At 43.7% G+C, this 115,852-nt stretch overlaps 1 protein-coding gene across 3 annotated transcripts; it reads left to right on the top strand.

Moving 5' to 3' along the window:
• The first annotated feature begins 32,051 nt into the window (after positions 1-32,051).
• Positions 32,052-106,603, top strand: TRIM8 (tripartite motif containing 8). Of its 3 annotated transcripts, none has more exons than XM_053306227.1 (7): positions 32,052-32,191; positions 34,902-35,580; positions 92,850-92,945; positions 94,420-94,653; positions 99,318-99,349; positions 101,965-102,080; positions 105,214-106,603. In XM_053306227.1, exons 2-7 carry the CDS (start codon positions 35,011-35,013, stop codon positions 105,819-105,821), a joined length of 1,656 nt encoding a protein of 551 aa, XP_053162202.1. In that variant the 5' UTR covers positions 32,052-32,191; positions 34,902-35,010; the 3' UTR covers positions 105,822-106,603. The 3 variants fall into 3 exon arrangements, with proteins under 3 accessions (XP_053162202.1, XP_053162203.1, XP_053162201.1); XM_053306228.1 differs by lacking the exon at positions 32,052-32,191 and adding an exon at positions 32,308-34,683 and having other exon boundaries at positions 34,993-35,580; XM_053306226.1 differs by lacking the exon at positions 32,052-32,191 and adding an exon at positions 32,309-34,683.
• The last annotated feature ends 9,249 nt before the right edge of the window (positions 106,604-115,852 follow it).

Below are 115,852 nucleotides of genomic sequence, written 5' to 3'. Positions count from 1 at the left end.
TAAGTGGAAAATCAGACATCACCAAGACCTGGCAATGGCTTAAGAATGGCAACTTGAAGAAAGAAACAGAGGGTTTAATACTGGCTGCGCAAGAACAAGCACTAAGAACAAATGCAATAAGAGCAAAAGTCGAAAAATGAACCACAAACAGCAAGTGCCGCCTTTGTAAAGAAGCAGATGAAACCATGGACCACCTAATCAGCTGTTGTAAAAAGATCGCACAGACTGACTACAAACAAAGGCCTGACAAGGTAGCAGGGATGATACACTGGAACACCTGCAAAAAATACAAGCTACCTGTGGCCAAAAATTGGTGGGACCATAAAACTGAAAAAGTGGTAGAAAATGAAAATGCAAAAATATTATGGGACTTCCGACTACAAACATACAAACATCTGCCACACGATACACCAGATATAACTGTAGTCAAGAAGAAAGAAAAGCAAGTTAAAATAATTGACATAGCAATACCAGGGGATAGCAGAATAGAAGAAAAAGAAAATAGAACAAATCACAAAATACAAAGATCTACAAATTGAAATTGAAAGGCTGTGGCAGAAAAAGACCAAAATAATCCCAGTGGTAATTGGCGCCCTAGGTGCAATTCCAAAACAACTTGAAGAGCACCTCAATACCATAGGGGCCACAGAAATCACCATCAGCCAATTACAAAAAGCAACTTTACTGGGAACAGCCTATATTCTGTGACGATATCTATAATAACAGCAACAACATTGATAATAAAATCCAGCCATCCCAGGTCCTTGTGAAGGACTCAATGTCTGTATAAAACAAACCAGTCAATAACACCTGTCTGACTGTGTAAACAACAACAATAATAATACTTCTGTTATTGTTCTATTTTAATTAATGTTTGTTCACTGCCTTGGTTGGAGCTCCCACTTGAACAGTGTGTATATATATCACATATTCAAGGCTCCATATTATATCCAATCCTTTTTAACATCTACATGAAACCGCTGGCAGAGCTCATCAGGAGGTTTGGTGCTGGGTGTTATCAATATGCTGATGACATCCAGATCTACTTCTCCATGCTGACCTCATTAGGAAATGGCATATCTTCCCTAAATGCCTGCCTGGGGGCAGTAATGGGCTGGATGAGAGATAACAAATTGAAGGCGAACCCAAATAAGATGGAGGTATTGACTGTGGGGGGCCAGGACCTGAGAGATGGTTTAGATCTGCCTGTTCTGGATGTGTTTACACTCCCCCTGAAAGATCAGGTATGTAGCTTGGGAGTGCTCATGGACTCAATGCTCTCCCTGGTTTCTCAGGTTGAGGCAGTGGCAAGGAGTGCTTTTTATCAGCTTCGGCTGATATGTCAGCTACATCCATTTCTAGAGGCAAGTGACCTTAGAACATTGGTACATATGTTGGTAACTTCCAGACTTGACTACTGTAACGCACTCTAAGTGGCATAGAGCATAGTCCTTTGTACATAGTCTGGAAACTACAATTGGTACAGAATGCGGCTGCCAGATTGGTCTCTGGGACAATATGAAGGGCCCACAAAACACCGGTTTTGAAAGAACTGCACTGGCTGCCAATATGTTTCTGGGTGAAATACGAAGTGCTAATTCTTACCTAAAAAGCCCTTAACAGCTTCGGTCCAGGCTAAGAGAGCGCCTCCTATGTCATAAACCTTGCCTCCTGTAACGATCATCTGGCGAGGTCTAGTTACGGATGCCACTGGCTCATTTGATGGCGACCCATGACCGGGCTTTCTCTGTGGGTGCCCCAGGGCTTTGGTATATGCTCCCTACTGAAATAAGAGCATCTCCTTCTCTGTTTGTTTTCAGAAAGAACCTCAAGACTCTCTTGTTTTTGCAGGCTTTTAACTAGAATTAATTTTTAATGATCTTAAGAACTTGTTTTAATAACTATTTTATTCTATTTTTCTTTATTGTCATGTATTTTAATCTGTGACTTGTAAATAGCTTAAATTTTGTACACCGCCTAGAGATGTACATATCAGGCAGTATAGAAATATGATAAATAAATAAATATGAATAAAAATATTTATAATGTTAAAAGCTTCTATACCACCCATAGGACCCAAAGTCGTTTACAAAAAAACCACCAGATTAAAACAATACAAATCCAGAATAAAAAGCAACAGTCAGAAAATAAAACCATAAGAATTCAGCAGCAAGCCAGAGTGCTAGGTGAGCTCTCTGAAGCTTGCTTTCCACAAGAAACCAGCTTCAGGTAGCTCACCCAGCACCACAGGGTTTTGTAAAAAGCCCAATTTGTATTACCGTATTTTACGGACTATAAGACGCTACGGACTATAAGACGCACCTTAATTTTAATCCAGTTTTTCAGAGTTTTAACATATTAAACTGTTAAAACACATAAGACGCACCTGAATTTTGGCGGATATTTTTTGAGGAAAAAAGTGAGTCTTATAGTCCATAAAATACGGTAAGTGACAAAATGAAGGGGCTTGTCTAACCAGAAAAGAGATTCAAAAGAACTAGTGACACCACTCAAAAGGCCCTGCATGGATGCTTGCTGAACATCACAGGCAGGCCAGGCACCTAAAGCAGGACCTCAGATTAGCTTGTGGGAGGAACACATATGGAAAAACATGGACCTTCAGGAACCAAGGTCCTAAGCTGTTTATAAATAAATATAAATAAAATATCCTTCTTATAAATGTGTTCAAAATCAAATGCATATAACCTTTTAAAAAGAAAGAGAAGGAAGCAGGCACTTTTCTTCATGAAGGGATATCTTTAGAACTCAGTATGTGGGAAACTGGGACACAGAAAGTGATTGCCCCCACAGGCTGAAGCTGATCAAATCCATCCTGGGACAAAAGGGTGCCTAGATCAGAAAGAAATTATTTACTAGCCTACAGATCAGTTTGGAACAGAATCCTAATGCAAACTTTCCTGAGGAAGTAGTTTGGTAGAGATTATAAATGCTTCTCCGAGAGAGGGCAGCATGCCTTCCTGTCTTAAGGAGGCAATTAGACTTCTTCTGAAGAAGCCTACATTGGATCGCTCAGAGTTAAGCAATTATAGGCCTACTCCAGCCTTCCATGACTGGGCAAGGTAACTGAGGATGTGGTAGCCTCCTGGCTCCAGACACTCTTGGAGGAAACTATCTAGACCCATTTCAAACTGGTTCTCAGTGGGGAATTGACAGAGGGAGTGTGACTCTATTGGTCCTTTTGGCTCTCTCGTTGGCTTTTGATACTATCAACCATAGTATCCTTCTGGACCGTCTGAGAGGATTGGGAGTGGTAGGAACTGCTTTGCAGTGGTTCCATTCCTACCTCTCAGGCAGATTCCAGATGGTGTTGCTTGGAGACTGTTCTTCAAAACATGAGCTTTTATAATGCCTGAGACTGCGACTTCTGTTGGTTTACCAATCACCCCACTGCCTAACAAAGTGTAGGGGAAGAATGGCAGTTCAGTTCCCAAATAACAAAGCAAAACCAGTTTGGTGAGAAAGCAGCAAAGCAAGAAGTTTTGAGACAGTTCTTTAGTACTGAAGAACTACAAGGATTTATTAAAGAAAAGGTTACAAACAAATGTGAATAAGCCTGTAGCTTAATTTCAGCTGTAGCTCATGACTGAAGAGAGAGACCAAAACAAACAGCCATCTCTGGAGAGACAAAATGAAGACTAACACTGGAAGAACAAAGGGGAGGAGTCCAGCACTTTTATCCGTGACCCTAACTCCCACCCAGTGGTCACTATGAGACATTATAGCTGAGAGCGGATGCTGCCAGGGTCCTAGTTCCAACACAAAGTCTCTAACTGAGCTGATGGACCTGGTTGCAGAGTTGGCATTGGAGTTGCCCAGGTTGTTTTTGGTGAGGGACTTCAATGTTCATTTTGGGACCAAGTTGTCAGGAGTGGCTCAGGAATTCATAGCAGCCTTGATGACTATGGCCCTATCCCAGTTGGTCTCTGGACCAATGCATTATGCTGGTTAGTGAGTCGCTCGATTTGGTCTTTTGCTGTGATCAGCATGGTGTTCCATAAGTAGGGAATCCTGTCATATCCTCATTTAATGGACAGACCACCATCTGGTTAAGGTAGGGTTTGCAATCACAACCCACTTCTGCAGGGGTGAAGGATGTATTAGGTTGGTCCACCCAAGAAGGTTATTGGATCCAATAGGATTCCAAGAAGCTTTGGAAGGGTTTAGAGTTGGCTCTGCTAGTGATTCTATCGATGCTCTGGTGCAAACATGGAATAGGGAACTCACTAGAGCAGTAGATAGAACAGCTCCTAAGTATCCTCTCCGACCTGCTTCAAAATCAGCCCTGTGGTATTCGGAAGAACTATGGGAGTTGAAGTGGCAAGGTAGACAACTAGAGCGCAAGTGGAGGAAGACTCAGCACGAATCTGATAGATCACAACGCAGAGCACATTTGAAGTTTTATGCTCTGGCGTTATGGTCAGCAAAGAAATGGTTATTTTTTGCCTGCATTTCTTCTGCAAATTCACATCCAGCGGAGTTGATTAGGGTTGTGACGGTACTAGTATATGCCCCCTCCTCCTTGAATTTGAACTTGGAGCCTTCAGTTACTCTCTGTGATGTCTTCAATGATTTTTTCACAGATAACATATCTCTTATTTGGGCTGAACTGGATTCCACAGTTACTAAGGAGTCTACTATGGAGGTGTCCAGCAACTCTCTTATAGGATTAGATTGGATCACTTTCCGTTTGTGACTCTTGAGGATGTGGACAAACTGCTTTGGACTGTATGACCTACAACCTGTTATTTTGATCCTTGCCCAACTTGTCTTATTTCATCTGGTAATCATATTATCAGAGAGGGTCTGGTAAATATGATAAATGCTTCTCTGACAGGGGTCAGAATAACCTCTTAAGGAGGCTGTTATTAGCCCTTATTTGAAGAAGAAGAAAAAACCAGCATTGGATCCCCCAGCTAGCTAATTACAGACCAATTTACAGTCTTCCATAGTTGGGCAAGGTGATTGAGTGGTTGGTGGCCTCTCAGCTCTAGGCAGTTTTGGATTATACAGATATCTAGACCCATTTCAAACTGGCTTTCAAGCAAGCTGTGGGGTTGAGACTGCCTTGGTCAGCCTGATGGATGATCTCCAATTGGCTATCAACAGAGGAGTGTGACTCTGCTGATCCTTTTGGATCTCTCTGCAGCTTTCAATACCATTGACCATGGTATCTTTCTGAGTCCCCTGAGGGAGGTGGGATTGGGAGGCACTGTCTTACAGTGGTTCCATTCCTACCTCTCTGATAGATTCCAGATAGTGCCGCTTGGAGACTGCTGCTCTGCAAAGTGAGAATTAAAGTATGGAGTTCCACAAGGCTCCATACTGTCTCCAATGCTCTTTAACATCTACAAAAACCCGCTGGGAGAGATCATCAGGAGGTTTAGCGCAGGCTGTTATCAACATGCTGATAAGACCCAGATCTATTTCTCCTTATCAACCTCATCAGGAAATGGCATAATAGGATGGATGAGGGATAACAAACCTAAGTTGAATCCAAATAAGACGGAAGCACTGACTTTGGGGGCTCTACCTGAGAGATGCTTTAGATCTGCCTATTCTGGATGGGGTGACACTCCCCCTGAAATATAAGTTATGTAGCTTGGAAGTGCTCCTGGATCTAAAACTCTCTCTGGTTTATCAGTTTGAGGCAGTGGCCAGGAGAATTTTTTAAATCAGCTTTGGGTCACCACCGAAGGGGCAACACCAAAGGGGGTTGCCCCTTTGGGGGGAGCCATTTTGGGGGACAGCAAGGGCGAGGGCCAGGCCTCTTGGCCCAGGTATTTTTTAATGTGGTGGGTATTTAAAAATAGGGCTTCTGTTTTAATTAGTCCTGGGTGAGGATCTTTTAGAATGTGTCTGGGCTTGCCTGGAGATGGGGATACAGGGGGCATGTCCACTGACTGTGGGGGTGGCCATCCCAGTGGTAGTGGGAAACTGAAGAAGTAACATTGGCAGGTCAATGGGCCATTACAGGGGAAGGGGACATAGAAATCTAATAGCTGTTTCCCCTTCCGGCTGTCCTGTCAGCTCTTTGACCTTGGGGAGAAGTGTCAACCACCCTTGGAACCTCATCTTGCTCCTCTGTAATGCCAGGTCAGTCCGGAACAAATCAGAAACCATCTATGATTTGATTCTGGATGAAGGTGCTGACCTGGTATGTATTACAGAGATCTGGTTGGGGGAGGCTGGGGGCCCAGTGTGGTCCCAGCTTCTCCCTCCAGGGTACTCTGTTGAGGAGCAGGTGAGGGACTGCAGGTGGGGAGGTGGAGTGGCTGTGGTCTATAAGAATAATATCTCCCTTACCAGGATCCCTGTTAGAGTGTCTGACCGTATCGAATGTGTGTACTTAAGTTTGGAGACCAGGGATAGACTGGGACTTCTGTTGGCGTACCAATCGCCCCGCTGCTCAACGGAGTCCCTAACTGAGCTGGTGGACTTGGTCTCAGGTTTGGTGTTGGAGTCTCCCAGGCTTGTGGTGCTGGGGGACTTCAATGTTCACTTCAGGACCAATTTGTCCAGGGCGGCTCAGGAGTTCATAGCGGCCATGACAACTGTGGGCCTATCTCAAGTGGTCTCTGGACCGACGCACATTGCAGGTCACACGCTTGATTTGGTCTTTCACTCTGATCAAGGTGGTATTCCGTGGGTGGGGACTCCTGTGATTTCCCCATTGTCATGGACAGATCACCATCTGGTTAAGGTTGGATTCACAGTCACACCCCACCTTCACAGGGGCGAGGGACCTATTAAGATGGTCCACCCGAGAAGGTTATTGGATCCTATAGGATTTCAAGAAGCCTTGAGGGATTTAGTGTTGGCTCTGCCGGCAATCCTGTTGATGCCCTGGTGGAGAATTGGAACAGCAAACTCACCAGGGCAGTAGACATGATTGCTCCTAAGCGTCCTCTCCAACCCACTTCAAAACTGGCCCCTTGGTATATGGAAGAACTACGGTGGCTGAAGCGGTGAGGTAGACAACTGGAGCACAGGGGGAGAAAGACTCGGCTTGAATCCGACAAATTGCAACATAGAGCTAATTTGAAGACTTATGCTCAGGCGATACGTGTGGCAAAGAAGCAATTCTTTTCTGCCCATATTGCATCTGCAAGTTCACGTCTGGCAGAGTTGTCCAGGGTTGTGAGAGGGCTAGTATGTGCCCCTCTTCCCTTGAATCAGAATCTGGAACCATCTACCACCCTCTGTGATGTGTTTAATGAATTCTTTGTGGACCAAATCTCTCTTATTTGGGCCGACATAGATTCCATCTCCACAATTACTTCAGTGTCTGATGTGGAGGTATCCAGCGACTCCTCTTATGTGGTTAGGTTGGATCAGTTCCAGTTTGTGACCCCTGAGGATGTGGACAAGCTGATTAGAACAGTGTGGCCCACCACTTGTTCTCTTGATCCTTGCCCGACATGGCTTAAGAACATAAGAACAGCCCTACTGGATCAGGCCCAAGGCCCATCTAGTCCAACATCTTGTTTCGCACAGTGGCCCACCAGATGTTGCTGGAAGCCACAGGCAGGAGTTGATGGCATGCCCTCTCTCCTGCTGTTACTCCCCCGCAACTGGTACCCAGAGGCACCCCACCCCCAAGGCTGGAGGTGGCCTACAGCCCTCCGACTAGTAGCCGTCAATAGACCTCTCTTCCATGAAGTTATCCAAATCCCTCTTAAAGCCATCCAGGTTGTTGGCTGTCACCACATCTCGTGGCAGAGAATTCCACAAGTTGATTATGCGTTGTGTGAAAAAGTACTTCCATTTGCTGGTCCTAGATTTCCTGGCAATCAGTTTCATGGGATGACCCCTGGTTCTAGTGTTATGGGAGAGGGAGAAGAATTTCTCTCTGTCCATTTTCTCCATACCATGCATGATTTTATAGACCTCTATCATGTCTCCCCGCAGTCGTCTTTTTTCTAAACTAAATAGCCCCAGGTGTTGTAGCCTAGCCTCATAAGAAAGGTGCTCTGGGCCCTTGATCATCTTGGTTGCCCTCTTCTGCACCTTTTCCAGTTCTACAATGTCCTTTTTTAGATGTGGTGACCAGAATTGTACACAGTACTCCAGGTGGGGCCGCACCATAGTTTTGTATAAGGGCATTATAATATTAGCAGTTTTATTTTCAATCCCCTTCCTAATGATCCCTAGCATGGAATTGGCCTTTTTTACAGCTGCCACACATTGAGTTAACACTTTCAACGAGCTGTCCAACATAACCCCAAGATCCTTCTCCTGCTCAGTCACCGACAGCTCAGATCCCATCAGCATATACTTGAAGTTGGGGTTCTTCGTCCCAATGTGCATCACTTTACACTTGCCAACATTGAACTGCATTTGCCATTTTGTTACCCACTCACCCAGTTTGGAGAGATCTTTTTGGAGCTCTTCACAATCAGTTATGGATTTCACTACCCAAAAGAGTTTGGTATCATCTGCAAATTTGGCCACCTTGCTGCTTACCCCTACTTCTAGATCATTTATTAATAAATTAAATGATACTATCCTCCTACCTCTCGGGCTTATACTATCTGGCAGGGGGGTTGTTGTAGAAGGCCTGGTAGAGATTATAAATGTGTCTCTGAGGGAAGGTAGGATGCCTCCTAGTCTTAAGGGGGCAATTATTAGACAGCTTCTGAAGAAGCCTACTTTGGATCCCTCAGAGCTGAGTAACTACAGGCCTGTCTCCAACCTTCTGTGGCTGGGCAAGGTAATTGAGAGGGTGGTGGCCTCCCAGCTCCAGACAGTCTTGGAGGAAACGGATTATCTAGACCCATTTCAAACTGGCTTCTGGGCTGGCTATGGGGTGGAGACTGCCTTGGTTGGCCTGATGGATGATCTCCAACTGGGAACTGACAGAGGAAGTGTGACTCTATTGGTCCCTTTGGACCTCTTGGCGGCTTTCGATACTATCGACCATAGTATCCTTCTGGAGCTTCTGAGGGGTTTAGGAGTAAGAGGCACTCCTCTGAAGTGGTTCCATTCCTACCTCTCGGGCAGGTTCCAGATGGTTTCCCTTGGAGACTGTTGTTCTTCAAAATATCAACTTTTATATGGTGTCCCTCAGAGCTCCGTATTGTCTCCAATGTTGTTTAACATCTACATGAAACTGCTGGGAGAGATCATCAGGAGATTTGGCGTAAGGTGCTATCAGTATGCTGATGATACACAAATCTTTTTCTCCATGTCAGCATCATCGGGAGAGGATATAACCTCCCTAAATGCCTGCCTGGAGTCGGTAATGGGCTGGATGAGGGATAACAAACTGAGACTGAATCCAGATAAGACGGAGGTACTCCTTGTGCGGGGTCGAAACTCAAGAGATGATCTTGATCTGTCTGTTCTAGATGGGGTCACACTTCCCCAGAAGGAACAGGTACACAGTCTAGGGGTGCTTCTGGATCCATGTCTCTCCCTGGTGTCCCAGGTTGAGGCAGTGGCCAGCGGTGCCTTCTATCAGCTTCGGCTGATACGCCAGCTGTGCCCGTTTATTGAGATGGATGACCTCTAAACAGTGGTATATCTGCTGGTAACCTCCAGATTGGATTACTGCAATGCGCTCTATGTGGGGCTGCCCTTGTACGTAGTCAGGAAACTACAGTTGGTCCAGAATGCAGCAGCCAGGCTGGTCTCTGCATCATCTAGGAGAGACCATATTACTCTTGTATTGAAGGAGTTATACTGGCTGCCGATATGTTTCCAGGCAAAATACAAGGTACTGGCTATTACCTATAAAGCCCTAAAATGTTTGGGCTCTGGGTATTTAAGAGAACGTCTTCTTCGCCATGAACCCCACTGCCAATTAAGATAATCAAGAGAGGTCCATCTGCATTTGCCACCAGCTCGTCTGGCAGCTTCTCAGGGATGGGCCTTCTCCGTTGCTGCCCCAAGGCTTTGGAATGTGCTCCCTAGTGAAATAAGAGCCTCCCATCTCTGAAAATTTTAAAAAAGTCTTTAAAGACACATCTGTTCACCCAGTCTTTTAACTGATATTGTTTTAATGTTGTTTTTAGAATATTATTTATTATTATTTTTTAATTGTTGTGAAAAAAATTCACAAAAAACAAGGAATATTTTTTCCTTGTTTTTGTTTTTAACTAATGTTTTAACTGTGTTTTTATCTTGTTGTAAACCGCCCAGGGATGTATGTTTTGGGTGGTATAAAAATATGCATGCATGTATGTATTTATGTATGTATGTATGTATAAATAAATAAATAAATAAATAAGTCAGTCAGCTACATCCATTTCTGGAAATAAATGACCTTAAAACAGTAATGCATTTGCTTGTAAACTCCAGGCTTGACTACTGTAATGCACTCTATGTGTGGCTGCCTTTGTACGTAGTCTGGAAACTACAACTGGTACAGAATGTGGCAGCCAGACTGGTTTCTGCAACAACCTGACGAGGCCATATAACACTGATTTGAATTGCACTGGCTGCTGCTATGTTTCCAAGCAAAATACAAAGTGCTGGTTATTACCTATAAAGCTCTTAATGGCTTGGGTCCAGGGTACATAAGAGCGTGCCTTCTTTGTCAGGAAGCCTGTCGCCTATTAAGATGATCTGGAGAGGTCTGGTTACAGTTGCCACTGGCTTGTTTGGTGGTGATTTGGGACCAGGTCTTCTTTGTGGCTGCCCTGAGGCTTTGGAATATTTTCCCTGTGAAAATAAGAGCATCTCCATCTCTGTTTGCTTTTAGGAAGATCCTCAAAACACACCTGTTTTCTCAGGCTTTTAACTGAAATGGATTTTAAACTGTTTTTATCTCATCACATTGTTTTAATTGTTTTTATTTTAATTCGCAACAGCTACCAATAAGTTTCCAGGAAAAATACAAAAATATACAAAAATACAAGGTGCTGGTTATAACCTATAAAGCCCTAAACAGCTTAGACCTAGGGTATTTAAGAGAACGTCTTCTTCACTAAAAGCCCCATCACCCATTGAAACCATCTGGAGAGGTTCGTCTGCAGTTGCCACCAGCTCATCTGGTGGCTACACAGGGACGGGACTTCTCTGTTGCTACCCCAAGACTCTGGAATATGCTCCCTGCTGAAACAGGAGCCTCCCCATCTCTGACAACTTTTTAAAATTCTTTAAAGACACATTTATTCACCCAAGCTTTTTAACTAGACATTTAGTTTTAAATTGTTTTAAGGTTTGAATTTCTGGTTTTATTGATTTATTTTGCTGTAGACTGCACTCAGACATAAATTTGGGGTGATGTACAAAGAACAGAATAGAATAGAATTGAATAGAATAGAATATATAATTAATAAAAGAGAAGATAAGTTGAACATTAGGATGGCTGGCTTCTTTTCTTTTGCTAGATTAAGGCTGTAATCCTTTGCACACTGATTGGGGAGTGAGCCCTAATGAACTCATTTGAATTTAATTCCAAGTAAACCTACATAGGACAGGGCTTTATATTAGCAGTTGAATAGTTGGGCTGGGTGAGGTCAGGAAACCCAGACTGGATGTTCCATAGTTGCATCACCTTTGCCTGTCCCATAGCAGCTATTACTTCAACTTTGCCTCAGTCAGCGAGTTGAATGTGAAGCCACATGCAGTACAGACTTACAGAAGGCAGCTAAGTCAAGAGCTTCACTCACACAACCTCAGGCTGGTTTGAACAGGGGAACTTCAGCGAAAGGATCCATCCAGGTTACTGTGTGTACTAGGAGAGGTGGATGAGTAGTCTGTGAAATAATTGAGACTTTCCCATGATACTAAATATCCACAGGTCCTGCATTCCTCCACAAACAATTTTGCATCCAGAGAGCTTTGCACTTCTCATCAGCATGTCAAGTAGTGGCACCATGTCAGTCTTGCTTGGGGTGTTTTTGTGGCAATTTGTTGGTGGGCAAAAGGCCTAGGCAGGGGCTGCAGCATGTGCCTCTTGCTTGCATACCACCCGATCAACAGGAGAGCAAACAGCAATGGGTAATGATTACCTGTACACTGTTTGTGCTTTGCTAAGAAACACGTTCCTACATGCATGGATTTGTTTTACAAAGTCTGTTTAGGCAGGCAGGCAGGCATGTGGGCTTTTTTTTTTTTTAAACACACAGGGCATATATATTCAAGAAATCCCCAGTTGGGATCATGACCTAGTTAAGCAATTTGTGAATTAGTAACTTGCTTGACTGCAGCAACAAAGCAGATAAGTTAACAATGTCCTTTGTCATCCTTTCCACTCCCCAGTTTTATTTAATATATTGTATCTTTGCAAGATGTAGAAGTGCAAGGCATTGTCATGTCGCTGGAATCTCAGGGATGACTCCAAGGGGTAGCACTCACTCCCCCAACATTATTTCCTGCTCCCCCATCTACCAGATTGGAACTTAACAGCAAAGTGTCAGACAATAAAGTCATTGTATATTATGGCTCTATTGCTTGAATTAGTTTTTTTAAAATGCATCTGTGTTTAAATGTATTTATTTATTTAACATATCTATAGTGCATCCAAAACTGATGGGAGATATACATACACACACACACACACACACACACATATATATATATATATATACAGGTGAAACTCGGAAAATTAGAATATCGTGCAAAAGTCCATTAATTTCAGTAATGCAAATTAAAAGGTGAAACTGATATATGAGACAGACGCATTACATGCAAAGCGAGATAAGTCAAGCCTTAATTTGTTATAATTGTGATGATCATGGCGTACAGCTCATGAAAACCCCAAATCCACAATCCCAGAAAATTAGAATATTACATGGAACCAATAAGACAAGGATTGAAGAATAGAACAATATCGGACCTCTGAAAAGTATACAGTGTACTGTGCTTGATTGGCCAGCAAACTCGCCTGACCTGACCCCATAGAGAATCTATGGGGCATTGCCAAGAGAAGGATGAGAGACATGAGACCAAACAATGCAGAATTGCTGAAGGCCGCTAATGAAGCATCCTGGTCTTCCATAATACCTCATCAGTGCCACAGGCTGATAGCATCCATGCCACGCCACATTGAGGCAGTAATTGCTGCAAAAGGGGCCCAAACCAAGTACTGAATACATATGCATGCTTATACTTTTCAGAGGTCCGATATTGTTCTATTCTACAATCCTTGTCTTCTTGGTTCCATGTAATATTCTAATTTTCTGGGATTGTGGATTTGGGGTTTTCATGAGCTGTATGCCATGATCATCACAATTATAACAAATTAAGGCTTGACTGATCTCGCTTTGCATGTAATGCGTCTGTCTCATATATCAGTTTCACCTTTTAATTTGCATTACTGATATTAATGGACTTTTGCACGATATTCTAATTTTCCGAGTTTCACCTGCAGCCAGTTAGGTAGGAGACTCCCTCAGCCTCCCACAGGAGTCGGGCCAACCCCTTAGCTTCCTCCATGGACAGGAATTGGACTGGGTGAGACCATGAGTTCAGTGGGGTTCAGGGTCATCTCCCCTGGAGGGTTTTCAGACAGCAGGCTTTACTGTGAGTTTACAGCAAGGCTTTACTGCGAGTTTGAAGTTGCCCCCCAAAACCGACACAAAAAGTGGATTTTTTACCCCAGATATAAATCGGGCATCCATTTTCTCTAAAGCATAATGAAAAACCCAAATTGTGTTTGAAGTGCTCCCTGATAGCGTGCAGGGATTTCATGGTAAATCTTGGCAATATGTGAATGCACTGAACTAAAAGCCGGGTGTGAAAACCCTCTTGCAGATTTGAGCTAATCTGGTATTGACCTCTCTCCCCACCCCAGTCTTTCCTGCTATGGGGTCTTGGACAGGAAGAGAAAGCTAGTTTGGAAAGCAGACTGGAAGTTTCGGTCTAATCCAAGAACACAGTATTTTCTAAGAAAAATCTGGCCCATTTTCTGAATAAGTTTGAAAATGTCAAGCAAGCTTTATTACTAAGGTAGATAAACTAACAATATTAATTACCACCTATCCTTTAAGTCAGCAGACACCAGGGAGGCAGTGGATGCTCTGAACCGGGGCTTGGAGGCTGTTCTGGACTGGATGGGGGCAAACAAGGTGAAACTTAATCCAGATAAGACAGGAGTGCTCTGGGTTGATAGAACTGATCATCTGAGTAATGAGGTCAATCTGGTCTTGGACGAGGTCACACTCCCTCTGAAAGACAAACTCTGCAGCTTGCGGGTGTTTCTGGACCCAACGCTGTCCTTGGAGGTGCAGGTGGCAGCAGTGTGCAGAAGTGCCTTTTACCAACTACGGCTGATATGCCAGCTGTGACCCACCTTGGAGAAGTCGGACCTGATCTCAGTCACTCATGCGTTGATAGCATCCAGATTGTACTACTGCAATGCACTCTACATGGGGCTGCCCTTGAAGACTCTTTGGAAGCTTCGGCTGGTCCAGAATGCTGCTGCAAGGATGCTTGTGGGTGCAAGTTGCTTTATGAGTATCATACCCATCCTGCGGCAGCTTAATTAGTCCACTTCTGGACTAAATTCAAGGTGCTGGTCTTGACCTTTAAAGCTCTACATGGCTTGGGGCCAGGATACCTGTCAGACTGCATTTCCCCATATGAGCCTGCCAGGGTCCTCTGCTCATCGTCTCATGGCCCTGCCACTAACAGATATCTGGTTGGCGAGGACTAGAGACCAGGCCTTTTTGGTTGTGGCCCCTCGGCTTTGGAACACCCTCCCTGAAGAGCTTCGCCAGTGTTTTTTTAAAAAAAACTAAAAACACATCTTTAAAGAGGCTTTTTAATGCTCATTTTTTGTTATATCTGGTAGGTTCTTTAGTTTTTTGTTTTTTATAACTCTCAATTTTTAGCTTTTAAAATAATACTGATTGTGGTTTGTAGCTTGACTTTTAACTTGTTTACTTAATTTGTTTAATTGTATTACTTATATTTCACATTGTATCTATTTTATTGTTGTGAGCCACCCCGAGCAGTAGTGTACTGGAGGGGCTGGTTATAAATATTTTATTATTATTATTTTTTAAAATTCATCTCTTAAGTATTTAATGTATAGGAAATCCTTGCTCCCTTAATAATGTTCTTTGCCACCCCTTTGCTCCCCCAAACTAGTTGTTGTAGAGTTACTCCTATGCTGGATTGTCCAAGATTCAAATGTTTATAAAATATTTATGATTTTTACAAAATCACAAAATGACTACATTTTGTTGACATCTATTATTTGCCCTTCCCTTCAGACTCCTTGAGCGTAATGTGGCATGGTCCTTTCTGCTCTGTGCACCCATGCAGTAATAGGCATCAAATGATATTAATGATACTGTTAGGGGTGCGGCTAGATAAGATGAGATTCTGCTTAACTGCATAGGGTTGGACTATGTAGCATTGGAAGGGTGCCATTCTATGACATCTGCACACACAACACAAACATTTCTATTGGCAGAGTTCAAGGCAACTTCTACCTTTAGAGTATTTCAGAAGGGTCTCTTAGCTACTTCTCCTTGTACAGACACTGTATGCTAAAAACAAAACACTGTACGCTAAAAACACTGTATGCTAAATCAGGGCTGGAAGACCTGCCCTGGCCCCATCACTCATCTCCTTGCAGGCGCTGGCCATGAATACGCCGGCATTCATCTGCCTCCTGATCACAGAAATATCCACAGTCACTGATATGGCATTCGTATCTTAGAATCAATGCTGGCTTATCTGAAAGTGGCACCTGTGAGAGGGTTTGTGCGGGACTTCTAGCTCTGTTTTAGATGCTATACTCGTGTACAGCATTGTTTTTATCATCTGAAGAGGGCAATAGAATCAGGAAGTAAGGTAAACAATCTGTCCTTCGTTTCTTCCTCACTCTGAGATCACTTCCTCTCAGGACAGACTCTGCTCCTCTTCAACTCTGGTTCATAAAAAGGTCATTGTGGAAGCTATTTCCTTTGCTGACAGCATCGGGTATACCAAATCCAGCAGATAGTCGCCACCACACTGCTATCTGCAGACAGATGTGGCAACCAGCTTCAGAAGAATGAGAGCTTCAAATAACAAGTCAGGATTCTTTGCTCCTAAGTCTGCACAGATTAGAGGTGTGCAAGGGGTGGGGGAATGCATTTACCCTTTTGTTTTCATTGATAGAAGTCCCTGGGTCGGCATTTATTTGTTGAAATTGCATTTGTATTGTCACAAAGCAAGTCAATATCATTAATTATCTTCTACTTATTTCAGTGGGAGAGGCAGCTGCACTTCTGTCCGTGCTGTTTTCCAGCCAAACCCCTTGAAAGTTGCAGGCATTCTAGAACCCCTTCAAGGGGTCACACAGTGAGGCTCTCCACATGAGCATACTCCACAGGAGTATTTTTGGAGGCTTGCTGCTGGGAGCCACACAGCTCCCGTTGTAGCACACGGCTGGGAGAAACCAGGCTAGGCCCCCTTAGCCCGATTCCTCCTGGTCGTGGGAATAGCCTCAATGTGTTGCAGCTCTGAAAAAGGCCAATTCCATGCTTGGAATAATTAGGAAAGGGATTGGAAATACAACTGCTAATATCATAATGCCCTTATAAAAATCTACAGTGCAGCCACCTTTGGAGTACTGTGTACAGTTCTAGTCACCATGCCTCAAAAAAGACCTTAAAGAACTGGATAATATGCAGAAGGAGGCAACCAAGATTATCAGGGGCCTAGAATACTTTCTTTATGAGGTAAAGCTACAACTCCTGGGGCTCTTTAGGGGGAAAAAGACAACTGAGACATGATAGAGGTCTATAAAATTATGCATCATGTGGAGAGAGAGGAATGTTTATCCCTCTCTCATAACATTAAAACCAGGGGTCATCCCATAAAACTGATTGCCAATACATTTTGGACTGACAAAAGGAAATACCTTTTCACACAACACATAATTATCCTATGGAATTCTCTGCCACAAGATGTGGTGACAGCCACCAGCCTGGATGGCTCTAAGAAAGGCTTAGATAATATTCATGGAGGACAAGTCTATAATGGCTACTAGTCTGAGGTCTTTAGGCGACCACCAACCTAAGAGGCAAGATGCCTCTAAATACCAGTTGCAGGGGAGCAACAGCAGGAGGGAGAGCATGCCCTCAGGTCTTGCCTGTGAGCTTCCCAGAGGCATCTGTTAGGCCACTGTGTGAAACAGGATGCTGGACTAGATAGGCCTTGGGCCTGATCCAGCTGGGCTGTTCTTATGTTCTTAACTAAAAAACTTCAGACAGATAGGGCATAGGGTTCCCATTTTAAAGGTCATTTAAAAGAGCATAAAGACACAGCCCAACTATTATCTAAACTAATGGTAAACAAAATCTATAGAAATGGTGGAAGGGCACTAAGGTGAACAGACTGGGATAGATTCATAGACAGCCACTGTTCTCACTTGTCTTAAAGTTTGTTTATATATCTGTGCTCTGCTGACAAATATTAATAGCATGCGTAAGGGTCAGTTGTTTGCAACTATCTCACAGGGATCCTATGAATAATGTGAGAGAGCAAGGAATATGTGGGCTCATAGATCAGTTGTTTGGAAAGTAGATTTCAAACAAATTAATCAAATGCCCTGCCCTGCTAGGAAAGGGGAGCCCCCCAAACACTCATGGCAGCTGCTGATTAGTAACAATATTGAAATGCAAAAAGTTAAAAGACTGGAGTATCACTGTGATGGTTCAGTTCTTTGGGCCACAGATTTCAAATTAACTGCTTCAGGGAAAGCCAAGGCAAGGTCCCCTGTCAAATGCAAGCCCCCAACATGCCAGGAAAGGAGAACTAATTAGGGGTGGTGTGTTTTGTGATTGGAGGTTTCTATATGTCAATGAGCCCTATCAAATTATTTGACACTTTGCCTGGAATGTTTCTGAGTCCAGATTGGAGAGTTTATGTTGTCAGTTCCCTCCCCTGTGCACTCTTTCTCTGATCTGGGCAGATCCCTCTCTAAACATTTTAGGAGTCCCCCTCCTGCTAAATTTCACCAACTCCCCTCAAAACCCAAGAACGCATATCTCCTTCCCAAAAGTGTCTTTTCTCTCCCTCACAACATTATATGAGGAATTGAGGAGTTTCCCCCTCATTTTACCCAATCCCCACTGCCAAACCTAAAAAAATTATCTCCCACGTAAAAAAATTAAGTGAGGAGTTGCTCCTCAAGCTTCCCTTCTGTCTGCACCCCGGCTCTTTCCCCCTAGCTGCTGCAAAAGCAATGCAAAACCAATAGAAATCAAGTCCTCCAACAGGACCAAGTCATTCATATTATGTTTGGTTCCTCACAATTGCAGAAGTTAACAAAGGGGTTTGATCCCTCACATTTTATTCATTATTTATTTTATTTTATTTATATACCGCCCTTCCAAAAATGGCTCAGGGCAGTTTCCTTTCTAATTTGTCTTGAACTGAATGCACAGTACTAGTAGTACAGATATACATTACTGTACTCCAGATAAAGGTATTCAGAGACACTGAACCTAAAAGACATCATCTATCTGATCAGCAAGCGAGCATAGAATCTCAGGATTTATTATTGACTGACCAATCATATTTCTCATCCTAGCTAGCACGCTCTTTCTGTTTAACTTTTGGCAAGTACATTGTTGCTGGTATGCTTGCTTTTGGCTGTTCCACACGTTGGAAAAAAACTTCCTGTTTATGAATTTAAAATATTCTGCTAAGGATCCTCAGAGTATTTCTTGACCATAGATCCTGGTCACATGAGCTCGTTTCAGAAGCTTGTCAGTTGAGCAAGGCAGTCCTGAATTGCTGGCAGTACATTTAAGCAGAATGTATGATATGTACATTTTCATTGTGTTCCTTCTGTCAAGGAACTCAAGTTGGTTGCCCCCATTTTATTCTCACAACAACCCTGTAAAGTAGGTTAAACTGAGAGTGACTGGCCCAAGGTCTCCCGGTGAGTTTTGTAACTATGGGGATCTGAATCTGGGTCTCCCATGTTCTAAGCTGACACTCCAACCACTACATCATGCTGGTTCTCAATGTCCAGACCCTGGGTTGAGATTGCTTAAAAAGTTGATATAGAATTCCTGGACAACTGGAAATCTTGGCTCAGAGCCTGCAGTGGTGGTTTGGTACCCAAGGAATGCTAGGTGCATGGCTCCCAAGCCCATCCTCTCCCTGACCACAAAGGAATCTGAGAACTCCAATGAAGAAATTGAGTTGGAGGCCCCCTGCTCCAGGATTCAGGGGATCCTGTATACACAGACCCCACCCCCCTCCACCATCTTGGCCTGTGGATGCTCCCCTGCCCTCTTCATTTAGTTCAGACTGGACAAGGCTGCAGTCACACCAGCTCAGTTGGCAATAGTCCAGTTATGCCACAGCCAGTATCAGCATAACAAGGTGCAGGTCCTTTAAGTTCTCCACCACTCCAGAGCAGGCAGGTGTGTGCGTGCGCTCCCCCTTCAGAAGGGTTCATTCTGTTGCTGATTGATGCAACATTGGTAGGTAAGTTCCTAGTATCTCTTAGGTTTGCCTTGTTCCCTTGTAGAACTGTCCCTCTGGCTTTTGACCTTGACTTACACTTGCTCCCTCATGGACCGGATTCTCTGGCTTTTGTAACCTCAGCTTATGCTTGCTCCCTTGGAGACCAGACTCTGATGTCAGCTAGTCAACCTTGGCTTGTGTTTGCTCCTTTGTAGACCTGTCTTTCTGGCTCCTGACCTCTGTTGACTGACCTTGGGTTGATCTAGCTTCTTTGGGGTATCCTTGCTGTCCCCCAGAAGACATGATAATATGGTTGTAGACCATCCTGAGTAGCCGCCAAACAAGTTGGCGGCACCTGCAGACGAACCTCTCCAGATGATCTGAACAGGTGGTGGGGCTCATTGCAAAGAAGATGTTCCCCATAGGCCTAAGCTGTTTAGGATTTTATAGGTAATAACCAGTACCTTGTATTTTGCCCAGAAATGTATTGGCAGCCAGTGTAGTTCTTTCAACACAGGAGGAATATGGTCTCTCCTAGATGACTCAGAGACCAACCTGGCTGCCTCATTCTGAACCAACTGCAGTTTCTGGACTACATACAAAGGCAACCCCACATAGAGCACATTACAGTAATCCAGCCTAAAGGTTACCAGCAGATATACCACTGTATAAAAATAATCTCCCAAGTTCCAACCCCGCACGATAAGTACCTCCGTCTTATCTGGATTGAGCCTCAGTTTGTTATCCCTCATCCAGCCCATTACTGCCTCCAGGCAGGCATTTAGGGAGGTTATGCCTTCTCCTGAGGATGCTGACATGGAAAAACAGATTTGGGTGTCATTGTCATACTGATAACACCCTGCACCAAATCTCCTGATGATCTCTCCCACCGGTTTCATGTGATGTTAAACAACATCGGAGTCAATATGGAGTCCTGAGGGACACCATAGGAAAGTTCAGATTTTGAAGAACAACAGTCTCCAAGAGACACCATCTGGAATCTGCCTGTGAAGTAGGAGTGGAACCACTGCAAAGCAGTGCTTCCCACCCTCAGTCCCCTCAGACGTTCCAGAAGGATACGATGGTCAGTAGTACTAAAAGCCACTGAGAGATCCAAAAAGACCAATAGAGTCACACTGCCTCTGTCAATTCCCAATTGGAGATCATCCATCAGGCTGACCAAGGCAGTCTCCACCCCATAGCCTGCCCGAAAGCCAGTTTGAAATGGGTCTAGATGATCAGTTTCCTCCAAGACTGCCTGGAGCTGGGAGGCTACTACCTTATAAATCACCTTGCCCTGCCATGGAAGATTGGAGACAGGCCTTTAATTGCTTAACTCTGAGGGATCCAAGGCAAGCTTCTTCAGAAGTGGTCTAATGATTGCCTCCTTAAGACAAGGAGGCACCCTTCCCTCCCTCAGAAAAGCATTTATTATCTCTACCAAGCCCTCTACAACAGCTTCCTTGCCAGCTTTTATAAGCCATGTCGGACAAGGATCAAGAGGGCAGGTGGTAGGCCGCACCATTCCAAGCAACATGTCCACATCCTCAAAGGTCACAAACTGAAACTGATCCAGGGTCATCACTTAAGGGGAGCTGCTGGACACCTCGGCATCAGATTCCGTAACAATTGTGGAGTTTGAATCTAAGTCAGCCCGAATACGAGAGATCCACAAAAAACTCATTTAAAAGGTCACAGCGAATAATTATTGGTTCCAAGTACTGATTCAAGGGGGAAGGGGTGCACATTAGCCCCTTCACAACCCTGAACAACTCTGCTGGACGTGAACTTGCAAACGCGATATGGGAGGAAAAGAATAACTTCTTTGTACTCACAGTTATGTTCTCACATACTTTTATTCAAACATTATGTTCACACACAGTAGTATACTTCCTATCTTTACCCTGTATTTGAAGGGATGTGTACACAGGTTTACTTTTAAAATGCATACCTGTACAGTTATTCATACACACATGTACATGTGTACAGACAGATATCTGGACATGTGTACAGATAACCGGACACACCTATAATATAGTATCTGAAAAGGTTGGTGCTACCGTTACCCACCTCCCAGCTCTTAAAGCAGGCTGCAGGCAAGAGCAGCAGGGAACAAAGGGAGGCATTAGGCACACAAAATGAAGGCAGAGACAACATGGCTTACTGAGAAACGTAAGGTGAGCACCACCCAATTTGCTGAGAAGAAGGTGTTTAGCAGGAGTCTCATTAACCTCATCAAAAGGGTTTTAGGATCTTGAGGATGAGGAAGACAAAAGCCCAGAACCAAGTCTAAAGTCAAGTACTATGGAAAATAAAATGTATGTCAAAGGAGGAAGCAGAATGGTGGTGGAGAGAGCAAGAAATTCTCAAGAGACTCCAGCAGGGAAGCCAATAGACAGTGATACCCACAGTCTGATATCTACACACAAACAGAGTACGGGAAATCCAGATTCAGATTAGACATTAGGAGGAATTTCCAAATGGTAAGAGCTGTTTGACAGTCGAACAGTTTGACTTGTGTAGTGGTGGGCTCTCCTTTGCTGGATGTTTTCAAGCAAAAGTTGGGCAGCCATCTATCAGGAATGCTGAAGCAGATTCCTGCCTTGAGCAGGGGGTTGGACTAGAAGGTCTCTAAGGTCCTTTCCAACTATTCTGGACCAGAATAATTCCTCACCACTTGGTTTTCATTTCTGGGTTATACTGAGATGCCAGAAGAAGAAACCCCCTAACCCCTCCTCCCCTCAAACCCACCCCAAAACAATAGGACTATGTTCTTTATATTGGTGGCGATTCCTGCTGTGGATGTTCCTATTTACCTCTGAATCTTTGTGGCTCTGTTATTTTATTTTGATTCACCCGGTTATATGAATTTGTGTACTTTGTACTTTAGTGCCTTGTTCTTGCCCCTAATGTCCTCTAGCCAGTAGCCTAGCCATCTTAATACGTTGCTGTTTTATCGTTGGTTTTAATCTCCTTTTTATTGTTCTAATGTTACTGTAAGTATTTAGAAAATCCTTATCTTCATTAACATAATATCTTTTAAAAAAACCATTTGGACCTGTGGGATCTCTGAAGGAATGTGGGAGGGTAGGAAGGTCTTATTGTCCCCGATGCCCTTTATGATTTTTGACTAAGTATAGTACTGATGAATTTTTAAGATTCCTATTTATTTGATACCAAAAATAATATGGCTTGTGTGTGATTCTCTAAGGGGTCCTAGATAACTGTTTCAAGTAAGGTAGGGGGTGCATTGCTTCAGATCAGCAGCTGCTTCTGAAAATGTCAGCCTTGGTTTTGTCACCTGTAAAACAGGAATGATGATTATCTGCCTTCAGGGTGTTCTAGGGTTTAATTTGCTGACATCAGCACAGTGCAGTTGGCTCTTTAGTTGGAAGATGTTATGGCAATGTACAGTATCATGTGATTATAAATCAAAAAGGAATTAACCCATCTACAAATCAATCCTCCCTACGTGGATTGTGAACCCCTTGGGCAAGGGTTTAACCTGCCAGTTTAACTCAACGTATGTATTTGCTGCATTTCAAATATTTACATATAAAAATCAAACAAACCTGGGTGGGGTGAAGAAGGCCTCACATATTTCTCTTGGATTGCACATAGCAAAATGTCCATGCTAGGGCTGTCCTACGTACATTGCCAGAATCAACTTGTAATCCTACATGTAACATTAGCACTACCTAAAATTTATATAGTATTTTTGCCCTAATTATCTTATTTATTTCACAAGGGCATTCTGAGGTAGGTCATTTTTATTTCTGTTTGCTATAGATGGAGAACCACTGGGTGACAGCTCCTCACTCATAGAGCACACAGAAGCCTTTAGTACTATTCAGACATTATGTTGTACAAGTGTCCAGATGTCTGTACATTCATTCATGTTTTTGTGTAAATGACTGTACCTGCATTCATTTTAAAAGTGAACCTGGGTACAGGCCCCTCAAATGCATGGTACAGATAGGAAGTATACTCCTGTACCTGCTGTGCTCAACGTAATATGTCAGTAACTGTACCTGTGTACAGATCTGTACCCGTGTGTGTACACACATATGAGTGTTGAATATAGCATCTCAATAGGGCTAGTGATATTGTAACTAGGCAGGGTTTTAAATCCAGGTTCCCCAATTCAAGTCCAGCAAACTTTCCATCAGATGCCACCTTCATCTCTCCCATGCATTTAATCAATTCAGAGCATTTCAAACAATGAGAATCTGAATTGCAGCTTAACTGGTACAGCATAGTGGTTAAAAGACTGAGCTGCATATCAGGATTACCCCAGTTCAAATCTTGTTTCTGTAATGAACTCAGTAAGGTGGTTTTAGGCAAGCCACACCCTCTCAGCCTCAGCTAATACTCACTTGCCTTACATAACTGTTGTAAGGTTTACACAGTGATAATACACACAAAGTGCACCCTCAAAAAAGGGATAATACACACAAAGTTGCACCCTCAAAAAAAGATCAGTATTATTATAATTCAGTTGGCTAAGATACCGGCGTAACTACACAATCCCAATTTTAGAATGGTATAGTTGTTTGTTACACTTAGGGGTCATTCACACGACCTACCAGGCGGGTGGGTGGGGATGGCTTCCCAAACCTTGCCTTCCCCCCATATGATCATTTGTTGCTTGGTGGGAGTGCACACATGCTCCCACACAATCATGCAGCACAGAGCAGTGTGGATCATTCTGAGACCGGGACTCATTGTCCCAGCCTCCGGGTATCCCACAGTGCACTGCAAACTGAGCACAGTGCACTGGGGAATCCCCGCAGGGTACAGGTGCTCGACTCTGTGTCAGTGCGAGCTATAAGCAGCTCACACTGACGCACAATCCTGGCAGCTGGGTTAAGAGTGCATTTGCGCCCTGAACCTTGGCTAACAGTTGGGCTGCAGCACTGGGTTTCGCACCACCATGATCTGCGTAGATCCCGGTGGTTCTCACAGGCAGCCAACAGCCTCTTAATGTAGCAATTGTATATTTATTTCAATGGCATATTTAATGAAGCTGGGTTGTTGGTCAGCTGAGAAAGAACAAGACAAACAGTGAAGTTTGAAGACAGCATTTGGAGTATGATATTGTTTTATTTATAAACATGATTAAAGGTTGGAATTCTATATACACTTACCTGGGAATAGGCATAACTGAACTCATGAGGACTTTCTTCTGAGTAAAGCACTGCACTGCATGTGTTTTGAACCTGCCTTTTCTTTGTCCAAGATCTATTAAAAACACTCCCTGGGATCACTACATTTGATCTCCAGAAACTCAGTTTAACAGAACGGAATTTTCATACAATGCCCTATTTCTTATACTTGCTTTGCAGTGTCAGTTTAGCACTGACTGGAGATCTGCTGCTAATCATGGTCAGGTAGCAGCCCACACAGGTTTTCTTTGGCTCAGCTTTTTAATTGTACTTCTCAGTCGAGATATAGATGCATCCCTTTATAATGTACCAGACAAGCTGAGCAATGAGAATTTAGAGACAGCCCATCCCCCATAGGCTCCTATTCTGAAGAGAGCCTGGCTTATTAAATATATATGCTCCAACTCTTTTAACCTTACTTTTAGGAATAACCTCCCCACCCCTTATTCACTCTTTCTCTCTCACACTCATTACCTTAAGGACCATGTTTCTTCCAGGTACTAAACACAAAGGATGCAACCTTACGCTGAAAAACTAAATGGGAGTTTTGTTCTTCTTTTTCTTTTTAACATTCCAACATGAATCTGAGCTTATGCATTTTTCTTGTGGTCAACCTATTTACGCACATTAGAAAAGCATATTACATCCTGCATTTTTTCCAGGATTTGGACTCATAACGCTCTCCCCCACCTCGTGGGAAAAGCTGCTGCTGATAAGAAGATTGGCAGGAAAGTCCTGATAACAGATATACTACTGTTCACTTCCAGAAGAGAGGGGAATTGCTCAGTCTTCAGAAATGGAGAAGAAAATAGGTGTGTAGTGATAGTCAGGTTTGAAGGAGGACTAGGCCTCAATTAAAGTAACTGCTTAGAAGGTGGGCCTCTGCAAATAAGGAAGAAAGCCTGGTAGAATCAAATCCCTGTGGCAAAGGGAGGGGCAGGGTTTACTGGACAACAGCCTGTAGAGAAGTAGGGGAGGGGCTTGTTCAGTATTCTCTCTAATGGTTTCCACCTGTGTGCAGAATGAAATTTGTTCTGGGCAGCAGTATTAAGGCAGTTTGTGCGCACATCCATTCAGAATGGGGCCTTCCTGATTCAACCTGAGCGAGATCTAAAATTAACTGCACAGACTTCAAAAAACATGTGAGCACATGCGCATGTCTTAGAGGGAACACTGTGTGTTTTCAGTTCTTCCTTGGAGGCCTCTGAAAGAGGTCTGATCAGTAGCTACTAACAGACTTGAGCTGGGAATCAGCTGGAAATTCCTTACCTGGAAGTAAGTAGGAAGGATAGGGAACTAACTAGACAGGGAATTTATTTTTAAGTTTTTGGATCTGACTGCACGTTTCTTGTAATTCCTGGGGAAGGATTTTACTTGAATGGAAACAGCTATTGTTGACACCTCTATAGTTTCCCTTATCATTGAATTATTAATAAATCCTAGTTGTTAAAGAATGTCACTCTTTATTGGGTCCTGCCTAGTCACACACTCTTGAAGGCCACTTTACTTTCCCAGAATATTCCCTTGGAAGGGTGAATCTGTTAGGGATGTGCATGAACTGGTTCGGAGGCCCTTTTCTGGACCACTGAACTGGTCCAGCAGTTCAGCGGCGGGTTTACTTTTAAGCAGGAGGGAGGGTGCTCTTACCCCCACTGCCATGTTTTCCCTGCTGGCACTGTGCTGAAAAATCTCTGGTGCTGAGTACAGAGTACCCTCTTGCTGCCCTGGTCAGCTTTAGACTGAAACTGTCCGGTGCACATGTGCAATGTCACTTCCGGTCTGACACTGACCAGGGTGGCAAGAGGGTATGTTGCCGCCCCAGCAATTCTTGGCACAGCGCCAGCAGGGGAAACAGGGTGGGGTTGTTCAAGAGCATCCTCCCTCCTGCTTAAAAGGTTTTTTTTTTAAAAAACCTGCCCGTCACCGAACCGGCCTTCTGCCGGTTTGTGCACATCCCTAGAATCTGCTCCTATTAAAAAGTGGATGATGGCAGCTTGTCTTGAATTCTTCACATCTAAAGGAGGAATGTTGTATCCCCACCCCTTGATCATTACATGGTGGCAGCGCAGTGGGGTTTTTGTTGGAGGGAAACAAGAACACTACGGTAACTCTGAGTGAATGAGAGTGGCAAGAAAGATCACCCCGCCCCAACTTCTCTTTTGGCCTTTCCCCTCAATTGTAAGGAAGAAAAAGAGGGAGTAAGATTTTGCAAACAGATCAAAGCAAGCACACAGTGTTTTATTTCTAGCTCTAGGGAAATGATGAACAATCAGTAGTCTAGGAATAAGGGTCAGCATGTATGCTCCTTAGAGGAGGACAGAAAATACAGAACACCACTCCCCTATAGTGAAGGACACCGAAACCAAAATGCTAACGTAAGGAGGAAATGGGGAGGAAGTCCAGCCAGGGCCATAGTGAGCTTCCCTGGGGCCTGGAGACAAAGAGCAGGAAGGGGCCCCCTATCACACGTGCACTCCTATCGCACATGCACCCTAGTGCTGCAAGCCACGCCCCCTGCATCCGACATCAGACGTAAGGGGGCAGGGCAACCTGCTTGCCTCTTCCTCCTCTCTGCCATAATGTTCAGAGATGGTAAATCCAAGGGTGCTTTAAAAAACAGCACTTCCATTTTGAAGGGAGGACATAAACACAGTCCTTACCAAGCCCTGCACAGTTGCCACTGGAGCTGCTGCTTTGTGTCCTCCAAACAGAAAGAGCCATACCAGCTTCTAGCAGCCCCCCTCCTTCCCTGCCACAGAAGAGAAAGGGAGAGGATGCGTGTGCATGTTCCCTGGGCTCTAATTGTTCAGCTCTAATGTGATAAATACTGGCAGGGCGGTGGGCAGCGGCGAGGCTGCCCCCCAGATCACTGGGAGGCCTCTGGTTGTGGACCCCTTGATCATCCAAGCCCAGGGACATCTGCCCTCCCTTGTCCAATTGACTCTACGCCTATGAGTCTAGCTTCAGCCACACAGTGACCCGGGAACCAGATCAAGACCAGATGAAAGCGCAGAGACAACCCCGCAAAATTTGCAATATTGGAAGTTCCAAGTGGATTCAAGAGAATAGAAATGGAACGCGAAAGAGAAAGACTAGCAGTGGAGCAGAGGAAAGCTGAATTAGCCCACGAGACTGATCATTCCCACAGCAGCACCAGTAGAAAAATGCAAGTTCCCTGAATATAGGGAAGGGAAGGGAAGGAGGCTGATGCATACCTGGAAATTTTTGAAAGAATGTGCATCAGTTACAAAACACCCGAGGTATGGTACATGTACTACCTGAGACTGCACCTCATGGGGTATTGCTGGTTGTGTCTGCTGAGATTAAAGTGAAGGAGATGGAGCACTATCAGCTGCCTGCAGGAAGTTCCATAACTTCCTGGGCTTTTGAGGGTTTGTTTGTTGTTATTCTGTCTCTCACAGCTACAATAAACCTACCATTCCAATTATAGCCTGGTCATTTCTGTGTCAGAGGGCAAACGGACAAAATCAGCAGGGGATCAAATACTTATTTCCCTCACTGTATAGTCCAAAGGGACTCAGGTGCTGATGTTCCTGTGGTGCACAAGGCCCTCTTTAAGGACCTCCCCTTGGCCAATGCACTTATAATATACATTGAAGGGAGCCATTCCTTCGTGAAGCTGCCTATCCAGATTGAGGACTGGAAGAACGAATGCGAGTTTGTAGTTTGAGATCATTGCCCTGTTGCGATGTTGATTGGCAATTACTTGGCCTTGCATGTCTGGGACACGTTCTGTCCTGGTGAGAAGGATCCTACACAAGAGGGATTGGAGCGCTGGGTGCAAGCCACCTACAGTCCACATCCAGACAGTTCATACCTATCTCATTAAAACAAAGCAACAAAGATTGTGGGGACAGTGAAATGGTTTAACGTAAGGAATGGCTATGGCTTCATCAACAGGAATGACACTGAGGAATATGTGTTTGTCCACTAGACTGCTATAAAGAAAAGGGATTTTGTATCCTCCCCCTGCCTCACTCCCAATCACTACATGGTGGCATTTATTTTTTCTTAAAAAAACAACCACACCGTAATGGGTAACTCCTAACATTATAAAAGCAAACAATTATAAAGGTACAGTAGAAAACATGTAAAAGTGGCCTTTGGCATCTAAGTGCTCTTGATTTATTATGTGTGTCTAGTTGCCAGAGGCCACGTACATCGGACTTTGACTGGTGTTGGCCCCTCACTCATCTACATTGTATTGGAGATTGAATTTTTTGCAATATATACAGTAGGCTTGCAGTGTCTATGCAAGAGAGAAGGAACATGTTTTTCTCACTTCCTATACTTCCAAAGGAAGTCTAGAGAAGGGAAGGAAGGAAAGGGAAATGCCTGATGTTCAACCTGATTTGAGAAAAGGCCAAGGAACAAGAGACAGCATTGCTGATACATGCTGGATAATTGAGAAAGCCAAAGAATACAAAAAAGAAGTCAATATGCTTTATTTACTGCTGAAAAGCCTTTGACTGCATTGACCATATCAAGTTGTAGAATATCCTTAGGAAAATGGGCATCCCAAAACATCTTATTGTTCCCATGAGAAACCTATACACAGGACAGGAAGCCACAGTCCAGATGGAACATGGTGAAACAGACTGGTTCCAGATCAGCAATGGAGTAAGAAAAGGCTGTATACTTATTTATTCAACTTATATGCTGAACATATAGCAAGAAAAGCTGGATTGGAAGAAGATGAGCGTGGTTTTCAAGTTGGAGGAAGAAACATCAATAACCTGTGCTATGCTGATGACACCACTCCGAGAATACGGATGATCTGCAAGCTCTAGTAATAAAAGTCAAGGAGCACAGTGGAAAAATGGGACTACGGCTAAATGTAAAGAAGACTAAACTAATGACAACGGGTGATGATGAAGACATTGAAGTGGTGGATAGTTTCTGCCTTTTAGGATCAACCATCAACAGTAAAGGATCTAGCAGTCAAGAAATACACCGCAGACTAGCACTTGGTAGGGTTGTAATGAAGGCCTTGGAAAGGATATTTAGATGCAGTGACATGTCTATACCTAGAAAGATTAGAATTGTTTGGACAGTGTTTTCCCCTTGACATTCTATGGATGCAAAAGCTGGACTTTGAAGAAGCAAGATAGAAAAAGTATTGATGCTTTTGGACTTTGGTGCTGGAGAAGACTTTTGAGGATACCATGGACAGCCAGGAAAACAAATGGATCATAGAACAAATCAATGCAAAATTTTCACTCGAGGCACAAATGACCAGGCTCAAACTATCATATTTCAGACACATTATGCAAAGACCCAGCTCCCTTGAGAAGTCCATAATGGTGGGGAAATTTGAAGGAAAGAGAAGAAGAGGATGACCAACAGCAAGGTGGATGAACTCAATTATGACAGCAATGAATGCATAAGTTGAAGACAATCCTGGAGAGAATTTATCTATGTGGTTGCTAAGAGTCGACACCAACTTGACGGCACTTAATCAATCCTTCCAATACACCACCAGAAGAGAAAACTAGAGGCAGAGGAAGCTCTTGTTCAAACATGATCTATGTGTCAGATTGTGGTCTTGTAATTAAGTTATTTGCAGCTTGTCAAAATCATGGCAGTAGTACTGAAATCCATCAGATGGTACACCCATTTGAATAATCTAGTCCAACAAGGAACCATTACATGGCAATAGAAAAAAATCACGGACAATGGCATTCGGAATACAGCTCTTAAACAGATGTAATTGGGAAGTATTCTTTTTAAATTCAGTATTTTACATTTCCAAAATAATATGAAATAGCCTTGAGATGTTTTTACACACTCATTGATGAAAAACTAGAGTAATTAGATATTTTTATTGTTCAGTTTTTATATCAGCTTTCATAAGTAATCCCAAGGCGATTTACAAAAGTTAAAATACAATAAGACTCTATAAAAATCATATTTAAAACATTAAAATCAGCTAAACAGTGCAAACCATAAAACACCAAATATCAGATGAGTTGTGAATGAAAATTGAAATTAAATTGAATTTCAGAATATTTTTGCAAGTTATCCAGAAAGGATTGCAGAGAGCTATGAGTTCCTCTCACAAGGACAATTTCTGTGTTTCCCCTGTGGCCAAATTAATGAGCTGTACCCACACTAGGAGCTGTACCCACACTAGGTGCTGTGAGGAAAATGCATGCTTTCCTTTTTGTATAAAAATGGGAAGGGTGAGAAGAGAATGTCACTTGCATATTACCACTGCTGGGTAATATGCAAAGTGGCCCTTAGAGTGCTTTTATCTAGAACAGCAAATGCTCCTCCTAATCGTGAAGTGTTCACATGCAACTCAGTCTACATGTATTCTGAAGATGTTTGAAACTAGTGTTGGAGTTCCATTAGGGAACTCCACAGCATACAAACAGCATAGAAGTTGAATCAAATTCAATAGAGGTCAGTGAAGTAGCAAGGGATTAGATACCATTTAAACAGGTCCAACTATTTTCTTGGCTTATTTTTATTTTGTTCTTCATCCCATGCAATGAATTGTTTTAAATATACATGTGTTTAAATTACCTAACACATACTTTGATATCTGTCAGATGAAAATAACTACACTTGTTTCCAATTGCATGACAGACTAGCTCTTATTCTGAAATTTGGAGATGGAAAACATTTTTCAAGAAAGCTGAAAAGGTGGCACGATAGAGGCTTTGTTTTTCAACATGTGTGTACTAATTTATTTCATCCCACTATGATTTCTGGTGAAGGAGTTTGGGAAGCATTACAAATATCTGCTAAATCTCTGAATAAATAGGATAGTGGGATGATTGTGCACACCATGGACAAAAACCAACACCCTCATCTCTTTAAAAACAGGTCTTCAGCCTGAGATATCTAGGAAAGAAGTTACTTCCATGAGGATTGGTACATTTAACTAGAGAGTTTTTCCAAGGTTTCATTTCAAAATATACATTTCCTTCCCATCTAGAAGACACAAACTTTAATTATTAAGTAAAACCAACTCTGTATTTATTACTGTGTTGTACATATCTTGGCCCAAGATATACACTTCAGAATGTCAACCACTCTACTGCCTTTGTAAAACTTGTAAGGCCTGCAATAACTAGCATGTAATGTAACAGGAGCAAAACAACCAGGGTGGTATATTCTACTATGTAAATAAGCACAATGGGAATGGATAGGACACCTGAATGAAACATACACCGAGGATGAGTAGTAAATACATGTAGCAGCCAGGACACTGGTACATTTCATGGCCTTGTAGAAGATGAAATTTTATAGCTACAACTTTGCTCACCTTGCTGGACTGTACCATGACTTATCATCTGCGAACATTCCCTTTTCAATGTAGCTGTTAAAGATATAGGATTTCTGCCCGCTGCTGTATTATTGGTCAACCTGGAACACGGGAAGGGCTGCCGGCATGCACCACACACACAGAAATACAGAATACATCGTGAGAAACAGGTACAGTGCTTATTAAATAGGTAGACTAACCAGGTTATTCCCCATCTCTTTGTGGGAGATGGTAACCCATTATGACTCATCCTATAGCATCTGGCAAATGTAGAACAGAGTGGAGGAGCTCAGCAATGGCCGGCTCCCTGCCAACGGAACCAGGGCGACGTTCCGCTCCAGAGTCAGTAAGTATCAATACCGACACCAAACCAGAGGCCTGAACCACCATCCCAGCTCCCCCTTCGGCAGGGGCGCCGTTGCCCTTTTAAGAGAGGCCGGACGCGTTGTGTTTAATGTATCAAATTGTGGCGGGTCACGTGAGGCCCTGGAGAAGGGGTTGAGCAGCACCGCGGCAGCCGCCGCCGAGAGCCGACCGAGCCAGGAAGCGAAGGACTGGCTGGCTGTGGCTGCGGCTAAGTTGGGCTGGGCGCAGTCCTGGCGGAGGGAGGGGGAACCGAATCAAGGCGAGGCCCGGCGCTGGGGCAGCGGCTCCCTCCGGATTGCACTCCGATTTTCCTGATTTATTTTTATTTTTTTGCTTGTCCTTGCTCCTTTTGAGGACTCCACATTTTACTCTTTCTCGCAGCCGATTGATTGATTGATTGGCTATTGATCGATTAAAGGGGCCTTGCCGCTCGGGAGACGCGAAGCCGGGATCAGATTGAGCCGCTGCTCCTTTAAGCCAAGCCGGTGTGGGGAGGAGGGGAAATCCTGCGATGCGCCCTTGATCTTTAGTCATCCTTCCGCCCTTGAGTTCCTTCATACCCCCCTTTCCATTCCCTCCTCCCCTTCACACCAACCCTAATTTGCGCTTTCACCACCCCCGGGAGAAGGAGAGGAAGAGGCAGCAGCATCGCTACCTATTCTCCCATAGGCACCCCCCCCCACTTCTTGATTGCCACCCCGTCGATCTATTCAAAGGACCCCATTTAATTTTTTTTATTGTGCTATTTTGCATCCCCACCCTTAGAAGCTGCATTATATTGCAAACCTTGTGGCTTATAATATTTTTAATCTGCTGCATGGGAATCTTTTCTTCCTAAATAGACAGAGCTTTCGGCTTAGCTTTCCCCCCACCCAACGCCTTGAATGGGGAAAAGATTTTTTAAAATCCGTTTAGGCTTTCTGTATCAGATTTTAATAATCCATAAATGGTCCTTCTTTTTATTTATCGCCTAGTTTACAGGATCCGGAACTCTCGTTTTCTTCCCGGCTTTCCTTACTGTGTGATAGTGTGGTGATAGGTAGCAGTCCCTCTTCCCCCTCCCCCCGCTTTAATTTTCGATTTGTCTTTCTCTTGGGTTGAAACTGTGGATCTGCTTTATGTTGTTGTTCCTTCTGCGTGTGGCAAAGGTGCAAGAGATCGCCTGATGCACTAGGCTGCTAATTAATTTTTGGTGGTGGTATTTGTGACGGAGAGAGAGCAATAGGGATAGCTGCTGAATATAGTTGTATCTTTTAAAAATAGATTTTTTTATTTAAAAGGGGGGGGAGACCCAAGATGGCTGGAGGTGGTTGTGAGGAGCATGTAGGATTTTTTTTGATCTGATGATAAAAGCTAAAAGGCACAGCAGCTGCGGCTGTATAAACTCAATTTAGAGCCCTCCCTTTCTCTCCCTTTTCTCCTCCCCCCCAACTGAAACATCAGGCACACACTTTGCAGGGTGGTGCCATCCACCAGCTCCCCCCTTTCCTTTTACAGATTTTTTCCTACTTTCACTCACACATAGACACAGACACACACACACACACTCACACTCCAATTAAAAAACCCCAGCTCAAAATGGCTGAGGACTAACAGAGTCCTCCTGGAATTGTACATTTCAGCAGTTCCCTTTAAGCGTGTTTGTGTGTGTGTCTGTCTTCTCTCCTCTCTCCCCCACCCCCTTTACAGGCTGGTTCCAAAAGGAGAAATAGCTTTCATGTCAAAAGGAAAACAGAGAAGCAAAGGGGAAGAAGCGGGGGCTGGGCTCTTCATTAGCAGTTGAGAAATTCCTTTTCAGTTTGATCAAGGCATACTTGTTTTCCTTCCAGCAAGAGCAACCCATCACTCTCCAAAAGACTGAGGATTTTGGAGAGGGGAGTATTGTTTCCATTTCAGTCTTATTAAAGTAAAAAAGAGAGTCAGATTTTGAGAAGGAGAAATCCCAGGGTGTTTGGGGAGCAGGTTGATTCTCTTGGTTGAATTTGTCTTCAGCGGATTCTACCCTCCAGAGTCTGTATATCTTTTTTTTTTACCCCTTCTCATTCCTATTTGTGAAAGGATGGGAGGTTCCTTTTGGCTCTGGGCTGGAATTTCATCCAAATGATTGACCAGTCTTCCTACTGAGATTGCACTGTCCCAAAGCCAAGGATTTCTTTTTCCAATTTTTGCACCATTCAGATACATTAGAAGCTAGTTCTGCAATTTTTATCTTTTTGTTTTTTAATCTTGCATTTGGATTTTATCTCCAGCTTCTTTGTGGTGAAAGACTTGAATTCTGAACTCTCTTATGGGAAGAAAAAGAATTTGGAAAGGGATTCTTGGGTTTAGTCAAGAGGAATAGAAAGTTCCTTCAAAATATCAAATGTTGGGTGAAGGCTTGTGATAAAAATACTGAACTGGCAGTTTTAGGAGATTTATATGGAATTTGGACTCCTTCCTTCTGGATTTTGTATGGATTTTTCCCAGTTCTCGGTAAGTTTTGATTTGCCTTTTAGAATCAAAAGTGAAACTTTGTAGGAGTTAAGATTCATAGCTTTTAAACCAGATACATCTGTGCTTTTCAGTTTTAGTATTGATTGATTTCATTGAAATGATTGGATTTGCTGCAGGGGTTTTTGGGTGGAGGATGTATTTGAAGTTTTAGGAGAGTTCTGCTTTTAATTCTTTTATTTATTTATTTATTTTACTAGCAACTTAGTGGCCTTTCTGTTGCAAAAGTGGAAACTCATCTGTGTCGGTAGACCAAAAACTGACTTTTAAAAGATAATTTTGTTTTATAAGAATTTGTCTTGGTGAGACATGGCTGAAAACTGGAAGAACTGTTTTGAAGAAGAGCTTATATGCCCCATCTGTCTGCATGTCTTTGTGGAACCTGTCCAGCTTCCTTGTAAGCACAATTTCTGTAGGGGATGCATAGGAGAGGCATGGGCCAAAGAGACCGGGCTTGTGCGTTGTCCTGAATGTAACCAGGCCTACAACCAGAAGCCCAACCTTGAGAAAAACTTAAAGCTGACCAACATTGTGGAGAAATTCAACTCTCTCAACCTGGAAAAGACCCCTTCAGTCTTGCACTGTGTCTTCTGCCGCCGCGGGCCGCCACTGCCTGCCCAGAAGATCTGTTTAAGATGTGAGGCACCATGCTGCCAGTCCCATGTTCAGACGCACCTGCAGCAGCCCTCTACAGCGCGTGGGCACCTCCTGGTGGAGGCAGATGACGTCAGGGCCTGGAGTTGCCCCCAGCACAATGCCTACCGACTGTACCACTGCGAGGCCGAGCAAGTTGCTGTCTGCCAGTTCTGTTGCTACTACAGTGGGGCACACCAAGGCCACTCGGTGTGTGATGTGGAGATTCGGCGCAATGAGATCAGGGTAAGTGTGGCACATTGCTTCTCTCCCCTTGCTTGCTTTTGACTGAAAAGTACTAGTTCACGTTTGGTGCTGTATAAAAGAAAATAAAAAAGTTAATTCCCTGCCCCAAGGAGCCTCCAATCTCTTCTCCATGAAAAGCTCTTTAAATAAGGCCTGCCTGTCCTGGTCATAGGCCAATGAGGAGCCAGTGGAACAATGCAAATAGCTTGTGGTGCAGAGATACCTGGCTTCTTACAGTTCTCCTGATTGTGCATTGACTGGATCAATATTGGCCCAGTATGTCTGTTTCTTTGCCTCTCTCGTTCTGCCAACTACAGTTTTAGCCTTAATGAGAGAGTTTGCCCCTTCTCAAATGTAACCTTTTAAAATATCAGCGAACTGAAGCATTTCATCCAGAGGTGACCTTTCCTTTCCCCCCCTTTAAGTCAGAGACCATTCTTCTATACAGTCTCTTATCTTTTGCAAAGCGTACACTAAATATCTCTCCATCATTGCCAGTAAGATTTTCTGCAGGCTGTTCGATACTGTCTTGCTCCACCCAATACCGGTGCTATGCTGACATCTTAGATGTGGTGAAAATGAGGAAGTAAACAAAAGCTGATATGATCTTTCCAGGCCTCATTAGAAATGCATCAAGGGAATGGACCCTCAGCTAAACAGGATGTGAAGGGGGAGGGGGGAGCTCTGTGTGGGGAGCTTCTTTTAATTTGAATGTGCCTATTCAAACAATAGTGTGTGAAGTGGGGGAAGGGATGTATGGTGGTGGTCTCTGAGTTGTTTGTCACCCTGTGCAAACAATAGGACCTTAAATCTTCTAACTGCTTTGCAAACAGTTAGGAGAATAGGAGGAAATCTGCTAAAGCTGCAAGTCATTTGTATATGGCAAGCAATAACTGCAGGGCTATTAGCAGGTATAAAAGGTTCCTGGTATTGAGTGGTTAGTGATGCATTCAGATTCTTCGTGATCCGTTTTGTTTTGTGTTTTTGGGTAGTATTGCTTAACAAAAAATAAAACTGCCATTTTGCTTTGGCTTTCCCTGGGAATCTTTCCTGAAGGCCCAACCCCTCTGCTGCTCTTCACACACGAATGGGGCAGAGGGGAAATCCAAAGGTTGAGTGCACTGAAATCTGGTTTCAGGCAGCTTTGCTCCCAGGGGTTGGGAGCAAGGCCTTGATTACAATGCAGCCCTGCTATTGTAAAGCTTGTCAGTGTCAAATCAGTCTTCCTCCCTCCCTTCCCCATCCTTTCTGGCCAAGCCATTTGAACTCGCCCCTCTCCTGATGGCTTGGCTTCATGCTATGGAGGGAGGGGTAAAGCCCTCTCGTCTTGGCTGTCCAGATGGGGCAGAATATTCCAGAGACAAGTCATGCTCTATTGCTTGGGGAGGAGGGAATCACATTGGAATAACTGCCCAGTGCCCCAGCAATTTCAGTCCAATACTTGCCCCCATAATTGAACTGATTTTTGGAGAAGAGCAGAGGAGATTTCTATACACTCTCAAAGCAATTTGGATCTTTGGTCTTTGAATCCTAGGCTGAGACTTAGTTAATGGCATGTCTTGTGGTGTGTGCATGTATGCATGAATGGTGATTAGGACAGAGGGATCCCTGAAGTTTTATCTTTGGCTATGTTCTCATGGTGCAGGCTGCTTTCCCCTCAACAAGACTGTAAAGACAAAACAGGGGCCTGAAAGGTGTCTAAAAAGGTAGATTTCTCCCCACCTCCGCCCCCATGCATGCTTATGAATGAATTTCTAATTTGTACTAGTGATTGTGAGCTTGGAACTAGGGAGTGGTATTTGTTCTGCATTAATATATCACACCCTTGGACTCCATATGTGGCACAAGTCAAACAGCATGCAGGTGTCGTAACACCCCCGTTCTCCAAGGATTGGCTGTCTAGGCCTTTCCGCCTTGTTCTAGTCTGATTGGGCCCTTGCCTTCTCTTTCTGATCTGACCCAGCTGCCTTGAAATCTCTGAGAAAGTGACACAAACAGGCCCTCGGATTCCTTTCAAGCATCATTGTGTAGGATAAATATTTAACAACAAATGAGCAGCAGTGGCTGTAAAACAGAGAGAACTTCCTGTGTATTCCAAGGCTGCCAAAACAAGTCTCCATTTAGCCATTAAAATGGAGGGGTGAAGGAAGAAGAGGAGTCATAAATAAAATTACTGTCTAATTATTTTCCAATTGGACAGCCAGGTTCTTGTGGTGGTGGTGGTGGTCTGGGTAGAAAGAGGAGTCTGTGAGCTCAGACAAGAAGGTTATTTTCCCCCCTCTCTGGGTTTTTGGGGGAAGCCAGAGACCTCAGTGGAGGTGCTGGTGGCTTCACCACGCCCACTCAAAAAAACACAAGGTCCAGCTAGGCTTCAGGGGAACTAAAAGGGCTGGCTGCCCCCCTTCTTTCTATTAATAGGCACCCATGCGGGAGAGAGGGAGGAATGCTGGCCCAAGCAGAAAAGATGCCTTTTTTCCCAGATCTGGGAGAGGCTTGGTGATGACGTGCCTTGTGAACTGAGACGGAGAAATCCCAGTGGCGATTCATTTTAGAGCTCGCTCGCTCTTAATGAGTCAATTTTTAGGAATTCTTAGTCAAGTCCACACCCATCTCTTGCCAGAGGCTTACCTTGTGCTTTCTTTTCTTGCTGTAGGCTTCTAATGTGGAAGCCTACAGTCATCCTGCCCCATTTTAGTCTCCCAGCTGTTGGTAATCAGGCCACATTCTGCCTGAGTTGCTCCCAAGTCCTTCCAGAATCTCCAACAGGGATGTCTCTGAATAAGCAGAGACAGCCTGGAGTAACTCACTGTGTCCTTGTGCTGGAGTGGGTGGGGGTGTATGTGACTCCAGCTTCTATTCTCAGTTCTGTTGGCAAAGAACTAATCCACTGTACACCACAGCTTATTTTGTGTGGGGTGGGGGTGGGCAGGACTCGGCTTCTCTGAGCTCCACCAAACCTGCCAATTTTTGTGAGGTAATCTACTTATATGCTAAGGCTACCTTGTCTCCCATAGCTCTTCTGAATTTTATCTGCCACAGCCAAATTTGCTGTTGCGTTCGCCATTTTCCACTGAAAGTACGAAGGGGGATTTCTGTAACGGATGTTTTCTATGCAATACTGTAAGTGCTGCAAGAGCTGAGCTGCTACATCACACCACTGCTACTTGTCAGAGCTCCTCTGCAAGTTAGTTTCATCTCAGTGGTCTGTGACATAAATATTTTTGTGATTGAAGCTGAAATGCTTGTAACTGCATTTGCACATGCTCCTCCCCTAGTTAAGACTGTTTCCACAGACATTCTAAGATTTTAGGGCCAAATTAGAATTGATGTTAAACATGTTATTGCCCAATGTGGGGTTTATTTTAACTTTAAAATAACTTTGAAATATTTTAACTTTAAAATAAAATACACATGGGCCTTATCCAGATTGGGAGTGGTGCAGAGGTAGGAGCATCCAACCCATTGCCTACCCGGAAGCTGCTGTGGACTCCTAAAGGTACCATTGCGGCAAGGTCTGGACTGCATCATATTCTTGCAGTTGTTCATTTTATATATTGTTGATATGCATGGCACTTTATAAAGGAACATAAGCAAAAGAGGCAGATTCCTCTTACAATCTTAAATTTCAGCAGTTGGGGGGACACAGGAAAGCTCAGACTAGATGTGGTGCTAAACACTTCATTGTTCAGTTTGGATTTTATTTTTACTTTAAAATAGTGCTGTTCACAGGCTTGATCTGGATTGGGCTCATGTACAACTGCTATATTAACATAAAAATGTATCTGATAACATCCTAGAATGTTCCTTTTTCTGGCCATTGTTTGAGTACTCTGTTAAAGAGATTGGTGGTGATAGTGGTATTTCACTGTTCTGGTATATCCATGTAGCATCCTCTCTGGAAACCTCATCTCAGTATACATATTTTTTTTCTGACTTCTGAAAGTCATTTGAAGGCACACACCCTTCTTTCTTTGATTTGCATATTAAGCAACCAACACTGTGCCTAAATAAATAAAACCAAAGCGCTCAGTCCTAGGAAAAGCAAGCATTGGAACTCAGGAGATGATTTTGATCTGCCAGTCCTGGATGGGGTCACACTTCCCCAGAAAGAACAGGTGCATAGTCTGGGAGTGTTTCTAGATCCAAACTGCTCCCTAGTGTCTCAGGTTGGTGTCTCAACTTCTCCCAGGTGTCTCAGAAAGCACCTGGCCAGAGGTGCTTTCTCTTGGCGTTGGCTGATATGCCAGCTGCATCTGTTTCTCGAGATGAACGTCAGAACAGTAGTACATATGCTTGACTACTGCAATGCACTCTACGTTGGGCTGCCTTTGTACATAGTCCGGAAACTACAGTTGGTACAGGATGTAACAGCCAGGTTGGTCTCTGGGTCATCCCAGAGAGACCATATTACTCCTATACTTAAAGATCTACACTGGCTACCAGTAAGTTTCTGGGCAAAATACAAGGTCCTGGTTATAACCTTTAAAACTCTAAAGAGCTTAGGCCCAGGGTATTTAAGAGAACATCATCTTTGCCATGAGCCCCAGTGCTCATTGCGATCATCTGGAGAGGTTAATCTGCAGTTGCTACCAGCTTGTCAGGTGGCTACACAGGGACGGGACTTATCTACTGCTGCCCTGAGACTCGGGAATATGCTCCCTGCTTAAATAAGAGTCTCCCCATCTCTGACAACTTTTTAGAAGTCTTTAAAGACTTATTCCCCACCCCCCACCAAGCTTTTTAACTTGATTATGGTTTTAAATTGCTTTAAGGCTTTAGTTTTTGTCTTGATTTGTTTTATTTATTTATTTATTAGATTTATATACCGCTCTTCCGATACGGCTCAGGGCGGTTCACAACATGATAAAAACAATTAAAAACAAATTAACAATTAAAATCAAACTATTAAAACACAATAAAACCAATAAAACGGCTAAAAGCCCTGGAAATCAGGGCAACAATTTAGAACTGTTTAAAACAATTAATCATTTAAAAACTCTGGAAGGCCAGGCCAAATAAGTACGTTTTAAGGGCTCTCCTGAAGGACAGCAATGATCTCAGATTACGAATTTCTGCCGGGAATGCATTCCATAGCCCAGGAGCAGCTACAGAGAAGGCCCGCCTCTGCGTCACCACCAGATGAACTGGATGAACTCCTCAGATGACCTTAACGAACAGTGGGGATCATGTAAAAGAAGGCGCTCTCTTAGATAACTCGGACCTAAGCCGTTCAGGGCTTTAAAGGTAATAACCAGCACTTTGTATTTTGCCCGGAAACATATCGGCAGCCAGTGTAGCTGTTTCAAGACAGGCATCATATGGTCTCTCTGGGTTGCCCCAGAGACCAATCTGGCTGCCGCATTCTGAACTAACTGAAGTTTCCGGACTATGTACAAAGGCAGCCCCACATAGAGCGCATTGCAGTAGTCAAGCCGGGAGGTTACCAGCCGATGCACCACTGTTTTGAGGTCATCCTCTCCGAGGAAAGGATGCAGTTGTTGAATCAGCCGAAGCTGATAGAAAGCACTCCTGGCCATGGCCTCCACCTGAGATACCATGGTGAGGCCTGGGTCCAGGAGTACTCCCAAGCCGCGTACCTGCTCCTTCTGGGGGAGTTAACCCCATCCAGCACAGGGATATCTAACTCATCCCTCAGATTCTGAGCTCCCACAATGAGCACTTCCGTCTTGCTTGGATTCAGCTTCAATTTGTTCTCCCTCATCCAGCTCATTACGGCCTGTAGGCAGGCATTTAGAGAATGAGTGCCACTTCCTGAAGATGAAAAGGAGAAGTAGATGTTATGTTGTGGTAAACTAACTGCACAGAGATGGAAGTTTGGGGCTGTCTAAAAATTTGATTTTAAAAATGTGTGTGTAGGAAATCTCTAAAGAAGTACCATAGCAGATGTTATGGACTGAAACAAGGCATGCTAAGGCCCCAAGAACAGTGAGATAAGCTTTGGGAAAAATCAGCTAAGAAATCAGATATCCAGTGGGGAGAGGGGGTGTGGCTTAAAAGTAAATGCTCAGATCACCAAGGGTTGCCAGGAATGTTAACCAGCTAAAGAGACAACCTGGCCTTGGTCAAGCATTATGAAGTTTGAGAGACCCCTGAATAGTTAAGCAGCTTTCAATGAATGAAGAATTTCTCTGTTGGTAAACATGCATACAAAGTATTTAATGTGTAAGGTTTTTTTAATTTTTAAATTGGAATGTTTATGTACCAAGGATTGGGAAATTTCAGGGCCAGAATTTATTTTGACTCTATGGAAAGACCAGTTACGGGCTTTTTCATGTTGCCTTCATGTTTGCTGCATTAAAATGTGAAAGGCAGATGCACCCGTTAAAACTCGCAGTGGATGTGTGTAGAGTGCCATGGCCAGTTGTGGGGTTTCTCTGTCTGTCTGTCCAAGTGTTTGAAGACCGTCATCTTCATTTTTTATATATTTACTTCAACAAACTGTGTGTAGCTGGTGCAAACATGTTTTCCGTATTGAGTGTGAAGCAGCTTCTAGTTTGCTACAGTTCTTGGTGGCTTCTAGGTATCAAGCAGTGGCAATGAACAGAGCAAAAAAGGCTAGTTAGTTTATTAATTTTGATAGAGCCTTTTCTCTTCTCAGCCTTTTGGCTAAGATCAAATGTTTGTAGCTGCACTATGTTGTCCCACCAAGAAGAAGCTGAGCTCATAGTGAAAGGCCATAAGGTACTTCTTGTAATGCTGAAAAAGGAAGAAGAAAAATGTAAGGCTAAAAACAGCCAGGCATACTCCCGAGGTGCACCCGCTTGCAATTTGGCTATTTTTAAGCAGACCTTTTGAGCTTTGTTTTATATAGTTCTCATTCCAATACGTCAGACTCATGCCTGTAACTTATGGGAAGTTGTGGACTGTCTTTACCTCAGAGAGTCCTGTTTCCTTTTGGGTCAGGGTGGGCAACTTGTCACAAGCCAAAGTTGCTTTTTTTTTTTTACTGTAATGATTTTGCATAATGTAAACATAGTGCATGCCACATTAGATTTGTGAACTGCTTGCACTTACTTGTGTATCCTATAATGAGATTGTGAATCCTCTGTGTCACAAGCTAAGAAATTTGAGACCAGAAACCTCAATGAAATACAAATAAACTGTATCTTCAAGTGTCAAAGTATAAACCCTCTAAACAGAGATACAGGACTCTAGAAAAAGAACCTGAATGCTGCCCAGTTCTGCTAAAAGCCTTCTGAGGCAATCGGCTCTCAAGACTATTTCTAGTAAACTGAAAGCTAATGCCTCCCATCTTGCTGCTAAAGCCAGATCTTAACCCACTCCTGCCAGTGTTTAAAATCCAAGGTAGGAGATATTCATTCCACTGCTGACTTAAATGTTTTTATGTCTCATCACCCTTGACTCAGAAGATGTTAGGGTTTGTTTATATTGGTTTCACTTCTAGCATGCATAATCTGTTCACTCTATATTAGGCATGTTTCACACACCATCCTATATTAATGGCACAAAACTAAGATTTCTCTTACTGATATATTCTGATAGCAATTTATACCTTGGTTTATACCAGGCCTGCTCAATTTAGCCCCCAGCTGTGTTTGAACTACAACTCCCATTATTCCCAGCCACAGTGGCCAGTAGCCAGGGATTATGGGAATTGTAGGCCAACATCAGCAGGATGACTGAAGTTGAGCAGCCCTGGTTTATACACTACTTAAGTTCATACTTGTTGATTTCTTGCAGAACAGTTGCACACACCTGTGGTTTGATATAGTATGTCTAGGACAGGGCTGCTTAACTTTGGTCCTGCTGCAGATGTTGGCCTACAGCTCCCATAATCCCTGGCTATTGGCCACGGTGGTTGGAGATTATGGGAGCTGTAGTCCAAAAACAGCTGATGTGCAGAAGTTGAGCAGCCCTGGTCTAGGACTTGTAAAGTCATTTTAATTGTCAGTAACAATCTTCAAGGAATGTGAATGAAGAGAAACTCTGTAGAAGATCAATGTGATTCTATCTCTCTATCAAAGAGAGCTGACAAGTTGTTGTGCCTCTGGGTTGTGCTGTTACATGGCCATGTTTCTGACATGTGAGAGAGATTGGAAGGGGTTGAGTGTTCTTGGGCCCTGGGACTGCTACCAGGAACTGGGACTGTCCTTCTGCAGCTGAAGCAGCAGGAATAGGATGCAATAAACACATCTTAAAAACTGCCCCATGTTCTATATGTATACCAGTGTTTGTCTAGATAACAAGTGCAGTTGATTTACTGCTATTTCAGGCAGCATTTAAAATAGGACTTTTTAACTATGTGCAATTCCTCTTGATCTTTAAAAGGAAACCCTTGGGTTTTTAACCATAATATTTGAGATGCTTTTTAAAAAAATCAAATGTTGTGTGAATGAGATTCTCCACCACCACCCCAGTTTAACATTTATTTCTGGCAACATAACTATCCTTATATGCCAAGACTTTTATAAAAGCACAGTATTTTTGGCCCTCTGTAGGCTGTGTAGTAGGTATATTATCTTACTGCAGCAGTTTTGTTTTGACTAATAAGCAGGCAAGATGCTTCTGACTTTGAGATGCTCCATATAGGGTGGCTGAATGAAAAGAAAGCTAAATGTCTAGTCTTCATCTAAACCTGTAGGGAGGGTGGTAGACTCGAATTTTTTCAAGTCGAGTAACAAATGAATTTTTGGGAGGGAAGAGCATTTCTGAAGAGGCCATCATTGGAGACAGCTCTGATATGGAATACTGTGCCACTGTACAAGAGTAAGGAGGGTGGGAATTTGGGGAGAAGCTTTCAGAAATCTCGGCATGGACAGAACTAGCTTGCTTTGCCTATGTAGGCAAAGTAGCAGGTAGCTGAAATACCTGCAGATTAGCTTTTCTTTCCTATCAGTGGCTCAACTACTTCAGGGCCTCCACTTTGCCAGGAGCAGATTGATTCACAGAAGATGGCCTTTTTAAAAGAGAAATTTGGCAGGGGGTGTATTGTCTCCTTAAAAAGGTTCCCATCACTTTCAAACAAAAATGCAGTTATTCCAGTTCCACTCAAACCACAGAGTAACCAGCAGGGAGAGAGCACAAAATTGTTCAGCAGACTAGTTCTACGAGCTTCCTTAGGCCATCCACTGAGCTGAAGGGGTAGTAGTTTAATGCAAACAACCCCCACCCCCCCAGTCTCTGGTGTCTTATCCTGTACATAGGCATATTCAGCTTTTTGTCTGCCTTCCCTCATCTTTGTCTTTGTTTGTGGGTGAACTACTTGTGCGCTCATGATTATAATCTTGCATCAGCAAGTAGGAGTACAGGTTTCCTCCGGCTGGCCTGTAAATGGTGCCACCTTCTGCTTTTTCAGTTCCTCTTGCTGCATTGCCTGTCATTTTTAAATGTGCGGCTGCAGGCTTTCCTTTCCCTTCTACCCATTAGAGCCATCTCAGCCCTGAATCCCCTTTTCTTCCTTCCTTAGGATCCAGGCCTGCTATTGCCTCCTAGTCTCTTTCCCTACAGCACCCTTGCTCTTCCCCTACGTAGGTTGCCAAATGCATCCTGTTGTGCACAGTGATGTCGCTCCATTTGGGCATGCTGCCCAAATGCTTTTTATTATTTGTAATGACTTATTAGGCCTCTGGTAAATCCACCATCACCCACCCAGCCTCCTCTTTCTCCCCCACCCCCCACCGGTCTCCCTGATTGATTGGTCTGGACAGCCTCTAAATTCTTTAAGCTGGGCTTTTGTTTTCATGGAAATTTAGAAGGCAGGAAATTAAATTCGAGATAGCAGGAAAGGCTGCTTCATAGGAATCTGAGAGATTAAAGTCTCTTAGCCATCACAGATAGTGATAACATTGCATCCAGGGTATTGCACCAGAGTAGAGTCTGCTCTAAGAACCCAAGGCGAAGGTGGCTTGGGAAATTTAGACTAAATTTAGTCTAAAAATGATCTTGCATGTCCTTAAGGTTACTCTTTCTTCGCTCCTTTGGTGCTTTCAGCACTGTTGGATTGCAAGTTCTCTTTATGGTTTTGTTTTAGCTAAGTAGCTTTCATGTGCTTTATGTTGAAAAATAGGAAGGGTGAAGCAAATGCTGGGCTGGGGAGGCTTATTACAACAGATGGTATCCAGTGCAAGGAATTGATGAAACGTACTGGATGGACAGAGCCAGGGTGGCTGCATCTGCAGTTGGAGCTGGCAGTGGAGAAAGTGCCTGCATTTTGAGTTCTCAGTAGGTTGTGAATAATTCGTGTTTTTGTGTGTGTTCAAGGTGGACCTGTGCACTTTTTCTCTATGGTGGACAAAGAAATAAACTTCTGACATGTTTGCAATGCACTCTGTCTCCCTCTCAAAGGTTGGGGATAAAAGAGTACATGGGTGAGGGGAGAGTGAGGACCCTCAAGTGACCTTGAGGGTAGATGAGAGAATGGGGATTGTAGCTTGTGGCGCCCTTTTGTGCTGCTGCTGCTGCTGCTGATCCTCCTCCTCAAGCCATGCTTGGCTAGAGAGCAAAGTCGAGAGTGGTCTTCTACTGTTATCACTTATCATTTACTTCATGCCAAGGAGATGTGATGCAAGGTGCTACTTTGACAAAGTGAAAATGTGGCTTTCTCTCCAGAATAACTCTGTCCCCTTTCCTGGTTAGACCCATAGATCTACCCAGAGTTTCACGATGAAAATACCTTGGCAGTGATGAATTCTGGTGCTGTATCAGCCTGACCTGAGGTTGCATCTATACTGTTTAGCACAGCCATTGGGGAGGGCAAAGGCATGGTGAACCATTCTTTTTCCTCATATGAATCCCATTGAAAAGGCCAAAAGCACCTTAATTTAAAAGTCTAATTTCCTCCTTGGAACAGAGGAATGGGATGGCAAAGCTTGACATTCTCGCTGACCTCCCGCTAATTAAAAGGGCAGAAGATGTGCTTTTTAGAATGGTCTACGACCTTGTTGGGAAAGCTCCTCCTGATTTCTTCGTCCTCTTGCCTCCGTGGATTGTGCTTTGCTTACAGTTCTCATGTTGCAAGATGGTTTCCTGATTTTCTCCCTGCATGGTTTTCCCCCCCTTTCCCTCCCCTCACTGGAGTTGCTCTTGATCCAAACCACTTGCAGTGCCCAGTGCTGTGCTTTTTCATAGATTGAAACAAGATAGAGGAGTTAAGGGATGTCTGACAGCAAATGTAATCATGGTTGGTTGAGAGCAGGGTGGATTTGATTTAAATCAAACTGATTTAAATCACGATTTAAATCACGATTTAAATCACTAGCAGGGTGGATAAAAATTAAAAAAATCCGATTTAAATCAAAAAAATTGGATTTTTTTGATTTAAATCAGATTTTTTTTATTTTTATCCACCCTGCTAGTGATTTAAATCGTGATTTAAATCAGTTTGATTTAAATCAAATCCACCCTGGTTGAGAGCAAGAATAAAAGATGCTTTCTTTCCTAGAGCATCACTGATCTTTGCTTTCACCCTCCCCTCCCCCTACCTTGTGTCTAACATAAGTAGGCAGTTGGCCTGTATATTATGGACAAAGTCAGGGGCTTTCTCTGCTGAATTGCCTTGCAGTTTACTGGTTGACTCTCTCCTTAATTTGCAGCATCCCTTGGTGTTCTCTGGGATTAACACACATTTGTGCCATGCAGGAAAGCATTAGGACTTGAAGCTGTTCTACAGGTTTTGTGGATTTGAGGGGTGGGGTCCAGAATTCTCGACCGTACCACTTCAGACTGCAGGTGGGAGGTGATTTTTATTTTAATGCTTCCCCACATTAAAAAAGATACTTGCATTCTGGTGAGAAGACTTCTTGAAACCTTTATCACTGTACTGGTTTTATATAGACTATGTGTATATATGTTTTTTTTTCCCTTTTGTGGGGAGGGGGCGGTATTCAAGAATGAAATCCCTGCTGCAGTCTGAAGTGGTACAGTCCAGAACTCTGTCTCCAGACTACTTCTCCATTCCCTGTAGGTCTTCTCTATCTCTCCAACCAGCTTGATTTTCAGTTTTTTAAATGCACACTTCTAGTCCTCACGGCTGCAGGCTGCTTATGTTACAGAGCTAAGCTGCTGTTTTTTAAATACACGTTGGACTTCTGGATGTTTCCAGGTTGTTTTTTATAGTGCCATCTGTGTGCATGGTGCTTTTACCTAAAGTGAGACTCTCTATTTTTGAAGCTGATTCCAGCCCTGTTGGCAATTCATTGTCTCTTTGGGGGCAAAAATGGAAAGTACAGAAGATGTGAGATCCTAAAGGTGGCGCGGTTGTGGTGGGGGGAACAGCTGGCAACAGAACATCTTCTCCAGGAAACATGCAGGAGAGGCTTAGCAGCTTTCCAGAAGGGTTAGCCTGCACAGTGCACACTGTCTGCGAGTCATTTTCTTTACAGCATAGCTTGCCGTGGGCAATGTGATTGGAGAAGAATGCTTTGAATTAGGAGCCTGCCAACTGTAATTCTGTCAGGGCTGGAAACATGTATTTATGAACAGCTTTTAAAATCGGCATGGAGTGGGGGACAGTGGGGTGGGGGCAGAATGAAGAGAAGGATCCAGCTCAGCAGATGTCTGTTTTTGTAGTGGCCTCAGAGCAGCGTACGGCCTGGGGCTGCTTAGCTGCTGGGTTGGTTTCTTTGGTGATTGTGTTGGCTTGTTGCTGCTGCTGCTTTCCAGACCAACAGGCTTAAGGCATGGAAGATGGGGGTGGCCCTATAGGGAGAAGAGGCCCAGGAAATCATGCATTAGCATCGCGCGTCTGCTGCTGCTCTCAACAAAAAACCCAATCTTGACAAATATAGTATGTGTCTTGATGTAAGCAAGATCTTGCTTCCTGTTGATCTCAGTAAGGTCAAACAGCTGACTCTGCCTGGAAAGCCACCTGTGCACTCGTGTGTAAAACAGTGATGCTCTCTACATTGAATGCAGGCCCTTGCCCCCAATAAAGTGCTGGCTAAGCAGAAGCTTAGTAAGAGCTTTCTATATAAATATAAGCTATTTCTGTGTATTCTGTGTTGCTTTATTAAAAACTAGTAGACATGAAGCCCGTTACCTTAACGGGCGCTGGAAGAGTTGTGTAGAAATGTTTGCAAGAACAGTCTTTCTTCAAGGCGCAAGGTGGGACTGGGTGGGCCGAGTCGCGCTGTGTCTCCGGAGCCATGAGCGCATCTCCTCCAGGTTCAACCTGCCATGTGGGGCTCCACTCTGCTTCTCCCCTTCTGACCCCCACCGGCCTTGGAGTAAAAACATTTCCTCCTCCACCTTCAGGCCCGAACCTCGACCCCAGAACCTGTCTCCTTTGCGGGCTGCAGCTCAGCTTCTGTGTGGCTTTTAGGATGGCTCGCAAGAGCGGGTGCTGAGCGCAGCGGCGAGGCAGTGTCGGAGGCACTGTGCTGCGTGGCTTCGCCCACCACCTGTCCTCCTCCTCCCTTTTCCGTCCCAGCCCTCTGTTCTCCTCCTCCACTCCCTTCCCACCATTTTCGGGAGCCCCGTCCTCCCCTCCCCTCGTCCTCCTCTTCCTTTGACCCTCCAAAGGGCAGCGGGGCTTCGCCCACCGCCCGTCCTCCTCCTCAGCTCCCTCCCTGCCATTTTCGGGAGCCCCGTCCTCCTCTTCCCTCGTCCTCCTCTTCCTTTGACCCTCCAAAGGGGAGCGGGGCTTCGCCCACCGCCCGTCCTCCTCCTCAGCTCCCTCCCTGCCATTTTCGGGAGCCCCGTCCTCCTCTTCCCTCGTCCTCCTCTTCCTTTGACCCTCCAAAGGGGAGCGGGGCTTCGCCCACCGCCCGTCCTCCTCCTCAGCTCCCTCCCTGCCATTTTCGGGAGCCCCGTCCTCCCCTCCCCTCGTCCTCCTCTTCCTTTGACCCTCCAAAGGGCAGCGGGGCTTCGCCCACCGCCCGTCCTCCTCCGTCCTCCTCCTCAGCTCCCTCCCTGCTATTTTCGGGAGCCCCGTCCTCCTCTTCCCTCGTCCTTCGTTTCAGTTGTTGCCTTCATTCCGGCTGTTACCGGGCAGCATATTGGAATTCTCGCAGAATCTCATGAGAGTTCCAGCGCACCACGCATGCACAGAACACCCGCAAGAGACACGGACGCAGGTACCTTAGGGTTTTATTATATAGGATGTTCAGCTGTGTAGCTTAAGCGGTAGGTTCAAGGCTCCCCACCCTTGGTTCAGGAGTGTTAGATGTTTTTAGGGTAGAAGGGCTGAAAGCTAGCCCTGAACAAAACTATGTATTCTCATAAAGAATGTGTATTCAGTAGCTGAAATTCCATAGTATTCCCATGGCTGCTAGTTTTCCCTTTCACAACTATAGAAGTGTGTATAAGAATAATGAACCAACATGACTTTGACTTCCTAGATTTTGATGCTTTGATTTTCCAGTCTTTGCAATCTTTTCTCTGCAGCGGTTAATCTCCTGGAATTTATCCTTTTTTTGTTGTTGTTGTTCTTAAGCAAACTAAATTCTGTGTGTAATTTCTGGAATATTAAGAATAATGCTGCTCTTTGTCAGGAATTGCAAGAAACCATAACTCCTGCTGAAAGCTGGTGGCTACTGGTTGGAACTTATGTTCCAGCTACCATGAGTGAGATGGTCATGTACTATTTGTGAGGAGCATTTTTAGCCATCAACTGACAGTGCGTTAGTAAATTGGAGAAAACATGTTTATCCCAAAGAAGGTATAATGTCTTAGCCAGTACACTAGCTCTGTGAAATTAAGAGATTGTGAACCAGAAGCTTCTGATCCAATTATTTCTTTTTAAAAGCGACACTCTTGGCCTTGGCCTCCTCTGCAATATGGGAATGATTTTACTGGTCTACCTTACAGGGTGGCTGTAAATATTACTGAGAAAGTATGTGAAATGTTTTGAACTCTCTTAAACAGGGCTGCACAACTTGGACTACAGCTCTCATCATCCCTGACTATAGGCCACTGTGACTGGGGGTGATGGGAGCTGTAGTCCAAGTTGTGCAGCCCTGCTCTAAAGAATTATATAAATGCCAAACAATATTACTTCAATCCAATTATAGAAAGGTGAGTATACTCCTCCTTTAGTACAAGATAAATAATCCTGGATTCTCCAAGGACTACGGGGTGCTACACTTGCTGTGGAATGTCATTTCTGCCATTTCACTCTTAACCTGCAGTGCATGTATGCAGTTTGCCTCTCTTTAGGTGTGATCCATCAAGAGCTATTACCTAGCTGATCTAAGCTCATTTAGTAACAAGTATATGCTGTGCAAAAGTTTCTTAAGCAGAATTCATAATACTGAGAAAAAAGGAGCAGTTGAGATATTGTTGTTTTAAAAATGAAGTGAAAGAAAAATCCTCATCCTTCTCTTGCAGGGTATTTCTCCAGATTTTCAGATGCTGTTCCACAAAATGCATTTGCCTTCAAGCTGTTAGGAGACAGATTATGTAACAAAAATTGGAGGGTGATTCTAGTATATCTCTCTCCCCTTTCTGCAGCATCTGAGGTCTTCTGCTTCAGCAGAAGGTGGCAGGCTGTGTTGTTTCTAAAGGCCTGCTGAGAGAAATAAGATTGTAGCTGGAAAGTGAGAAGGTGCATCCAGATTACCTTGGAAGTGCTTTGGGAGGGTGAGCCTTCATTCTCCTCAGCCAATGGATATCTCCCCATGGCTGCCTTGATCTCCCTACCACAGGATCCTGTGGGAGGATGGAGAGCCTCCTAACATTTTGACCCTGGAACAAGCACAAAAGGATCAATATGTTCTCCAGGGTTTGGAAACTGCTTATCTCAGTAATCCAGATCATACCATAGAGTGCATATAAATGTTTAGGTGATTTTAATAAGGTAGTCTTGGTTCTTGTCACATTCTATAAACAATCCACTAATAGGATTCCCGTGCAGAACTTAGAATTTGGTACAAATACTGTAAGACTCATCCAGCTAAAGTGAAGCCCACTTGCAAACTGGACTTCACACGTCTAAACTCAACACTCTTTCAAGATGTGTTACTGTATGGGTGAGTGTCTTGGATTCTGTCTCCGATGCACCTGCATTGTGACATGCTTCTTAAACACTATATTTCCTTGCCCTCAATTTTTTAGGATTTGATTAAAACAAAGCCACTCTTTTGAGCCTCTCTGATCAGCAGTATGCTCTTTTCTGCCATTAAAGGAGCCTTACTCATTGTAATAATTGCTGCAACTATATCATCTGGGAGCTGTGGCTTAGTGCAGGGTACAACACAATGTTTGACTAAATCTTCTATGTCTCAGTTGGTAGGGCATAAAGAAACCCTAACTGATTCAGTCCTTTTCTTCATTGAAGTTTGTCCTGGCTCTGTTGGAGTGTTCTGCTTTGATGATGCAGTGTACCTTGTGGAGTGGCATCTGAGACAATCTAGAGAGCAGCTAGCTATCTGCCTATATTTGTCATTCTCTTGTGTGCTACTCTAACACACTCTCATTGAACAAGAGAAAGTAGCTGCGTGTGCTTAACTGGGCCATGGGGTGATGGGGTTTAGGATGTTGTGACCTTGTGGCATATTACTGAATATAGTAGTTCACTCTATTTGTCTTGGAATAAAAAAATGGCTGGGGTTTTTTGTTTATTGCACTGGGTCTACTTACCTTGGAGAGAGTATGTCTTCTGCCGCCATAGGGCCCCTTCTGCGTCTGGGGTCTTCTCCTTCACAGTGTTAGTCTTGGATTTTTCAAGTTCATTTTATTCAGGAAATAATGCAGCATTCTTGTTGCTCTGTAAGACTTCATTCATGTAGGTGGCTATAAAAAGAATATGGTGGCCCTATGGTAGTCATATCTGGAGATATGGTGGTCTCCAGATACTGTTGGTCTCTCTCCTACTGGTCTGGAGGAATATAATCATCTTGTGGAGTGTTGCTTGAGGAAACCGAAAGATGATTTGCAGGTGAGTACACAGTTGGCCAATCTCTTGCCTGTGCGATAAATGTCATCTTGGCTTCCAGGAGTTCTGGATCTACTCAGTTCTTAAGTTCATTATCATGCTGCACTTGGATTTGTGTGCACATCCCTATCCTTCACCTCAGAGTCAAAGTGAACTGGCTTGTAGACAGCATTTAATTGAATGCTACAGTATTTCCCTGACTTCCCAACTCCTGTCCCATTCTGCTCCTGGGTGTGGGGAGTGCTACTACATTTATGCATATAGTACGGCCTGGTTAATTTGAAACATTCTTCCTTCAGGGCAAGTAGAGGGAGTGCAAAGTTGGCACCAAAGCTCACTGACTGAGTTAAGGAGAAAATGGATAGAGACCAGATCTATGCAAGCACTTGCTCAGTAATTCTGCCAGTGTACATCTGAATATGCTTGCGTACATGAAGAAAGTAGACTTTACACTCTGTATGTATTGCCATTTTCCACATGCAACTATCCAACTTCTTCCCACCCCAATTTGGATATCTTGTTCCACATGTTGGCAGCTTGCAATTAAATTGATAGTTTAGATACTGCTTCTCTCAGACTGTTCTTTGTGTGTGTTGGCTAGAATGGGTACAATGTAATGATAGCTATTGATCAGGGTGAATGAAAATATTAGCTCTTTAAAAAAAAACCCAAACCTAACTAGTGTCTTTAAAGTCTTTGTAAAATGAAGTCTGAAATATGTTGATCTACACTTTCCATGAACATCTAACGGCTTATATGATAGATGGTGATGAATTTATTTTTAAGTGGTAAGTGTAGATCTAAGCATGTTCATTTTGCATTCAATTCAGATTTTAACCCATGAGGTTATAACAGATGCAGTGACAATGTCAAACCATAGTTTTGTGTTATCTGAACAAGTCGACTTGGCCCTCAGATGTCAGTGTTCCTTCCTTTACATGTGCTTATTCTATTCCTTTCCTGGTTTGAAGCACAAAGTGGAGTTTTGTTTCATCCAAACCCACACCTGTCCAGGATTTGAAGTCAGTATTGGATGGCAGACTCTAGTTTTTCTCAAGTGGGTGGGCCTAAAGCTCAGGTATGTAACTCTAAACCATGGTTTTGTGTTGTCTGAACCACTTCATTAAATCAATGTATTTATTATAATGACCCCAGCTCTTAAAACGTCACTTGCAAATGCTAGTAGGTTTGTGCACGAAATGGATTTTGCATTTTTGTTTTGAGCTCAAAACAGCAGTTGACCCCGGTTGTGTTGACAAAACAAACGTGAAATGTTTCAAGTGTTGCAACCATAGGGAACTCAAAACACCCCATTTTTCCCAATGGGTAGCTCCTAGGGACACCAAAGTGGGTTGTGTGGTAGGGCATGACCTATACCCAACCTACAAAAGAAATGGGCAAGTGGGCAATTTTTAACCTTTCCCCAGAACCGCCATAGGATCCTAACTTAATAGGATTATTAAAATAATTTAATCAAATCCACCCTCTTATCTGTGTTCTTAAAATTGTTATCCACTAAATCAAACTGTATTTAAAATCTTACTCCATGTCCACCAATTAATTACATAGTTGGTTCCTCTCACTACTAATGCTCTTCTGTCTATTAAACTAGCAAGTGGGTCTTGGGTACTTAGGCTTATTTTGCAGATGGTACTCTGCAGATACTACTCTGCAGATGGTACTGTGATAAAAGGGATATCTTTACTGATGGCTCGCTGAAACTCCATTCCAGCCTTAAGTGGTCAATGGATAGCTCTCTTGACTGTGTTGCCCAGTACTGATGAGGACTCATCACTAGAACAAGACCTTGAGTTTTGTCTTCATCCTGCACACATATAATTCTATGTAAATTATACTTCTGTCTGTCTAGGTAACCATTAGGCCAGAAGTCCTTGGAACAGGCTTCCCTAAGGATAATTATTTATTATTCTTGGGAAATGTGTTTTCTAGATAAGCTTACAGACAACTAGTCATGGTAGCCCTTGTTCTTTTGGTAGATACAAGAAACTCAGGGACTTCACTGCATTGTTGAAGATTTTGAATCCAGGGAGGTGAAAACCCTGTGGACCATGGAGGGCTGTTGCTTGGCCTCAAAATAGTTGGAATACTCTTAAAGGCAGTTCACACTATCAAAAACTGGGTAGTACAAGGAACCTACTCGACTGCAGGAGCTGTGTGCGCTTCTGATTTTCTGTCGTTGGTGAGCAAACAATTAGAATGTGTGTGGCAGGGTGGAAGAGTGTGGGGAGGGGGACGCTGGGTAGGACAATGCTTACCTACCCAGCATTTTAGCAAAGTAGAAGAAAAAAGCATCTCACCCAGCTCCTCTTTCACACAATCACTCTCCTCTCCTCCTGCCTAGTTGTTTGTTAGCACACGTTTGTTAGCACATGAATGAAAATTGGAAGTGCACACAGCTCCCAAATTGTGTGATGTATTTTGCTGTGTAACAAACTGGATGCAGCAAAACAGGTTGCAAGGGGCTCTTGGAGGAGCTTGTGTTCTTCCTTGGTAACTTGAAACTGGTGTAGTATAGTGGCTAAGAGTGGGAGCTGGAAGTCACTGATTTAAATCTCTCCTTGGGTGTAAATGATTCTGTAGCTTTAGCTCTTGGTCAGAACACAGATCTGCCTTAAAGGATTGTTGTGAAAATTACTTGAGGGGGTGTTTGTAGAGTCCTTTGAACACTCATTGTACACAAGGCATGAACAAATGTGCAGTGTTAGAAATATTCTTTGAGCTGCCCATGCTAAGGAAGGCTCTGCTTGCCCTTTGGGAAACATTGCATTAGGCCAGTTGAATAAAATAGGGAACGGGGTTCTTGGCCACCATGGTTAAGTTCAAATGCAGCATGGTGCAAACACCCCTTGAGAGATGGCAGCTTAAGCCTCTAGGGCTGTGGACATGTCTCAGGTAAATGACTGTGTGCATGCATGCATTTAAAAGTCGGCATGTGGGTTGAACTCCCTCAAATGTAGAGTGCAAACTGTGTGTGGTGCTGTAAAGTGGTAAGCGTAGTGTTTGAATAACTATGTATGTACAGATCACCAATCGTGCAATGTTCAGTGCACATAATATTTGTGTACATGTGACTAGGGCTCTTGTTGTTTGACTTTGACAAGGGGTGTGGGTCAGGAGAAGGGTATCTTACTGCCTGACTCCTCCCCACCAGCACACACACTCCTATGGAGTGGAGGGATTTTTGGACACATCCAGGCTCAACTGGAAATGCATCAGCTGTGGATGAATCCAGATGAAGCAGTTGGCAGACAAGGAAGTTCTGGATGACTGTCTTCCCACCCCACACCCCTCTGAAATATGAGTAAACGCTGGCAAGCCAACCTGCTTGTACAGTCTGCTGGTTTTGGGGAGAGCAGTTCTCCGTTGTGTTTCCCATCCCTCCACCAGCATTTTGGTTCACTTTTTAAAATAGCTTTTTCCTAATGTAACTGGTAAGGTGAACCAGAACGAGGAGCTTGCCCCCATAGCTTTGTTTGAATAGCTTTGCCCTAATTCCGTTTTATTGAGCTTTCATCTAATGGCCCCTGTGTTAGGGGTAGATTTTTAAAACCAGTGTTTTCAAATGTATTTTTCACTTGTCCTAGTTAGGTTGTGATAGCCCCCACCTCTCCGCGGTGTGTGTGTGTGTGTGTTTTGCTGACACTGCAAACAAACATGAGGTTGAATGCTCAACAGCACACGAATGAATATCGATCATTTTGGGAGGATTTATTTTGCCTCAGCTAGAGGAAAGACTGGCTTTGTGTATGGGAAGGCGAAGCAATATCGATATGGTTCTAGGAATGTATCAGTTGTGCTTTAAGAGTGGACATCCTGATCAACACGAGCAGCAACTCTGGCTCTTTGGAAGCAGGCAGGGATGGCCTTTCCCAGACAAAGGGACTCTGTGTGTGTGCGTGCTTGCCTATCCCTTTGTTCTCTTGTTCTGGTGAAACGTATGCTGACATTGAAAGCTGCTTTCGTATGGGCTCGGGGTAGGGGGAGGAGACGGGGGCAATGTGGCTGGATTGCAAGCAAAATCATATGAAAGCCATCAGATCTCTGTCTCCATTGTGACCTCCATAATGGTAGAAAAGCCACAAGGATCTCTTCCTACTCCACCCCCATCTCATTGGTATTGTTTTTTTTAATTTTTAATACAAACCTCTATTCGAGGGACAGGAAGCCAAGTCAGAGGGCTGTTATGGAATATATGGTATGAAAGAAAGGCATAGTCTCTATAAAGAGTTTGTCTGAGCTAACTTATGTTTGGAGATGAGATTAACCATGATCTGTGGTGCAGTATATGAAATTGGGAAATTGGGACCCAACTGTCCAATATCTTCCTAGTGCATAATCTATTAAAGTGTGAGTTCTTTTCTCATACCTTTTTGCTATATAAACCACTTTGATAATTTTTTGTTAAAGCAGTGTATTAATATTTTTAATAAGCATAATTTGATAATGGCCCAGCTGCTAGAATGGCTAGTTTTCTATCAAAATACAGGTTTGGATATTTTGTTTGTTTGTTTGTTTGTTTAATACATTTATATACCACCCCAAACCAAAGTCTCGGATAGTGCTTTCCAAATGTGCAAAAGGCCTTCCGTGCATTGTTACAATCCTCACAACAATCCTGTTAGTCAGGGCTATCAAACTCCTGGCCCACGGGCCAGATGTGGCCTGTGGGTTTCCATTTTCCATCCCACGAGCATGGGGCAGGAAGCCGATCATCAGCCTGGGAAAACTGTCACCACCATGGACCATCAGTGGCTGCCGCACCCCCATTGTCCATGCAGTCCTGCTACGCGCCAAAGCAGCAGCATTCTCTGCTTGTTATCATTTGCTGTGCGCTGGCTGGATCCGTTTTCTCACTCTTCCAAGTTGCACTCGGAAGCAGAAACATGATTGGAGGGCTTGCTTCCTCCTTCATTTCGCTGCCATGCTCCCCCCACCCATCCTTCTGGTTCTTAAGCACGAAGCTTAAGCACAGCAGAGAAACCTCTGCTGTTTGTCAGATCTGGGTAAGCTGTGGGGCTACATTCTGGGAACAACTCTCACCATGGTGGAATTGTTGGTTTCTGGGGTTCCCACCGCCCCCTGCTATTTGCATATATCAGAGCCTGAACCTTGCGGGGGAGTGGAGTATTTGCTTTGTGGTTCTGTTTAGGTTTTTTTCTTGCCCTTTAAATTTGTTGTTCTGTATTGCCAGTGAAAATCTGGGACCCACTCTTTTATTTTATTGAAGTAATTTTTGTGTTAACCTTTGTTTTATGCCTGACAGATCTTTTTATTAATATTTTACTATTAACTTATTGTCATGTTTTATTGAAGAGGTTTTCCTTTTACTTTCTGTTTTATGTGTGACAGATCTTTTATTCTATTTAGTTTTAAGTTTTATTTGACAATTCTCTTATTTGTTAGTATAAATATATTAATAGAATATAAATATGCTAAATAAATTAGTAAATATGGTCATTTTTTGGTCTGTACATGGTGTGGCCCTACAGAAGTGCGCTGGGATCAAATCTGGCCCCCCACCTGATTGAGTCTGACACGCCTGCTGTAAGCAGTCTTATCTTCATATTGCAACTGAAGCTGAAAGGAAGTGGCTTGTCTGAGATCACCCAGTGAGTTCATGGCAATGGCAAGATTGATTGAATGCAGGAAAGTCCTGATATGCAGCTCATTCTCTTAGCCGCCTTGCTTATACCAGCTCTCTCATGGCCTGCCTAGTCTGATAACTTTTTCAAGAGAGCATTCAGTGGTTGAGAATAGTGCTTCATCCCCACCCCCATTTCTAGCTATTACTTTCTTTGGGGCCCCTGAGCTTCCTAAGCCTCCAGAAGAAACAAAGAGATTTTAATTCTAAAACTTCATACTCTTGTGTGAATGTATACTTTGCTTCCTGAGCCTAGAGCACATTATGTAGTCTTGCTCTTTGATGCTCTTCTTCATGTCAGTAATTAGAGACTCTCTTAGGCTAGGATTAGAACTCGATTCCATGTTCAGTGTCTTACATATTCTTCCCATAGGTTCTACACATCTGTGCATAATATCTTGTATGCTACATGTATTTAACAAATTACAACCAATATACTTGCATTAGATCTTTATGTAAAGATCAAATATTTTAACTTCAAGGAGAAAGCAATTCAAGGAGGTGCATTGCCTCTAAAAATGTGTTCCAAGACTGAATAAAATCATTCATCTGGAATTCATTTATTTCTTGTCTACCCTCTAATTCTTACTAGGTTTGTTCACTTCATCAATTTTCATTGTTTCTCAGCATCTCCTAATATAGTTCTAGCAGTAGCGAATTTAAAGATTATCCATACCTTTTGCCATTTTGATTTTGGCTACAGATTAATACCACTTCCTCTTGTACCTATCCAACACTTGGCTCCAAATGTTCAAGAAGTATTAGAGGATCTATGGGTAATAACACACAATTCTTTGTGTAGTCTACATAACCCGTTTCCAAAATTTTTGAAACTAACCTTTGCTGATAATATAGTAGTCTGCTTCATATTTTGAGGGGAGATAATTAAAATCAAAATTATGGTGAACAAATGTACTGCATGTACCCATAAGTGACAGCTCACTTGACTAAACTGAGCTTTGAATCCATCAGCTCTAATATATATTTTATTCTTGCTTTGGCAACCAATACTTGTTAAGCCAGTCAAACCATGGAAAGCCCCCTAAGTACCTGCCTGTTTCTTATTTTGGGAGACCCTGGCAGGGAAGACATTGAATATCATGGTGGCTCCATTGTCGTCTTAGAAGTCCTATTCAGATGGTGATCTGGGTCTCTCCACTATAGATGAGCCAAGAAATGGTAAAGTTGATCCTTGAACTTTGGTTCCTCTGCTAGCAGCCTCAGGTAAGTAGAGGCTAGGGAGTTTATTTTAACACATGAACCATAATAGATGTTGATTCAAAATCCTTTATGTGATAGGAATTACAAGCTGAAGCAGAGGTAGCTATGGTGTGGATTATTTCTGAGTTGTGTGTGTGTGTGTGTGGAAAATGTATTGTGTATTGCCACTGGCATGGTCATGGTACCATAGTATTGTACTCTGTGCTATGTCCTCATTGTACGAGTAAGGCAATCAGAGGAGGGACTTTGTATTGACTCTAAATGAGCTCATAGGATCTCATGATGAGATCATAATCTTCCTTCTCTAGTTCAAGGAAGTGATTATGTATGAAAAGTAAGGGAAGGCTGCAGTAGAGAGTGCAATGCTAGTTTGTGTTTGAAGCAAAGGTGACTATAGTTGAACAGCTCTGTTTGCCAGCATAATTGTTCTGTACAGGTTGTAAAAAAATCTTTTAAAAAAAAAAACCCCAGGTTTTTTATTTAAACTAATTATTTATTTATTTATTATTTTATTTTATTTTATTTTATTTTAGCTTCGATAAGCAATCAGCCATTGCTTTGTAAGGATTTATATAAAGAGGGATGGACAGAAATGACGATGTTTCATCATGGTGCTCTTTGCATGAATTTAGCTGTGTAGCTTTGCTGATCTTAAGCAGCCTGACTTCTTTATTTGGGAGGTGGGGTGGTGGTGGTGGAGGAGGAGGAATAGAAATTGATGGCCCTATATTGATCTGTCTCTGATAGCATTACAGTGCTGGGAAAAGCAGGATAAACAGTCAAGAACTGGAGGCATTGAAATAGTGTAGCGTGCTGCGGCTTCTGGATTACATGGGCACCATGTGATAGAAGGTATGTGGAGAGAGAGAGGGGCAGAATCTCGCAAGCAAAACTGTGGTTATTGTATTTAAGGAATCTATTAATAAACCAGGCCCGGGGCGGGGGGGGATGTACAGCTGACTTGAGTTCATTCTGTAATAGAAAAGGTCACTTGAATGTGGTACAGCTAACAATATTGCTTACCTCAGTGGAGGAGAAAAGCATGTGGTTTGTGCAAGCATATTCCATCATACTAGAGACAGTACTTCTAGGTTGTAGAGACAGTTGAACCCGGAAAATTGGCGTGGGTTGCCTAATAATACTTGGGAAGCAAGGCAGACTAGGGATCTGCCCTGGTCTGATGCGCACTGGTGCAGCAAAGAGGTATGCTGCTGCCTCGCAGGACCATTTTTCAGCACTGCGCCAGCAGGAAAAACACAACACGGGGCTCCTTAAAGGTAACCCACACACACCTTTGAACTGGCTGAACTCCCTGACCTTTGAACCGGTTCGTGCACATCCCTAAGGCAGACTTGGACCTAGTCTGAATGGGAGACCTTGTGAAGATGCCACCTTTGTCACTCTGAATTCCATAGAGATATGTCAGGATACAAATGTAATAAAACAAAAGGCATCAGCGGGAAGTGACTCAGCAGACTAGGCCTCAAAAACCTGACCTCAGCCTCCCAAGATCAAAAAGTGGAGGAAAACAATTGCCTCTGGGTGTTAAGCTCCATGATGTCAAAGACCAGTAATAAATCAAAGAAGATTGAAAACTGAGGACACAGTATAGCAAGAGAGATTCCTATTACTAATATTTGTATTGCTTATGTCAAGCAGTCTGTTACAAAAATTGGGTATTGTTCATCTAGTATCCTTGTGTGATTTTTGAACATTACTACATTCTGAATTTGTCTCCCTTTCTTTTCATGTTTACTCTTGTGTTACTCAGCACTGGTAAGCAGGGATCAGAACTGGGGTTTTAGCTGGCAAAAGGCTTCTGTGGTATGGTTAAGTACCCTTATTTTTTTGAGTGGGGTTGGCAGTAAGGGATTTTTCAACAAGAGAGAACTTAACCGCAAGGACATAATGCAACTTGGAAATAAAATGATGTGTTTTGTGTGACTTAAGAGTTACCGACTAATCCTGGATTTGCTAGTCCGTTTTGGTTTTGCTAGATTCTAAACTTATTTCAGTTAGTAATTGAAACAGAGTTGGGTTATATTGGATTGATTAGGTCACAGATCTTAAGATGCCTTGCAGGAAGACGCTTTGTGTCCAGATCTTTGCTACTGTGAAATATAAAGACAAAGGATATTTGACTTGCAGTACAGAAGATCTGTTTGAGGGAAACTTGTTTGGGAACTGAAAACTCCCTTGAGTTAGTTTAAGTTTGTCACCACTGTTTGCTCTAAGACGTGTGCGCGCTCACAAGTTTTCTGATGTCCAGTCAGTTAATTTTAGATCCCGCTCAGATTAAATTAGGCAGGCCCCACTCTGAATGCATGTGCGTGCACACAGTGCCTTGATTCTGCCACCCAGAACAAAGAGATGGGGCGGGGGGGGGGATTATTTATTTATTTATATTTATTTTTTACATTTTATATCCCGCGCTTCCTCCAAGGAGCCCAGAGTGGTGTACTACATACTTAAGTTTCTCCTCACAACAACCACCCTGTTGTGAGGAGAAACCCAGGCACTGGGTTAGGCTGAGAGAGAAGTGACTGGCCCAGAGTCACCCAGCAAGTAACATGGCTGAATGGGGATTTGAACTCGGGTCTCCCTGGTCCTAGTCCAGCACTCTAGCCACTACACCACTCTGGCTCCATTAGACAGACTGTTTGTCACAGTCATGATTTAGAGTAGGCCTGCTCTACCTAGCGCCCCTCCCCCAGCTGTTTTTGGACTACAGCTCCCATAATTCCCAGCCACAGTGGCCAATAGCCAAGGATTATGGGAGTTGTAGGCCAACATCATGTTAGGAGCAAGCTTTTGAACTGGACCCCCTTTTTCATGGTGGGTGCTTGCACAGACAGAAATTACCCAGCATAGTTGGTTTGCGAAAGCAAAAGGAATGTTGTCTCTTCAGTCCCTGGCCTTGCCACGTCAAGCTCTCTCTTAACCTAGAAGCATCTAATAAATCAAAATTCTTTCACACTCATATGTTTTTCAGTGAAGGATGCTGTGCAATGCAAACAGGAAGGATTTGTTGTAGTTGGCTTTTTATAGTCTCTTCTGTACTGTAGGTTTGTGGCAGCCAGGGCAGAAATGCATGGTTGGAACACTTACTTGGTTGGTCCTCTAGTCCCCCGCTTTCCCCCTGGGGCACTGGGAGAGTGTACAATTATTCTCCACAGATAAGGAGAAAAGCAGAGTAAAACCAGAGAAATTGCTTTTGCAAGAACTCTAGCATGCAAAAAAAAGAGGAACTAATTAATCAAAGCTGGTGTTTAGGCTAGATTTGGCAGTAGTCAGTGCTGCTTTAAATGATGTACGAGAGCACTCGGAGTTCACACTAGAGCATTCTTATCCATTAGAGGCGAGCTAGTTATGTTTTCCCACCCTGCGAGTCCCCTGTAACTAATGCACACCAGTGTTAATGGGAGGTCCCAGCAATGCTCCAGGCTTGACTGAGGAGTGCCCCCTCCTCCTGCCAACTTACTACAGTCCACCTGCCGTGTTCTGTGTAAACTAATTACTTGTGACAGCTTAAGGGAGCTATGACTTGGCTGAATGGTTTGTACAGGCAGACCCAGCCAGGGCAAGGGGATATCCTCCTCTCCATTAGAGCCCCAATAAGTTTAGCAGCTCAGTAGGAGAAACATACCACATAACAGTAGTCTCTTTCCCATATATGCCAAAATAGCAGCAAGGCAAGCTGTTGAGCTCCAGTAGAACGTCTCCTTCTCAGTGCCTGGTGCAAGGCCTTGTGTTTTACTGAATTAATGGCGATTCCTACTTTTTTCCCCAATTAGAGGGATTTTTACTGAATAGAACTATCCTCCTTTGCTCAGGCAGTGAAGTTAATCTAAATTACACTTTTATCTCCATTAAAATAATTCATATTAATTCATTTGGGGGCAGTTGCATTATATTGGGATTCCAGGATAGCTTTGGTACCTGGAGTCCGGGCTTGTCCCAAATTACACACAATGATTTTATTCAAGGTCAGAGCTACTCAGAACTAGGTCAGCACCACACACCCTTCTGGTCTGAAACTCATTTAGAGAGTAATGCATTTTACCAGGTTAGCTAGATCATCAGAACAATTGAGAAACCGTGTTGTCCAGTGGATAGCTATGTTGGATGCGGTAGACCATGGCCTAATCCTGTACCTCTTATCCTTCAGTCTCACTCCCTAGCTGAAACATGAGAAAAAGTGCTGTACTTTCCAAAGTGACTAGGAGCAAAGAACAAAATGGCAACACACTGAGGAGATTCTCACAATTGGGCAAAAGCAGGCTAAGGAAGCCTAGCCCACTTTTGCCCGATCGTCTGTTGCCACGAGAGCCGCGTGGCTCCCAGCAGCAAACCCTCCCAATCCCCCCCCATCTATTTGATCATCTATTGCTGAAACAAGCCTCCCGGCCCTGGGGGTCTCTCCAGGATGCCCTGCGCACTCGTGCAGGGCATCCTGGAACTTCCGTGGGCCACGTGGCCCCCGATCCCCGCAGCCCCCAATCCCCGGAGCCGACAGTTGTGTGGGTGGCTGATCTGGCGACCCAGAGCTGTCTGGGGATAGTCTGCGGGGAGAGCGGGCTAATCCCGCTTTCCCCACAAACCCTCTTAAGGCGGGTCTCACTGATTGTGAGACTCACCTCACTGTGTAGCACAGGCTGAAATATGCGTTCTACTCTCAAACTAGGCTTAAAGTAGCTTTCCCCTGTGAGAACAAAACTAGATTCAGATTCTGTTATTTGTATCTTCACTGCAGGGATCACTTTGCCAATTAACAAGGGGCTCTAGTTTGTAAAAAAAATGGGGAATTCACCCCTGAATTCTAGCCATGTGCCTTTTCTATGAAAGTTTCCTTTTTGTGGGGTTGTCCCTGCTAGTGTGTGCTTAACAAAAGTATGAGATTGTCTGGTGTTGAACTTGCCCCATTTTTCTTTAAAGAGATGGCTTCTGTGTGTGTGTTGTGTTCGTGAGAAAAATGCAATACTAGAACAAGAAGCTATCAACAGCATAATCGTGATGTCTGCAGTGGAGAAATGTTTTTTTGCAGTGAAAAAGCATATACTTTGGGTCAACAGCTGAAAAAGAGTAAAAAAACACTTCATATTCAAGAAACAAAATAAAGAAGAGATGGGGCAAAGGAGAGAGAGTGAGTAATGAAAGACAGAGATTGGAAAGCCCCCAGAAGACTCATGGAAGCATGCTGTAGTTACCTTCAGCACAGGAGTTGCTGATTATGAAAGGTAGCTGAGGTGGTCAGAGAAATCCAAATGCCAAAGTAGACATTTTTGATTTAGGGTAAATACCTCTTTATTAGAGACACCAAAAATATTACCAAGTAACTGGCAAGCTTTTGAGTTTTCCGTTCTGACAGAAGTAGTTCTCTCTCTCTACTCCATTTTGCTTCACATCCCTGCTTGAAGAAGCATTCTTGTGACTCATAAGCTTGCTGACTTTCTTGTGATATTCTAGTTGGTTGTAATAATGTGCTGACCCCTCCCCCCCCACCACCAGTAGATCAACATAGCTATGATTTTTGTGTGTTTGGGGGGGAAAGCAAACTTATGTCTATGAACAACATTTTAAAATGGTGTAAGATCTTCTGCCACCCAAGGATGGGAATCTTCAGTTTTGCTAAGAAGACTGCCACATTTCTTTTTGCATCTGCTCCTTGTCTTGTAGTGAAAGCAGACCAGGCTAAAGAGAAATTTATAGCCTTGCCCATATTGTGCGATACACAGCTATAATGCAAAATGGGCAGTCGATATGGCTGTCTGCTGGAAGTTGGCACGGTTTCTGATGTAAATTAGCATTGCTTGCTTGCTTGCAAGCCCCCTCTAGATTGAACTGTACAGTACTGTACTGTTTGGGGCAAGGCTTCAATGGTACTGTCCTAGCTGAGCCTCTGGACTGTTTCTCACCTATACGAATGGGGAAATCATTTTTGCACAGTAAATGTAAAACAGTTGATGATTTGGGGTAGTTAGATGTTTTGCCTTGATGTTGAACTTCTGTTTCATCTTCCCAGAATTCAAACAGCAAGATTTTTGTTGCTGCAGAAAAAGCTAGCCTGCCCCACCTTTCCCTTCCATCTAGCTGTTGTAAGTGCTCTATATCTAGTGACTGCACAAATGTGGTAGGCAGTGGGCACTCAATAGTGTATGTGACATCATTCGTATTGTAAAGCAGTTTCCTCCCGTTTTTGCTCCATATTGAGCTTCTGATTTCTTTTTTCTGATTTGTTATTTATCTTCCATTAGAGGCTGAATGTTCCTGTGTTGACTGATTCAGGCATGCAAGCAGTGTTCCCTCTAACAGGGGTTCCCAGATGTTGTTGGCTACAACTCCCAGAATACCCAAGCAAAAGCCATTGCAGCTGGGGATTCTGGGAGTTGTCATCAACAACATCTGGGAATTCCTGATAGAGGGAACACTGCATGCAAGTGCTCATGTAATCTTTTTTTAAAAAAAGAAAAAGTGGCATGTAGCCTCTATCCTATCCTCACTCCCAACAGTGCTCTGCCATTTGGTGGATCTTAGGCTTTTGCAAAATATTTTGCAAAAGTTAATTTGACTGCTGTGCACTGCCTCTCCAACATTGGTCCACGTATTTCCTCTGAACTTTGTTTTCAAAGAACAGTGAATAATAGCTTCTCTCCCCAGCTTTCTACCCACCACTCCCATCCCAACCTCCCTCTTCCATTACACAGGGAAAGAATGTGTTGCATGCCGGTCCAAGTATAGCTCTAAAACACGATGGAGTTTCTATTGTCTGGAAAGGCAAAATACCAGAAAGTTTCAGTGCAATTAAAAATTGCTTTATGTGGCATGCTTTCAGTGAAGAGTCGGCATGTGCAAAACCTGCAGGTGAAATTCCATTGTTGATTCTGTTTTCCTGGCTCTGAGCAGTGGATTTCTGTGGAAAATCCATCTGCCCATTTGAATGTTGGCAGGTTGTGTTGGTGCCATTCCTTGTCAGCTGCTTGCTTCAGTTCAGGGCCACATGTACAAGTGTGTGTGCCTTCTAAACTGCTAACTTCTACATTAGGCCCCTTGTGTAGGCTGGATAAATGAGAGCCAGAGTGGTGTAGGGGTTAGAGTGCTGGACTAGGACCCGGGAGACCCGAATTCAAATCCCCATTCAGCCATGAAACTAGCTGGGTGACTCTGGGCCAGTCACTTCTCTCAGGCTAACCGACTTCACAGGGTTGTTGTGAAAGAGAAACTCAAGTATGTAGTACACCGCTCTGGGCTCCTTGGAGGAAGAGCGGGATATAAATGTAGTAGTAGTAGTAATAAAGTATAATAGGGCACATAGTGAGATTATTAACTGAATCAAATTCAGTGAGCTGTTTTTCACGAGCAGTGAGAAACCGCAACAGGGTTTGCAGGGAGGAAGCCCTGAAGAGCTTACTTTCCTGCAGATGATCCTTTTCTGAGCACTGGCTACTGCCAAGTGTCGGGGTGCCAGGATGTATTGCCCCCCCCTCCCGAGGTCCAGTAATGCACCACCTGCATGCATGGTATATTATGGAGATCTCCCCCCTCCCCAAGTCTGCCAGCTGTGGCTATAAGCAGGCTGATACACGAGCAGCAAAATGGGGTTAGGAGAGCACTGGGATTGGGCCCGAACCCAGTGGTTCTCACGCACGTGTAAAACTGGGCTGGGCTCCCGTAGCCTGGTTTTGCACATGCGTGTGAATAGCCTCAGAGAGTAATCTGGGGAGTAAAAAGTATATGTATGGGGGGAAGTGCAAAGGATAGTACTGGGGCATGTATTTTCAGTTTAGCTGTAAACTGTGGCTTGCAAAGCAGCTTCAGACCGTGGTTTCAGATCCTGGTTTTGTGCCACTCACAAACCATAGTTTGATAGCTGGTGGCTGACAAACCATGAATATATCATGGCCTGACACCCTAAAATGAGGGACAAATTGAGCTGAGTAGTAGTCTGAGATGCTTGTGTGGGAGAGTGCATGAATGCTTGCTGTTCATGGAACTCAAACCATATTGGTTTGCCTCATCCTGTGCTCTGAGGAAATGCCTGTTGACCGACAGGGACTTCACAACTCTCTCTCTAGATGTGTTTCATTCCATTCCTGTTTACATGAGATGAAAGGTAAACTGGGGTCTGAGATGGGGTTGTTTTGCATCTCGAACTGGAACCTTGTGGGGAAGAGAAAGTGGGAGGTGGGTTCTTGCCTTGCTGTTGTGTTGCTCTTTGGAAAGGGAGCATCTCCCCCCGCACCCCGGGACTGTAGTCCGTCCGTCCATGATAGGTTGTATTTCAAGGCTTCCATGTTTACTGCATGTATCTTAGAGTTCATTAAAGCAAGCTGACATTTAGGAAATCATAGGGTTTTGCTGGATAATTGCATAATATATTATTTTATACACTGCATTTCAACAAAAGTTCTCAATGCAGTTTATATAGCAAAATGGTTCCCTGTCCCAAAAGGAGTCGCAGTATAAAAAGAAACATGAAGTAGATACTAGCGTACACCCACTGGAGAAGATGCTGTGTTGGGCTGATTCTATGCATCAAATTTTCATGATATGACTTCAGCTTTCCTGAATCAGGAAACTCGGCTATGGGAGCCTAGCCCGGTTTCTCCTGGTCATGTGCTGCAATGTGAACCATGCAGCTCCCAGCGGCGAACCTCCATAAATGTCCTCCCCACCCCCCATGAGGTTAGCGGAGCATACACTCGGCTAACCCCGTTGATCTGATTGTGAGTCGCCACGGCACAGCTCTGTGCCGCAGCAATAGATGAGGAGACCCCTGCCGGGAGGCTAAAACAAGCCTCCCAGAGTTGAGGGTTTCCCCAGTATGCCCCGTACACTCACGAGGGGCATTCTGGGACTTCCGGGGGCTGCCCGGCCCCCAATCCCAGCCCTCCCTACTGGCTCCTTGATGGAGCCAGTATTCATGTGGGCGGCCAATCCGGCCACCGAGGGCTAAGCTCCTGCTCGTGTGCAGGGAGAGCGGGCTAAGCCCAGTTGGGCTCTACACACAGATCGTGTGTAGAGCCTCAGTAAATATAAATTTAGACTGTCAGACAGAGAACTTTGTAAATGTGAGAGCTGCTAGGTACTTGAATGCTTATGTCTATCACTGAAGGTCTTCCTTTGTCGTCAAACAGACAAACAAAAACAGCAGTGGATTAGTTTCGATCGGGGAAAAGAATTTTAGTTTTGATGATCCTGTGGGCGCCTACTGACTTTCTGGGCCTACAAGAGAAGTAAGTTCCAAGTTATAGCTTAGCAAATCTGTCCAAAGACAGACCATGATATAAGGCTTACCTTGGAGATTAGTTCTCTTTGATGTCCAGGGTAGGTTGGTTCTTCAATCAAAATCGATTTGAATGTATGAGTTTGAACAATATTGTATTTTGATATACTTCTTAAAACATTGGGTTATCAACAAATAATAATATTGATGTTCTTCCTTGCTGTCTTCGATGGTGCAGAATCATAGAACTGGAAGAGAGACTGTGATAAGACCACCCAAGTTGTGCTTCCTCACTCCCCGTAACTGTGCGTGTTCAATCTAGGTTGCAGTCAGAAAACATGTGTATCACATGAACACAGTTCAAGCCAGCCAAGCCACATGTTGTTGTTTTATTTATTATTTTTTACATTTATATCCCGCTCTTCCTCCAAGGAGCCCAGAGCGGTGTACTGCATACTTGAGTTTCTCCTCACAACAACCCTGTGAAGTAGGTTAGGCTGAGAGAGAAGTGATTCGCCCAGAGTCACCCAGCTAGTATCATGGCTGAATGGGGATTTGAACTCGGGTCTCCCCGGTCCTAGTCCAGCACTCTAACCACTACACCACACTGGTTAAGGCAAAAACAAACAAACAAAACCCACCCCCTAACAAATCACGGCTCCTGGCTCTTTTTCCAGATTTTTTTCTTTTGGTGTGTGGTGGGGAAGAGATGGATTCAGCCTGTGGAGGCCAGTCAAACCTGCATAAAATCCATCTGCTGAATTTTCTAAAACTTGAATTTCACCTTTAAAACAAACAATGAACACTTGGCGTAATATTTTCTTTAAACACATACACAAACAAATGCATTTTACACCTAATCATAGTTTGTGCTGCTGACTGCACACAGGCAACATGAGAAGACTGTGTTGATTTGTGCTACTTTTTTTCCTCTGGTGGCTTGTATAGACAGGCCTTCAAAAAGGAGTATCCCACTCTAATGAGGAACTTTGGTTTTCTCTGTGCTTTTAGGAAGGGGCCCAGAGAGAAACAAGGGCGCTCCATTTCAAGATTGTCATCTTCTCCTCCATTCCAATCCCTGTAGATGAACAGTGATCCTTGCAGCTTTGATCAATATGTACAGCTTAGCTGTGTGCTTGTTAAAAATATAGATCTGTATCATTTTGCTTTTTAAAAATTGACAGCAAAAAGCCCCATGCTGCAGGCTGCAGCCAGCTGCTGGTTGGCAGCTTTGCCTGAACATCTGGTGTTCCTGGGCTGTTCTAACGATAGGATACATAAAAGATTATAATTCAGGCCTTTAGAATTCTGAACAACCACCCCCTCAAAAAAGTAAAATCCAAGCTGATTTTTATTGCCTTTATGAAAAAAAAAAGGAGACAGCTGGAGGGTGTGTTAGCAAAATAGTCAGGATGCTTCAGCAACTTTGTAATTAGCACTGGTACATGGAGGTTGAATGGAAAATCTGTCCTGATGTGGAAATCTCCTTTCTAAAAATTGCTGTACGACATGGTTGTGGGCTTTGCTAGCTGTGCCGGAGGTCCTATCCCAGAAATGAGTGGTTTGTGCTGACTTGTGGAGGGTGCTGGGCATGTCTTGTAAAATAGCAGTGAGAAGCAAAAATCAAATGCTCTCAGATAGCTATATGAAGGTGGTCAACAAAATCTTAACAAAATTATGTAAGATGGGGGGAGGGATGGGGTTTTGTTTTTTTTGGAAGGCAGAACACTTTGTGCTTCTCTCTTGCTGCATTGTATAGTAGCAGTACTCTCTATACTGATCCATCCCTTGTCTTTGCACTTGGCAGATACAAAAGCCAGTACCTCCTCTACTTGACCACTGACCAATTGGTTGACTAGGAAGAAAGCACTGTACATCCAATTGCTGATATGGTTGGCTAGCCTGACTCTATTCTGCAAAGCAACTGCTGCAACAAAATGTCTGCTTAATGGGAGTGAATTCCTGTGCTGTGATATTTACCATTGGAGGATGTAGATGCAGATAATACACTATCCCTGTATTCAGTGCCTAAATTCATGCAGAATTAAGAAATATTTAGAATTCCTCAGTGCTAATGGCAAACTTGAAGCTGCCCAGGCAGTCAGGTGCCTGGGGATTTTTACTAACTTTGCCCATACTTAAGGCAGATCTCCAAATGTTTTTTCAAGTTAGATGAGAAATCAAATGCTTTTATAAGTGCCTCAAACTGGCATAACTTTAGGGTGTGTTTGCAGGGGTGTGGGGAAGTTGGCACAATCTTAAATAGAGCTAAAGCCTCCACAGGCAGCACCAACACAATTCCTATGTGTTGTGATGGGATTGGCTTATTGAGGGCAATGGCCATGATCCCCCTGTACAATGTGTGGTTTGCTTGGTCCCCCGCCCTGTTTAGGTCTGTAGTTTCTAACTTCCCTTGCAAGTGGGGGCCAGTAAATGGATTGGGAGTACCAAATGCTGCATCATTCTTAGCTAAGCAGATGTGGGTCTGATTCATTCCCTCAATGCCTGGGAGTCCCATGAAAGAGTAAGATACAAGTATATGATTATGTATGTATGTATGTATGTACGTATGTATTTACTTTTAAATGCCTGACAAGCATTTGAAGTCCAAGATAGATTGTTACTGTAGCTCAGTCTCCTAGCAATGCATGAATATGCACTTATTCAGAAACATCTAGCTTTTTTACAAAGGGTCTCCCTAAAATTCTGTGTATTATTGGATTGCTAGACCAGAAACTGCTTATTCCAACCTGAATAATTCTTTTTTGCTCTGTCTGTGTTTCTTATTAGCTGATTCAATGTCTTGCTGTGCCAAGAAGTTGCCTTTAAGAACTTACCTCCATTTGACAGTGTGAAGCAGAGCTTGTAGCCTGATTCTTTAACCATCACGGTAAACTAAGCACAGAATTTACTTCAAAGCAAACATGTTTAGAACAAGAGCTATGCTTTTTCTGTCTTTCCAGATGTTCCCAGATACGGGTTTTGCTGGGAGAGGGTCTAAGTATACGTGCTCTGGGGGTGGGAAGCTCAGCTGGTGAGGAAGGGGGACAGAGCAAAACTAGGAACAGTACCCATCCGGTCAACAGATGCAGGAAGTCTGATAGTGGGCCTGGTCTGCCTCAAGATCAAAACAGCATCTGATGGCTGCTGGCTTGACCCTGAGGTCTCCAAGTGGAGAAGCCGGGGCGCAGAAAGCTGTAATCTGTACATGCCTTCCTCAAGCTTGGTGCTGTTGCTTATCCAGCCATTCGCTTTAAATATATTGACTCTTTGTTTCCCATTTACAGATTAAGGTTGCTAACACAATGCAGTTTCATTATTTAAAAAAAGAAAAAAAAGAAAATCATGTTCTGGCAGTATGAAAGCAAAAGAATTTTGGCATCTTGCAGAAGGAATATTCACAGGCGTAGGACTGAACCTGGATGCTGATGACTTTTCTCCTTGACCAGCCATTTTGGCTTCAAGAAGTTGTTTGTTTTTAAGAGTTCAAGCATGCAACCTCCAACTGCGTCTAGAAGTGGCAAACTTCATGTGTTTTTCCTGTATATGCACTTGTGCCATTTCCCTGTTGGCTACATATGAATTACTCTTTCTCAAATCACTCATGTTGCATCAGTGCATTAGCTTTGTATTTTTAAGTGACACTGCCTTTTACCCAAAGTCTTTTTAAACCTTTGATGCTCTCTTCAAATATATGCATCACATATAGACATGTACATTTTACCCAGAAGAAAATCTATTAATATAAGTAGGATTTTCTTCAAAGTAATTCTGCTTATAATTTCAGCCTTGTCACCTGTATGTATGTATGTATTCAATAATTTTAAGTGCCACTGTGTTCAGTGTAGGTTTTTCTCAAGCAAGTGTGCATAGGATTTGCAGCCTTGGTTTCTCCTGCTTCTCCATATATGGTCTCAGTATCCTTCTCCCCATCACACTCTTGTTGCCCCAACCTGCCTTGTGCCTCTCTGTCTCCTTATGTGACTCTACACATTGTTGGAGAGCCAGTGTGGGGTTGTGATTAGAGTATTTCAGTTAAGACCAGGGGGAAGAACTAGGTTCAAACTGTGCTCTTAACAGGAAGCTCACTGGGTGGCCTTGGGCCAATTTGCCTCACAACCATGTTAGAAGGGGGGTGGGGGGGTGGAGCCATGCATGCTGTCCTGATCTCCTTGGAGGAAAGGTGGGGGGAAATAAAAGTGCTTTCTAGTGTCCACCAGCAACAGTAAGGACTGGAGCCCTGAAGGAGCAAGTACAGTGAAAGTTTTAATTCCCTCATCCCATAGCTTTTGAAGGAGTGTCTAGGCATGGCACATGTGAAATCTGTGTGGATATGTATTAATCACTCCGCTCTCTTTATAACCCCTGCTCATGATCCAGCAAGTGAGTGGCAGATGATTGATTGATTTGTTTTTCTCTCTGAGCTGTTCTTCAGCAGAACAGATTCTATTCCTTACTTAGCAGAGGGTAGCATCCTGCTCTTGTAGCCACGTGGCCACAGGCCTAATGTTGCCAATGCTGCCAATGTTGCTGCCATACTGCTGACTTCATTCCCCTCCCTCCCCCCCTCAGAATGGATGTGCATGGCGGTGCCCTCTTGTTGCCATAGTGACTGGGTCAGAGCTAGTCCTCTTCCCACATTGCCCTAGGATGGATGGATTGCCCTTTGATGCAGGTCCTTGCATTAGGGAGTTTACTGCTGGCAGCATTCAATTCTTTGGGTGAGGGAGTGCAATCAAATTAGAATTTGAGAGACAAGATCCTCAGTAGTCAGTTTCGTTTTCTTCCTCTTCAGCCCTCTGTCTTTTGACAGAGGGAAGAAGCAGCAGTTGTGCAGAATTGTACCAAGCAGATTTCCCTCCCCACAGGAGCGGAAAAAGGGACAGAAAGTATATGTTCAAAGATTCTGCATTTGGGAACACTAGCTGCATGTCCCGTTTCTCTTTAAGTTACATCTGTGTTCCCTAGGAGATCCTCTTCATTCAGTGCTGTGTTCATTGTGTAAGGGCTGGTCTATACATGCAGCGGTCGTGTAATAGCCTGGACTGTTGTGTGGAGATTGCATTTTAGAATGCTTCCCTCTATTAAAATCCCTTGTATCTAATATGCGGAAAACTAACATATTGAGAAAAGGGTGTTCTATTATTTATATATCGCTATTCAACAAAAGAGTTCTCAAAGCAGTTTATATAAGAAAAAGAATAATGAGAAGATGATTCCCTGTCCCCAAAGGGTTCACAGTTTAAAAAGCATAGTCCTCTCCCTTACATTTTACAGGGAGGCTTGCCTTTTTTTGGCAGTATGGGGAGCATCAAAATGTGAGTCCCACACTAACAACTGAAGTGATATAGTGCAGGAAGGCCTCTTTGTGATTTTGTTGTACATGTAGATTAGCTCTAACCTTCTCCGGGGGCGGGGGCGTGAGAGAGAGAGATGGGGGAGGAATATGCTTTCGTGTTACAAACTCTGTACCTATGTTGATTACTGTCAGAACAATACATTTCGGGACTTCCTCTCTGGAATTATTTATTTATTTATTTATTTATTTATTTATTTATTTATTTATTTATTTATTTATTTAACTTGTATACCGCCCAAACTTTCGTCTCTAGGCGGTGACATAAAAACAACTAAAACAAATATAAAAGGTTAAAACAGTTTAACAATTTAAAAAGAGCATGAAATTAAAACGTACAAATTTAAAAAGCTGAAAAGGCTTAGGTGAAGAGAAGGGTCTTCAAATGTTATTTAAAAATAGTTAGAGATGGGGAGGATCGTATCTCAGCAGGGAGCACATTCCACAATCTCGCAATTGAGAAGGCCCGTCTCTGTGTGGCCACCAGACAAGCTGTGGCAGTAACTGGTGCCAGACCTCCTCAAGTGACGGGCGGTGGGGCACATAACGAAGAAGACGTTATCTTAAATACCCAGGGCCTAAGCCATTTAGGGCTTTATAAGTTATAACTAGCACTTTGTATTTTGCCCGGAAACCTAGTGGTAGCCAGTGTAGCTCCATCAGCAAGGGAGTAATGTGGTCTCTCCAAGATGACCTGGAGACCAACCTGTTTGCCACATTCTGAACTAACTGAAGTTTCCAGACTACGTACAAAGGCAGCCCCACGTAGAGCACATTACAAAAGTCAAGTCTGGAGGTTACCAACAAATGTACCACTGTTTTGAGGTTATTTATCTCGAGAAACAGACGCAGCTGACGTATCAGCCCAAGCTGATTATGTGCAAGTTTGCTTTACAGTTGCAGATTTCAGGTGGTGATGGTGGAACACGAGTTACTTGCATGATTCTGGGCAGGAATAAAACTATGCATTCCAGGGATTGTTGGCTAGTAGATCCTGCATCCATGCTATTTCCACAAAATGTTCCAGGGCTTTGGAATATGCCCCCTGCTGAAATAAGAGCATCTCCTTCTCTGTTTTCATGAAGACCCTAAAGACTCTCCCTGTTCTCACAAGCTTTTGATTAGAATTTAAATAATTTCAGTTTTATTTTTATTTTGTCTCATGTATATTAATCTGTTGACTTCTAAATATTTTTTAAATTTGGTACACTGCCTAGAGATGTACATACCAGGCAGTATAAAAATATGTTAAATAAATATAGAGGGAACCTTACCAGCCCCAGTTCTTATGTGACTTGGGAAACAAGACCACACTGAGAGCTGGCAAGGTCATTAGTCAGACCCTGCTTATGCGCAAAATTCACCTGTCAGATCTATCCAAAAGAATCTTGGGGGAGATAAATCTCCTGCCAACCAATACCGTTCAATCTGCCTTAGGAAGGTGAGGAGAAAAACAGACATCAAAGAGGAGAGGGATGCCCTCGACCCCCAGTCTTTTGTTTTTGAAGGCATTAACATGCTGACCTGCCCTTGCTCTGGATCTTTTGTCTGTGCTGTGGGAAGCTGAGCACTTGCTGCAGTACTCACCATTAGTATTCAAGGTGTTAGTTTTTAAATAATCCTGCTGGTGCCAAAAAAGAGTGTCAATTACAAATAGAAAACCAACCTTCTGGAAAAGAATTGCAGATCTCTTCCATGGCAACGTACAAAAATATCAAATCTTCTGAGGTCTCAGTGGGCTGATACCTCCTTCTGCATTATTTCATACTGAGATAAGAAGACAATTGGGCTTTAGCTTCTGCAGATAAACTACTTACTTTCCTTTGTCTTGGAGGACTGAGTGAATAAGGTCACTCGAGAAGTTTGGAATGGTAACCAGGCACTGGGCCACTATCCCAACTCCTGATACCCATTCCTGTTCAATCTACCTCAGTCCTGCAGTTTACACTGCTCTGGTCTGGTAGCCTAGCATCTGCAGTGCTGCAACCTAATGCAAGCAATGGCACTATTTATATTAATTGTCCTTTCTGAGACTGAAGCATTCTGGGAACTTGTGCTGGAACAGACTGACTGTATAGGTAGCTACTTGACTGAGGGCTCTCCATGGCTCATCTCGAGCTGATAAAGAAAGAGAAGAATCCACTGCTACCATCATGTGGAAAGTAAAGCTTTGCCTTCAGGGACACTGTTGCAGTGCGAGGGGAAAGCCTGCGTTCTACCTTTGCCATGGACTGGCCTAATAAGCATCCTGCAGCTGGTTGAAATGCATCCCTATAGGCAGAGCACATAGAGATGTCCTGTAGTCACCAGGGATATTTGCAATATATAGGTCCTGCATATCTCTCCACCTTGCCCTGTGAGACTAATCTTGCTAGTTAATGCATGTGAGGTTGAGGCTTCCTATCAAAGGTTCCTTTCCTATTTCCCTGTGCCTGTCTGTGTGAAAGGAAAACTAGATTGGGAAGCTAGGTTGCTGGGTTTCTACTTGTTGTATACCTTTTTCCTACTTCCTTTCTTTTCGTATTATTTATTTCTTTGCTAGTCCATTTGGGATAAAATGCTGAGGAGAAATTGGGGTGGGAAAGAACTGAATCCTCTATCTGAATGGCAGGAGAGTTTCTGTGGTAGCATATCCAAATCTCATTATAGTGTGACTCCTTGCCAGTGTGCAGACTTCTTAAAGTATGAGCTTTCGTGTCTCGGGAAGCTACAGAAGGTGTCCCTAAACTAGCCTTCAGGGAAAAGTGAGCTGGAAACATGAACAAGCTTTATACAGTATTTACTCCATCTTGCTCTGAATGTAAGTATAGCAGCGTCCAGTTCAGGTAAGGCCGAGTTTTCTTCCCTAGGTATAATTGTTTGCCCGGATACAATTGTTAAGTTTCCAGGCTGGCCAGGAAGTTTGAGGAGTCCACAGTTGACAGGGTGGTACATGTAAGGATCTGGGAACACCTTCCTGACCTTGGGTTTCTGAAGCATAAAATTTTATTACTTTGATTTTGTCATGCATGACTTGAAAGCCATGGCCCATAAAACTATCTCACCAGCACACTTGACTCATTACCTTTCAGTGGTGGCATTTCAATTGGGGTAGCTTTGAGCCCCAAGACTAAAGAAAAGAAGCTTCCTGATTTCTATCCCTGTTTGTCTCTTCTTGCTTAATTCCTGTGTATTATGTAGAGACTTACCTATGTTTCATGAATGCAACAGAAGACCTTGGTGGAAGCCCCTTTTGCAGATGACAATGACGTCCATCCTACAGTGCTGGAGTGAGCATCATTAATCTTTGGTGCCATGGATTCCAGCTGAAGTATTGGTTCATTTTAGTTGAATGTAATTAATACAGTTTACATGTGGACATGGCAGATGCCAAATGATAAACACATGTGTGTTTTACAGCATTTTTATTTGGAAATTAGTACACTCAAATGTGAAGATCCCTAGTCAGCCTTTGAAAATATTTACTGTACAGAAATAGTGAAGTGCAAAAGATGCAGAATTTATGCTGGTCTTCCCCTGATTTCCTTTATTGTACGTTGAATGCCCAAAGAGTGTAGATGTGATTAAATGATGAAGACAAAAGCAAAAAAGTGTTACTTTTCAGAATTTATTTAAATACTCAAAATGACAAAAAGGTGGTGTTCTATGATGCAAATCAGTCTCCAGACATCTAATTTTTCTTAGTTTCTATGTTATCAGTGAACAGTTAATATTTATATGTTTATATAAACTTCTGATATTTTATTCATTTATTCCTCTCATTGGGTCTTTATTGATTCTTCTACCTTTTTTTGCAAAAATCAGTCATGCCCTAGATCATAAATCATAAAATTGGTTCATACAGACTTTGACAGTATTGTGTTAATATAACTAAACATGTGATAGAGTTTGGAACTAGGCAGAAATGGAAAATTTCATTGACCATGTTGGTGTTGAACACTGTCAGCAGCTTCCTGTACTGGATTTACAATTTTTTCCAAGGTGTCATCCTACTGAGAAGCCTCTCTTTAAGTTTTTCAGTTTGTAGGTCTTTATTTCAATTTAACATGGCTCCTTGTTCTCACATTTTCCCAAATCAAGGGTAATACATGTTAAAGTATTTTTCTAAAAATGTGTAAATTTTCAGTTCACAACTCCTTTCAAAATATTGGGTGTTTTTAGTTTTTAGGAAGGGAAAAAATTTGTAGATACGGAAAAACAGGAAGCTTCTTCTTAATTGTTCGTTGATTATTTTGTACTGTTGCAGTCATTTTCTGGAATTCGTATCTGATGCTCACGGGATTGGCGAGTGGGGGGAGGAATGAGGCCCACAGGGTGCACACAAGTGCCTCACTGCGTCATGTGGCTATCTATTTTACAAGATCTAAAAACAATGTGAATAAAAGATTTCAGTATTTCTATTGCTTTTTTAAAAATGATACTTAAAGAAAAATCCAGGTTGTGTGTTCTTGTGTTTTAATACAGAAAGAGTGACCATTTTAAACTTCTGGGTAACTATCTGGTGGTTATACTACAGCGTGTATTTATACCAGTGAGTGACTCTCTGTGGACATATAAACAAGTTGGCTTTCTTTACAGCAAATGCTGTTGTCGGTTTTGTGGCTAGGAAGATTGTTTGTCCCCAGTGCTGCTGTTAATGTGTGAGTGTGATGTTAGCCTTGGCAGCTGCAACTGCACGAAATGCTTCTGTATGCCAAATAGATCAGATGATTAACTTTGTTTTAGGGGGAGTGGGTGTTGCTTCTGTGATCCAACTATGCTGGATTCTGGGAAAACACAGCACCCTGCTTTCCCTGTTGAAAGTAGGTGGAGTTCTATCTGTTGGTTATAATGGAAACATGTCTGTAGGTTTGTACAGGAAGCATACTTCGAAAAGCAACGTCTTTCACTGCAAAATAATCATGAGGTCTCTTGCAACGTAGGGGATCAGACTTATTTTTAAGTGGGTTTTGGTTTTAATTACTTCTCTTACTTGATTTGTCACATTTACAAAGCAGATTTTCACAAGAAAACTATGCACCCAAATCTGAATGAGTTCTTAAGATGAAGAATTCTTTGTGAGTATTTATTTAGCATTCGACAAACAGCTAGAATAATCATGAAACTGCTTCATAAGATTAAGACTGGGATGTGTGTGTGTGTGTGTGTTTTTGTGGGTGTTTGTTTAATGGGAGTGTTTAGAGATTTTAGTCCAGTTCTATGAATTGGCTTTAGCTGACACAGAGGACCCAGTATTGTGATGTGATGATGATGATGTATTTAGTACAGAAGTATTTTATTAATTGACTATTACTTTGCATAAAGCAAGTAAGGAAGAGGCAGCCTGCTCTGCCTCACTTCTCATAAACCACTTTGGTCCGTTCTAGGAGTCCAGATTCAGGACTCATAGAATGGAATGCAAAAGTGCTGCCACCCCCACTCCTGCACCTAGTCAGTTTTAAATAACCCATTGTAGGGCACAGTTAAGTCCTTGTACTAGTTTGTGGTGATGCCTTTCCATATTGGCATAAGGACAGTTATGTCTGGTCAACCAGTGTATCACTTTACAGCCAGGATGGTGTAATGGTTAGAGTGTTGCTGTGATCTGGGAGACTAGGATTAGGGCTTTATAGGTTTGTTTGTTTGTTTAACACTTGTATACCGCCCAAAATGCAAGTCTCTGGGCAGTTTAAAACAAAACAATAAAAACAATGAACAAAAAGGTTAAAACATTACAACAGTTTTAAAATTTAAAACATTAAATCTATTAAAAACCATGAAACAATTAAAACATTATCTAATTAAAAGCCTGGGTGAACAAATGCATCTTGACTGCCTTTTTAAAAAGTTGTAAGAGATGGGGAAGCTCTTATTTCAGCAGGAAGTGTGTTCCAAAGCCTCAGGGCAGCAACGGAGAAGGCCTGCCCCTGAGTAGCCACCAGACGAGCCGATGGCAACTGCAGAGGAACCTCTCCTGATGATCTCAATGGGCGGTGTGGTTCATAGTGAAGAAAGTGTTCTCTCAAATACCTAGGGCCCAAGCTGTTCAGGGATTTATACATTATAACCAAGATCTTGTATTTTGTCTGCAAACTTATCGGCAACCAGTGTAGATATTTTAAGATAGGAGTGATATGATCTCTCCAAGATGACCCAGAGACCAACCTGGCTGTTGCATTCTAGACCAAGTGCAGTTTCTGGACTATGTACAAAGGCAGCCCTACATAGAGCACATTGCAGTAGTCAAGTCTGGAGGTGACCCGCAGATATACTACTGTTGTGATGTCATTTATCTCAAACGGACGCAGCTGGCATATCAGCCAAAGCTAATAAAAGGCACCTCTGGCCACTGCCTCAACCTAGGACACCAGCACCCCCAGACTGCGTACCTGTTCTTTCTGGGGAAGTGTGACCCCATCCAGAACTGGCATATCAAAATCATCTCCTGAGTTCCGACCCTACACAACAAGTGCTTCCGTCTTATCTGGATTCAGTTCCAGTTTATTATCCCTTATCCAGCCCATTACCACCACCAGGCAGGCATTTAAGGAGGTTATGCCTTCTCCTGATGATGTTGACATGGATAAATAGATCTGGGTGTCATCAGCATACTGATAACACCCATCACCAAATCTTTCCCAGTGGTTTCATGTAGATTTTAAAAAGCATTGGGAACAGTATGGAGCCCTGAGAGACACCATACATAAGCTCACATTTCGAAGAGCAACAGTTTCCAAGCAATACCATCTGGAATCCCTTTGAGAGTTAGGAGCAGAACCACTGTAAAAACAATGCCTTCCACTCCCAACACTCTTAGACAATCCAGAAGGATACTATGGTTGATAGTATTGAAAGCTGCCAAGAGACCCAAAAGGACCGACAGAGTCACACTTCTGCTGTCAATTACCAATTGGAAATCATCCATCAGGCTGACCAAGGCAGTCTCCATCCCTTAGCCCGCCAAAAACCAGTTTGAAATGGGTCTAGATAACCATGCCATGCGACACTAATATATTTGCATATCACTCAACAGGTTTATCTAAATAAAATGCTAGTTATTATGTATGTGGCATGAATTTGAGATTTGTAAAGAAAGTTCAGTACATTGAGTTTTAGTGAAATTAACTGCAAGTTAATTTCAGCTGCATCTAGCAAACGGCATCTGTACAAGAGGACTGTATTTATCTTTGCTAGGGCAAGTTTAATTATATACTAGCGAGGTTGTATAAAATATATTTAATGTTCATGGATTTAAGTGATTCTGATGGATAATGCTATCTTGTTTGGGGCTGTAGAATTTAGATAAAATGACTGTTAAAGATCCCTGGATGGAATCTCAAGTAGCAAAAGCTGGTTTAAGGAAGTAGAATGCTACTTCTTTTCATTCAGAAATCCATTGTGTTTGGACATTGGAATTGCGTCTGCATTTTTCCTGTTCGCTATTGTATCACTGGTTGCTAGGAGAACCAGCTATGCAGAAGATAAAAATTTGATAATATGACACTGCTGAGGACTACAGCTGATATCCTGTAGCATTAAGAGTATTAACGATGAGGTAGGTGTCCTTGGTTGATATCTCAGTTCAGCTTTAGCCAACCCACTATTCTCAGCCTATTTGAAGCACTTATACAGCACTTTTTCATTAGCTGTAGTATTTTTGGGTCAGGAACATGCAAGTAAGTCCATTTGATTAAGAAAGCTGAAAGGGAAAATCAGGAGAGTCACTTTACTCCAGAATGCATGGTGTTTACTCAAAACGACAATACTAGAAGCCCAGTTAGATTGTATACCCAAAAGGAGGAAAGGTACCACTAAGTCCAGGAGGATGCCAGCATGGCTAACAGGTAACATCAAGGATGCCATAGAAGGGAAGCAGCCTTCCTTCCGAAATTGGAAGACTTGCCCAAATGAGGAGAACAGAAAGGAACACAAACTCTGCAAAAGAAATGCAAGGTGACAATGAAGGAGGCAAAAAGAGAGTTTGAGGAACATTTAGCTAAAAGCATCAAGGGGAATAACAAAACTTCTTTAAATACATCAGAAGCAGGAAACCTGCCAGGGAGGCAGTTGGACCGTTAGATAATGAGGGAATGAAAGGGATTATTAAGGAGGATATGGAGGTTGCAGAGAAGCTAAATGAGTTCTTTACATCTGTCTTCACGGCAAAGGATACTGAGCATATAACTGTTCCTGAACCAGGCTTTTGGGGGATGGAGGCTATAGAACTGAGTCAGATAGAAGTGACAAGAGATGATGTTCTCAACTGTCTGGAAAAACTGAAAACTAGCAAATCACCAGGGCTGGATGGCATCCATCCAAGAGTCCTCAAAGAACTAAAATGTGAAATTGTCGAATTCCTTGCCAAAATATATAACTTATCCCTGCAATAGGCCACCTCTAGCCTCAAGGTCAGGATGCCTCTGAGTACCAGTTGCAGGGGAGTAACAGCAGGAGATAGGGCATGCCCTCAACTCCTGCCTGTAGGCTTCCAGCGGCATCTGGTGGGCCACTGTGTGAAACAGGATGCTGGACTAGATGGGCCTTGGGCCTGATCCAGCAGGGCTGTTCTTATTATTTCTTTCCAATATCATCATTTCTACTTTCAACCCAACTCCTGTTTGAAACTAGCAATTCCAATGAGGTTATTATAGTGTACAAGATCTCTTTTCTCTCTCCTTAAAAAAAATTTTTTAAGGGGGTACTCTGCCCCATGTGCCCCCAACACCAGCAGAGGCCCAGTTATCATGCACACTGGGCAGAATCATTTTAGTTGTTGCACCCAGGCAGTGGAGCATTTTCCTGTGGGGGCCCACCTTTTCATTTCTCTCATGGCCTTTCATAAGCAGATGATGACCACTTTCTTTACACAAGTTTTTGAGCCATAAGAATACTCTGGTAGTGTTTACCTTGCTCCTGTGCCTTTATTTTTAGCTTGTTTTGATTGTTGCTGTGTTTTCTTTAAACTACTTGCTAAGTTGTGTGTGTTAGTTTTGGAAGTCACCTTGAGGTCTGTGATGAAAGGGGGCCAAAAATACAAAAATAAATATAGGTTATATGTCCACCAGTTGTGACTTGCCATATGCATAGTGCCAAAGCATGCATCAATGTTAGATGAACAGGCCTGCATCGTACACAAGAGGAGGAGAGTAGAAATTTCTGCTTCACTTTAAAGCAAATCATAGTTCTTTTTATGTGGCTGCTTGCCATGATGTGTCTGCTCTCCTTCAGAGTTTTTAAATGCTTCTTGGCAGTTCAGAGGGTCAACATGCAGGTTAACTTGGCAAAATCTTAATATGTGAAGGGATCCTGAATGTACTCAGGAGGTACCATCAAACTGTAACATGTAAGAACAACCATGAAGGATTGATTTTCATGTTGCTTCTTTTAAGATACCAGTGCTGCCATCTTACAGTAAACCTCATCTTCATATTTCACACTGACAGTGGAAAACATGTGCCTATCCTCCTCATCTTCTAATAATATATTTCTTTCTCTTAAGCTGTAGATGGGAGTTTAAACCACCCATATGTGGGTTTTTAAAGGTGAAGCAAGCTTCTTTATGCTTCCTCTGAAGCAGAGTTAACATTCCTTAGAAGCAAATTTCACGAATAAAGAGTACTTCAGTTATTAAAACCTCAGAAGTAGCAGGGCAAGACAATTCCATGAAGGATAGGTCTGTCAATGGCTGTCGTGGCTGGCCTTTCCCCTTCTGAGGTAATTGGAAAAGAATTGCCTGTGAACATAGTGGTTCCATTCTTTGCTATCAACTATCATGCACTGTTAATGAAACTCCTAGGAGCATTTGACTGGTCACTGTTGGTACTGGAATCTAGGTCTTTTCTACCAGTTTGGATGCGCCAGAATATTGAATATGAATATTTACAAATCATGCAATCTCTTCAGAAAAATCTGTGGCTATCTCTTCAGAAAATTTAGGTTTAAATCCAGATTTGCTATAAACTCTGGACTCACTTGTATCATTGCACCAAGGGTCTAGAACGCTCTACTAGATAAGATATGGTATTGTTCCTTTCTCATTGCTTTCCAGAAAGGATACACAACTTTTTTATTCCAAAGGCCACTTGGCAATCAAGATTTTCTGTTTTTCATATGTGATGATGTTAACTGTTGAAATGAATCTGCTTTCATTTCATCATTGGATTTTAAATATGTGTGTTAATATCACCTGAGGAGAGGCAGGATGTTTTTTAAAGATAGATAGATAGATAAAAAGTATTAGCCCAGAAATTATTAAAATTAGATGACTGGCAACAGTCAACCAAAATATTTTTATTGCACATAAAGTGAAATCAAAAGTAGAAGCTCTCTTAAAAGCTAAACTGCCTTTGTTCATGTTGTTGACTACTATTGTATGGGAGCATGTATTTTCACTTAACTGAAAAAGTAACCAGTGGGCTGAAGATGAAAGATTACCAGTTTCTACATAACATTGCACATGCAACTTTTCTTTTTTCTCTGTATAACTGCTGAAGTGCGCATTCATATATCTTTTGAAAAAGCAGTCACTCAGATATATTTCCAGAGCCTTTCTGCACAATAAGCATGCATTTGTTGCACAGAGTTCATATCTCTTCCCTGAAGGTTTATGTGAGAGTTACAGAGAGAGTTCAGTCCTGCCCCCCACCACACCAATCAAGTTAATGAAACACTCTACCAGAAATGCAATACTTCCCACGAATGGCACATCCATTGTTGTTGTGCTTACTGTGTGGAATATGTTTGTGCAAATATCATTGGTAAAGATAAAGCTGTGCCCTTGAGTCAGTGTCGACTCCCAGCGACCACAAAGCCATGTGGTTTTCTCTGGTAGAATACAGGAGGGGTTTACCATTGCCATCTCCCATGCAGTATGAGATGATGCTTTTCAGCATCTAACTGTTGAATATTCTCTCTGGTGGTAGTAGCAACCAGCGGCACAACCTTTCTCCTCTCCGCATCCACACTATTTTGTGAACTTCCTTTTTAAAAATGTGTTTTTATTTGGATTTTTTAAAGGCCTTGTGTTCTTCCTCCTCTGTCTATGACTTCCAGTTCTAGAACATTCTTCCAGGAATATTTGTTAAAATAATGAAGAATAGCAAGGCTTTCCTCTCCTCTTCCATGCCCTATGATTAGATGAGCCATTGTAAAAAACAAAAAAACAAACCTGGAGACTCTGCATTTTCCCTCTCCTGTGCTAGATTGCCCATCTAGGGAGGTTGTAGAAAGGAATGGGTAAGCAGTGGCACAACTATATTTGCCCTATAGCAAAACTCCCTCCCTTCTATCATATGTGGATGGAATATTTGCTCTGGACTGAGGCACCTCCAAAATGAAGATTATCTATTGCCCCTGTGGACATGACGACTTGAAAGTATTCTCCTTCCTCTATTGTCTCCAACATTAAGGACAGAGGTGTCTTGAGTAATGGCTGGCAGCTGGCCTAGGACTCACAAGCACAGTACATTTGTCCTCTCAAATTTGCCTTTCTATTGGATCTTCTCTCAATGTCGCTGGTATTTCTAACTCCTCAGTCTTAACACTGGGAGAGAACCTGGGATTTTATCAAATGTGAGATGTCCTCAATAATGAGGAACCATTGAAGGGAATGGTTTGCCTCCTAACCGTTGCTGACAGGAAATTGAAGAACTAGGGCAAGGATTTTAGTATTTGATTGTATTCAGATCACATTTCTAGATCGAAATAAACGAAAAGTCACAATATGAAAATGCTGTTTTATGACTGAACATTGCCCTTTTATTTTTATTTTTTCACTGTTTTAGATACTAGTCTTAACTGATTCATTGCTCAGCTTTTGCAGAGCTTACCTTATTCAACTAACAGGAACCAAGCTCTTTGCAAAGTTGTGGATTCATTGAGCAACATTGCTCAGGCACAATGCATCACTAGTTTCTAGATACCCAGTAGTACTGTTTGATGAAGGAATACAAGGTTTGTAGCATTATAGGAGAAACATTCTAAGAAATGCAAACCAAGAAGCTTAAGATAGGGAAGTAGATCTACCTGTGTTTAGCAGTAGAGTCTGCAAATATGCCCCTTTCAGACAATAAAAGCAGAGGCCACCCAACTATTGAGTGCTGACTTCAGCCTTCTAGCTATTTCCTCCTTCCAGTTTATGCAAGTGTTAATGAGGCCTGAGGTGCCTGAGACCTTAAGAAAAACCAATGAAAACAAGCAGGGAGCCTTCAAATTCTTTCTTCCTGGTTAAAGAGAAGGTGGTGGCCTTTCCCCACAGTGCAATTAATACCCCCTCCCCCTACTTAGAACCAGAATTAATTACTTGATTATAATCCCCAAGTGGTAGTTTATAATAGTAAGTAATCCCCTCAAAATTGGTCTTTGCTGCTTCTTGTTTCCCATTCCAGAAACTCTTCTGTCTGTTCTAACCAGTTAGCATTTCTTCCTGCTTCGTCTTCTCCTTGTTCCATTAAAGGTTTGAAACTGGACAGATCTTATTTATTTCCTGTAGGGGATTAAACACATCGAGAGAATTAAGGGCAAACGTCTGCAGATCTGCGTGTTGTGGGCAGTGTGCCCTTGACATAGTGACTGGAGGTGCCCAGCACTGATCCGGTACCAGTAGCTCTTGGCAAGAGAGCTGCCTCACCAAGCCAAGCTGTTGAGCAGATGATTCAAATTTAGTCACCATTTTGGGATTGGTAACTTAGGTTGTTGCACTCTTTCTCCTCAACCCCACACTTTACAAGAACTAGCTGTTCAGAGGGAGTATATTTTCCTATCTGGTAATACTGAAATGTTCTTTCAAATTCTTACAGAGTGAGACTTGCTACCGCAGAGAGAAGAAATAGAATACCTTGGGATGGTTTTGAAATAGTTTACCTCCCCCTTTATCTTGAGGTCTTTGCTTACTCCACTCTGAATAAAGATTTTTGTTTTGTCTGGAATAGACACAGCTTGAGCAGGCAATGTATTTTTCTCTCAACTCAAAGTACATAAGATAATAAGTAGGTATTTATTGGGTCATACAGAAATGGTCTAATTGCTGTGTGTGTATGCACACGCATACACGGGGGAGCAGGGCAGAATAACGAAATGCTTCTGCACTTATGGTGCCTGCCTGGAGTTGGTGATGGGCTGGATGAGGGATAACGAACTGAGACTGAATCCAGATAAGACGGAGGTACTCATTGTGTGGGGTTGGAACTTGAGAGACGATCTTGATTTGCCTGTTCTGGATGGGGTCACACTTCCCCAGAAGGAATAGGTACACAGTCTTGGGATGCTTCTGGATCCAAGCCTCTCCCAGGTTGAGGCAGTGGCCAGAAGTGCCTTCTATCAGCTCCAGCTGATACGCCAGCTGTGTACGTTTCTTGAGATGAACGGCCTCAAAACAGTCGTACATCTGCTGGTAACCTCCATCTGCTCTAGGCTCATTTACAGAGGCCGGCCACATTGCTATTGGTCCTCGCAGTAGCCTTGGAGTGGGGTGGTCCTGTTGCCATGCCCTCACAGTTGAATTCTGATAACCTCTGATGCCAGCCCACTAGGCTGAGGAGCCCATTGCAACAATCAAGTTGCCCAGGGGAGGTGGGACCGACTGCAATGCTACCACAGCATCAAGTCGCTGGAGCTGCAATGTGCCAAGATTGGCCTTAATCTAATTCCTACACCTAATACACCACCACCACCACATTCTCATTTAAACAGACAATGAGAGAGGAGCCCAACTTCCTCCTCCACTGGGCAGAGTACCTAAGCAGCACAGACAATGCCCAAGTGGACTGGCTCAGCCAACAAACCCTAGACCCGGCAGAGTGGAGCCTCCATACTGAGGTGTTTCACCTCGTTACTAGGTACTTCAAGGAACCACTGGTGGACCTGTTTGCTTTGCCAACAAAGTACAGACTCCCCTGACACTTCCCACAGCCCTCATCATGAAGGCACTAGCAACGTTGCAGATTGAAAAAGCAGGAATAGTATTGTTTGCCCATTACTGGCCCAGGCACCTGTGGGTTTCTGATCTGCTGTCCCTGCCAACCACTCTCCCTGTGCCATCTGTCCAGATCTTCTCTTGCAGGGGCTACTTCTGCACCCAGACTGGCTACAACTCCACACCTGCAGACTGAGCACTCCATCCTAAAGAGCCATCCAGAACACTATTCTAGCATCGTGCTGGCCTTCTGCCAATCGTATCTATCAGGATACCTTGGCTAACTTCCTCCAGTGGACAAGGAGGAGACAAGTAGATCTGCCTTTGGCCCCTGTTCCCCAGGTTCTAACTTTCTTACAGGCCAGCATCAACCAGGGTTTTTGCCCTAATACCTGAAAGAGCCAGGTTTCAGCCTTTCCTTGGTTCTCATGTTCAGTCAGGCTCCTCCTCTCTACTTCTCCACATTATACATTCCCTACAATGATCTGGCAACATGACCACCACCCCAGTCCACAGATTCCTATTCTGGAACTGTAGCAGGGTCCTTAACACACTCACGAGTCCCTTCCCCCTTTTGAGCTACTCTGGAATCTCTCCAGGGTCATTTATCTGGTCGTCATTTCACCTGCATGTAGGGTTTCCTAACTGGGGGCGCTCTTGGTGCAGAAGGAATTCTGCATTGTCCATCCGGACTCTGTAGTCCTGGAAATCAATCCTACCTTTATTCCCAGAGTCGATTATTCCTTTCACTGTACCGGGATGTTATCCCATCTCCCTTCTGGCCATCTGAAGGGCACCCTAGGGAGTGGCTGTGGCATAAGTGTGATAAGAGCAGGGCTCTGTCCATATCTGTTTATAAAACTAGGGAATTGCATAGGTCCGACTCCCTTTTCCCCCATCTCTCTTTCACCCTAACTCCCTGGGTTTTAAGGCAGCCAAGGCCAACCTTGCACACCAGATCAGAGCGTGCACCACTGTGGCATACCAAACACTGTCCCTTCCATCAGTGCTCATTCAACACTCCACCACAGCTTTCTTCTCTGCACACACTCTGGTGAGATTTGCAAGGCAGCTGCCTGGTCCTTCCTTCATCAAGCTCTATAGAATAAATGCCTTTGTCTTAGTACAAGCTACTTCTGGTCACACAGTACTATTGCAGGTAATCACAGCCTGATCTCCCTCCCACACACATACATTCTACTGCCCTGGCATGTCCCATTATTGCTGATGACCTCTGTACACTGCGTAAAAAAACCATTCACAGTAAGTCCCGTGTTCCTTTTTCATGGAGAAGGTTCTGGGTTCAATCCTTGCCATTACCGAGACTCATCTGAAACCCTGAAGAGCCTCCACCAGTTTGTGTAGTCCGTCCTGAAGCTAGATGGAGCAATGGTTCAACTCTTTGGATAAAACTGCTTCCTGTGAGTTTTTTTTCAAACCTGAATGATTCACCAAGGCAGCCCTAACATGTATAAATGTCAAAACCAGCAACTGGAATAACTTAAGCAACTTTCACCATCAGTATGACCATCATATCTTTTTGGAGCACCTAAAGTTACTAGGCATTGTACAATATATACTATTTCCTGCCTGCACACTTAAAATCTGGAAACTATTAATACAACACGATGGGGTAAGAGAGTGGATGGGGAAGTTTTGTGGAGGAGCCCAACATTTGCATATGTTTACTTATTGGACAACTGGCTTAGAATGGTCTGAAGGCATATGATGCAGTTCTTCTGACGACGCTAAGCATGTCTGGCCCTAACTGGGTGGCAGATCTCCCTTGTGAATTATGTGTAACCCACTCTGAGCTCTTCAGAAGGCATAGTGGGGCATGTTTGTTTGTTTTGTTTTGTTTTTTTAAAATACACTTGCACTTTTGCCTGCTCCATGGAGGGTCAATTAATATGAAGTCATCCTTCCCCTTCGCTCATGCCTTCTAAGGCCTGGCTGTATGTGCAGCAAAATGAGTTGGAAGAATCCTGAGGTGATCGTTGCCTGTACACCTTCAGGCTGTAGATGGGGATTCCTTTTTGGAGTGTTCAGTATTAAAATTCTAGCACGGAGTGTATGGAGGGAGGCGGGCGAGAGAGGTACTACCCCAGCCAACTCCACTAGCTTTATAGGGAGTTCTTCACATAAGGCAATGTTCCAAAATGGTGATTTGTGCACCTGTGCTCAGAGATTCTGCAGTTCATTCTTCCACTCTGGGAATCTGCAGTCTAATTACAGCTTTATTATGCTGCAGTTGTAGACCAGGCCTTGCAAAGCTCTCTCTCTCTCGCTCTCTCGCTCTCTCTCTCTCTCTCTCTCTCTCTCTCTCTCAAATGCTGTGCTCCCCTGTGTGATCACAGACACGTGGAATAAATGCAGCACTAATTGTGCTGCACATGTCTTCCACAGAAAACTGTAAAATGTGATGGTAGTCTGCCCCAGTAGTTAAGAGTGGATTTCTACACCTATGACGATATTAGTATGATGATTCATCATATGAACCTGTGAGTCATAGTGTGTAAAATGCTGGACTACTTAATGTTGTTGAGCTCTATCTCAGTTTTCCCAGAAAGACAGTAGCATGTGGCATGGCTTGCTTATTTGTGTTGTATGGGGTCTGTAATACAAAACTTAATTACTGTACTTTAATCTTGATTCTTCTTGCTGGCTGCTTGAGAGAAGATTGTAACCTAGTGAATGATTGTAATGTGAATATGAGAGCCAGTGTGATGTAATGAATCTAGTGCTAAGCTTGGGTGCGGGAGAGCTGGATACAGATCCCTGTTCTGTAAGGAATCTCACTGGGTGTTGGACATCACGCCACAGGGTGACTAATATAAAATGCCCTGAGCTTTTTGGAGGAAGAGCAGGATACAAATGTAATCAACAAGTAAAATCTACAATTATCATGTGACTAGTTGGTAGCCATTTTATAATCGTGCAAACAGTGTGCCTATCGGTGGGCAATGTTATCTGATATAAAGTTATGTATTCTGCAGTATACATTGTCAACAAAACCTACTTGCTGGTGCGAAAGGCAAGACTCTGCAAGACTGGTTTATCTGGATCTTTATTATCACAAGATACTCGTGTGCTTGAAATGCAAGGAAAGTTGGTCTCATGTCAAATCTAACCAGGAAGCTTTCTCTTCCAAAAGCCTTTTTGCCTTAAAGTAGTGCCAGCAGAGTTGTTTCAACACTCTACCACTATAAGCCCTACAAATTCTGTTGGTCATAAAATTAAAACTGTCTAATTTACCTGAAAATCTACAGCCATCTGCAGAAAATCTGATAAGTAATGCTACCCCTCCAGATCTGGGGCAGATCTGATGTAAAATGTCTGAGATGTGGCAACTTAAAATTAACCCTTAAATTCTAGAAAACAAATGTTAGCTACTCTTTAAAGCCATCAGACAATGTGTCCTGTAAGTATTTTTTGGTTATGATATTTATGTTCACAAAGCAGTTGTCATGTGATTGCCAGTTGGCATGTGCATACCTGTCTCAGTATCACTTTTCCAAATCCAGTTTTGAGGTTAGGCATGGATCTAGAAAAAAGGAGTTCTAATGGTAAACAACCAACAGTTGGACCATCATTTGTTGATACATTAGAGCAAGTTTCTATAACTTGTGAGCTACCAGCCATGTATGGTGACCTGCTGTGGCTCAAATTCCTGTCTTTCTGCTTGCTTGGGACTGCCCCCAACAAATAATAAATGATGAGAAGAAGAAAAGTGTCAGACCACCTAGTAGACTGCCCTCCGAGGCTGGTGAGCTGCATCCAACTTGGTGGCTCACAAGTTGTACAGATCTAGAGAACACAAGTGTGCCAGCTCATAAATCTCCAGTATTTTTTACTGTTACCCTTTCAATAGCAGAACTGATTTATTGTCCTACAGTGTGTTAATTTCCATATTTCTTTCTTGTTCTTTTGGTCAGTTTATCCTAGAATTTTAAACCATTGTTTTGTTGGGGTTTCCTAAAAGTAGTAGTTATAGTTAACATAAGCAAGGTAAACTCTGCTTTGTAAAATGCTTAGCTTCTTAGACACTTAAGTGTTGTTTTTTAAATTCATGACTAATAAGTCCACAATACTTGCACAATCTCAGCATGGGTCAGAATTGCCAGTCTCAAATTCAGACATGCTAGGAAGGAGTAGGACATATACCAGTTTAAAATAAAATCACTCTATTAACTAGGTTTGTCAAAAGGGATGGTTAAACTCAGTTACCAAGGTTTGCTTATATTATTTGAATAATCTTGAGCATGTACCATGGGGTTTAATGCAAGGAATCATGGATGTGAGCATCATTTCATAGAAACAAGCTAATGGGTAAAATAAACTATCAGTAACCAGTAAGGTGCATAGAAGAACAAGAGATATCTTCCAGAAAGGAGTACAGATCTCTACCCGCTCAGTACAGCTTATATTGTTGATGCTGTCTTGTACCCCTTGACTATTTCTGTTGCTAACAAGAAGAAAATTGGGAGCTGATGGGAGCAGGAGCATGAAACTTCTGGATCAAAAAGGGGTGCTTTTGAAATTCTGCAATATGCTCTTACTATTGTATTGTCCTACTTGTGTTTTAAAAATCGATGTAGGAGATTCTATAGCCCGAAAATGGCTGAAGGCCTGCATATTTGTAATCTGGGAAAAGTAAGACAAGGGTCTTAGAAATAACTCCTGTATCTCTGTGAGATCCAGGAGTTCCAATCTAGAACCACAGGTGAAAGATGCAAGACCCACATTACAACAGAAGTGGTAAAAGAAAAATGCACGTCACTTAGTGCAGTTTCTCGCTCTGCTTCTTAAGTAACCAGCTCTTGAGTTCTCATGCTTGGGAGAACTCTCAGAATTCTCTCCCCTGTTTATATTGCTCAGTGTTGTGCCTGATCATTCATAATCTTCTAAGATGGATTTGCAGCTGTTTTGTGACTATTATCTTACATGCATTTTCAAAACACAAGCACAGAAATCGCAATTGCTGCAGCTGTCTTAATGCTGACACCAATGGTTTTGGGTTTTTTAGTCTAACAGCCTCTGTTCTGTTTGTCTCTTCTCTTGCAGAAGATGCTAGTGAAGCAGCAGGACCGTCTTGAGGAGCGTGAACAAGACATCGAAGAGCAGCTGTACAAGTTGGAGTCTGACAAGCGGCTGGTTGAAGTAACTGGGATTTTTGTCCCCTTTATTGCTAGACTCAAGGATTTTCTGAAGCTGCAGTCAGCCACTAAGTTCTCCTATCAAAGAAGCTCCTTGATGAGATAACTTGGAGGGGATAGCAAGGAGAAAGTGCAGCTAGGAACATAGGAAGCTGCCATATATGGAGGCAAGTCTCACGACTGGCGAGACCTGCTTCCAGAGGGTTTGCGGGGAGAGCAGACTATCATTAAGCCCTCCCCAGGTGGCCGGATCGGCTGTCCACACAACTGCTGGCTCTGTCACGGAGCCGGCAGGGGCTTGGAAGTTCGGGGGCAATGTGGCCCCTGAGGTTCCAGCATTCTGGAGAGACCCCCGAGCCAGGAAGCTGCTTTTTAGCCTCCTGGTTGGGGGTCTCCTCATGAGTTGCTGCGGTGCGGAGCTGCGCCGAGGCAACACATGGTCATCATAGAGCCCAGGTTAACGGAGTGCTCACTCCACTAACCTAGGCTTAGGGGAGGGCTTCACAAGTGGGCTACCCGCTTGCGGCAACTGGGCTTGCCTGCAAGCCTGGTGCTTCTCATGATCAGGCATGATCCCCTAGCCTGATTTTAGCCGATCATGAGAATAGCCTCTCTGAGTCAGACCATTGGTCTGTCTAGCTCAATATTGTCTTCACAGACTGGCGGCAGCTTCTCCAAGGTTGCAGGCAGGAATCTCTCTCAGCCCTATCTTGGAGAAGCCAGGGAGGGAACTTGAAACCTTCTGCTCTTCCCAGAGCGGCTCCATCCCCTGAGGGAAGCATCTTATAGTGCTCACACTTCTAGTCTCTCATTCAAATACAACCAAGGTGGACCCTGCTTAGCTAAGGGAACAAGTCATGCTTGCTACCACAAGACCAGCTCTCCTTCTAGGATAGCAAGAAGTCAGTTTCACTGGGAGGGTCCAAGGCAGCCCCACAAGAATGGGCTTGTATGGGGACAGTCTGCAACACAGTGTGTTATGGAAGTCAGGAGCCAGCCATTATTAAGAGTGCGTAGAGTCCTGGAACAAACATTTGGCTAGAGAGAGCAGTAATGACTGTTTGTGCAAGGCATCCCCTTGTACTACTGTAAATATTAGCCCTTTCTCTGCTATACAGTGACTGATCCCAAAAGGTTTGGCTCCCAGCATGCAATTCTTCATTCTCCTTCCATAGTCAAGAACAAAACTCAAGATTCTTGCTTCCTCCAAATTATTTTACCCTAGGTTCCTCCTGGGTGGTGGTCGTTTCCCTGAAACTGAATTAGAGCATTGGCTTCTGATGTCATGCCAAACTATGACCCCTTTGTTCTATCAAGGAAAGCAAACCATCTTTCTTAAACAAAACTGTAGAAAACCTAGAACTAGAAGCCATCGCATAGCAGACGTCGCCCATATCGTTTCCAGATCCAGCCCCCAGTCCTGAAGGGTACACCAAGACTGACCATGGGCTCTGTTCTTTCCTCTTCCATACCATCAGGAGAAAGTGAATCAGCTGAAGGACGAGGTGCGCCTGCAGTATGAGAAAATGCACCAGATCCTTGATGAGGACCTGCGCAAGACTATGGAGATCCTAGACAAGGCCCAGGCTAAGTTCTGCAATGAGAATGCTGCCCAGGTGCTGCACCTCAGTGAGCGTATGCAGGAGGCCAAGAAGCTGCTCAGCTCTGTTCAGGTCATGTATGACAAGACCGAGGACATCAACTTCATGAAGGTGACGTGGGGGATATCTTGAAGGGTGGGGGTCTGGTGGAGTGCTTGGCAGTGCATTAGGGAAGGGCATGGAGGCTGTGGGTGACCGCCACAAGTTGGCAATGGTGGTTTCAAACTTTCACATGCCCTAGAATGGCACAGCTGCAGCTCCATAGCCTTGCATGCCAGACATAGCATGCTGCTTCTCCTCCCCTTCCCTGTCATGGTTTCTCCTCTCAGGCTTTCACAGATCTTTGTTATCCCTCCATTAACCCTTCCTTGGTCATTCTGTGACATTTACCTTCCAGATCTCAATTTTATTTCTATGGCATACTTTAACCTTCCTTGGTATGCCTGCCCCAACTTGTTGCTTTTTGCTTGGCTGCAGCTTCTCCTCTTTAACTTTTTCCAGATGAAAAGAACTTTCATTGCAACATTCATTCCTCCATCTCTCTCTCTCTCTCTCTCTCTCTCTCTCTCTCTCTCTCTGCCATCAAGTCTCAGAAACATAAGAAGGTGTTATGCAAATAGTCGAGAGAATGTCAGGGCTCTTGGTATTAAAAATATGTGCCAAAACAGGATCCACTGACTTCTCCCTTCCCTCCATGGACAGATTAACTGTTTGGGAGTAACCTGGAAGATTCACTCAGTCCCTCCATTAGATTAGTTAACTACTTAAATTTCACCATTAAGTTTGTATAAGCAGCCACACAATAGACAGATAACCAGTTTACCATCGAACAGAAATACATTTGACCAGAAATATAGACCATATGATGCATGGTAAAATACATTTATTTTAAATGTGAACCCAAGGACTAACCCCTTGAAAATTCTTAAGTGTAAACCATGAATTCACATATGCATACTGCTGTATATGTGTTAAACATTGTCTGAATACAGATCAACTATTTGTGTACACCAGACAGTGTGTGTGCATACAATCTAATGCAGGGTTTCTTAACCTTGGGCCCCCAGATGTTGTTGGACTACAACTCCCATCATCCTCAGACATGGCCTTTGTGGCTGAGAATGATGGGAGTTGTAGTCCAACAACATCTGGGGGCCCAAGGTTAAGAAACCCTGATCTAATGAGTAGCTAACCCTAAATTCCCAAGCTACCCCATGGTAGAAGTTCAGCCCAGGCCAGTTTGGCCATCTGTATAGGTTCATAGTTGTGGAGGGATGTCTGTTTCTTAGGGTGGCTTCTGTTGTAGTTCCCAAGATCAAATTGAGGGCTTTACATCAGTTCTGAATGGGACACACACTTACTTGCTTTTTGGTCAACAAACTAGTTGGAAGAGAGATCATGAAAGCTGTTAATGTGGAGAGCCAAGGGAGAGTATTGGAGAGGGTGGGGAGACCCAGGTTCAAATCCCCACCCTCAGGCTTGAAGGATGATCACAAAGTTGTGAAGCAGTTTGGGTCTGGATGAGGGCACACAGACTGAAGCTTAATGTAGACAGGATGAAGACCATGTTAGCTGGGGATTCAGTTGATCTGTGGTGTGAGACTTGGATGGGGTTGCATTCCCCATTCAAATACACAGTTTGGGGGTACTGCTGAATCTGAGTCTGACCCTGGATGTTCAGGTGTCTTACCCAACTTCAGCTGGATTGTTGATTGCAGCCCTACCTGGAAAGCTCAGCTGTAGCTTCAGTGATACATGGTGTGATTACATCCAGGCTAGACTTCTGCAGTGCTCTTTCTGTAGGACTGCTCTTGAAGATAGTTCAGAAGCTTCAACTAGTGCAAGGTGTTGAATGTATTGGTGGGTCAGATGTTATACCCATGGTACCAGCTGCCAGTTTGCAGCCAGACTCCATTCAAAGCACTGGCTTTGGCTTTTAAAACACTTAACAGCGTAGGACCAGCTTACCTTAAATCCATCTCCATATGAACCTGCCAGAGCCCTGAGATCAGCTTCTGAGGCTCTGCTCTCTGGTCTATAACTGGGAGAATTCCATTTGGCAGGTTCCAAAGATGGGGCCTTCTTCATAGGAACATAGGAAGCTGCCCTATACTGAATCAGACCATAGGTCCATCTCGCTCAGTATTGTCTACACAGACTGGCAGTGGCTTCTCCAAGGTTTCCTCATAGTGGTGCCATAACTTTAGAATGCCCTCCTTCCTGACTGCCTCTCTTGTCTGATTTTTACTACTACTGTGTATAATTTATCTAAACCTATAAATGGAGGCTGAAAACTTCTTTCACAATAGTTAAATTATGCATTTGTTTTTAATCTGTGTTTGCTGCTTTTAGTATAGTTTTATGACTTGTATTTGTACTTTTATTGTATTGAGCTGTAATTTAAAGCAAGGATGGGATATACATTGTTAAATAAATCATGGCTGAGGTAGGAGGCAGAATGACTAAGTTGTCTGGACATCATTATGTGGTGACAGGGACTGTGCACCTGATGAGAAGGAGGCCTGTTTGCCCATGTGATTCAGCATGGCCAGTTTAACATCCTGGTCTGGTCTGGTTTGGTCAATGCCTGGATTCATCACAAGAATACTGTTTAGACAGTGATTCTCAAACTTGGGTCCTCAGGTGTTATTGGACTTCAACTCCCATAATCCCCAACCAAAGGCTACTGAGGCTGGGGATTATGGGAGCTGAAGTCCAATAACACCTGAGGACCCAAGTTTGAGAATCCCTGGTTTAGAGTAAAGGTTTGGCAACCTTGTGCAATCTAGCCAGTTTAAGCCAGGTGATGTTAAAGGCAAAGAGGACTACTAACTGCCATAAGAATGATCAGCCAATCAAGAAAGGTTATAGGTACATGGGTTAATACTTTGGGGTGAGGTCTTCCCTTGGAAAACCCCCAGAAGTGTTGCTTGAGTACAGGAAATGGTAATTCAGACTCTGCTTTCAACAATGGTCTGTGCTGGGTCCCTCCCTCCCACCCACCCCCACCCACCCCCACCCCACACACACTACTGGTGGTGTACAGACTTGACCCCAATGGTTTTCCCCTTCTGGTTTCCTAGACTGAGTCTTCCCCTGTTATATAACAAGACTAGTGAATAGAAGGGTCATCTCAGACCTTGTATTCTGGGTAAGGTTCTCTCAGTAATCTCCTCTGGGGCTAATCTCCCCCTCAAGTAGACCAGATGGCCCACTCCTCATTTTAGGAAGATGATATACTCTTGACCTCTTGAATATCACTGTCCCTCAAAAAGAGGCTCTCTAAGTAAATCTCAGCAGCTGATTGACAGGGTATTTACACCCTGCTGGAGTATATCCCTTTAGCTGTCCTGATCCGCCAGTAGTGTTGCAGTTGCACTTGAAGAAGTGTTCCAAGCCAGACCACTGGAGTTTGTTGCAAATGGATATATGTTTTACTGAAGTAATGCAATATGGTCGCCTGGAATTGCCTTTGGATTGGAGGACAAGGGAGGCTGATGGTGCATAGGGCATGTGATTCATTCTACAAGGTAGATATAGTGAAGTGAGATCTGTAACCTCCTATGATCCTGTGCTTCAGAGTTCGTGGGCTGTTATGGCCTCCAGCTGAAATTACGAGTTAATGTCTAGCATCAATATAATGATGGCAAACAAGGTGTTGGACTGAGGTCTGGTCTGGTCTGCAGTTCCCATCTGAATTAGATTTGCTAGCTCTTCATGCCTGGTTGCTTCAGAGAGAATGTAAAGAGCACAAACCAAGGCTGAAGGAGATGGCTGTCGTCATGGCGCCACGCCTCTGTACGAATGAGTCTGCTACCAGCGCTTCAGAGGAGAAGCTCAATCCATAGCAGTGCACACCACCTTCAAAAGCTTGATAAACATGATAGTTTACAAAATACTTTACAAATTCTGGAGTTTTGAATAGCCCTTCCAGCTCCTGTGATCCAGGAGGTGCTAGATTCTGAAATAATACATCTTGAGTATAATAACTTGGCATTTATCTTGCCCTTTTAAAAAGCTGAATTAGATTTGCTTGGTACTTCCTGCCTGGTTGCTTCAGTCCTCATGGATCTCAGAGGTGGAGCTAGAAGGACTATCTAAATCTGTGGTGGAATTCTGTGAAGTATATGCTTAATGGTGGAATTCTGTGCCAGGTAATGTACTCCAGGAGACTTTTGAAGGTGATGTGCACTGCCATAGATTGAGCTTCGTCTCCTCTGAACAGTTAGTGACAGACTCTCTTGTACCATAGAGGAATGGAAATGTGGTGCTAGAGTCATGAAATAATAGATCTTGAGTATAATAATTTGGCAGTTATCTAGCTTTTTAAAGTACTTGAAGAGCTTCACATACATTCTCATTAATCCTTACAATACCCTTGTAAAGTTGTCCAGTTTTATTACCTCCATAAATCAGATCAATGGCCCATCTAACTTAGTACTGTCTACCCTGATTGTCCCTGGCCTCAAGGGTCTTGGGCAGAAGTTGATCTTAACTTGATTGCCTAGGATCTTTTGCTGAGGATTGAACCTGGGATCTTCTGTGTGGAAAACATGTGCCCTGCTCCAAGGTACGGCTCTTTCTAGATACAGCAATGGTATCTTTGAAGCCTAAAGTTACAGCTGTTTTGAAGTGGGCTGGGACCAGAAAGCCATTCTTATAGAACCAATGGGAACAGCAGAGAAGTCCTACAGGACTATATGAGGGGAACTGCTGCAGTGCTGCAAAAAGTCTGTTTGACCGTTTCTGATTCAGTTTTCTCTTTTGCTTCCTAGAATACCAAGTCAGTGAAAATCTTGATGGATAGGTAAGAAACCTATTTTCTATTTGGGTTTGGGTGAAAAGGGGTGCATATGATACAGCAAGCTGTAGAGCCAAGGTCACCAAGGAGTATGTTTGTATAGACGTTCTAAGCTATTGCTCCACCCAGTGCTGCTTATTGCACAATATATTCCAGAAGTGTTCCCTTCTTGTCATATACAGAGATGAAATGGGAGTGATTTTGCTATTGTTAAATTCTGGTATCTCTGTGGTTAGTATTGTATTGGAAAACTGGCGAGAGTTCAGAGCACAGTGACAAGAATGCTCTGAATGTTGGAATAGAAGTCTTGCAGTGAAAGAATTAAGATGCACAATCTGTTTAGTTTCCCAGAAGGAAGGCTAAGAAGAAACCTAATTATAATGTCCAGACACATTCTCTTGGAGAACTCTAGGCGCTAAAGGGATCTTTCATGGATCAAAGAGGGGAGCTGATGATAGGAAGTTAAAGTTATACAAAATCTGGTTAGAAATCAGCACATCTTAATGGGCAATTATAGTCCATCGGACAGGGTGTTCATAGCTTACAAATACCTGAATCAAGACTGGACATTCTTTCAGAGGAGGAAGCCTTGGCCAAACACCACCTCAAGAGACTCTTGCTTCACTCTTGGTTGTGGTCCTGTGCAGGGCCATTCCTAGAGGGATGTGGGGCTTGGGGTGAAGCAGCATGTGCGGGGCCTCCTTAACATTTCATATGATTACAGAATCATACTGATTGATGACATTCTGTGTAAATAGTGTGAGTGGGTTTGTTTGAACATGTCCAACCAGCTTGGACATATAGTGCATTTGTAAGGGGGAAAGTTAAAAGCATAACACATGCCCCTTACTTCACAGTTCTCACTCAGACCTTCTGAACTGCAAACCAACTTGAGCATAGTGCATTTACAAATAAAATAAAGTTTATTCAGCTGTTTATTTACTGTTAGCCCCACTTTTGCTAGGTGTGAAGTACTATATGGATAGAGAGAACTCTTTCTGACAGCTTTACTGCAGTAGGGGAAAATATTAAAAATAAACGCCTTGACCAGTCCACTTCATATTAAATAGACAGAGCTCTCCCACCCTGCCCTATATCTGCTCTACATCAAAGCCCTACGCCAAGCCATTCCAGGATATCTAAAGGGTGGGGCAAAAGCAGTGCTTTACCCCTTTTTTATGAAGGCAAAGGGAAGATTCCTTCACATGGGGATGGAATAATGGTCCAAGAGGAGGCTTCAGTTCCAGAAGGTTTTGTAGTTTTCTGCCATGAAATAAGCCACTTAAAGGGTTTTTTGTGTTGGGTTTAAAAAAAATTCAAAAATGTATTAAAGATCAGATTGTCCAATCCACTTCAAATTAAATATACGGAGCCCTCCCACCCTGCCCGATATCAAAGCCCTATAGCAAGCCATTCCATAAATATACCGGGGAAGGGAGGAGATTACAAAAGGCAAATCCCCTATTGCTGGCTCTGAGGAGGAAGGCACAGGCTCAGCAAACAGCTGCAGGGCAGGGGGTGTGCATAGTGTTCTAGTGGGCAGCCAACGCTGGCCACTCTGCCTCCTTTCTTTGCTGCTGCCTGCCAGCCCCCACTGGAGAGCTTCAGGAAGGCCGGCAGAGAGGCCTCTGGAAAAACCACCTACCTGCCTAACAGCTGATTAGTCAGGTGGAGGGACCTGTAGCCAGCAGCCTGCCCCGGTGCGTGGGGAGCCTTTCAGTGGCAGACAAGCCCCCCGATCCTGGCCAGCCCCATGCTGGCAGGGCACAGAGGCGGCATCTTGGAGCCTGCACTAGCTTCAGGGCAGGGAGGCAGGTGCAAGGCCTGTAGGAGTGTGGGGTTGGGGGTGATTGCCCAGGTCACCCTGCCCTAAGGATGGCCCTGGTCCTATGTTCCTTGGCCATAGACAAAGTGGAGGAAAGCAATGAATGGTGGCTTTGGGTTGCCTTGGGCTCTGGTCTGTATCTCCAAACACAGTGCTTAGGAGGAGAGCCACTATATGCACTAAACCAAGGGTGCACAACTTCAGCCCTCCAGCAGTTGTTGGGCTACAACTCCCACCATCCTTGGCCACTATTATTGGCCACAGTGACTGGGGATGATGGGAGTCGTAATCCAACAACAGCTGGAGGGCTGAAGTTGTGCAGCCTGCACTTTGCTGTTTGAGCATAATACCCAGCCCAAATTTCCAGCCCATAAGAATGCACTATTAACTCAAATCCCTGCTCAGATAGACTGCACAGTTTGGATGGTGGTGGATGAAAGAGGAATCTTGTCGGGGGTGGATGGCATCAAAGGGGAATCTGGGCTTTTTTGAATGAAGTGAAGGAGCCAGAATGCTGGGAGAACATTCAGCTGCAGAACTGGCTTGACTCAGGGCTTAAAGAGGTAGGAGGCTGGGCTGTGCAAGACAAAGCTGGGCAGAACCCCAGTCACGGAGGGACCTCCTAATACTTGAGGCTTCTCCAAAATTAGCCGAGTGTTGGAACTCTAGGGGGGAAACTAAATGGCCTAGTTGGAGATGTTAGAGATGCACAGATGTTTTCCAGCTGCCACTCTTCAGGAGATGGAAGGGAAGTGCAGTACTTCTGTTTATAATATGTTGCCATGCTCCTTTTAAGGACCCAGAACTGCACAGGAGGCAGCCTGCCCCCTCCCAAGATTGGCCACCTCAACTCCAAGCTCTTCCTGAATGAGATTGCCAAGAAGGAAAAACAACTGAGGAAGCTGCTAGAAGGTGAGTAGGGCCTTCCCCCGAGGCTTCCTTCTTGAATGCATGGATGAATCCCTGCTGGCATAAACTGCAGCCTGATTGGGGGAGAATCTCCTCTTGCTTTGTATCGTGCCTGCCTACTTGGCCTTGGAGATGCTTCTCAGTTGTCTTAGTGCAGGGGGTTCCCAACCTGTGACACTCCAGTTGTTGCTGAACTACAACTCCCATCATCCCCAGCTACTATTTAGGGATGATGGGAGTTGTAGTTCAGCAACAGCTGAAGCACCACAGGTTGGGAACCCCTGACTTAGTAGTGGAATGCTTGCCACCAGAAATTCAGATACAGTCTTACAGGGCAGGCCTGGAAAGGAAAGTAGCCTAACCCTAACCCTGGACAGGAAAGTAGATATTGCATGAAATTAGGTTCTCCAGGGCCAAGCCTATTTCTTTTGTATGAGATCTAAGTTTGATTAGTCCCTTGCTATTACCAGCTCCCTTGAGATTAAGGCAAATCTTTAAAACTCCACGGCATTCTGCAAGTGTGTGTGTGTGTGTGTGTGTGAGAGAGAGAGAGAGAGAGAGAGAGAGAGAGAGAGAGAGAGAGAGAGAGAGCTGGAAAAATCGGTCAAGCACTAAGAAGCCCCCACCCCCACTCAGAGGCATGGTTTTAAGAGCAAGAGGGATCCTCCCTAGAGGAGTGCAGTTAGCTGTTTTTTTTAAAAGGGAAACTCCAATCATTGTAGCCTCTCCTTACTTCCTGTCAGAGGAGAGCTGGTCTTGTGGTAGCAAGCATGACTTGTCCCCTAGCTAAGCAAGGTCTGCCCTGGTTACATATGAATGGGAGACTTTATATGTGAGGCACTGTAAGATATTCCCCTTAGTAGGGGATGGGGCCGCTCTGTGAAGAGCAGAAGGTTCCACATTCCCTCCCTGGCATCTCCATCAAGATAGAGCTGAGAGAGATTCCTGCCTGCAACCTTGGTGAAGTCTCTGCCAGTCTAGGTAGACAATACTGAGCTAGATGGACTTTTGGTCCAACTCAGTATATGGCAGCTTCCTATGTTCCTATGTCTCCTAAACATGGGGAAGTTTGAACAGGGCTTGCTTTTGGTTTGTTTCCAATGACTTAGGGAGGTTTGCATGGCAAGGCTTTTGAAACCTACTCTGATATTTCAGGGTGTTTTTCCTCCCCGCCCACCTCGCCTCCCCCCGTAGCTTATCTCTGTCCCCTCCATCTCCTTCCTGCTTCTTGCAGCCCAGACCTTTGGGTATTTTAGATACACCAAACCCTTAGAAGGAACTTGCTTCTGAATCTGTAGGTTTCAGATTGCAACTTTTACACCCCAGTTCTGTCTGTTTACTTGGAAGTAAATCCCACTGAATTAAAACCTGACTAGATTATACCTTTGCATAAGACTTCAGCCTTAGTCTTGCTTTTTGCTCCCCAGTCGGCTCCGTTGCCTCTTGTGTGCCTCCCTACATAGGTCCGGTGCTTGTCAATAACAATTCTAAGTTCCATGACACAAAGAGCGAAGGCTGTCATGGCCTGGGAATTCAAAACAGTTTGATTGGCCAAGGAGGGGAAAGCACAAGAAACAGCGTGTCAGGAGGTAGAAAGGGGAAACTGGGAGATGGGGACAAGGAATCGCAGACCTCTTAGTTCTCGTTTGCAGCTTGCATGTCTGAGGTTATTGCCAAGATGTCTTCAAATCCTCGCCTTGAGTTGCACATTCGGCTTCAAACCACTGGAGAAACTGCAGTGAGAGTCCAGCTCAGTTCTGCCTCGCCCAGGCATAGAAGTTCTCTTCCCTTCCCCTCCCTTCACGTTTGGACTTTGCCAGATTGCTGGACTAGTACACAGAGCATCCCAAGCCAGCTCCTGCCTGGCAAGCAGGATGAGCTCATCCTTGGCCGGTGCAGAGAGCCCACTACATCCAAAGGCTCACCTTGACCTTGCAGTGGCCTAAATGTGGCTGAAATGATGGGAACAGGCAAGGGGGTGAGGAGACTGGAAAGGTTGGCCTGTTACGGGGCTCAGGCATTAGCCCTGTAGGTTCCAAGCCCTCAAAATTCAAGTTTGGAAGCAATCATACCTCCAGACTCTGTTATGCAAATTAAAGAAATACTGCATGTTGGCATAATCTTCAGATTCTTGACAGAGAGAAAAATATGCATATTTCATGCTGTGAAACCTTAGTATGATAAATTATTGAAGTGTATGCAATAAATTCATTTGTTGCATGAACTTAAGGCTCGTGGGCAGCTCTCATCTGAAACAGGAAGTACCTACCTAGAGCATTGCCTGTGTCCTGTAGTGGTTACCAAGTGCTTCACATTCTGCAGATACTCTGTGCAATATTATTTGGTCAACAAGTTGCAAGTTCCAAAGGCCTTCTCTAAATCGGAACCCTCTTGTCCACAACTTCGGGAGGAGAACTGGTCTTGTGGTAGTGGGAATGAATTGTCCCCTTTGCTAAGCAGGGTCCACCTTGATTTGCATTTGGATGGGAGACTACAGGTGAGCACTGTCTTGCTGCAGGATATTCCCTTTAGAGAACTGGGCCGTAGCTCAGTGGAATAGCATCGGTATATTTGCATGCAAAAGATCCCAGGTTAACTCCCTGTCATCTCCAGGTAGGCCTGGGAGAGACCCCTGCCTATAACCTTGGAGAACTGCTGCCAGTTAGTGTAGACCAGGGATTCTCAATGTTGGGTCCCCAAATGTTGTTGAACTTCAACTCCCATAATCCCCAGCCCCAGTGGCCTTTGGTTGGAGTTTATGGGAGTTGAAGTCCAAGAACATCTCGGGGCCCAACATTAAGAATCCCTGGTGTTGACAGTACTGAGCAAGATGGACCAGTGGTCTGACCTATACCTATACCTATAAGGCAGTTTCCTGTATCCTAATCAGAGATGAAATTCCTTAACTTGCTTCAGTGTTAGATTGAACTCTGTGTAGAAACTGGAGAAAAGTCTCTTCCAGCTTTTCTTTTGTCATATCTAGTTGTAAGGCTAGATTTCATGCCAAGGCTTGCATTACTGCTTTGGAAACAAAACTACTAGCCCTTTAGAGGGACTCTCTATTGACCAGTAAATGGAAGGGGCTATGCTAACGTTTTGACAAAGATGACAGCACCTGTTTTTCTGTTTCCTTCAGGTCCCTTCAGCACCCCGGTGCCCTTCCTGCAGAGCATCCCTATGTACCCTTGCAATGTCAGCAACTCAGGAGCCGAGAAACGCAAGCACTCCACAGCTTTCCCAGAAGGCAGCTTCTTGGAGCCGTCCTCGGGACCTGTTGCCAGCCAGTATGTGAGCCAGGGGGCTTCAGCTGGCGAAGGCCAGTCTGCACAACCCATGGTGCCTTGTAGCTCCACCCAGCACATAGTTGGACTCCCCAGCGGCCCCCAGCCGGTTCACTCTGGCTCGATGTTCAACCCGTCTCATTACCCCAACAGCACATCATCTCAGCAGTCCGTGCTGTCTCAGTATGGTGGGCGCAAAATCCTCGTCTGCTCAGTGGACAACTGTTACTGTTCTTCAGTATCCAATCATACCCAGCATCAACCATACCCACGGTCAGGCCACTTTCCCTGGACAGTGTCATCGCAGGAATATTCCCACCCACTCCCACCTGCTCCGTCTGTACCTCAGTCGCTTCCAGGATTGGCAGTGAGAGAATGGATTGATGCATCTCAGCAACATGGACGCCAGGATTTCTATAGAGTTTATGGTCAGCCTTCCACCAAACACTATGTTACCAGTTAACCATCTGGTTTGAATAGAATCTTGTTCCTTTTTGAGACCTTTTTAAAAATCTAGGGGGTTTTTTTTTGGTTGTCGCTTGTTTTTAAATCAAATCAATTTCCATTTATCCCTATCACTTGACAGAGTCAGAGGGGCACTGCTATGATCTCTATTTTTAATTTAATTTTTAAAAATCCTCCCTTGTACCAGGGGTGGGGAGGGGGAAGCTATGGAAGAAATGAACAAGGATTTCAATCAAGCATATACTTCTGGATCATGTGATGTTGCTACTTTCCAGTTTGGAAAACTTTTTAAAGGGACAAATGATCCTTTTCTGTTTTGAAGTCTCTGGGTTCTTTGGTTTTGCTTTTAAAATTCTTTTTCCTTCCCATTTTTAAGAGATGAAAATTTCTATAATTGATTCATTAAGAAAATGACATTTGTAGGTTTTTTTAAAAAGGCTGATTCTTTTTTTGTGTTTAAAAGGCCACGTATCGTGCATATTGGCATTTTTCTTCTTTCAGAGATTTGTAAATACACAATGGCAGGAAATGAAATGCACAAAAAAGGGAAAAGAAACTAAAAAAAAAAAAGAAATAAAAAAAACTGTTAGTTTCCAGGAGGGAAGTGTGCACTAAGATGCACATGTTTCTTCCTGTGTTTCGTTGATGCAACTTCCTCTAACAAGCACTTTGTATTAAAAAAAAGTGGACTTCCTGTTATAAGGCGCAGGTATTTATTCTGTAACCAATTTTAGAACACACACACAAAATATTCAAATAAATGTGATCACTTAGTGCAAATTCCTTGTTCTGCTTTGCCTCCATAGGCACCTCTTCGGCCAACTCCTCGTCTGGGAACAGGGAAATGTTACTCAAACCGAAAGCCGATGCCATTTAAAAATAGATCACACTCTGCTTTATCTGTGTGCTCTCCTTCGAATAATTTAACTAGAAATTCAAAGGTTGGATAAATGTTAATGAGGGATGAGGGTTGGCCAGATATGCTGGGCAGTATTTTGTGCCTTCTAGAGCAGGGGTGAGGCAACCTTGGCTCTCCAGCTGTTGAACTACAAGGCCTATCATCCCCAGCCACAGTTTATGGGATGATGGGAGTTGTAGTTCAACAGCAGGTGGAGAGCCAAGGTTCTTTCTCAGCATTAGCCCTTGTAACTTTGGGAATGTTATACTTAGATTATGTTGGGATATACTGAAACATTAGCTTGAACATGAATTGGTGCAGTAGTGCAGAATGAAAGGTACATGTAACTTAATGGATGCTGCATTTAGAAATGATATACCATGTGTGATATTTGGATTTTACTCCACCTGTTAGATCTTGGTTTTAAAAAATTGAGATTTTCGCATAAAGAAAGATGTAGGGATCTACATGTAGCCTTGACAAGCAATGCAATGTAGAATCTATCTGGCTTCCTAAGAATCTTCGCTTTTTAAAGTCGTTGCAGCAGTGGGCCTGTGGTAGCTGTTCTTTGGAGCACAATTTTTGTTTGATTTTTAAAATCACACTCTCCTTCCAAGGAACTACTAATGCATGTAGTTCTCCTTTTGCATTGGCTTTTATTGAAAACAGTTTTCTGGACCTTGTTGGTAATATATGCAAGAGTAAATGGGTACACCAGAGATACTCTTTCCAAGCCAGTAATGGTTTTGTATACCTCTGTTGTACCATTTAGGCCTCTTTCTAAGCTATTTAGGACTAGGACCAGGGAGACCCAATTTCAAATCCCCATTCAGCCATGATACTTGCTGGGTGACTCTGGGCCAGTCACTTCTCTCTCAGCCTAACCTACTTCACGGGGTTGTTGTGAGGAGAAACTTAAGTATGTAGTATACCGCTCTGGGCTCCTTGGAGGAAGAGATATAAAATATAAATAAATAAAATAAAATAAAACTTTTCCCCCAAGCCAGCATTTAAACCTTCCCTCCCACCCACCCCTTTCATAATGGATTATGATCCACATCCCTCTCACAACCAGGGTGTGGCCAGCTCCTTTTGTAACTATGAAGTTCTTAAAGAACAAGGGTCAATAGTGCTATATAGAGGTTCAGCACTGTAGATGGTAATTAAGCAGAGGGTATAGGTGGAGGACAAATAAAGGCCAAAATCCGATCAAGCTTAGTTTACATGTGTTCTGCCAAAGAGATATGAGAGCACATTGATTTCATTTATATACCACCCACTGGAAAAAAAATGACTGGGTGGTTCACAAAACAAAGCCAAGCCATTTAAAATATTAACAAAACTCATTTAAAAACTACTAATTATTAAGTCAAGCTAAAGAGGTGGGTCTTTATGGCTCTCAAAGGCCTCCAGGGATGATAAACTTTTTATGCCTTCGGGGAGCATCTTCCACAACCTAGGAACAGCTACTGAGAAGGCCCAATCTCAAGTTGCCACCAGATGTACTGGTGGCATCTGAAGACGGATCTCTTCTGATGATCTTCATGAGCAGTGGGGATGTTGCAGAGAAAGAGACATTCTCTCAGATAACCTAGGCCTAAGCTATTCAGGGTCTTAAAGGCAATAACTAGCACCTTATATTTTGTCCAGAAACATACTGGCAGCCAAAGGAACTATTTAAAAACAGATATTGTCTCTCTGGGCTACCCCACAGACCAATCTGGCTGCCACATTTTGGACTAACTGAAGTTTCTGAACTATGTACAAAGGCAGCCCTGTGGGTTGCCTTTGAGCACAAATTAGCAATCCAACCTGGGGGTTACCAGTTGATGCACCACTGTTCTGAGGTCATCCTCTTCAAGGAATGGGCAGAGCTATCATAGCTGTAGCTGATGAAAAACACTCTTGACCATAGCCTCAATCTAAGCTACCAGCATGAGACTAGTGATGTGCCTAGACTGGTCTGGAGGCCATTCTATAAGCCTCCGGACACGGTTCGGTTCGGAAAGATTGGGGTGGGGGGTTCCATTAAGGGCGGGGGGAGGGTTTACTTACCCCTCCCGCACTTTCCACCTTTGGCGCCGTATTTACTTTAGAAATTGGGCGGCAGGATACCTCCCTGCCGCCCCTTTCTCCCCGCTTGGCTGCTCTGACTCCTGTTAGAAATGGGGGGGGGGGACAGGATACCTCCCTGCCGCCCCTTTCTCCCCGCTTGGCTGCTCTGCCTCTGTTAGAAATCGGGGGGGGGGGCAGGATATCGCCCTGCCGCCCCTTTCTCCCCACTTGGCTGCTCCTGTTAGAAATCGGGCGGCAGGATACCTTCCTGCCGCCCCTTTCAAAGGAGCGGCAGGAAGGTATCCTGTCGCCCAATTTCTAACAGGAGCAGCCAAGTGGGGAGAAAGGGGCGGCAGGGCAATATCATGCCCCCCCGATTTCTAACAGAGGCAGAGCAGCCAAGCGGGGAGAAAGGGGCGGCAGGGAGGTATCCTGCCTCCCAATTTCTAAAGTAAATACGGCGCCAAAGGTGGAAAGTGCGGGAGGGGTAAGTAAACCCTCCCCCCACCCTTAATGGACCCCCCCACCCCAGTGCTGGACCGCAGCTCCGCAGTTCCGTGCACACCCCTACATGAGACCAGGCTTCAAAAGCACTCCCAAACTGCATATCTATTTCTGAGGGAGTGTAGCCTCCATCCAGAATAGGAGATTCTATCCTGTTCTCCAGATTATGACCCCCCACAATGAGCACACCCATCTTGCTTTGAGTCAGCTTCGATGTATTGCTCATTCAGCCCATTGCTGCCTGTAGAAAAAGATTAAGGGAGATAATACCATTTCCTGATAATGATGACACGAACAAATGCATCTTGACTGCCTTTTTAAAAGTTGTAAGAGATGGGGAGGCTCTTATTTCAGCAGGAAGTGTGTTCCAAAGCCTTGGGGCAGCAACAGAGAAGGCCGGTCCCTGAGTAGCCACCAGACAAGCCGGTGGTAACTGCAGACAAACCTCGCCTGATGATCTCAATGGGTGGTGTGGTTCATAGTGAAGAATGTGTTCTCTTAAATACCTTGGGCCCAAGCTGTTTAGGGCTTTATAGGTTACAAACAAAACCCTGTATTTTGCCCAGAAACTTATTGGCAACCAGTGTAGATATATTAAGATAGGAGTGATGTGGTCTCTCCAAGATGACCCAGAGGCCAACCTGGCTGGCGCATTCTGGACCAACTGCAGTTTCTGGACTACGTACAAAGGCAGCCCCACATAGAGCGCATTGCATTAGTCTAGTCCGGAGGTAACCAACAGATGTACTACTGTTCTGAAGTCATTTATCTCAAGAAATTGACACAGCTGGCATATCAGCCGAAGCTGATAAAAGGCACCTCTGCCTCAACCTGGGACACCAGGGATAGGTTTGTGTCCAGAAGCACCATTAAGCACCACCGTCTGAAATCTACCTGAGAGATGAGACCAAAACCACTGCTGCAAGGCAATGCCTTCTATCCCCAAATCCCTCAGGCAATCCAGAATGATACTGTGATCAATGGTATTGGAAGCCAGTAAGAGATCCAGAAGAACAGAGCCACACTTTCTCTCAGTTCCCTGGCAAAGGTCATCTATTAGGCCATTAAGGTCATCTCAACCCCATAGCCCACCTAAATCATTTGAAATTGGCCTAGATCATTGGTTTCCTCCAAGACCACTTGGATCTGGTTAGCCGCACCTCCTTGATCATCTTACCCAATCACTGGAGATTGGAGACTGGCTTATTATAGTTCATCACCAGGGGATCTAGGGCAGTTTTCATTAGAGGTCTATAAGGCATCCTGCTCTCCCTCAGTGAGGCATTAATAATGTCATCTAGGCCATCTCCAAATACCTACCTGCAAGATGAAATCAGCCATGTTGGGAAAGATCCAATAAACAGGTGGTAGGCTGTACCACTTCGAAGTACCTTGTCCACATTGTCAGTGGTCACAGATTGAAACAAATCTAATCATACAAGGATTGCTCAACACCCCCAATAACGGACCCTGCTGCAGGAATACTGGACTCCAGATCAACTTAGATGTAGAGATTTTATCTGCAAAATACTCATTAAAAGCATCACAATGAGACATCTCTGAGATTTAGATCAAGCAGAAAAGTTTACACTGGCAAATGTTTCTATGGGAAAATAAATACAGGAGCGTAGCACACCTAGGAGTTGGGAGCCCAGATAAGAGTGGAGCAGCAGAGCAGGAATTAATCAAGAAGCCCAGTTAGTAGCAACCAGCAAAGTGTGCAGCAAATCCAATCAAATGATTGATGGTCAAATGAGGAGCCAACCATTTTCCAGGCTGTTCTTGGACAATCTGAATTTGTTCTTTTTCCCCCTCTTAAGGAAGAAACTCAAAAGGGCTTCAAACACTCTTTACCTCAAAGTAGAGGCCACTTCCTGGCACAAAGTGATTTTGATTTGATACTTGAGATATGAGGAACACCCCCCCAATATCATTCTAGTCTACCACTCAAGTCTAGAAAATGAGGGCTGAGAGCTGTATATCTGGAGGAAGCTGAAGTCTCCAAAAACAACTTTACAAGTCCCAGCCACCCTACTGAGTCACTCTTCTCATGTCTTCCTTCAGCTTCTCCCATATTAGGGATGTGCATGGAACCGGTTCGGAGGCCCTTAATGGGCCTCCAAGCCAGTCCGGTCCAATGGCGGGGGTGTCTAGCTTTAAGAGCAGGGGAAGGTGCACTTACCCCTCCTGCCGTTTTTGCCCCCCACAATGTGCGCGCAGGCACGTCCGAAACTTCCGGTCCTATCTGGGCAACGGGGCGGCAGGGAGGTATGCTGCCACCCTGATGGGCTTTTTAAAAAATGGATGCCAACAGGAGGAAAGTGGCGGGAGGGGTAAGTGCACTCTCCCCCCGCTCTTAAAGCAGTACCCCCACCATGGTTCTGTGCACATCCCTATTCCATATGTTCTATCTCCTTTCCATCGCCTTCCCTATTGCCGTCATAGCTACATGGAATGTCTGTCTTCAGAGGCAGGATCTCTTTGCATAAGACAGACTGCAGAGAAATAGGGCATGCTGTCGCCTCCCTCTCCTGCTTGTAAGCTTCCTAGAGGCATTTCGCTGGTCACTCTTAGAGACAAGAGGGCTAGACTTGATGGAAACATGAAATGCCCTGGGCCAAATACAAGGCAGAGATTAGATCTTAGCCCCAAACATGAAACCTTCCCTCTGACCCAACATTTGCTGCTGTAACATCTACTTTGCAAAAGGCAAACTAGCAAGGCTGAGACGTGTGATTTGCTGAAAGCCACAAAAAGAACATTACAGGCCCCAAATTGTAACAGAGGTGGGGACTGACCCCAAGCATCTAAATAATTTCCCCTTCGGTTAACCTTAGCCAATGTTCATTTTTCAGATCTTCCAATTGATCCAAAATCCATTTCCCCCCTCTGCTCCTTCTGCCAAAAGAAAGGAGAAATCCTAGCATTTCATTCATCCAGCTCTGTCCCCACCTTCAGTCTTAACCCAGATCTTAAAGCTCTGGGCTCAGTCTCCAGCAAAAAATGGTAGGAAAATTAATGGCACTGAAATTCAAAATAAATGAGTAGCTTGACCAGTCAACAGCACCCACCATGCCAGGATGAACCAGCTTGCTGCCTCCATCATTCCAATATTGGACTGAGACCATTGGTGCATGTAATCTGGTATTGTCTTGTCTGACAGGTACCTCTTCAGGATCTCAGCCAGAGCTCCTTCCCAGCTCTGCTACCTAAGAAATTTTATTTAATAGGAGATCCCAGAAGTTGAACTTGAAATATCTTGCATGCAAAGCTCTCTGATGATCAACACTGCAGCCACCAAGGGGGAATTCAAATACATCTATAGGGGAAGATAGAGTGTGAACCCATGCTACAGATGGAGCCCACAAACATCCTAATTTAATTAGTTTTTATGCATGTACACTGATTTTTCTTTTGTTCTGTGTCCCAGAAATGGCAGTTATCTGAATTATGGGTGGGTTTTATTTTGGAGGGTAGGATTTTAAATTTGTTGTCCTTAAGACAGCAGTTAAGCATGTTGTACACACTTGTAAAATAATCCACAGTTATATCCAGGACTCTGCTGTGACAGTATCATTAATTTGTATTCTCCATCTGGTATGTCTAGAAAAGTTTGAAGGGGCAATGATTCCTAGACATTGATAGACCAAAGTGGTAATCTACCTAAATTCATCTTGTTAGGAGTTCCCCAGTTGCAGAAACTTGAGGACAGTAGTTCTTGTCATCACTAAAATAATATCCCCCACCCCCGCCCCATAACTTAGGAACTTGATATATTCATGCTAATTCAATAACATGTGGTTTTAACTTTTTGTATAATACAAAAATGCACTGCATCTTCATGTTAGCAGATCTTAAGGTGGTGGGGTGTGTGCATTTTTCGTTGACCATTTTGAGCTAGGTTTTCAAATTGCTAAGGTGAGAACATGCTCAGTGGGGGCTGGTGAGTCAGAATATGAAATGTGGCCAAAAACAGAAGTGTATGGGTTCAGATTGCTGCTTCTTACTCCAAATACATACCTTTACATTCCCTCAGGTAGTTGTGACTAAGGACAGCTGGGAACCTGCTTACTGCAAAGGGGCTGGTGAGACCAGGGAGTGAATGAGTGGGAGGAGCCATTGCTACCTTCTCTCTTGAGGCATTGGAAGATGTCAAGTTATATAGCAGAGATGCAAGTCTAGGGTCCAAACGAGAGGCCCATTCAGACATTATGTTCAATACTTGTACAATGGGTGTTCACAGGTACAGATCATAGGAACATAGGAAACTGCCATATACTGAGTCAGACCATTGGTCTATCTAGCTCAGTATTGCCTTCACAGACTGGCAGCGGCTTCTCCAAGGTTGCAGGCAGGAATCTCTCTCAGCCCTATCTTGGAGAAGCCAGGGAGGGAACTTGAAACCTTCTGCTCTTCCCAGAGTGGCTTCATCCCCTGAGGGGAATGTCTTGCAGTGCTCACACATCAAGTCTCCCATTCATATGCAACCAGGGCAGACCCTGCTTAGCTATGGGGACAAGTCATGCTTGCTACCACAAGTCCAGCTCTTGTCATTCACAAGACAGGTACAGAAGTACACTTGCTACCTGTACCATGCACTTGAAGGGCCAGTATCCAAGTTCACTTTTAAAACGAACACAGGTACAGTCATTCACACAAACACATGTATGAGTGTACCAACACCTGTACACTCATACAGCATAAAGTCTGCATCAGACTAAGATGTGATGGTAAAAGACCTCTCATTTTTAATGCAGCACTGCACCAATTGCATGGTATGTGGTGTGGGGGCCAGTGGTCTAACCTAAGGGGCATGTGGGTTAAGGGGTGCTGAAGCCTCCCCTGCCCACAGCTCCCTGCAGTCTCATAGGAACGACCATTGGTCCACCCAGTTCAGTAGTGTGTATGCAGACTGGCAGTGGCTTCACCAAGGTTTCAAGGTGGAGTCTTTCCCAGCCCTACCTGAACGGAAGATGCCTGAGAGTGAACTGGAACTTCCTGCATGCAAAGCAGATGCTCTTCCACAGAGGTTTCCTCCCCTCAACTAGACTGATACTGGAAGTGCGCCTGGCTCCCTATAACAGGAGAGGGACATGTGGCAGTCATGGGGAGGGCATTGAGCATCCCACCCTCAACACACAAACACATCCATTTGGGTTTTAATTCCTACTTTATACATCATAGGGGTAGAGTTGCTTTTAAAGAGACAGGCCTTGCATTCAGAGATTCAGGCCTCTTTGGTTAGAAGCTTTCATATGCATCTGTAAGATCTGGTGTGGCTTGGAGTGGTGTGTCCGGTGCCTTTTTCAGCTGTATTGCAATGGGATAAAATGAAGTAACCTGCTGCTTCACACATGACCTACTCTTGTGCAGAGATTAAACACAATATTTTGCCATGAGCATATCGCTGTGCATATTTTTATGCATATCACACAAAAGAAACCCCACCAAACACCAGAACAAGTGTTTGGCCCTTTATAAAACCATTGCTGACACACTGGTGGGAAAGTGACATGTTCCTTTTAGCACTGAAAGAAAATCAGAACAAGAGCCATTACTGAACAGGGTGAGGTTTCTCTATCACACAGGGGATTGTGTATTTCAGCATGTAGTACTATTTCACAATTTATTGCTTATTCCAAAACTGCATGGGAAAGGTCATAATTCCAACTTGACTCATGTAAAATGCATTAAATCCAGTGCTGGTTTAAATCTGCTCCCAGCAACAGACTGTTCTCATCTAAGTGGTTTAGTATTGCCTCAATGGGCAAAATCAGTGAGAAAGCACTGATTCTAGACTGGATCAATAGATCACCAACTTAAGAACATCAGAACAGCCCTGCTGGATCAGGCCCAAGGCCAATCTAGTCCAGAATCCTGTTTCACACAGTGGCCCCCCCACCAGATGCCTCTGGGAAGACCACAGGCAAGAGCTGAGGGCATGCCCCTCTCTCCCCTACTGTTGCTCCCCTGCAACCGGTATTTAGGCCTCTTAGGCTGGAGGTGGCCTATAGCCCTCAGACTAGTAGCCCTTGATAGACTTATTCTCCATGAATTTATCTAAGCCCTTCTTAAAACCATCCAGGCTGGAGTCTGTCCCCACATCTTGTGGCAAATAATTTCATAGGTTGATTATATGTTGTGTGAAAAAGTACTTCTTTTTGTCAGTCCTAAATTTCTTGGCAATCAGTTTCGTGGGATGACCCCTGGTTCTAGTGTTATGCGAGAGGGAGGAAAATGTATCTCTCTCCACCATGCATAATTCTATAGACCTATATCATATCACCCCGTTGGTAGTCTTTTTTTTAAACTAAAATGTCCCAGGTGTTGTAGCCTCGCCTCATGAGGAAGGTGCTCTGTGGAGGCTAGAACCAAGCCACTGCCAGCCTGCACTGCTGTGGGGGAGTGCTGGTGAGGTTTAGACAAGCCACCACTGCTGCACCACCACCAAAGCCAGTAAGGTGCCCTATCACTGCCCCCCCCACCAGCTGCCCTTTTAAAGGTGGTTCTGACCATCTTCTTTTTCGACAGAGGCTTCCATGTCTTTAACAGCTGCATGCTTGTGAGAAATT

This window comes from Hemicordylus capensis, chromosome 3, assembly GCF_027244095.1.
Source record: "Hemicordylus capensis ecotype Gifberg chromosome 3, rHemCap1.1.pri, whole genome shotgun sequence".
Lineage (NCBI taxonomy): Eukaryota > Metazoa > Chordata > Lepidosauria > Squamata > Cordylidae > Hemicordylus > Hemicordylus capensis.
This window is presented reverse-complemented; position numbering and strand designations above follow the sequence as displayed.

Excerpts from the sequence above, each read along its gene's own strand:
- TRIM8 (XM_053306227.1), top strand. The coding sequence starts at position 35,011 with ATGGCTGAAAACTGGAAGAACTGTTTTGAAGAAGAGCTTATATGCCCC. Across the intron at positions 35,581-92,849 it reads TTCGGCGCAATGAGATCAGG|AAGATGCTAGTGAAGCAGCA; the intron begins GTAAGTGTGGCA and ends CTTCTCTTGCAG. Across the intron at positions 99,350-101,964 it reads GTGAAAATCTTGATGGATAG|GACCCAGAACTGCACAGGAG; the intron begins GTAAGAAACCTA and ends GCTCCTTTTAAG.